This window comes from Arvicanthis niloticus, chromosome 23 (genome assembly GCF_011762505.2).
Source record: "Arvicanthis niloticus isolate mArvNil1 chromosome 23, mArvNil1.pat.X, whole genome shotgun sequence".
NCBI lineage: Eukaryota > Metazoa > Chordata > Mammalia > Rodentia > Muridae > Arvicanthis > Arvicanthis niloticus.
In genome coordinates, this window is record NC_133430.1 from 6168112 (window position 1) to 6306087 (window position 137976).

General features: G+C 53.2%; 5 protein-coding genes and 2 long non-coding RNA genes across 14 annotated transcripts in view; 2 read left to right on the forward strand and 5 right to left on the reverse strand.

The window, feature by feature from the left end:
• Nucleotides 1-35159: 35159 nt before the first annotated feature.
• Zbtb42 (zinc finger and BTB domain containing 42) lies at nucleotides 35160-39148 on the reverse strand. The gene is made up of 2 exons (XM_076921004.1): nucleotides 38974-39148; nucleotides 35160-38544 (listed from the first exon to the last, which is right to left on the reverse strand). Exon 2 carries the CDS (start codon nucleotides 38525-38527, stop codon nucleotides 37265-37267), a length of 1263 nt encoding a protein of 420 aa, XP_076777119.1. The 5' UTR covers nucleotides 38528-38544; nucleotides 38974-39148; the 3' UTR covers nucleotides 35160-37264.
• Nucleotides 39149-42973: 3825 nt separating this feature from the next.
• On the forward strand, nucleotides 42974-64102 carry Akt1 (AKT serine/threonine kinase 1). Of its 2 annotated transcripts, none has more exons than XM_076921003.1 (14): nucleotides 42974-43020; nucleotides 46055-46190; nucleotides 55425-55553; nucleotides 58117-58228; nucleotides 58549-58696; nucleotides 59141-59272; nucleotides 59355-59420; nucleotides 60091-60159; nucleotides 60432-60557; nucleotides 60627-60755; nucleotides 60832-61046; nucleotides 61241-61328; nucleotides 62722-62824; nucleotides 63169-64102. In XM_076921003.1, the coding sequence occupies exons 2-14, from the start codon at nucleotides 46145-46147 to the stop codon at nucleotides 63246-63248; spliced, it is 1443 nt and encodes a 480-aa protein (XP_076777118.1). In that variant the 5' UTR covers nucleotides 42974-43020; nucleotides 46055-46144; the 3' UTR covers nucleotides 63249-64102. The 2 variants fall into 2 exon arrangements, with proteins under 2 accessions (XP_076777118.1, XP_076777117.1); XM_076921002.1 differs by lacking the exon at nucleotides 42974-43020 and adding an exon at nucleotides 43592-43740.
• Nucleotides 57606-68021, reverse strand: LOC143436724 (uncharacterized). The gene is made up of 2 exons (XR_013106548.1): nucleotides 66804-68021; nucleotides 57606-59446 (listed from the first exon to the last, which is right to left on the reverse strand). It is a non-coding gene; the product is annotated as an uncharacterized LOC143436724 (long non-coding RNA).
• A 325-nt stretch (nucleotides 68022-68346) lies between these two features.
• Siva1 (SIVA1 apoptosis inducing factor) lies at nucleotides 68347-72849 on the reverse strand. The gene is made up of 4 exons (XM_076921005.1): nucleotides 72616-72849; nucleotides 70538-70732; nucleotides 69561-69717; nucleotides 68347-68516 (listed from the first exon to the last, which is right to left on the reverse strand). The coding sequence occupies exons 1-4, from the start codon at nucleotides 72731-72733 to the stop codon at nucleotides 68459-68461; spliced, it is 528 nt and encodes a 175-aa protein (XP_076777120.1). The 5' UTR covers nucleotides 72734-72849; the 3' UTR covers nucleotides 68347-68458.
• Nucleotides 72850-76066: 3217 nt separating this feature from the next.
• On the reverse strand, nucleotides 76067-102044 carry Adss1 (adenylosuccinate synthase 1). The gene is made up of 13 exons (XM_076921013.1): nucleotides 101742-102044; nucleotides 93204-93306; nucleotides 85243-85305; nucleotides 84786-84836; nucleotides 84418-84484; nucleotides 83222-83329; nucleotides 83012-83093; nucleotides 82729-82855; nucleotides 81852-82006; nucleotides 80936-81060; nucleotides 79669-79766; nucleotides 77469-77618; nucleotides 76067-76472 (listed from the first exon to the last, which is right to left on the reverse strand). Exons 1-13 carry the CDS (start codon nucleotides 101931-101933, stop codon nucleotides 76420-76422), a joined length of 1374 nt encoding a protein of 457 aa, XP_076777128.1. The 5' UTR covers nucleotides 101934-102044; the 3' UTR covers nucleotides 76067-76419.
• Nucleotides 102045-106335: 4291 nt separating this feature from the next.
• On the reverse strand, nucleotides 106336-133988 carry Inf2 (inverted formin 2). 6 transcript variants are annotated; one of them, XM_076921011.1, is made up of 24 exons: nucleotides 133840-133988; nucleotides 122084-122483; nucleotides 120475-120590; nucleotides 120241-120400; nucleotides 119721-119754; nucleotides 118686-118827; nucleotides 118060-118201; nucleotides 117142-117900; nucleotides 115797-115942; nucleotides 115586-115647; nucleotides 115075-115177; nucleotides 114816-114901; nucleotides 114279-114379; nucleotides 113418-113488; nucleotides 113234-113341; nucleotides 112885-112955; nucleotides 112046-112166; nucleotides 111537-111701; nucleotides 111246-111348; nucleotides 110863-111078; nucleotides 109679-110305; nucleotides 109510-109594; nucleotides 109111-109167; nucleotides 106336-107003 (listed from the first exon to the last, which is right to left on the reverse strand). In XM_076921011.1, exons 2-23 carry the CDS (start codon nucleotides 122472-122474, stop codon nucleotides 109155-109157), a joined length of 3822 nt encoding a protein of 1273 aa, XP_076777126.1. In that variant the 5' UTR covers nucleotides 122475-122483; nucleotides 133840-133988; the 3' UTR covers nucleotides 106336-107003; nucleotides 109111-109154. The 6 variants fall into 6 exon arrangements, with proteins under 6 accessions (XP_076777126.1, XP_076777122.1, XP_076777127.1 ...); XM_076921007.1 differs by lacking the exon at nucleotides 133840-133988 and adding an exon at nucleotides 124161-124327; XM_076921012.1 differs by lacking the exon at nucleotides 109510-109594 and having other exon boundaries at nucleotides 133840-133987.
• A 148-nt stretch (nucleotides 133989-134136) lies between these two features.
• LOC143436727 (uncharacterized) overlaps nucleotides 134137-137976 on the forward strand; it is a 39611-nt gene continuing 35771 nt past the window's right edge. For both annotated transcript variants that reach the window (XR_013106550.1, XR_013106552.1), the window contains exon 1: nucleotides 134137-135183. This is a non-coding gene — a long non-coding RNA (uncharacterized LOC143436727). The remainder of the gene's footprint in view (nucleotides 135184-137976) is intronic.

Below are 137976 nucleotides of genomic sequence, written 5' to 3' on the forward strand. Positions count from 1 at the left end.
GCAAGTGCTGAAAGGGGAGGTCCTCATGACAAATGCACCTCTTAACAGAAGTTAAGGTTGAAGCAACAGGAGAAAAGCCAAAAGGTCCATCGATCCCAGCCACCCGTCAGACATAGACGGACCCAAGAGTCAGTGTTTTCAGGAACAGCCTTCGGGTCCCTGGAAGGGTAAGCCAGGGACCCGTTATCAAGCTCACAGTCTGAGCGATTACTCCTGAAGTCACTGGTACGCAATACGTACTGCCCAGCCTGTGTGACTTCCAAACTCAGTAACTTTTAAGCCAGCTGAGAAACAAAGAAGGGGTTTGGGGGCTTTCCCCCAGCACCACGCTTTGCCTTCCAAGTGGCATGATTCATAACAGCCAAGATGAAAGCGGAGCCAATGTCTATATCCGGAGAGTGGTGGATAGGCGTGTGTCCATGTGTGATAACCTGTTATTAATCTTAAAAAAGAAATTTTGGCACATGCTACAGCCATGACGTGAAACTAAGAACAAAGAAACAAACACATTATGTTTAGCAAGTCCACTCACTAGAGGCCCTGGAAACAGGAGGGAGAATGGGGCTTCTACGTGCTGAGATACATGATATGTGTCGTGTGTGTGGTAGGTGTGTGTGTGTGTGTGTGTATGTGTGTGTGTGTATATATATATGTTATATATTCCTATTCTGGAGATCTGTACACACCGTGTGGATGCGATGTCTCCAACCTATGTGCTTGAAATGGCTCAAGTTTTTATGCTGTAAACAAGATAACCTGATACAAAACTATTTTAAAGGAGGAGAAATGTATTCTCTTTTATAGTTTCAGAGCCTTCCGGCCCTGTGGCACGGAGACGGGTTGATAGACCAGAGCAAAGCGAGCACTGTCACGGCCCTGAAGCATGGAGGGGACAGGTAGATGGAGAATATCGGCCTGTGCCTCAATCCTTCTCTTCACCAGACTGTGAAAAAAAGTGACCTCACATCCATGGACAAGTGTCTCCGTTTAGTTAACCTCTCGTAGAAGTCTTCTCCACAGACACTCCCATGATGCACCTACAATACCTCTCTCCCTTCTTGTGGGCTGTGGTGTACAGGCAATGTGTGTGGAGGACCCCAGGGAACCTGTGTGTTATCTGAGCAAGGCATCTGCCTTTCTGAGACAAATGTCTTTCATTGGGACTGGAGTCACACGTCATCTGGCTGAACAGTAAGTTCCAGGAATTTCCTCCTGTCTCCCCATATCCCCAGTGCTGGGATTTCAGAGTATGCTGCTGCTGGCTGTGGGTGGCACACCTTTCATCCCAGCACTCAGGAGGCAGAGTATGGTGGGAGTTCGGGAGTTCAAGGGCCAGCCTGGTTTACCTGGTAAGTCCCAGGTAAGCCAGCGCTGTGCGTGGAGATCCAGGCCCAATGTCGCCAAGTATTTTATATGAGAGTCCTGGTGGTTCAGCTTGGGGGTCTCCTACTTTGTAATTCAGGCATTTACCAACAAAGTTTCTCCACAAACCAAGTCTCTTTAAAAAAGATTAATTTATATTTTTTGTAAATCTGTATGATTTGGGTGTTTTGCCTGCATGTATATCTATGATACCACATGAATGGGTTGATGCCTACAGGAGCAGAAGAGTGGCACCAGATTCCCCAGAACCAGCGTTACAGCCAAGCGTGTACTGGGAATTGTGTACCCTTAACTCAGAGCCATGTCTTTCAGCCCTGGACGCGTGTTCTTTTTAATGGGCTCGCCCCAGGGCGCCTCGCGCCATCAGCCCAGTTTTCACCTGCACTCCTATTTCTGGCCAAGTCACATCTTCTAAGCTATCGCTCTGGTTTCATTTCTGGTTCTCAAACACTTGGCTGCAAGCAGTTCTTGTAGCACAACCTGAGATTCGGACACATTCGGTTGAAATAGTGTCCTCCAGCACGTGTGTCACTTTAAAGTACTACTCACGTTATGCATCTGTGTAACTAACTACAGAAAAGTTCCTCCCTATACTGACCCGTGTGGCCTCTTACTCCAATTACCGAGCCTCATTTCCACATGAAATGTCTGGCACCTTGTACTGTACTTTGATCCTGAGCTCAGACCAAAATTCACCCATTGGGTTTCTGTCATCCAACTGTTCGGGGCCTTCTTAGCACGCTCGTGTTTGCCAGGGGTCCTCTATACAGCAGAAGATAGTGCAATATGTATTCTAAAGGGAGTTTATTTATAAATGACTTACCACAGCACAGTCTGGGTAACCCAACATAGCACCCGGTACTGGAGGACTGAGAGGCCCCAGTACATGCTCAGTCCATTGGGACTGGATGTCTCAGGTAGTCCCAATACGACACTGGAGCCGGGAGGCATTCTGAGAGCTGCTGATCTTCCAGGCCCATATTGAAACCCGAGAGAGCTGGATTCCGGGAGAGCTTCAGCCATATGGTAACGCTCACCAGACAAGAAGGTCAGCCAGACAGATGTTCACCTGGTGTCCGTTACATCTGGCTGCTGTCAGAAGGCTCCAGATACTCTCTGGACGGAGTCATCCTGCCTCCCTCAGTCCTTCCCAGGAAACACCACTCACAAAACAGTCTAAGTGAGTGTGTCTTTAGTTGATTCCAGATCCAATCAACTTGACAAGATTAACCACACACCTGTACCCCTAAACTGTTCCCCAAGTTCTTCCACAAAACAGTTCCAAAGGCTCTTCAACCACATGGTCAGGTAATCATGGCACAACTCCCTTATTGAAGGTAACCCACTGCTGGTACCATCCTGTGTTACACATGCTATGACGCAAGCCTTGAAGAAAGAGGAAGTGTTTTTTGTTTCAGCCGGTGTGGCAGAGCAGGTAGCTAGCGCATGGAGACCTCCTCACCCCCTTTCATTCTGCCACGACCTCAGTCTAATGAGTGTCTGCCACATCTCTCTCCCCTTAGTAAATCCTCCCAAAGTCTCATACACACCCAGGGTATGTTTTACAATTCTCTAAAGCTTTTAAACCCATCAAATTAACACTAGCCATCAATATTTACAATATTTACTATCAAAGTGAGGGGAAAGAGGAGGAGGAGGATGGAACAGTGCTAGACCTCTGAAAAAAGGTAGTGGCAGGCTGGAGTAGGAGGGTGTCTCCACCTTGCCCAGGGCTGTGGAATCTATCATAAAATCACATAGAACATTTTGTCACGGATAATTTACTGGGCACATAGTCACAAGATCTGTGTGGCCACTGAGTATGTGATTTTTTGAGCATCCAGAATGCGGGCCAGCAAGATGGTTCATCAGGTAAAAGTGCTTGCCTCCAAGACTAAATTTAATTAAATCACAATGGCACCCTTTGCCTTGAGAACTGCTGCAAAGTCAAAGGATTGCAACAAACTAGAGAAACATTGTAACTTGTGCTCCACAATGGGCTGGTTGTGGAACAGAAAGGAGGTAGTGATCTCAGAAATCGGCCAAACACCATGGGAAAGGAAGACTGTGAGGCTGCTGCCTCCACATGCTCACTTTGGGCTGCAGTGCATGTCTGTAATCCCAGGACTTCAAGGCCAGCCTGTGCTACCCGAGAGTCCCTCCGGGTTGTTTAAGAAACAACCAGAGCTGCTCATGGGACTGGAAACATGGCTCAGCAGTCAAAAGCACTGGCTTTTGCAGAGAAGCAGTGTTCAGGTCACAGCATGCATGTAGGGGCAGATTGTAACTATAACTCCAGCTCCAGGGATCCAACATCCTCTTCTGACAGGTGATGCACATGCATACAGCACATGCATACATACATACACACATGCATACATACATACACACATGCATACATTCATATGTACATACATACACACATACATGCATACATACATACATGCATACATGCGTACACACATACATACGTACATACATACACACATGCATATATACATACATACATACACACATGAATACATACATTCATATGTACATACATACACACACGTACATGCATACATACACACATGCATACATACATACATGCATACACATACATACATACATACATATGTATGTATTAAAAATATTAAATACCAGTAAAATATGTTCTTAGAAGTGGTTTGACATTACCCATGATTAGATAACTGCAGACTGATGCTATCTGGGAGAATATGTCAGACTTGGGGATGGACCACACACCTCCAACTGCTAGTGGGAGTGTGAGGTATAAGTAGAGAGAGCCTTTTTTGATAGAGGAGGTGACGCATTCTTCCAGTGGGGACACAGGGAGGCATGGCTTCACTCTGTCGCTCAGAATATTTCCTTCTTTAGGATAGAATTAGGAGGGTAGGGGTTCCCCCCAAATGAGGCAGTGTCAAGGGTGTGTCCAGCAGGTCATCTGGACTTCAGGGATAAGGCACTATGGCTTCAGAGCTGGCCAGGGTCCTCGGATGGTACCTAGAACTTCAGGCCTAAGATGTTGATGCCTCCAGGAGCTGGGTGGTAATGCCCAAGGATGAGAAGAAGGGGAAAGTGGGATGCAGTGAAGGTCAGATGTCTCTGGTCTCCCACACAGCCCAGCATGCTGTGGCCTGTTGAAACTGCTGAAGAGAGCAGTCTCTTGTGAACTAGGGTTGGGTCTACCCTCCAGGACTCATGTTCTACAACTCATCTTGAACCCCAGACTCTCCGGGCTCTGGGACTGTGTGGGTCTTTTTGATTTAGATTTGTTTTCAGTTGCTAATTGCACAAAAACCCAGTGCTGCCAAACTTCCTGCCACCAGCTGGACCCAAAGAACCAGTGTGTTTACTCCTTAGCTGGAGGAGAGCCAGAGGCAACAGTGCTGAGCATCAAGCTCAGAGTGTATCCACAGATCGGCTACATTCACACCCCACTGCTCCCTGAATCTCAGAAGCCCCAGACGTCAGGGTTCTCTGCTTCTACACTTCCATCATCCCCTTTCCTCTTCTCTTCATCCTTGGCATCACCACCCAGCTCCCCAGAGGCATCCACATCTCAGGCTTCACTAGGTACCATCTGAGGACCCTGTCCAGTTCTGTTGTCCCTCCATTGTTGCCCAACATTCATTCCTTCTGTTGCCCTGAAGTCACACTCTCACTCACCCCTGCACTCCTACCTTACTCACCCCTGTGCTCCTATCTCACCCACCCCTGCATTCCCATCTCATTGCCCCCTGTATTCCCATCTCACCAACCCCTGCATTCCCACCTCACTCACCCCTGCATCCGCACCTCACCAACCCCTGCATTCCCACCTCACTCACTCCTGCATCCCCACCTTACTCACCCCTGCATGCTCACCTCACCAACCCCTGCATCCCCACCTCACTCACCCCTGCATGCTCACCTCACCAACCCCTGCATCCCCACCTCACTCACCCCTGCATGCTCACCTCACCAACCCCTGCATCCCCACCTCACTCACCCCTGCATCCCCACCTCACTCACCGTGCATCCCCACCTCACTACTGATTTTCACTCCTGTCACTCCAGCAGCCACACAGCTTCTGTTCCCTGTACTCATACCTCCAATGCCTCCTATATTCCTGCCCCTAGTGCCCCCCAGATATTATGTGATCTGGACTTGGGATGCCTATTCTTCTGCCTCATGGCACTCTGCAGGATGATAGGAGCTAGAAAAAGTCACAGGTTGGGTAGCCCGGTGGTCCTATTGGAACCTAAGGGTGGATCATAGAAGTCATGTCCATCTTGTCTCACTCCTCCCCACCCTCCATTTTTTTTGTGTGTGTATATGTATGTGTACACACACACACACACTCACAGAACCCCTGCAATTCCCTTGGTGGGCAAGGCACAGAGATGGACAACAGGAGAGAGCTTGCTACAGAAATCTCCGTGCTCTCCAGCATGGCTGTCACTGATGCCACTAAGCTCTGCCTTGTTTCTTCCCCACAGCTAGGTCTTTTCATCATCAGGGAGCAGGTCCTCAGCTGGCACAGGGACATGTTCAATTTAGGGGCAGTGTGAGGAGCTGCCATTCTGGTGGTTGTGGTGTGATTTTGGGAATGCCGTTCCCCAGAGAGATGGAGTGAAGAAGACACGTTCTTCCTTGCATTGCTTCCTTTTCCAGGCAAGCCATGATGCTCAGAGCTGCGGCAGCCATCTTGTGACGACAGAAGACCTGGAGCAGAGCAGGGAGGCAAATCTCGGTTGAAGGTTGTGGTACAAACAACTCCTTACTTCACTAACTGAAGACAGTAGGGGAAGCCCTGTGTGATTCACATTGCTCTGTGTCAGAGGCTGGCTTAACGTTAACACAGTGTGTCTGGCTCAGCTCTCTGCAAACTATGCTCCTTAGAAGACTGGAGGTCAGGGTTCCCTTCGAATAAAAGTCTGTTCTAATGTTATAGCTAACATTTTAAATTTTATCTAATTTATCTAATATTTTAAATAACATTTCAAAATAAGTGCGTGTCACTCCTGCCTTACCATCTGCTCCTTGCAGTCACAACTCCTGGCCATGAAGTCGGTGGTCTCTTCTCTAGAATGGCAGATTTGAGAGGAGGATAATTTTACCCAGGAGTACCCACATGTCCCTCCTGGGTATTACAATGATAAAATATCCAAGGCAGGGTGCTTTATCAAGAGAGGAGGTTTATCTGGGCTCACAGTTTTGTAAGTCAAATCTCTAGCTGGAACTTGTAGCATTCTTGATGTCAAGAATCCCTAGGCACAGGGCCCCCCTTGGTAAACGGCAGGGAGCATAGCGTACATACTCCGGTCGCTCCCCCACTGCGGTCTCCTTATAAAGACACAGTATTCAACTGCACACTCACTCTCCTGACACTGTCCAAGCCTGATGAACTTCCGTAGGCCCCATCTCTGCAGTGAGGTGAGATTCTGCCCCTTTCAGTCACACAGGGAGATTATATGCCATCGCGTGCATCCTTGGGGCGTTCCACACAGTAGACCAGCAGACCACAAGCCAGAAAACCTAGAGTGCTCCCAGGCAGAGCTTGTCAGAACCTGCCACAGGGGTCATGCCATCTATCAGGGGTAGGCCCTGGGCAGGAAGGCCAGATGAACTCTGGATATTAAGCGAGTTTTGACCAATCCTAAAACACTGAACTAATAAGTATGTGTGTGGAAACAGTGAAATGATGCCAATAAATGTGGGGGGTTTGACACCCACCTTCAGGAGAGTTCTCGGCTATCGACGGGGACGATCTGGGTGTGTATTAGAGGCCATCAGCTCCCTCACCTCAAGATCTGTATGCCTTCCATCTCCCGTCCCCTCTTGCCCACAGTGGGCATCCTTTTGCCCCATTTCCCATGCTCACATGCCCAACATCTTCCTGCATCCCTGTAACAAAGCACCTTGAGCAAGCCCCTCACAGTCCTGTGTATAAGTCCAAGACTGCAGATCTGGGTGTCTTACTGAGTCTCCACATGGTGGGGAGAGATAGCCGCTCTCTCAGCCACCTTCATAGCAATCCCTTAAGGGCTCTACCTGGTACCTCCTGGTACCATCTAACCCCACAGCTGTGGGGTTGGGGCAGGCTTTCAACTTAGGAGTCTGTGGAGCCAGGAGCATGGCGTTCAGATTCTGTGCTAACACCCACACTTTCAGGTGATTGCAAGAATGCCTGCAGAGTGCAGATCTTCAGCTGAACCAAGTGTGTACAGTGCAGCTGGCTCAGCTCCTCTGAGGGTCCTGAAGGCTTCATCTTCTGCCCCCTGGCTTGGGGTTTGGGGCTTCATACCCACACTTCATCAGCTAAAGGGTTTGGGATACCCCATAGGTCCAGAACCTCCAAAGAAACATCAAAGCCTTTGGCTAGGGGTGGGGTGGGGTAGCTTGTGTGTCCTTTAAGCCGAGGAAGCTGAGTGCAGAAGAAGAGCTCTGGTCTTCTGTGGGAGAGGCTGCCCTTTGGCCCCATAGCACAGGGAAGGGGACCTGTCACCCCCAAGCTGCAGCATCTCTTTGTCTGGATTCTAGGGTGCCAGAGGCTCAGCTCCGGAGGTTTGACACTTCCAGGACAGTTCTCTGCCACAGTCAGTGAGTCAGCAGAGAGTTCAAAGAAAAGAGAGTTACTTATTTATAAACAGGATAAAGATGTCCCCATCTTCCAGCCCTGCCCTGCCTCCATTTTGCTTAAACTATTTTATGTGTATGTGTGCCTGCTTGTCTGTATAATGTGTCACATGTGTGCAAGGCTCCTTAGAGACCAGAAGAGGGCATCAGGTCTCCTGGAGCAGGAGTTACAGGAAGTTGCGAGCCTGCATGTGGATGCTGGGAACTGAACTTGAATCCCGAACAGCCAGTTCTCTTAACTGCTGAGTCAGTTTCCCAGTCGATTTTAAAACATTGCTTTTTTAAGAATAAAAAGCAAGGACCAGGGATTTAAAAAAAAAACTGAAACAATTTTTTCTAGCATTGAACACACAGAGATCCACTTGCTTCTGCCTCCCCAGTGCTGAAGCTAAGGTATGTGTAACCATGACCACAAACATAGTCTCTCTACATGGACCTTCAAGTTGCTAAAATCCTCTTGCCTTTACCTCTTGAGTGTGTGCTGCCATGTCTAGCTTAAGAGGCTTTTTTTCTAGTATGTGTATGTGGTGTGGGTACATGTGTATGCGTGTGTGTGTGTGTGTGTGTGTGGCCCCGGGTTTGTTGGGTGTCTTCCTCAGTTGAGTCTCTCACTTGAACCCTGAACGCTCTGATTTGACTAGTTAACTAGTTATCCCTTGCTTCTGGGATCCTCGGTCTCTGTCTCCAGTGCACAGGTGGGTTGCCACACCTACTCAGCTTTTATGTAGGTGCTGGGGGCCAGATCCACAGTGCTGGCACTCCTGTGGCAAGCACTTACTTGCTGAACCAAGTCACCCTAGGTCCTAAGATACTTCTGAAAATCATGGAGCTAACCCTGAATCCCTAGGCTCAAGCAATCTTCCAGTTCTGGTTTCCTTGGGAATACAGAGCTACAGGTGTCTGACTCCGTGCACGGCTTAATGTTTGAGCACAGTCTGTGTGCTATTAAAAACATATTCTAATGAGAAAGTATGGTCCAAGCAGTGGTAGAGCACGTCTTTAATCTTAGCAATCAGGAGGCAGAGGCAGGCAGATCTCTGAATTAGAGGCCAGCCTAGTCTACAGGGTGAGTTCCAGGACAGACAGGATTACACAGAGAAACCCTGCCCTGAAGAAGGAAAGAAAGGAAGAAAGAAAGAAAGAAAGAAAGAAAGAGCGAGCAGCAAGCATGGGTCAGTGTGTTGGTTTGAAGGAGAATGCTCTCCCCACCCCCATCCCTGCCCCGAGGCTCATATATTTGAAAGTTTGGTTCCTAGTTGATAGAATTGTCTAGGGAAGAATTGGGAGGTGTGGCCTTGTTGGAGGAGGTGTGGCCTTGTTGGAGGAGGTGTGGCCTTGTTGGAGGAGGTGTGTCACCAGGAGTGGGATTTGAGTTTCCAAAGCCTGTCCAAGGCCCAGCCTTCATCTCTCCAGCTCCCACTTGGATCAGGATGTAAGGTCTTAGCTATTTCTCTAGCGCCGTGCCCGCCTGCTGCTATGCTTCCCTCTGAAACTGTAAGCAAGCCTCAAATTACATGCTTTCTTTTATAAGTTTCCTTGGCCATGGTGTCTTTTTACAGCATAGAACAGTAACTAAGACAGCACAGTAGCTCGGTGCCCATGCGCCATGGCCACCCCACCCCCTACAAATAAAACAACAAACAAACAAACAAACAAACAAACAATAAATAAATAAATAAATAAATGCAATTTTATAAAAGAGACAGAAGGATCTGTCAGCCCACATTCCAGTCTGTACTTACAGCTCCTGAACTCAAGACCCCACCCACCCAGATTCCTTTCGGTTCCCTAACTCCCACCACGAGGTCAACTCCTGGGACTCCCCCTGACACCTTCTCTACTGTTCCCTCCCCCTCCACACAGGATCAACATGGGTGCCACCCTTTCTCAGTGCCTCCTAACTGCAGCCTTCCCTCCCAGAGCCCCTGGCTTTCACTTGGTCAAGTACCAGGTCAGACACTTTTCTGCAGAATGTATAAGGCGACCTTCCTGAAGCAACCAGCCCCCCTGAGTCTCAGTCCTGCTTAAAATATAAAGATGTCCCCTCCCTCTAATTGACCCCACTCCCTGCAGTCCCTCATCCAATCCCCTCCCTTTGGTTTCTCGCTTCAGAACAGGTCTGTCATTCCCAACCTCCACTCCCTCCCAGGTGAGGACTTATCCAAGCTCTGAGGACTTTGGCTCCCACAAACCCCTTCGCAGGCCTTGGCTTTTGCTCTAGCTTATCACTTTCGAAGTCCGGGGTGCTCAGGGTCTCTGAAGTACTCGAGGTCAGACCACTGCACGAATACCATTGGTATTCGTGGTGTGGAAGGGCTACATCCTTCCTAGAGTTAAGCGCTGGAGAGAGGAGGAATTGGAGAGAAGTACTGGAAAGGAGACCGGTAGGGAACTAGGGGAAGCACCATCCAAAGAAAGGGAGCCGGGAGGCGCAATTGCGCCGTGTCGACGCCAGGGGTCGCGCTGGCCATGGGGACTCTCGGGCAAGGAGCCAGGATGTACTAGGCCTGCTGAGGGTTTTCTGTGTCAGGATCCTGGCTAGAACTTCGACTGGGCAGGACTGAGATAAACTGAGATCCCATCCAATGCCCTGGGCGCACAGCTGTCCAGTAGACAAAATCTTTTGCTCATGCTGAACCTTGAGCATAGCACCTCCCCTTTTGCCGAAGTCCTGCGAGGTGGCCAAGCCCCCCTTGAGAGCCTTCTAGCTTGTCCTCTTTGAGGAAGTGGCCACCTTGGTGTGCTACAAACCACAGTCAGGATCCCTGCTGGTGGCCCTTTGCTGGAAAGTCCCCATGAGTCACACTATCCCTCTATGCTCTCACAGTTAGCAGCTGACACAAAGGTTGACTTTTAATTAAGTCAGAAAAATCTGCTTGCTTCATGAGTCCCACACAGCAGGACCAGGGGCCTTCTGGAATTATTCAGAATCCCCACATATACTCCAATATACTCCAAACACACTTGGCACTTAGGTCCACACAGCAGTCGTTGCTCCAGTCCACAGGGACAAGCCCTCGTGACCCTCATCGTCTGGACAGCCTATCCCACCCAAGCCTCCCTCATCCTGTGCTCCACCAGCATCCCTGGTCAGCCCCCCAATCACAAGACCCCCTTTCATATAGCCGACCCCTGACATTCACTGATGAAGCCACCTTGGCAGCCTTCCCTCTCTTCCTTCGGATACAGAAGGCAAGCTTGAGTAAGCCACCTGCTCTTGGTCCCCAAGCAAACCCAACGGCACTCTTAGTTGCTTGTATTTATGACTGCTTCTTAAGATTTATTTGTTTTATGTGCACAAATGTTTGCCCACATGTGTGTATGTGCACCACGGAAATGTCTGGTGCTTACAGAGGCAGAAGGGGCAGTTCCAGGGTGACTGCCAGGTTCCAGGATGACTGCCAGGTGGTTGCGAATTGCCACATAGGTGCTGGGAACAGAATTCTGTCTAGTTTTTCCTAAGAGCAGGCGGTGCTCTTAACCCACGAGCTGTCTTCCACCCCCAGTCGTTTGCTTTTACATAAGTACAAGATCCCACTGAAGGAACTTTGATCTGTCACCTGCTAAGTCTCCCGGCAGCATGTTTGGCCAACTCAGGGACCTCTCTGGAGGGGCAGCGGGACACAGACAGTCATGGTGTGCGACAGCAAAGATACTTGAGCCCGAAGTGCTCCCCACGGGCTGGTGTTTTGAGCCTTGGCCACACAGCTGATGGTGCTTTTCACGAGGCTCTAGAACTGACGGGAGGTGAGGCCCGACCAGAGTTGCGGTTCTCAGCCTTCCCGACAGCTGTGGGACCCTTTAACACAGTTCCTCATGCTGTGGCGACCCCTCAACCATAAAATGATTTTTTGTTACTACTTCATAACTGTAAGTTTGCTACTGTTGTGAACTATAAATAGCTGATATGCAGAATATCGGGCATGTGACCTCTGTGAAAGGGTCATTCGCCACCCCCACCCCCACTTCTACAACCCACAGGTTGAGAACCACTGAACTAGAGGAAGCAGGACACAGGGGGTGGGGGGGCAGGATTCTGGAGGTTGTATGGGTCCTGTCCTCTGCTCCATAGTCCTTAGTGGGAACAGCCTCTTTGACCCCTCCCTCCATCACGATCTAATCTGCCCGTCACATCTTCACTGCCACAGTGGACTGAACTCTCTATGTCTGTGAGCCAAAGTAAAACTTCCTTCTGCTAAGTAGCTTCTGTCAGATACCCAGTCACAGCACTGCAGCAGTAACTACGTGGCCTCCGTGACCGTGGGAACCAGCCTCCTGATGAGTCTGGCCTTCCCATGGATTGCAGCTATGCACACCAGCTCTCCTTAGGCCCAGGAAGGGGTGGAATCTAGTTTGTCTCGGAGTGAGTACCAAAAGTACGGTGGGGCCTGAAGAGAGGCCTTCTATGGGAGATCAGGTGCAGCCCTTCACCCCTTCACAATAAGGGCCTTCCCCCCCAGACGATCTTTGATTGCTTGTCCAAATGGTTTTATTCATGTTGGATGAATGCGTGTGTCTTACTCGGGGTGAACCAGAGATTAAAACACCTTTTGCAGGAAGGGGTGCCCAGGAAGGGAAGCTCATTGGCTGAACACTCGGGGCCTTTCCAGACACCTTATGATCATGGAGATCTCTAGGTTTCTGTGCTACGTGATTGGTTGTCACGGTCCTCTTAGTGGGTGTCACGATCACATGTTCCAGGACCGGTAGTCTGACCAGCAGCTGATTTTAATGCCTATCATTCTCAATTATGAGATTTACTGGGGTTTTTAAATCTGCTTCGACTTTACCACTTCTGTCTGGTGGCACTGTTCCACTTGCCCCACATGAAGGTCTCAGCCCCGCATGAGCCGAGTCTCTGTGAGCCACATGACCTGCATGAGTCTGCTGCTCTGTGTTGATTGGAGCCTGTGAATCAGGGTCTTGTAAAGTCAGACAAAGAGGAGGCGATGGTGGTTGCACAGGCTGAGTGCACTTAGGTAAGTACACCCATGTGGCTACTGTGTAGCACCGGTGTTGCAGCTTTGTGGGATCTTCTTTCTTCCGCCTTTCTCCCCCCCCCCTTTTCTTCCACCCTTTCAATCCCCTAACACTAGATAGGAGAGGAAAAGAAATGGAGGAGAAAGGGGGCAGTGTTATCATTAGATTATGTCCTGCTGATTTGATTAGGGACACCAAGTTTCTGGGAGAAGTGGGGGAAGTTTGAGTCTTCACCACCTGAATATCTAATTATTTCTTCTTCTTCTTCTTCTTCTTCTTCTTCTTCTTCTTCTTCTTCTTCTTCTTCTTCTTCTTCTTCTCCTTCTCCTCCTCCTCCTCCTCTTCCTCCTCCTCCTCCTCTTCTTCTTCTTCTTCTTCCTCCTCCTCCCCACTCCCCTCTTCCTCTTCCTCTTCCTCTTTTTTCTTTGTGTATGACTACTTAATAAACAATAACCACCAACAACCAACCAACAACCCGCACCACCTCTTGGGACTCTAGCATTTATATACCGTCTCAAACGTCCCCAGAGTTCCAAATGTCACACAATCACAAAAATTATCTCTAGCGGGCAAAATCATGCCCGTGCTAGAGCACGAGGCAAATCAGTCAGCTGCTGTGGACAATCTGAAGCAGTCCCGTATCCCACCTGGGATATAAAAATTCTTCTTCTATTCTTATAACATTTCTGTGTTTTGAAAGAAACCAAAATTCCAAAATCATCACTACACACTCGTTGGTGTGCCTGCGTGGGCATGAATCAAGCCTCACCGCTAAGAACTTTGCTTGGCTGGTAGAGGTAAAGAAACTCACTGTTGGTAGCACTATCCCAGGACAGGTGGGTATGGGCTGCATGAGAAAGCCAACTAGGCATGAGCCAGATAGTGAGCTCGCCAGTGAGCAGTGTTTGTCCATGGTTTCTGCTTGAGTTCCTGCCCTGAGCTCTCTCAGTGGTGGATTGTGACCTGGAAGACTAGGCTGAGTTGTTTTCAGTCATGGCGTTTATCATAGCAACATAAAATAAACTAGAACATATGCAACACCCCTTACTTGCCATAGAGGCTGGACTTGAGGAAAGGGATGTGGTGATGAAGTCACTGCCGTCCTCTGTGGGCCTCCTCCCAAGCCTCCTCCAGGACCAGTGGACAACCATGCAGGTGACTGTGGACCGGGTAGAATAGCCGGGCTTTCTGGGACCGTTATGTACTTGTCACAGATTGATGCTGATCCTCTGGACTCATCCTGTTTCCAAGATCACAGTGGAAGACCGTGAACATCAAGTGACAAAGGGTCAAGTCCTCTCACAGGGATCTGGTGGCTCTTGGACATGTCCTGTGGTTAAGTCCCTGGATCTGAAGTGTGTTGAAGTTAGACGTATGTGGCAGCTGGCATGAAGTCCATGTTTGGCTCTGTGATCTACAAGAAGGGCCTGGGAAGGAGCCTCTAGGAAGGAAACAGATTCTCTCCACAGCCTTCAGCAGGTTCAACCCTACAACACATTGACTCAAGTCTTCTCGTCTTCAGAGGAAGAGAATCAAGAGGCCATTTGTAGTGACTGGGTTTGTGGCTGTTTGTTTTGGTAGTAGTAAGAAACTCACAGACACTCCTTTGCTGCTGTGCAATTCTGCCTGTGACGCACAGGTGGGCCTGTGAAATACAGATGGGTGTGCCTGTGATGCACAGGTGGGCCTGTGATGTACAGATGGGCCTGTGATGCACAGATAGGCCTGTGATGCACAGGTGGGCCTGTGATGCACAGGTAGGCGGGCCTGTGATGCATAGGTGAACCTGTGAAATACAGGTGGGCCTGTGATATACAGCTGGGCCTGTGATGCACAGGTGGGCCTGTGGTGCACAGGTGGGCCTGTAATGCACAGGTGATGCACAGGTGGGCCTGTGATGCACAGCTGGGCCTGGTGTGGCAGTAGACCATCATAGATCCTGCCAGATTCCAACAATCACAGCTGTTCTAGGTGCTACCTATTTATTAACAAACAGGGCTCATTCTGGTTTGTTTATAAACAAGGCCCGGGCTGGTCTCAAACTCAAGGTTCCCCTGCTGTAGCCTCCTGGGTGCTGGCATTACAGGTGAGATCATGTAGGTGGGGTGTACGGATCTTTTTGGAGTGAACCACCTCTCCTTCAGCACCTGGTATGAAGCTACTAACCTTTGCTTTTCCCTCAGTCTCAATTCGTCCAATCAGATAAAACATTCTTTCCTTCTACAGAGCATCACCCCACCCTGGTGACCTTGTCTCAGGATCAGGTCACCTCTTGCCTTCTGTCAGAACAGTCTACCCAGCCTTTACTACCCTCATATCTCTGGAGTCCTCTCCCTTACTGTGTCACTCCACTTGGACCTGATCCTGGGGAAGTGACAAGCCATTAAACAACTTAGACAGACTGCACCAGAGTGTGAGAGACAGGCAGACTTCTTGGGTGGAGATGCATCTAGGCTTCCACTTACCCCTCCCCACACAGTAAAAGACAAATAGCTACAATGTGTGCCCCCTGCCGAAACAATTCAGTGAATGATGCACCCATGTGGGTCTGGGAGTCTGCCCGGCACCAGCTCACTCCAGAGCAGCACGTGAAGCTTCTGGGTGAAGTAGGAACTGAGCAAGAACAAGCTTTACTGTGGTTCCAGGCCGGTATCCAGGCTGTCCTGCCAGGAGAGTCCTGAGACCTAGAGGAGGGACAGCAGTGGGGAAAGACGCAGGTTCTGAGTGTTGTCCTAACAGTAGACCCACGGGAAGATGCCACAGGGGCCGAGAGGGGGTTCTGCTCAAATGTTGTCCGTTTGAATCAAGCTCTGACTTGGCTCCAAACATCAGCTGCCTCTGTGAGCTCCTCGTGGCTCACAGGGTGATATTTGATCTGCACAAACATAAAATTAAGCACGCGCAGCAGCATTCCTGTCGTTAAAGGGAAAGTGTGAATACGAGGCAGGCCCGAGAGGGTCCGGAAGGCACAGCAGTGCAGTGGCAGATGCTCCCTCTCCTGGTGTCGATGCCTGCTGCTTACTCTCGGCTCCCTCGGCTCCCTCGGCATGTGTGCGGCCCCATGGAGCACCCATTTGGCTGGTTAACAGAGGGGCAAAATAAAACACTGAACTGGTCTAGGCAAGGTCTGACGGAAACCGGTACCACCATTCTGGTAGAGCAACCGTATCCAGGAACACTTGGAAACCACAGCAGACAGCGACCCCTGGCAGGGAGGAAACCTCCAGAAAGCATTTTAGTAATCCGCTTCATCTTCCAGAAAAGGCATTTACATGGGCTGGTAAGGTGTAGCTCATATGTGGGAAGACGTGGGATAGGATACAGCTCGGGACAGGTTTACAGATCCCTTGAGGTGTGCAGTGAGGACATTTATCTTTTGGGGAAATGCCATCAAAGACATCACCTGCAGAGGGCCCTCTGGATGGACAAAAGGACACACAGTGGATGCCAGTGGCTCATCCACGAGCTTCAGTCTTCACACAAGATGGCCAAGGCAGCAAACATGGCACCCTTAAGGAGGCCAGCCCCCACTCTTCTAGTGGCACCAAGCTCACTTCATTAACGGCAAAGCTCTGTCCCCATGGGAGAGCACACTGGGTCCCGTCCCTGACAGCCTCACAGAAATCCTTCCACAAATGTCATTTGCAGCCAGGGGTCATTTAAGAGGCAATCAAGTGGAAGAGGCTCATGCCTTGAGCTCAGAGTCGGTGCTTAAAGGCAGGGCTGGTGTGATGGCACGGGGCAATGAGTCTTCAGAGGCTCCTGCAAGGACCTGCTGGGAGCCTCATCCTAATGGTGACAGGCTCTCTGCAGGAGGGACTGACGGAGGACTATACTTCCCTCCTCAGAACAAGAGAAGAGATGGACTCAGCCTCACGGTCATTACAGCATCACAGAGGGTTCTTCCTCCCACTTCGACAGTGTGGTGCTCCGGGAAGACTGTTTTCCCTCACTGGAGCCGAGGTGGTAGAAGTGGCAGTTGGGGAAGGCACTCCTGCACCAGCCAGGGAAATGACTGCAGCGTCACAGCTGGAACTGGGGTATCAAGAGCCCAGGGATGCTGGGGTGTGCTTGATGTTCTGGACTTCAAAGATGAATGTCACACTGTGGCACCCACAAAGACAGAACCCAAGGGCTCAGACTGTATAAAGAGAAAAGGGCCACCCATATAATAAAAATGCCAACCATGTAAGTGTTGTGGAGAGCCAAGCCACAGACCACCTTGGGGAACTGTAAAGAGGATAATCCCCCCTACACACATACACTCATACACACAGAGACACACATACATACACACACATACACACAGACACACACATACACACACACACTCACACACATACATAGACACACATACACAGACACACATACATACACACACATACACACATATATACACACTCACACACATACACAGACACACATACATACACATACATACACTCACGCACACATACACACATATAGATACACATACATACACACATACATACACTCACACACAGATATACACATACACATATACACACATACATACATACATACACACACATGTACACATACAGACACACATACATTCACACATATGTACACACACAGACACACATACATACACACACATACACATACAGACACACAGACACACATACATACACACAGATATACACATACACATATACACACATACATACACACACATGTACACATACAGACACACATACATTCACACACACATACACACACAGACACACATACACATACAGACACACAGACCCACATACATACACACACATACACTCACACACACATACACATACACACATACACACATACACACACATAGATACACATACACACTCACACACATACACACATACACACACACACACACACATCATTGTGATGTTAAAGTCCTAGCCTTACTGCCTTAGACTGTGACCCCCCCGCTGGAACCCAGTTGGTGCAGTGGAATCAGGTGAGCTCTCATCCCAAGCGCCTCATGGAAATGGGGCGTGTGGATGGATACTGACCACACAGAGAGGATGCTGTGTGGATGATGGCTGAGTTCTGGCCATCATCTCACCAGCAAGAGAGGCAAAAATCTGAGTGAGCACAGAAGGTGGGAGGAGAGCCTGGGACAGCCCAGGAAAGCAAGTGGCCCTGCTTGGACTGCAGGCTCTTCTCTGCCCTGTGAGCACCCTGGTCCATGCCTTTGTTGCTGCTGCCCTAACAGGGAGTACAGGAGTTGCCCTTATCCACCTCCCCATGACCTGCTCTGAAGGAAAGATGCTGCAGTCCACACTGAGGCCCAACCCACCAAGCTCCTCTATCTGCTCCCTGCTAAGGGGATGCTCCTTCTTCTACCCCACACTAGGGGTGGGAGCCTGCCCAGCTAAGGGGGTGCTCCCTTCTTCTACCCCACACTAGGGGTGGGAGCCTGCCCAGCTAAGGGGGTGCTCCCTTCTTCTACCCCACACTAGGGGTGGGAGCCTGCCCTGGCTGGCGCCACTTACTGAGCTGGTGACATACCTTCTTCAGGCCTATCCCCCAAGAATCACAACAAAGGCTATTTCAGTGGAGAGATGGTTGTTCAGGTTCGAGGACGCTGACCCTTCCTTAGGAGACGATGGACCAGATGGAATGAGCCATGAGAGGTGAAGTGTGCTGAGCAGGGACACGGGAAGGACAACACTGCTGGTGGCATAGTTTCCCTGACCCGCCTCTCCCTTGCTCTTCAGGCTAGGACTCATGGCTGCTGGCTAATGATCACCCACTCTGATTAGCCTTGGGGACCTGGCACTCCCCTCAACCTCATCGTATCTATAAGTGACCTTTCTGGAAACAGCCGTGGGAACTGATTCTGTCTGGCTCCTTGGACTGGCTGGTTTCGTGTCAACTTGACACAAGCTGGAGTTATCACAGAGAAAGGAGCCTCCCTTGAGGAAATGCCTCCATGAGATCCAGCTGTCAGCCGTGCCGTGGTGGCGCAGACCTTTAATCCCAGCACTTGGGAGGCAGAGGCAGGCGGATTTCTGAGTTCGAGGCCAGCCTGGTCTACAGAGTGAGTTCCAGGACAGCCAAGGCTACACAGAAAAACCCTGTCTCGAAAAACAAAAAAAACAAAAAAAAACAAAAAACAAACAAAAAACAAAAAAACAAAAAAAAAAAATGAGATCCAGCTGTAAGGCATTTTCTCAATCAGTGATCAAGGGTGGGTGGTGCCATCCCTGAGCTGGTAGTCCTGGGTTCCATAAGAAAGTAAGCTGAGCAAGCCAGGGCAAGCAATCCAGTTAACAGCACCCCTCCATGGCCTCTGCATCAGCTCCTGCCTCCAAGTTCCTGCCCTGTGTGAGTTTCTGTCCCAACTTCCTTTGGTGATGAACAGCAATCTGGGAAGAGTTGAATAAACCCTTGTTTTTCCCCAACTCCCCAAGCTGTTTGTTGGTCATGATGTTTTGTGCAAGAATAGAAACCCTGACTGAGACACTCCTGCTTGCTGTACCCCATGGCTGCTGTTAAACACTTCTCCATCCCTTCAGAGCCTGCTTCTCTAGGAAGCCTCCGTTCTCAGAATCCCTGGTGAAGGGGTCATGGGCCCTAGATGACACACCGAGTGTCACAAGTGCAGCCCTCAGGCCTGTTTCCAGTGTTTCCTATGCTGCCAGCATTTCAGAGACTGTTTCAGGATGGAGAAGACACAGCCTCCACACTAACTGTTACAGCCTTTGCCAGGAGGCCAAGGACCCCCTCCCTATCACTGCCCTTCCTCAAACTAGGCAGGGAAGGTAAGCTCGTGGAGGAGTGGGATGGGGTGGTGGGGAGCACGAGGCTGTAGGAGTGAAGGCTGATTGGGGGCCTGGCACGCTGTGGGTCTCTTTAGTATTCTGGAGCCTCAAGCACGAAGAAAATCCACTACCACCTTTCTTTTTCTGGTCACAGTTGCTGGGGTTGGGTTCTCCAAATCTGGGCTTCAAACAAGAAAAGGGCACTCTCCTGCAGTTCTGTAAACAGGAGGGGTGAAGTCCAGGCAGCCACAGGCCCCGAAGATCTTTCCCACTTCATAGCCAACAACCCTGCTGTCCTCAGCTTATCACAGCGCCCAAGTCTCTGCCTCAGTTGTTACTGTGTCCATCTGCTGGGTCCAGTGATGCCCTATTGTCTGGCAGAACACGACCTCACAGTGTGATGCTGAGAAGCTGGTATTGAACCAGAGAGATCTCCTTATCCATATGGTTGATGCCATCCAATCCAGGAGATCCTGAACAGAGAGTAAGGCCTCTGTGTGAACTAAGAGATCTGTCACCTCTGACCCTTGGACTTTATAATTCTGCTCCCAGGACTTGAACTTGCAGACTGACTGAATCACACCAGGCTTTTTCCTTCTAGCTTGCAGATGGCAGAGTGTGGGACTTCTCGGCCTCCACACTCACGTGGGCCAATGCCTGTAAAATACCCCATCTCTTAGCTCCCTCTCCAGCCCACTGCTTCTGTTTGTCTGGAAGCCAGGGTGAAACAAACACTGTTCTTACTTTGTCTGTGTGAAGATGTCCTTTTTAAAAATAATTTTGAAATTTTATTTTTAATTATGTATACATCTTTATGTGGGCATGTTGCAAAAGTGTGGGGTCCCTCAGAGGTCAGAGGTGTTGGATCTCCTGGAGCAGACTTACAGGCCACCAGATGTGAGTGTCAGGATGAAACTCAAATCCTCTGCAAAAGCATCTCTGTGTGAAGATCATGGTTCATATTTCAAAGTCAGGTCGCAAGTATGGTGTGGAACTAAGACTTCCCCAGAATTCTTGGAGACACAATTAAACTCACAGGAGTCACAAATCACAGAATTCCCCCTAGAGAAAGTTACTTCTTGGGATTTGTGGGATAGCTCATGGACCAGGCTAGGCTTCCACGAGCAATACCCAGGGCCCTTCCAGCACTGGCCCTGGAAATAGGTCAGCGGCCCTGGTAATAGGTCAGCTGCCCTGTCATCCCCGGACACCACCACCAACTGCAGAGACATGTTGCCTGGTTTGACCGAGATGAGACAACAGAGAAGTTGTCTCACCAGCTCACTGATGCCCTGGTACCAGCCTCATGACAAAAAACAAGCCAGGCAGCTGGGAGGCTGTGATGGTAAATCTTCATTGTCTGCTTGACTAGATTTGGATTCCTGTAGGAGACACACCTTTGGAAATACCTCTGCTTCCTGACTGAGGGTGCAACGTGACTCGCTGCCTCCTCCTCCTGCAGCAACAGCGACACCAGTGTATACTGACACACTCCCCTCCATGGTGGGTGTCTACAGACCCTCAAGATATGAGCCAAACAGAACCCACCTTCCTCGAGTTGATCTGTCAGACTACCAATGCAGTCTTCCGTGAGTGGGAAGAAGAGGAACTTCTCACAGACCATGTCATCAAAAGGTGGTGGACAGGGGCATCAACGAATGTCCACCAACACTGTTGTTCCACTAGGATAGCTGGTTCTAGGCACTAGATGAAGGGGAGCCCATTGGGAATTTTGTTTCCCTGATAAACGAGAATCTCCGTCAGTATCTTTTTCCTTTTCTTTTCTTTTCTTTTCTTTTCTTTTCTTTCTTTCTTTCTTTCTTTCTTTCTTTCTTTCTTTCTTTTTTTTTTCTTTTTCGAAACAGGGTTTCTCTGTGTAGCCCTGGCTGTCCTGGAACTCACTCTGTAGACCAGACTGGCCTCGAACTCAGAAATCCGCCTGCCTCTGCCTCCCAAGTGCTGGGATTAAAGGCGTGCGCCACCACCGCCCGGCTCCTTTTCTTTTTTAAAAAACTATCTTCAGACACACCAGAAGAGGGCATTGGATCCCATTTCAGATGGTTGTGAGCCACCATGTGGTTGCTGGGAATTGAACTCAGGACCTCTGGAAGAGCAGTCAGTGCTCTTAACTGCTGAGCCATCTCTCCAGCCCCCTCTTTTTCCTCTTCTAGGTTGACTATGATGTGATGCTTGGAGTGAGGACAACCTGCTTGAGATCACAGGAGAAAACCCATAGAACTGTGAAGATGCTAGCCCTGTGGTGTGACTTTCCCTGTAGAGATGTGAGCACGCATCTGTTGGTGTTGTTGATTAGTCTGCTCTAATCTCCCTGGCGGTGTTGCCCGTGAACTCCTTGCTATTGCCCCAATGTTGTGGATTCTTGAATGAAACACACACACACACACACACACACACACACACACCTACACACAGGCACAGAGCCTTATATTTAATATGCCTTAATCAGCTCAATGGCTGGGCCACTTCCAAACTTCCATGTTCCTAATGCCTCCCTTCTGATATCTCTGAGTTATTACCTACTAAAATCTATATTCCATCTTTATTATCTTAGACCCAATTATGTGTGTGTGTGTGGGGGGGTAGGGCAACTCTTCCCTGGTTCTTACATGATTGTGCACTCTCTCTTCTGCAGCTCTCAAGCCTGGTCCTTCTGTTTCCCAGGCATGGTGGTACTAATCCTTCTTCACCCTTGGTTCCCTTGCCTGGGAAAAGTAAAGCCACGCCTTTGTCTCCCTGTCCAGCCATTTGCTGCTGGCAACTTTATTTACCAATCAGAACCCACTGGGTTCTGATAATAATAATATGATAATAAAGATGGAATATAGATTTTAGTAGGTAATAACTCAGGGATATCAGAAGGGAGGCATTAGGAACATGGAAGTTTGGAAGTGGCCCAGCCATTGAGCTGATTAAGGCATATTACCAATCAGAACCCACTGGGGGGCGGGGCCAGCAGTGTCTTACCTGCGGGATTCTCCCGTGATTTTTTGGAAACCCAATTAACATAATAAAATAAACCAAATCCACAACACATATCTATTCACTCCAAACAGGACACCAACAGACCTCAGAACTATCCCACCTACATCCAGGTTGGTAAGGCAACTCATTTTAGAGGAGTTCCTTATAGGAAACATGGGTAAAGTAAAGGCAGCTGAATAACCATATCAGCCCACCAAAGCACAGGTGAGCGAGCACTCACACTCCTGCATCCCCAGAGTGTCCTGCCCGATCGCGTGCATACCACCAAGAGTCTTCTCACCCCAGAAATTACTCATTGCTTACACAACCAGGAGGAGGAGGCCTTTTGAGTCTTATAATTTTATGAGTCTTGTAAGTTTCACTAGCTTAGGAGTGCATGTGTGTGTGTGTGTGTGTGGAGGGGTGTTTCAATTCAGAGAAAACAGATACACAACACGCTGGTGCAGCTGGACTGCTGAGGTCCCATCAGCCACGCCAACCTCAAACCAATGCGCTGATTCAAAACGACGCTATGTGAAGCCCATTGTATACCCATTCATTCATATATCCACATGCCCCTCCACCCGCCCACAGCTCGTCAGTACACCTAGCCACCACCCACCTACACGCTGAACCTTCACCTAACCAATCACTCATATCCTATAGGTAACTGAGTCAAGGCAAATTCGTGATAGTGTTAAATTTACTGTCTGGAAAGAACCAGAGAAAGAAGAGGCAAAGGGACTCTGGATGCGGCTTTGAGTATCGAGATGAAGGACCTGATTGGCCAATGCCAAGAGCACTGTTGTGGTCTCAGTGATGATGGTCTCCATAGGCTAATATTTGGATGCTTGGGTTCCAGTTGGTAGAACTGTTTGGGAAGGCTTAGGAGGTGTGGCCTTGTTGGAGGAGAGATGTCACTGGAAGCGGGGGACAGGGTTTAAGGTTTTAAAAGCACAGAGCATTCCTGATTAGCCTTCTGCCTCACGCTTGTGGATCAGATATAAGCTCTCAGCTACTGCTCAGAGCCATATCTGCCTGCCCACTGCCATGTTTCCCACCATGATGGTCATGGACTCTATCCCAATAAACTCTTTCCTAAGTTACCTTGGTCATGGTGTCTCTTCACAGCAACAGAAAAGTAACTAAGACAAACACCATCCCCAGAGTGAGCCCCACTGCTGACCACAAGGGTCCTGTTCATAGACTAGGACTTGTGAAGACCCTTTCTGCTGTAAGTGGGGGTTGCCACTGGCAGTGCTGGATCCAGGATCAGAGCACCCCAGATGCTGCAATGATAAAGCTGAGCAAGATAAGGTAGCCAGTACTAGTTTGAACTGAGGTTCCAGAGGAGGCATAAACCTACCTAAAACATACGCTGATTAAAACCGTCACTACGTGGGCTTTCTGTTGTTGACTGATTCGTGGGGGATCTTTGTGTAAGATTCCACAAGGCTGATAGATTGAGTGGGCCTTCCGTGATTGTGGAGAGTTGGAGTGTGGAGAGATCTCAAGCTGATTTACTTTTGGGTTATTTTTTTTTTTTTGTCCCCTCACTAGACAGTCATTGAATTGTTTTAACAGACCACATCGGGTCCCATTAACCCATCAGCTAAAAATATTATCAGCCTCTGAGATCTACAGCAGAGATGTATTCACAGTGCTTCTGTCACCTGCCTACCTGATGATTACAAGAACGTAAAAATGCCTTGACTTCGTGAAACTGTAACACTGAACACAGTATGAGGGTAACCAGACCTGTGTACCCTTGCCATGGTCACTCATATTTGGCACCAGAAGAAGCGTACTCCCTCTGAAATAAGAATGGTTTTACACCAACAATCTGTCTCTGACCTCCACCAAGGACAGAGCTGGCCTGTAGCTCCCTGAAGCTCCTCAGTCTCTGGTTCTGCTGTCACAATGGTGGTCTCAGTATCCCATCGACAGGGAAGCAACCATTAATCCAACGGATCGCCTCCCTTCCTTCCTCCCTCCATCATTTCCACAGCTAAGCATAAACACGGTGTCAGGCCCTCCTGAGAGACACAAATCTAAACAAAGCCCACGCAGCCTCCATCCTCGCCGCGGACGCTCCAAAGCACAAGTGACCAAAGGAAGCACGGACCGAGTAGGAACCAGCTTCTCCAAGGCTCGCGCTTCCACCCGGCGTTCCTGGCGGCCACACCGCCCGAGGCCGCGTGACGCGGGAACGCGGGAGGAGTGCGCCTGCGTGAAGGGGCTGCGCGTGCGCAGCTGGTGTGCAGAGCGCCTTGAGTGTTTAGGGTCGTGAGTTGGAAGTTTGCTGCTGTCGCCACGGTGTCCTGGAGAGTGCTGCGCCGGCTCTGTCCGGCGGAAGTACGGAAGTACGCGCTGTGCATTACGAACAACCGGCTCTGGTGTCAGCCGAGGTTGCTCCCTCCGATACATCCTCAGTAGAGATCCGTCAGTAGAGACAAGGATCTCGGTCCCAGTGCGGAAGGGGCGTATTGCTGCACTTCGTGGGTGATTGTTCCCCTATAAGGACCCTGCCTTTCCTAGCTCCCTTCCCCCAGACTCCTAAAGCTCCCCTGGCCCCAGGCTCCCTAGATCCCCAAGTCCTACTTTCCTAGACCCCGGTTTCCCAGACCCCCAAACTGTAAGGTCCCTGGCTGCCTGGAATCTAAGCCTCCAGCTTCCCAGGCCCCTAGTCCTTCAGGTCCCCAAACCCCCAGTCTCTCAATATCCCAAGCCGGAAGGACTTTGGCCCCTACTTTCTCAGGCCTGCAGCTTCCAAGCTCCAGGACAGGCTAGGAACAGTAGAGAGGAGAGTTCCTTGGAGAGAGTAAGACAGTGCAAAGGGGAAGGCTTCCTGCTCCCTTTGGGCCTATGAGAGGTCCATTTCGGAGCACCCGGAGAGGAAGGGGTGGAACTTGTCGTAAGGATTAAAATGAGTGTCCCTAAGAAGAGTCTGAGCAGGCCCCCAGAGAGCCAGGTCTGAGGTCAGCGATGCCTATGAGAGAGGAGACTGAATAGAGTGAAGAATCAAGAGGAGCTGCTGCTTGGGGGAAAGAAAACAGAGCCTGGGAAGAGTGGAGGGGGTGACAGAGGGTGCTGGTTCTGGAGTGGGTCTCCTGGAGCTTGGGAGAAGCCATCTTGAGGAGGAGCAGAGCCCAGAGTAGCTTTATTCCATGTTCCAGACACTGATACCAGAGGCCATCTGGAGAATGGGTTGGAAGCAGCCAAGAGAATCCAAAACAAAACAGAATGAGGACAGCCAGCCCTGCCTGTGGGGAGTGTGGGGCAGGGAGTCTGTTAGATCCACTCACTGCGTCGAGCCTGGCCTCGGAGGGGGCAGAACCGGAAGAGGACCCAACACCACCACACCGATTGGCACACAAGGTTTATTAGATGGCGTGTGTATTCTAACGTGTGACATTGCTCACTCATCCAAATGGTCATAGCTAGGACTGCACCATGACCACCTAACATCTCATACCAAAGGATTAGAAGTACCTAAGAGGTCCTTTAAAAACTCAATAAGAAAGTGGTTGTGAGAGCTGAACCAGATTGATCCAGACACAATATGGATGACCAGTGAATCTAGAAAAAAGATGCTGAGAGAAATGGTCTCTCTGCAGTGAACTATCATACTTGGAGATTTCCCGGTTTATTAAATGCAGTCAGGGGTGCAGGGAAGCAGAATGCTCCCTTGTGCAGGCAGTTTGGCACCCTTTGAGGGAATTGTGCCTTCTCCTTAGGCCAGCCATCCCACTTTGGGAGTTGGGTATCCATAGTGCTCATGACATTAAAGAATATTGGCTACAGCCGGGCGGTGGTGGCGCACGCCTTTAATCCCAGCACTCGGGAGGCAGAGGCAGGTGGATTTCTGAGTTCGAGGCCAGCCTGGTCTACAGAGTGAGTTCCAGGACAGCCCGGGCTATACAGAGAAACCCTGTCTCGAAAAAAAAAAAAAAAAAACAACAACAAAAAAGAATATTGGCTACAGTTGTGTACAGTCAGAACTGGGAGCTACCCAGATGCCCAGCACTGCAAGGCTTGATAGCTTGATCAGTGTGGTGGAGTGAGCCCGCTGTGACATGCTACAGGACTGGAAAATGAAAGGGCTGGTGGGCTGGAGACAGAGCTCTGAAGGTGAAGTGCTTGCCTTATAACCCTGATGGCCCAACTCAAAACAAAAAGCAGACACAGTGACACTATGTTCTATCACTGAAGAGATAAAGACATGTAAATCTGTGAGTTTTGACAGACAGCCTAGCCTGCCGGGGAGCCTGAAGCTAGTGAGGGAGCCTACATCACAAACAACAGTAAAACAAGGAGGCGTAGTTCCAGGGGAGAGTCACCTTGAGGTGGCTGGCCTCCACATGTGCACACATACACAGGGACAAGGGATCGTTTGTGTGAAAAAAGGCAAGGTGCACGTAGCATAACTGATGATGTGCTACCTTTGGGTGTGGCACCGAGGGAGTTCTTCGGTATATCAACCTCTACACAAAGTAGAGGCAACTGACAAGAGAGAATCTTTTGTTTTGTTTTCCCAGATAGGGTTTCTCTGTGTAGCCCTACCTGACCTGGAACTTGCCCTATAACCAGCTGGCCTTGAACTCAGAAATCAGCCCACCTCTGGCTCCCAAGTGCTGGGATAAAGGTATGCACACCACCATCTGGCAGGAAGGAGAATCTTAATTGAGAAAAATGCCTTCTGTAGGTGGGTCTGTGGGCTACTGTTTTGATCAATGACTGATGACAGCTTACTGTGAATGGTAGAACCCCTGGGTCCTGGGTGGCATAAAGAAACAGGAACAGTAAGCTGTGACATCAGCGCTGACCCTCCGTGGCCGCTGCATCAGCTCTTCCCTCCAAGCTTCTGCTTGTGTGAGCTCTCACCCTGGCTTCCCTCAGTGATGGACTATGATCTGAAGCTGTCAGCCAGAATATACCGTTTCCCTCTCCTGAGTTGCTTTTGGTCCTGGTGTTTTACAACAGCAATAACAGCAATAGAAATGCTAAGACAAGGTCACAATAGGAGACGGAGATAGAAAGCACACAGCTGGTCAGTCGTGGGAAAGTCCTGCTGGTTATAGCGAAAACTGCAGGCAGAATCAGGATGAAAGGAATGGTAGGTTTTAATCCAACTCACCAGAATGTTAAAAGACAGCTAGCATGGTGCAAAGCTTTAACGGCCGACTGTCTTCCAGGAGCTAAATTCTCTGTAATATAACCAAACTGTCCTTAATGCCTGTTCAGAAATACCTTGTGTGTAAGTGCATATTCATGAGCATATAATTCGAGCATATAATTTATCACATCAAGAAGGGAGAACAGCATAGACTCAATTTCACTTGGTAGTAATTTTTGATACTATCACAGATCACTTGTTTGTTTTATATTTAATTTTATGTGTCCGAGTGTTTTGCCTCCATGTATATCTGCGCATGCAATGCCATGGAAAGAAGAGGGTATCAGATCCCCAGGAACTGGAGTTATGACATTGGTGAGCTGCCATGTGGGTGCTGGGAATCAAACCTAGGTCCTCTAGAAGAGTGGCCAGTGCTCTTAGCCACCGAGCCAGCTCGTCAGCCTGGCACGTTGGTTTTGGTGGTAGTATTGTATTCTGTGCAGTGGAAGGATAGCAGGTCTCCTGTCAGTGGGTATCTAGGTCTTCTGCAGTGTCCCCGTACTGAACAGTATCCTAATAACCTATGTCAAAGTCACTTCATTCTCTGGAGGCTCATGCATGGGATCGATTCCCCGGACTGCTGGAGGAAGCCACTGAGCAGTTCTAATGTAGATGGCTGTGCTCGAATTTCCCCCAAGTATCATAAAACACATCATCAAATTCCAAACTGTGTATCTGTATGCCCCAAATCTGAGTCCCTGTCTGAGTCTGATGGTGTTTACAGCTGGGCTTTGTAAAGGTGGTTAAGCTTAGAAGGGTTTGTGGGTGTGGGGTCCCTGTGATGGGATTAGTATCCTTGTGAGGAGAGGAGGTGAGCTAGCTTTCTGTGCCATGGGTGGACACAGAAAGCTGCCCTCAGTAGACCTCAAATGCTGCTTGTTCTTGGCTCCCCCAACCTGCTTGATGTCTAGAAGCCGACCAAGTGGGGTACAATGTTTTTCCAGTCTGCAAAATGGCATCTCTGTGTGTTTCCTAAAGCATTTATGGGAAGTTCCAAGCTCTCCAAAGTTTTAAATACAGAGACCCCACATACCCACCACAGACCTCAGCATCCCTCTCCTGTCATTACGACTACAGTGGAACCTGCATCACTATGCACGCTTTAACTGCTGGATATACCCATGTAAGATTCCTGTAAGACTGAAATCGTGTCAGCCCAGGAGCAGCCCAAGATTCCAGTGGGTACTCAGCTTCTGCCCCAGCACCTGTTGCCCCTGTTGTTCCACCCCTTGACTCATGCTCAAGAGGGGCCCCATCTGTACACAGCTTGGCTCCCTTCCCTGCTGCAGGGTCTATGCACTTCCTTGTGTATCATTTTTCATAGCCACATGATTTTTTCACTCCATGAAGTTCTGCAGTTAGTGTACCCATCCGGCCTTCTGTTAATGGCTGTGCGGGTACTTTCCAGTTTTTGACAATAATGACTGGAGCCACTGTGCGTTTGAGTGTAAATTATTTTGAGGATACACATTCATTTCTTTAACACCCGCTAGAAGAATTGCTGGGTCTGATGACAGGTGGTGGATTTAACTTCATTATAAATTGCCAGTCCTTGCTGGGCATAGTAGCACATGAATAAAATCCCAGTACTCAAGAAGCTGAGGCAGGAGACTCATGAATTCAAAGCCAGCCTGGGCTGCATGCCCTTTCCAGAGTCCTGCCAGGAGGCAGTGATGGACATCATGAAGGTTTCCCATCCCACAGCTATTTGCCACTGTTGCCGTTTCATCTTAGAATGTATATGGTGGCATCTCATTCTGCTAATTTGCATTTCCTGGTGGTTAGAAAATGGAATGCTCTCCCCCCCACCCCCAGTCCCCCACCGGTCTTATTAAGCTATTCTTGTAACTTGCTGGATCCAAGTTTCTCTCCCAAGAAGATGAAGTAGGATGTTGCCCTCAAAGCCTTATTTGGGGGAACTCTGGAGCACAAGCTGTACGGCAGGACAGTGTCAGATTACTGTGTACCCAGCAAGGACTTCCTCATCTGAGCTGTGTGTCTCCCTCATGGCAGTCTGTGTGCTTAGTGTTGAGTGATGCACAGGATCAAAGTTGAAACAGGGTGTCAGACTCGATGTTATCAGAAGGTCACCCGATAATCTGGCTTCTGTGACTCTGGGCAAGGTTATTTAGCAGTGAAACCTTAATCACGTAGGTGTAGCTTGTGGCCTTTCTAGAACTGAGGGTGCCAGCAGTAAAGGGGGAAGCAGAAGTCACTGCCAAGGACACTCCCAAAGAAGCCACACCAGGTAGTGTCAGCATCTATTAAACTGGTGGCTACTGACACACAGCCCTGTGGCCAGTTTCTGTGCCCAGTGCTGGCTTCTCTCAGCCCTGCCTTCCACCCTCATGTTTCGCCAGTGTTTTCAAGTCATGTTTTGTCATGTGTATTTTTGTCCCGAATTTATCATTTTATGCAGGGGGTTATTTCAACGTGCTGTTCCAGCATCGCAAGCTCCTCACAGGGCTAATCTAACATTTCTTCTACTATATTTAGTATGAGCGAGGCAGAGTTCCTCTTGTATCCTGGACATGTTTGTCCCCTTCTGCCTGAAATGTACTCTGGAGAAAATATTGAGACCACTTAGAACTTCAAATTGGCCACCTTATGTGTCACAGGAAAGGAGGCTATGAAACCTGTAGGCAAGCTGGGGCAGGGTTATGGTGGCACCTCACATAAGGAGGGGAAGGGGGAACAAGAGAGGTGGCAAAGGTGGTAAGATCAACAAACCAGCACCAGGCCACTGGTGTTAGGAGTAAAGGATGTTCAGACCTCACCTTCAAAAGGAGGGGCTGTCCAAGTGATAATTTGAGCCTCAGGGGCTGAGAGAAAGACTGATATGGGGTTGGGAGAAGCAAGGGATGGAGTGCTCAGAGCCAGGCCCTTCATCAGCTGAGGAGGATCGGACTGTTACCCAGAGGGGAGGGGGTAGGTAGTACGAGAACACAAAGGGCAGAGACAGGAGGCAGCAAAGAGGGAGACAATCTCCTACTGTCCTACTCTGGCTCCTGGGGGCAGGTAGAAGCTGAAGAGGAAATTGGGTCTGTCTGGTGGGAAGAAGGAGCGTGCCAGGCTTCGTCCATGTCACACACGGTCACCTGCCCTGAGATGCAGGACATGGTGAGCCATCAGTGGGATGGGCAGGCAGAGAGGTCAGATCTGGGGTACTCTGGGAGGCAATAAATATCCCACCTCCCTTTAGTGCCTGATGGCCTGTGGGCGTGCCCAGCACACTGCCAAATACCAATAATTCTTACCGGGGACCAGGCCAATGTGGCCAGGAAGGGCCTGGGCCATATTCTCAGCCTTCCACACACATCTGAAACACCAAGTGTGCAGAGTTGTGTCCCCCCGCCCCCCGCCAACCCCTAAACTCATGCTGAAGTCCCAGTCACAAGGAAATGAGGCCCCTGTGTTTTGGAGATAAGCTTGTTAAAGAGGTGAGTAGGGTGAGTTCTAGCTCAGCGTGATTGTATCCTTCTAAGAAAGGACATGTACTTCAGGATGCACTGAGGCCACAGAGGACTCGGTCAACACACAGAGAGGGGTCTCAGGGTCTAATCTACTGTCCCTGCTCTAGGACTTCTGGCCTCTGGAACTGTAAGACATATCTGTTCAGTCCCTGACTATTGGACTGTCATGGCAACCTGGGCCAGAAAGCAGAGCCAAGACAGAAATGACAGCCCAGGAAAACTCCATAAGTTTTCCCATTCAGCTCAGGAAGGTGAGACCATGTGCCTGGAGATCCACTGGCTTATCTGAGGGGACACTTATTCCCACACCTGGAGCTGTGTGAAGAGTCCTGCCTGAGTACCACAGCATTTGGCCTGGTGTCCTCAGTGACTGCAAGGCATCTGAACCACCTCCCTCTGTGCAGCGCAGAGCCTACAACTGCCCCTACCTCAAGCAACTTTGTAGCCTTTGATTTATGCTACAGCTGATCAAGGGGGGAGGAGGAAAAGGAGGCAGGGAGCAAAGTGGCTTCCACAGAAATAGACCTAGCCAAGCCATGCTCAACAGCAGTGATCTCTAGTGAGAATTCTGGAATTTTGGTTTCTTTAAAAATGCAAATATAAGAATATGTTTTCATTTTAATCCTAGGTGTGGGGCGATGGGGCTGCTTTGTAGCAGCTGACTATGTTTTGCCTCGTGCTCTAGCAGAGGCGTGGTTTTGCCAGCTGTGGATAGTTTCTGCTACTGTGTGGCATTTGGAATTCTGGGACTTTTCCCAGAGGGTATATAAATGCTAGAACCCCATAGGCATTGTTGGTAGTTGTTGGTGGGGTGGGGGTTGGTTTGTTAGTTCTCACGCTCATAGAAGAAACAAAAAGGAAGAAATTAGATTCAAGGATTTCTACATTTCTCTCCCCCCTCTATCCTTCTTTCTCTGCTATCTAATGATAGGTGGTGAAATCTGGGGGACAAAGGGTGGGAAAAAGAACCCACAGAGTAGCCAAGTCCAGCTGCAATGATCCTCACATTACTGTCAACACAGGTCCTGGGACACCCACTGCTGTGGCTGGCCTGTTTGCCCCAGATCTGGATGCCAGCGTCCTCAGCCTAGGCTGTTCTGACCTGCAGCAGCCCCTGACTGTTCACTGCCATTCTGTGCAACACACACAGGGGACCACCTCTACTCCATCCCATTCCAGTGTGGCAAATGAGACCACTGAGGCAGAAGAGCAGCTGCAGGGGGGACAGGACAGGGCCTGATGGGATAGAACCAGAGGCCCCGTGGGAATAGAAGTCTCATGACGGTCCACACAGGTACCAGGAGCGCTAGTAAGAATCAGCAGGGAAGAGTGCAGGTCTGCTCCGTGGGAGATTCAGAGAAAACATGGAGGGCAGAGAAGCAAAACAGGTACAAAAGCCCCACGTAGGATGGAGACTACCCTGTCCTCTAGCTGCCTGTTAGCTCACAGTTAACCATAGCTGCTGGCCTAAAGTCAGGGGTCCTTCATAAAGGGGATGCTGGCAGTGGCTGCAGAAGTTGTGGGCATGATGACAGATCTCATGGAGGAGTTAGGGTGGTGACGGTGACAGTGGACGTGATGACCGTGATGACACAGGTGATGTAACTGGGGTCCTGCTGGTGCTGGATGATGCTGAAGATGACACGGAGGGAGGTGGTGACAGAAGTACTGGTAGCAGAGATGAAGGTGGGGCTAGAGGTGAAGGGAGGGGGAGGAGTGATGAGTATGGGGATGATGGTGGTGGAGGAGGTGTTGATGGAGATGATGGTGGGTGTGGGGATCACGATGGAAGTTGTAGAGATCATGGAGAGGCAGATGACGGTTCAGAGATGGTACTTGTGGTAGGCTCATGACAGGGCTTGAGTTGATGGGAGCAATGGAGCCCGGGCACTGGCAAGTGGTAGTAGAGGTGGAAGTGACAGACACGGACACTGGTGGAGGGATCTCGGTCTCACTGGAGATGAGAACAGTGGAGATAAAGGCAGAGGAGGTGATGTGTGTGGAAGCAGCGTAGAGGGCATCGGGAGGACAGGGGACACTGCGGTGGCTGTGATGACCACGACGCTACACGATGGGCTCTCTGCAGAGAAGATGGGACTGAGTTGGGAGTAGGTATAGCAGAGCAGGGCAGAGGCATCGGGGAGCTTGGCGCCCATCCCCCGACTCCCGCGAAGGTCCAGCGTGGCGTTATAACTGCAGTTTGCTCGTCTTCCTTCCTTGGTGTTGTCTATACAAACTCCCTGTGCTGTTTATGAATATCAGACAGGCTGGACCACGTGGGTGTCGTGTGGTGCACAGCTTCCCCGAGGCAAGCGCTAGGGAGTGGGGGAGGCAGCATCTGGCCCCTGCTGCACTTGTTTCTCGAGGCCTGGACCTCTCCACACCCACTTCCTCTCACACGAGATGAGACGAGAAGTCTTACCCTGTGCACCTTGCTCTGTGGTCCACATGGAGGCTCCTGGGAAGCCGCAGTATCTAGGGAGGATTCTGGGGTCCCCTGCAGTCCCCCCAGCTTTGTCCTGCTCTTCTGCTGAGTGCTAGTTCATGGAGGCCTCTGGCCACCAGGGTCTGTGTCCCTCACTCTGCCACACAGCTGAGACACCCAACACTCCCCGGGGAGGGGGGGAGGGGAGTCCTAGACTTGTTGCCCATTGGCTGAGATTTTGAGGTACTGCCAAGACTTTGTACATGCCTCAGTTTACCAGCGGGCCAACAGGTCAAGAGGTCGCAGGTCAAGATGGGTACTTACTTCCAAGGAGGGTGCCAAGAGGCCCGTGCCATCCAGGAATAGAGCTGGAGGCTTAGTGAAGCCCAGCTGGGCGGCATCCACAGACCAGAGGGGCCCCAGGAAGCCTCTCCTCTCCAGGCTCAAGACCCCCTCCTCTCATCCCCATTGGTATGGCAACAGCTGCCTTGTCCTCCTCCCGGACTAGAAAGCTTGGGCTGAGTCATGGGCTCATCTGGGAATGTGACAGGGCCTCCTGCAGGACAGTGGCTCCCATCCAGGCTTCGTGGGAGGCAGGGGGAGTGTGGGGCAGGGGAGGGCCAGGCACCTCCTCCCAGGACTGACATCTGGAGCCAGAACTGGGAAAGCCACAGGAATTGGCCCAGGAACGGTCAGGCCCTTCCGGTACCAGCTCAGGGCAGCAAGGGCCCCTGTGGCAGGCACAGCTCCCACCCTGCCTGAACAAACGTGGCCCAAGCAGAACAAGGCCGGTATCACAGGCTGAGGCCATTCTGCTCCCTCCGCCAGAGGGCCTGGTAAGCCAGTAGCTGGAACCTGGAGGGCTCATGGGACATCTGCACCCCTATGCAATGTCCAGCACAGGGAGGTGTAGGGGAACCGGCATAGGCCCCAAACCATCAGCCTGGAGCCCAGTCACCCACTACAGCGGGCCAAGAGGGAGTGAGGGGAAACAAGAAGGCCTTTGGTCCAGCTCTATGCTGAAAGAAGTGTGAAGGGAAGCTGGAGGGGGAGATGAGAGAGCAAAGGACTCACAGCATGGGGTTTGCCTGGCCACAGAATCCATCTTAGATCCAAGACCCTGCCCTTCCTCATCACCCCGCCTCTCTGGGACTCCTCTCCCAACCTCTAGCCATCAGGGGAGTGAGGCTGACTGTCACTAGGCCTGTCCCAGTCCACGCACCCCACTGGGCATGAGCACCTCCTGGACTGAGTCCCCAGGTTGTCCGCCACCCCACTCCCAGCCTAGCAAAGCCCACTTTTCCCAACCCTGAGAATCACCACATCCATCTCCACCTGCGGTTGGCTTTATTACACTGCCATCGTGGCCAACAGAACATGTGAAATAGGAAGACAGCGTTTGTTTCTAGGAACGGTGCGGGCTGACCGCAAGCAGGGCTGTGCAAACATCCCAGCCAAACCTAGGAAAAACTGTCCTGTGGAGTCATTTCCTAGTGGTCCCTCCAGGGGCCGAGCAGCAGTGAGACCACAGGCAGGAACAGTAGCTGTGTTGGCCCTGGGAACCCCACATAGCAAAAAGCGCCTGGACCCCTTCTACGCCTGTCCTGTGCTCTCCACACAGGTAGCAAATCAGACATATACATACACGCAACTGAACCATGCCAGTTATAAACGTATAACCAGTCACTATTCTTTGTTAACTTCACAGTAACTGTGCACCAAAGACAACAAGTCCAGTGTTGACTCAGGGTAAGCTCCCTGCCCCAGAAAAGCAAGGACTTGAGGAAAAAACAATACAGGGGTGTTCTGCCTGCACAGTGTAGTACTACACACACACACACACACACACACACACACACACACACACACACGGGGTGGGAGGAAGTGAGTGAGCGATCGCTCGGATCATAAGTCACAGGGTCCTACCAGCCTTTCCAGAGGTGGAGTCAGAAGCTAGGACACCACTGCCTCTTCTCCAGCTCTCTGCACTGCAGCCTGTTCTGGGCCTCCAGTCTTGGAGCATCGCTGACAGGCACCAGCTTCCCAGGCCAGCCGTGGATATATTAGGAGAGCACAGTGGATCTGTCCACCTTGGGGAGACCAACTGTCACTTCACTCCAGCAAACAAATAAATAAATCAAGTGTTAGCAGAAGACACAATGACTTAGATTTGCCCGACTCTGTCCTCTGGGCCACTTGCAATCAGCAGAGACAGCACTGTTGGGGAGAGGGTAGGTTGTTTCAGGCACCTCTACCACTTGCTAAGGCCACCCCCGTCTTGCCCCACCCCTTCCCGAAATGACCAAGGCTTGCTTGGGGTGCAGGTCATCAAAGTAAGGTGGCCCATATCCACGGCAGAGGGCGAAGTCCTTCACATTTCAAGGGCACCAGCCCTCCTTCCAGGGCTGTAGATGAAGGGAGAATCTGCCTCCCTTCTCCCCGTGACAGCTGCTCCTACCCATGTCCCTCGGCAGGAGGTGGCACGGCAAACACTGCTCCTGTTAAGCTGGACGAGCTTTGGCCTTGTGTTTGGTGCCTGGGAATGACTACAGCTCCAGGGAGACCCTTAGGAAGCAGAGGGGTGACTCCCAGGGTCAGGCCTGCTGGAACCAGCATCAGCTTCAACATGCAAAGCTTGGCTCATGGCAAAATCTGCCGTTCCCAGCCCCGTGAAGCCAGCGGGGGACACTTGCAGGGTTCTCGACCAGTAGCAGACACATAGTGGTCTTGGAAGGCCACTATGATATAAAGAGATATACAGAGAATCCATTTCCAAATTCCCCTTTGTAGCCCAAAGTTCCACCCCTGTTCCACCCCAGTAACAGCCACTCCAGGGACACCCAGCTTGAGCCGCTCTCCTCATGATGCTCGGGGTCCCCTCTGGAGCGATGCCTCCTGAAAGGCCAGCTGTATCTCTACAGCCCCTGCTGGTACTTGCTGTGCCTGAGGCCTTCTCAACAGGGGCTCCTGCTGTCACTCACCAGGAATGGCCTGCTCACTCTGTGCACCCTGTTAGACACTTGCATTAATGACTTTCTTGACAAGTGAGTCCTTCTATCATGGCATTAGGCACACATGGACACTCTCAAGTATTCCAGCACGATGGTCAGGGAAGCCCCAGGACAGAGGAAAAGTGTGTTACCTCACACTGCCCGGTGAATGGGCAGGACAGGCACTCTAGAACCTTGCTAGAGAGGACAGTGAGGAAGAGTGTGTCCCTAACTAGGCAGGGTACAACCTGCTCAGGTGTGAGGTGGAGACAAGGGGGGGGGGCAGCAACCCATCCAAGAAGCAGCAGCATTCATTCAGGTTGACTGGTGCAACCTTCTAGCCTCGGGGTAGGGCTACCACCTGCCTGGGCTTTGTCCTCTGTCCTAGAGTCCCACCCAGGACACCCTGCCCCCTCTCTTCCTCCACCTGATACAGAAAAACACTTCACACCAGTAAGGGCTTGACGAGGCCATAGTGGAACTTGCGGACATGGCGATACAGGTCACCAGACTGTGTGAAGCGGCGCTCACACCAGCGGCAGGCATGGGGCTTCTCCCTCGTGTGGACCACGGCATGCCTGCTTAAGTTGTGTGAGTACTGGAAGCTCTTGCCGCACTGCATGCACGTGTAGGGCTTCTCCCCAGAGTGTGTCCGTTCATGCCTCTTCAGCGTGTATGTGCAGGAGAAGGTCTTGCTGCAGAGTGGGCACGTGGGCACGGCCCCCTCTGGGGAGAGCCGGGTACGGACACTGTCCCGCTCTCGGAAGTGGGCACTGAGATGCAGCTGCAGTGCGTGGGTGCTAGGGAACAGCTTGCAGCACAGCGGGCAAACGCAAAGGTGCTTGCTGGGACCCAGCTCTTCAGTGTCCACCACTGGCTCTGCATGCAGCCCGAGCTGCTGGCTACCTGTCCCTTGGACGCACAGTGGCTCCAAGTCCACTGCCAGGCGCTGGGCTGCAGAAGCACAGACTGATGGTGGGGATCTGTCCACGCTCTGCGGGCTGCTGCTATCTTGTTCAGAGAACGAATCTTGCTCAGTCTTCACCAGAGGCTGGGCCCCTTGCTGTATGGAGCTGCAGAGGGATGTCTGGAGAAGACAGGGTGGGTGGACCTGCTCCTGTCTTGGGCCAGGCTTCAGTGACAGGTCCAGGGCCCCACTTGACTCCTCTGAGACCTGCCAAGATGGAGGTCCGAATGTTGGCAGGGGATGGACAGCCTTGATCCCTAGAGATGGGGGTTTGGCCTTTGGTGCGGCTTGGCAGAAGGCAGGGGACCAGGAAGGCTGGGGGTGTGGTGGCTGCCCAGGAAGCTCTGTCCCCAGCGTATGGGTCTCCAGATCTGGGTCCTTCTTTCTGAGTCTGCCCTTGCAGACTTTGACGATGTCATACATGTGTAGGTAGCTGGCCGCAGCCAGGACGTCCTCGACAGGTAGGCTGTGCAGGTCCAGGCGGCCCTCGTACATGAAGTCCAGCAGGCGGCTGAAGGCCGGTACCGTGACGATGTCGCCGTTGAGCCGCACTGTGTCGCGGCTGCTCGCAGGCTGGTCCCTGTAGAAGAGATGGAAGTAGACACTGCACGCGGCCAGTACAGCGCGGTGCGCAGGGAAGCGCGCGTCGCCCACCAGGACAGTGCAGTCGCACAGGAACCCCAGCTCGCGCTGCTGCCTCAGGCGGCCCAGCAGCCGGACGCCGTGCTCCGGGAACTCCATGCCGCCGCAGTCATCACCTGGGCACAAACGGGACGCCTGTCAACACGCCGGGGATGCCGTGGCCGCCGCTCGCCCCGACGCGCCCTTCCCGGGTGCAGGCAGCCCACAGAGAAGCGCGGGAGTGACGCGCGCAACCGCTGGCCCTGAGCTGCCCCGGCACCTGCCCGGAGCAGGAAAAACTCGATCGAAAGTAAACAGAAGCCGCTCTGCCGCCGGGGCGGGGCTCGGGGCGCAGCGGAGGGGCTGAGCCGCGCGGACAGAAGTCAGGACTTCAGGCTGCCTCGCCCGCCCCCCCCCCCCGCCTGCCGCGCCCCCCGACGCCCGAGTCGCCGCCCGCCCGCGCCGCCGCCAGCTGCCACCGCTGCCGTCGGCCCCATTTATGGCAGCGCGGCCGTGGGGAGCGGCCGGCTAGGCAGGCGGAGCGGAGAACCCGCCCCTGTGCTCACCTCCGCCGCACGCGCGGCTCTCCGCTCCTTCTGCAAGCTTTCCCGTGCGGCTCGGACCGCACCGAGCTACCGGCGGCGCGCCCCGGCCGGGAGGGCGCGGGGACCCGGACGGCGCCAGGCGGGGCGCGCACTAACTTGGCCGGCGGGGCAACGCCTGCTGCTTGCCCCGCCCCGAAGAGCGAAACTCCCGGCTGGAGCTGGAGGGGGCGGGCCAGGCGACTTCCCGGAGCGGCGGAACCGCTGAGGTCACCTCGCTACCCCTTCTCTGTCCGCCCCACCCGGTCGGCCCCGCCAGAAGCTAGCCCGCCGCACTCTGTGGCGGGAGGGGGTGCGGGACCCTCTCGCGATACTTGTCTCCTGGGCTTCTGTGCCCTCCATGGGGTCCCGACTGCCCCGGTGGACAAAGGGGCAGTCGCTTCTCCCTGGACCAATGCACCGGCAGTCACTGACGACTTAGCGGGGACAATGGCCTCAGATTCGTTGGAAGACAGTCTTTCAGATGGGTCAGGGGCCGCAGGGGGACCGCAAATGTCAAAAAAGAAATTCACTCCGTCCTAGGAAGCATCCATCCTCTTGAATTCAGGTTAACACATCTGGGACAGGCCATGGGGCTGGGGTCTCTGACAGAGGATTACCGCCTTCTGCAGACCCCGGGCTGGCAGCCAAGCACGCTAAGATCAGTGACAGAGGGCACTGGATAGGGCAGATGTGGTGGGATGGGTTAAAGACACAACCACAGAGAAGTGACAGGAGACCTCCCGAGTTAGGCAGACAGGTCACAAGATGTAGGAGATATGAAGAGAGGCCAGGGCAAGCACCCTGGGCGCAGTGTTCCAGGGGAACCAGGGTCAACAAGGTGTGAGGAGACGCCTGCTTCTTCTGGGGAAAGGAAAAGACAACAAAAGGGCTCTGGGTTTAGAGGATCTGAGGCCCCTTGGCATGGGCTACCCCAGTGGCTGGGAAGTCTTCTCTCCCAAGGGTGCAGGTGGAGGCGTATTCTTGACTGAGGGCATCTGAAGTTGTTTGAGACACTGCTCACATGAGCTTCATAAGCCTGTCAGTTAGATACTCTTATTTACAGTTCTAGGGTCGGGGGTAGGGGAACTACATAACACCAAATTGCAAGGCCAGGGTTCCTATGGGGCTAGGCCCATTCTGAATTTTCATCTTGTATTTGTTATCCAGAGACCAAGAATGTTGAGTGGGCACCACTCAGAACGCTAGAGGGTAAGTAGGAAGGAAATCTTGTACAGGGATTACAGGCAAGGGGCAAAGGCCAGGTGTTTGGGTAGACTAGCCAAGGGCATTCTGGGTGAGGGGGCTGCTGAATCCCTCCCCTTGCTCTTTAGACACTCAGAACAGTGTCCAGTTGAGAAGCGGGGCTTTCTAGCTGTTGGGGACAGCTCCGGGGGACCTGTTCAAAGTCAGATTGGAAGCCTAAGGGGCTTCCAGGGTTCCTGGAGGACCTAGATTCTACAGGGAATAGAACCACAGTGTTATACTAAACAGGAGGCTGAAACACGGGTATTTCAAGTTCAAGACCAGCTTGTGCGACATGGCCCGGTCTCGGCTTCCATCCTAGAAAAAAAAATTGTGTATCTGAAATGCACATTTGACTAGATATATGAAGTATTTCCTACGTCTGGCAACTGCAGCAAGGAGCCTGGAGTCACCCTACATTTATCCAGGCACTGCACAGCTGAGGGACAGAGTTTGGCTGTCCCCAACATAGGAGCCCTGCCTGTGGAGGCCAGTTCCCTCTGACAGTCCAAGCAATTACCCCCACTCTACCTCTGCAGGAATGACCCATATCCTATGTTCCGGGTGAGCCTGCTGTCCCTCTCTGAGCCTGCCAGGGCTGGGGCCTGCCTCTGCCTCAGCCCCTCCCAGGGTTAGCAGGACTCTGAGCCTCAATATCAGGGCTTCTCAACCTTCCTAATGCCTGGACCCCTCAATACAGTTCCTCCTGTTGTGGTGACTCCTAACTATAAAAACATTTTTGTTGCTACTTCATAAATTTTGCTACTTTTACGAAGTGTCATGTGAATATCTGCTTTTCCCATGATCTTAGGAGACCCCTGTGAAAGGGTCATTTGATCCCCAAAGGGTCGTGACCCATAGGTTGAGAACCACTTCCCTATCCCCTTAATAACACCTTTGCTAGTGGGGGCTAGCAACACGGGAATCAGAGCACATTCTAGGGACCTATGAAAATTAACTTTGGGGCATACTGTAAGTGATATCCCTTTAGACCTGGGGTGTTCTTCCCAAAAGTCCCCATCACTGTCTCCTCTTCATTCCTGTCTTTGCTTGAAGGTCACCTCTTTAGAGAGTTTCCTCTCTGATTCCCTCTTGACCTGCAACTCCTGCTTGGACCATTGTAGAGAGTCAAAGATGGTATGGCAGGGTGCATTCTTGTTCCTTTATCAGGGCCTCGGCTTGTGTACACTGGTTGAGCCTTAGCCTGCCACAGAAAGGCTCTTCGGGAACTGATGGCTGGAAGTTGGACGCTGACACCAACTTTCCCTCTTCCTCCATGTTGGGTGTCTAGTAATGCCTCTAAAGCCTAGCCCCTGGCTATGTAGGGTACTACATAGAGCAGCTGTGAGGTACAGAGACAGAGAAACTGTTGCCTGCAGGACCAGCCACATCTGAGGGTCACTCCACATTCCTCAGGCTGGTCCACCATCTGTGCTGAGAACCCTGATACCTGCCAGTCCAAGATCCCTCTGTACTGGGCAGTGCTCTGTGGCACATAGATGACAGAGGCTATCACAAAGCCACAGTCCATCTGGTACAGGCAGAACCTCTCCAGATTTAGGGTGCCACCTAACCTGGGAGCTGTCTCAAGGACCCACTATGCAGCTGATGCCCAGACCTCCTCAGGCACTTGAGTCCTACCAAGTTACCAGCAGCTGCAAGAGATGAGAGAGAGGAAGACCTCTGTGCCTGGGGAAGAGGGTCAGGGACCACAGTTTTTGTTGGCGAGCATGTTGCAGAGAGCATGTCAACCGCAAGTCTCTTGCGTCTCACCTTGTGGTTGTCTAGGAGAGGCCCGGGAGGGGTAGTGCTAAAGTGTGGACCCAGAAGAAGTAGTCGCCTATTCCCCGCCCCCCTCGGGACACAGGGGAAGATAGAGACACAAAGAAGGGAGGCGGGACTGGGCACTCCATAGAAACCGGGCTCACCACAGGTAGGAGCTGTCTCCCACAGAGGCTTCCAGGAAGAGCACCCAAGTGAGACAGGTCACTAGAGAACAGTCAGGAATTGCTATGTGTTCCACAAGAGGGCGCCCTGCTGGCTCTCACTGCCCAGACCTGTGTAGCAACGGGATGGGGCTACCAACGGGAGTTGGGGGCCTGGGGTGAAGGTTTGCTGGGTGAGTGATGGATATTTGTGTGACTCTCAGCCTCTGAGGGCAACCCTCAGGGTCAGGGATACAGCTGGAGCAGAACAGAGCTGCTGCCGGGCCTCTGATTTAGCGCCCCGTAGGCGCTCTGAGCTGGGGCAGCTGTGCAGCAGAAAGGGCGCCGATCGGAGCCCCCGACTCCCCATCCCCGTCTGAAGTCTGATGAGTATGGGGCCGTTGCTGAGAGGAGAGCGAGTTCTTCTCCGGGAGCGGGGGCGTTCTTCCTAGGTCAGCCCCAGGAGGCAGAGAAGGAGCTTCGATTTTAGCGAGGACTCCATCCTGGGCGATAGATAGTGTGGACTACCGAATCTACCGTCTTGTTTACACTCCTGGTGAACTCTGACCCGTGTATGAAAAACAACAACAACAAAAAAAATGCCCCCTGGTTAAAAATACCAAACACAAGGAAGGTAAATTCACAAAAGGGTTACTATCAATTCGGGCTTCTGGGATGAGGGAGGGGCCCTGCGCAGGAACTGCTGGGGCAGGCCGAAGGGGGGAGGACTGAGGATGGATAAGAGGCAGGAACCACCTTGACTCTTCAATTCCGGGACACCAAAAGGAACCGCCCCCAAGCCTCACCCATCTGAGTCCACTGCAAGGTCTGGCTGCTGAGTCTGGCCCCTCTGGGTGTCCAGGTGTGCCCCCTCCTCCCTGTCACCCGGAGAGTCCCTATCAGTCGCTGTGGCAGGCAGTACTGAGTTGGACGAGCCCTCAGTAGCCCTCCTTCTTGTGTAGGGTGGCCTTTAGGACACCGGTGACCGCTCTCTCCCGGCTCCCAAGATGGGGACAGTTGGGCCTCTTGAGAGTCAAACTGATTCACTCCCCACGCCGGCCTCCCTCCTCGGGGTCTGGAGAGCTAGGCCGGGAAGTGCCAGGTCCCACGAACCGGGAAACCCAGGCCAGAGCTGGAACTCTGGATCTGCGGCGGGGCTCCGTTACCCGCGTGGCCCTGGCTCCGGGCCACCCGAGGGCGGCGCCTGCGGGGCCGCGCTCGCGCTCACGGGTGCCTCGCCCTGGCCGCGGGCCGCGCCGGGGGCGCCCGGGGCGGCGGAGGCGGATGTGGGCGGGCGGCGCGGGCGCGGGGCGGGGAGAAGGCGGGCCGGCGGCGGCGGCGGCAGCACCGAGGCGGCGGGCGGCCGGCCCAGCGCGGCAGCGCACGCGAGTCCGGGACAGGCGGAGCGGACCGAGCAGCGCCCTGCGGCCGGCACCGCGGCGGCCCAGACCCGGCCGGCAGCGCGCGCCCGGCCGCCGCTGCCTTCAGCCGGCCCCGCCCAGCGTCCGCCCGCGGGATGCGGAGCGGCGGGCGCCCGAGGCCGCGGCCCGGCTAGGCCCCGTCGCCCGCACGCGGCGGCCCGGTGAGTGCCCGCGCCGCGCCCTGTTCCGGGCCGCGGCCACCCCGCTTTGTTCCCGGCCGCGCCGCGCCTCGGAGCAAGAGCAGGAAGTGGCCGAGAGGAGGCCTGGGCGGGGAGCGCGCGGGGCCGGGCTGGTCGCGCAGGAGGCCCACGCCGGCGAGGGTGCGGGCGGCCGCTGCGTGACCTTGGGTGGCCGCTCCGCGGGGCCAGGTCGCGGGAGAGGGGCGCTGTTAGTGTGCGCAGTGGGGGCCGGTGCGCCCTGGGGCCTGGGGCCGCCCGGGCACTCGGCCAGCGAGGGTAGGAGAAAGGCTCGCCCCGCGGCCTGCGTACGGTGGGAGGGCCCTGGGAAGGAGAACTCATTTCCCACGGACAGAAAGTTGTGCGCGGTGGCACGGTGCCCAGGCTAGCCCACAAAGGACTGCTAGCCCTCTTGGGCCCGGAAGCTGCTTCCTGGACTAGGTGGCTTCTGGAGGTGCTGGGGCCTGGAGGACGGCGTGGGCTCGGCCTCCGGGATCCGGGATACTGGCCGAGCTGATGGATTTGTCTAAAGAGGACTGGTTTCTAAGTTGGGCGGTGGTGGAACCTTGGGCTTCTGCTTTGTGGCCAGACTCCTCCTCCCCCAGGCCCCTGGTCTTGCTCCAGGTGGCTAGCCTTGACTGCTTAGGGCCATCACTAAAGTGAAGGGCGAGTCGCCTTGGTGGGGCCCCAGCTGGGCGTGTGGCCCACGGGCCAGTGTCCCAGAGGGGCTGAACTCTTAAGACTTAACAATAGCAACCATATGCCCTTACGGCAAGGCCCTCCACAGGCATGGTGGGAAGACTGTCCCATGCTCAGGGCTGCTGAATGTGGACATTGGCGTTAACACTGCTGTGTCTCTTCACTCCATGTGTATGAATTTATTTTTACATGGCTCTGGACAGCTGACTGTCATCAGCAGACCTTGGGGCTGGGTGGGGGTAGGGGACATCCACAGAGAGCTCTTGCAGTACAGCCCTCTGCCTCCAGGCCACACCCACCCTGACAGCTACCGAGCTTGGGATTTCTTCTTGGCTTTTCTTTTCCGTTCTGGCTTTCAGTTGCCACCTGCTTGCTGAGGGGAGAGCTCTTTCCTTCTTGGGCCAGGTGTGGTCTTTCCTACTCTGGCATTTGGCATTTGGCACATAGCAGCGGGCCTTCCTTTTGTTCCACATTTAGCTTCAGACAAGGCAAAGTGACATGGACTCTGGGTGCCAGCTTGTGCCTTCTGGACTAGAGAGATGACATAGGGGGCTGTCAGTCAGCTCTAGTTGATCTTAGTGGGGATCTGTTTCACAGTGGTCTTCCGGTCTTTTTCCTGGGCCTGTCCACATGAACTCCGGGTGGAGGGACGGCACAGGCTTGCTGGTCAAGGGGTGTCCAAATGCACACTCCCAGAATGTCCAGAGTTGGGGAATATTTAAAGGATATCTAGACATACCTCCAGCAGAGAAGCAATGGGGGAAACCTTTGCAAGATGAGCCGGCAGACTTTGCTTCGCACAGGCTAGCCAGTTGGCCACTGCAGGACCCTTCGTCTTGTATGTTACCTGCCCTGTCTGTGGGCTCCTGGATGCTGTAATTGTGGGCCATAACCACCTTGCTCTTGGGTATTCCTTACCAGCAAGTGGTCTGAAAGTCTCTTTGTCCCAGGCTCGACTTAACCATACATGGCCTACTACATACTCGCCAAATGGACGAGATAGCTTCCAAGGACGGAGTGTTGTGTTTCTGAGGGCGTCTGGGGTTTTGCCTGAGGAGCTTTCAGTATTTGCTTGAAGGACTTTTATACCATTACCTGCTCTACCTGAGCTCTCCGGTGTTTGTGTTCCTAACTTGAGCCACAGGAACCCTGTGACCTGCATTAGGTCTCCTAGACTGTAGAAGGTGGTGAGAATGAGTGATAAGAACCTCTCACTAGTGTGAGGCAGAGCAGAAGCAATCAAGGCTGCCTGGAGGAGGTGGCCTCTTTGCTGGGGTAGCAAATTGAGCAAGCTGCCCAACAGGAAAAGCCTTCTGGCAATGAGTGCTCCAGCAGAGGTAGGAGGCGAGGGTTGGCCACAGCCTTGCTCAGACCACCAGGCCTGGATCTGGGTGCGGCATCTACTGGAGCAGGGTCTTACACAGCAACCTTTAGAGAGAAGTCAGGCAGGCTGGCAGAGAACGGGTGAGGAGGGCACTTGGGAACCAGGGACGGGTACATCAAATGCGGGGACACAGGTAATTGTGGGTCGTCCTCTGCGGTTCACGAAAGCTGACCTCAGGCAGGACCCTGCCTCACATACTTTCTTGCCTTGTTCTAGACGCTGCGGCCAGGCCGGCTGGGCTCAGCCTGCTGAGAAGAGATTCTGAGCATCCCTGGGTTACCCCGGTCTGTGGGGGCCACGGATACCATGAACGACGTAGCCATTGTGAAGGAGGGCTGGCTGCACAAACGAGGTCAGTCCGTGCTCTACAGGAGGAGCAGAGCTGAGCCTGGCTCTGCCCAGCTCTTAGATGTGGGACTGGGGGGCTCCACTGACCCAGCAGGCAATGTTGTAGCCGTATCGTATCGCTGTGTCTAGGCCTGCACGACAGGAGGGGCGTCTCCCCGTCATGGGGCTCTAGGCCTGCTTCAGGAGTGTGCAGGCCCAGTTTTTCCCATAGTATGGAGGTCATGGCCTCCTCCTGGGGCCTCTTGGCCAGAGGCTGAGGCCCTGTGCAGGGCCTGCTGTGAGTGGATTGGGGGTGGGGCCAGCTGCTGCTGCCTCACTCCTGGCTTTCCTGGAAGGCAGCAAGGACGTGGCTGCTGTTCCAGGGCTGGCAGGCTGGTAGCCTGGGCACTGCCCAAGGGCTCCTGAGGGCAAGCAGGGCAGGGCTGCTCGGCTTGGCCCTTTGCCCACCTCAGGCTTGGATTCCTGAAGTCAAGGGGCTCCTCATCAGCATAGGCCCAAAAGGGGGCGTGTTAGCGTTAGAACTGAAAAGCTGACTGAGACTCGCTCTTCCCAGTCCTGCGCGAGGCCCCTCACCTTCCAGCTTACCCGCCATTCTTTCTCCAGCCTGTCAGGAGTAAGTTTCAAAGCCAGTTCCCGAGGACAGTCACTTGCTCTTGCCCCAGGGCAGGCATCTCACCCCCTTCTGACTTCCTCTTCCTGTAGACCTGTTCCCTCCGGAAGCCCTAGGGTGATCCTTGCCAGTTCCAGCCTCTCCTCCCACTTGTCTTCCTGGCTCTCTATAGAGGGAATTGTACTTTTGGGTGGCAGGAGGAGGATCCAGACACAGAAGATGGGAGGTGGGAACAAAAGTTGGCGTTAGGACATGGGGCTTCGTGGGGTGTGTACAACTCAGACAGCTCAGGGCAGGGGCCACAGGAGCTAAGGGAGGTGGGGGAGGATGGTTGGGACCAGGGTGGTGGTGGGGGAAGATGGGGGCAAGTGTGCCGAGAGGTCCCAGTCTGGCAGCTGCAGGGAAGAGTTTGTGTTGGGCTCGGCCAGGAGGCTGTGACCTGTGCTTTGTCTGGCTCCAGGGTACCCTGCCCCCACCTGCCTTCCCATTTGCTCTCCGATGCATCCTTCCCTGACCCACTCAGAATCCTGCCTCCTGAGCTCAGATCCCTAGGTCATGCCCTGCTGTCTGCCTCACCTCTCCATTGTCATGTGACTCATTCTCTTTGGCTCCCTCTTCTTCCCAACCCCAGGCCATACACAGCCTATTTCATGGACAAATGTGTATTGTGTGGCTGTCTGAGTTAGGGCCAGCGGAGAGATTGCTGGACCTCAAGTTACGGGACATCTCCCCAGGTAGAAACCCTTCTGAGGCCTAGGGGGTGCCATGTTGTTCCTTATGGCTGAGCTTTCTGAAGGGGCCAGGTGGAATAGGACATTAGCCCTGTGGGCCTGCAGAGGCCATGTTTGAACCTGATTTGGCAGCTGTCAGTGTCCCTCCCCAGGAGAAGGTCGCTGAGCTCTTTAGGCCTTGATTTCCCCAGTTATGCCCCGGAAATGGTGGTGGGTAAAGAGGTGAGACAGTGTGTAACCTGCGGGATGACAAGTGGACACGACACCTGACTACCCCTTGGAATAGACAAGGACCACCTGTCTTTGGGGTGGGGTGTTCCAGCCTCAGGCCAGAAGAGACATGCTGTTCCCGTGGTCCCTCACTCTCCTCCAGCTCCAGCCTAGGTGGTCAAGGCTCTGCTGCAGGCGATGGCATCTGTATGCCACATTCCCGGGCTGGGTCCTCCTATTCTGCCCTACTGCAGGCCAGCCAAGACTCAAGCTTGACCTGCTGCTGTTTGCCGAGAAAGACTGTCTTGGTGATCCTCGTTTGTCCCTTGTACACCCCCAGCCCTGTATGCTGTGGGCTCCATTAGTTTGGGGTTCTATCCCTCCCTGTCTTTGATTGCCATGTTAGACTTCTAACCTGAGGCCGCTCTGTCTTATTTGGCTGGCGTAGGCAGGGAGGAAAGGCTATTGCAGTTGTCTTTAGTGTCCCATGATCTCTCAGACACCTGGATATCCCTCATACCCCCTTCCTCTGCTGCTTTTGTAGGTGATAGCACTGCTGGCTGGATATCCCTCATATCCCCCTCTGCTGGCTGGGAACTGAACTCATCTTTGCTAGGCCTCCATGTCCAGCCAGGGGCTTGGAGCACGTCAGTTCTTGGCTGTATCCCAAGCTCATTGTGGGCTGACCATGCCTTCAGAGCTATTTGGGCAAAGACGAGAGAATGCTGCTCCTCCTCACTCTGTGGATACAGAGACCCCAGGTCCAGGTTTCTCCAACTCTTTGGGAGTTAGGTGCTCAGTTCTCAGGAAGTGTCCTCAAGCCACTTCCCAGGAGCCCTGCTGGTGCTCTGGGCCAGAGGGTGCCCCCAGTGCTCAGCGCTGGAGCAGACATTCTGGTTGTGCACTGGTCTGTGGCTGGGTGTTAGCCTCTGGACGGCAGCTTCCCTACGCATCCAACAGCACAGACCTGTGGAGGGAGGCTGGGCTTGAGCTCCTAGAGATGAGGGGTGACTGGTCTGGTGGACCTCAGTGCTGGTCACGTATCCTCAGAGGCAGAGGTTTGGGGTTGACGAACCATGTCTTCACAGCCTGCCTGGGGTGTACTTGCCCGGGACCTCTGGTTTCAGCCTGAAGATTGCAATGAGCTATGTACTGAGGCCACAAGCCTTGTGTGTTAGTCTTTTGGGTTCTCCCCTCAAATCCCTGATGCTTGCTGGGCTGTGTGGGTGAGAGCTGCCCTGGCAGAGCCTGTAGCCAGAGAGTCTTCTTGGCCAGGTTAGTCATTGTCTGTGTTTTCCATCTCCCAGCAGGTGGCTAGACCTGGTGGGTCAGGAGCTGTAGAGACACTGACAGTGAATGAAGGGCTATGGGTTTGGAGTGGGTAGCACATACCAACTGCAGGGCCACCTCATGCGCTCACTCCTCAGACTTAGTTGAGGGGCCCAGCAGGGTAGGAGGAGCCTAGCTGTTCTCACAGGGTTAATACCTGGTAGGTGGAAGGAGTTTGGGCAAGGATGGCGGGAAGCTGCCATATAGTGTGGGGCTCTCTAGCTTTGGGTGTGAATCAGTGAGTGCTGACCTCATGATCTCTCCCGGGAGGGTCAAGGGTCCTGAGCCCAGCCGGCAGGTCAACAACTAGGGACTAGCTGCTACGTTGGGGGACTGAGCCTGAGAGAGAGGTAAGCATGTAGCATTCCTGGAGAACTGGACAGAGGTAGCAACTGAATGCTCTGGGCCCACTCATGGAGGGGACAGTACACTGCAGTGTGTGGCTTTGGCTGAGCCTTGGCTGGTGCTGGGACTGAGTTTCCTGTTTTGTGAGCGTGTTGAGTTCTCCCTTAAAAACAAACTACAAAAGAGGAAGCTGGGTGGCCTTCCACTGGGGTGTGAGGGTCAGTACTGGCCCAGCCTGGTGACTCCAGGGTGGGCAGCACTCCTCTCTGCTTCCTGATGACCATCCTCTGGACAGAACTGTCCCAGTGGGGCCAAGCCACATGGAAGTCACCAGGAGGTGAGGAAAAGTGTGTGGACATGGGACTCCACTGAGCTGCTGGGTCTGGGGTAGCCTCTTGGCCCTGCCAGCTCTGCAGGGTGGCCAAGTGCACTGTGCAGAGAGTCATTGAGACCTGGAAGGGGGTGAGGTGCTGTGTGGATGGCCAGAGACCTACAGTCGCTGCTAGGAGTAGCTTGAGGGCTTGCATCAGGCTGGTTCCTAGAAGTGCCATGGGGTAGTGGGGAGAACTGTGCTGTCCTTCTCTGGCAATTCTCTGCCCAGTCACACCCGAGCCAGGCCCAGAGCCAGCACTAGCCCTCAGGCTCTCCCTGTAACAGTAGCTGTGGCTGTCCCAGCCACCCCACCATGGCTGGTGATCCACCCACACCCAGCACTTCCCCAGAAGAGTCTGCCCAGCCAAGATCTAGACTCCAGCCCAGCCATGGTGGGTAGAGGAACAGCCAGGAGCCCCTTAGTGCCAGAGGCCTGTCTGCAGGTAGCTGCATGCCTCACTTTCAGATGCCTTACTATCTTTTGCCTCTGAATGGCTTGTGTCCCCCACCCCTGCCCCGCCCCACCCCACCCCTCTCCATTCATTTAGGCTTGTGGGGTTTTGTTTTGTTTGTTTGTTTGTTTGTTTGTTTTGAGATAGTGTCTTTGTAGCCTAGACTCTCCTGAACTCAAGTGAGTTTCCTGCCTCAGCCTTTTGAGTGCTGGGAATACAAGTGGTACCACTACTCCTGGCCTCCTGGTGTGTTTTTGCTTTGCTGGTTTGTTTGAGCTCTTGGCATAGGACTTAGGAGGTGGTGGCCCCCAAGACATTGTTCTAGAAGAGAAGGCTTCCCTACCCTTGGCGAGGCTCTGGTATCTGTAGGGTGAAGGCAAGGCTGGGGCAGGCTTATCCCTTTTGCTCTTTCTGGGCCTCCTTTTAAAGTGTGTGTGTGTGTGTGTGTGTGTGTGTGTGTGTGTGTGTGTGTGTGTATGTGTGTATGCATGCGTGCACACGTATTGCGTGCAGGGGAGGGGAACTCTCATGCATATGTTCCAGGGACACCTTGTGAGTCGTTTCTCTTCTACCATGTGTATCCTGGGATCAAACTTGGGTCATCAGGCCTGAGGGCAGGTGCCTTTACCCTCTAAGCCATCTTACAGGATCCTATGTGGGCCTCGTGGGCAGTGCCACGATGAGGTAGAGAGGGAGGATGGGTAAGGGGAGGGTGCAGCTTTGGGGACTCAGCACAGGAACATCTGTGGGGTCTGAGCTGTCTCATGTCTGGGGAAGGAGGATGGCTGAGAGGGTTGGGCTGGTGTAGGGAGACTAAAAGCCAGCATAGGACGGTGGCCATGTGGCTTGCACAGAAGCTGTGGGTCTAGCTGATGGGGAGGATAGGAGTGGAATGGGAGGCTTGGGTTGTACTGTGTGTACGGCAGGGTGGGGCTGGAGGCCGGCCTTCCCTCTGCTACAGGGCGGGTGGGGAGTGCTGTGGAGGAGGTAGGTATTGTAAGATGTGGGTGGGTAGACTGAAGTCTGGACCAGCGCTCCTGTGGCTCAGGGAGCTGGGCTGGAGGTGGCAGTGGAGAGGCGGCCTACCCACAGCCGATTCCAGGAAGCTGGAGACCTTTCGCCGCATTGCAGTTGGGTGGTTGCTGTATCTCAGCTCTTCTCGGCTGAGGTCTACCTATGCAGTTTGTGTCCTGGCGGTCCCTCAGCTCTGGTTATTTCCTGCCTCTCTGTGACAAAGGGTCCCTTTGTCCAAGCCTCAGTTTCTCTAGAGAGCTGGTGGGCACAAACCCTACTTCTTGCTAGGTGAGATTTTACATTCGTGGGCTGTGGCAAAAGCCCCTTCAGGTCAAGTGAAGTGCCACTGCCATTACTGCCCCACCCTGTGAGACCAACTTGAGCACCCCTCTCAGAAAGGCTACACCTGGGCTGTACCCCGTAACAGCAGACCTGGGGTTCACCTGCTCATGGGCAGCACATCCTTTCACTCCCGGCCCCTTGACCCAGCTCTTGGTCATTGAGTATGCTGGGGGTCAAGAGACATGGATCTGAGGATCTATATAGGGGCCTGGGAGGCTGGGCCTTGGAGATGACCTTGCCACCTGCTGACCACCCACTGCCCAGAAGGCAGCAGGAGCTGGGCTAATGGCCCCAATGGGCTGCCATCAGCAAACCGCTTGCTCAATGTGCTGGAGAAGGTAAATGGGCGCCCGGCAGCTGTCGGTGCGATGGATGTGTTGGTGGTAGGGGACGTTTGGTCGCTGCTGTCAGCTGGCGCCTGCTCCCCGGGCCTGCTGGGGCTCACTTTGCTGTGGAGAAACAGCTCGGTGCCGCCTGGCGCCCTGCCAGCTGCCGCCTGCCACTGCCACTGCGGCAAAGTGTTTATCCAGCAGTTTCCCCAAGAACCGGGGACTTGGAGAGAATGTTCACGGTGATCAAGACACAGGGGCCAGGCCAGTGTGAGAGACGCTAGTTGTGCCTCAGCCTCTTGAGTGCTAGGATTAAAGACCATGTCCAACCTTCCCCTTTCCTAGTGTGATGGTTTAGGTACAGGAGGCCCTGGTGTGGGAACTTGGAGGCTAAGCCACACAGATGCTATAAGGCCTAGACCTTGACATCAGTAAGTAGCACCTCTGGGTACCTCTTCCCCTAGGATTGGACAGGATCTGTTCTTAGAAGGGTAGGTGGAGGTGGGCCTGAGGGAGCCCTGAAGTTGTTGGGGAGCCCCTGCCTCTTCCTAGGTGCTGGTCTTGATGCTAGGAGATGGAGCAGGTCCTTGGGTGGAGTGGGTACCGCCTGTCATCTGTGCATGCCGGGTGTGAGACCTGGATGGGCTTGCAGATGTGAAGGGTGGACAGCTGGGTTTACTGTGGTGTGAGGCTGGACTTAGCCCTGGGGGTCTGCTGTTCTCTCGTTGAGAAGCTGTTGTCAGTCAGGCTTCTGCCTCAAGAGCCACGGGGACCACATTGTGGAGGTGGCGCCTGGTCATTCGTCATCTGTCCATGTGTTTATTAACATGGGCCTTGTAAGGCAACTCCAGGTGGAGGAGCCCGGCAGCTCTTGTGGACCATGTGCACCTGTATTCCCAGAGCTGTGTAGACAGGTGGAGGGCCCTGGCTGCTGCTGTGCTGGACTCAGATGGACTCGTCTGAGTTCAGGGTACCAAGCATCCAGTCGGGTTACAGGAGCCAAGAAGAGCCTGGTTGCGCCAGAGCCTAGCACTTCCACAGAGGCCAGAGTGGCTCAGGCCCAGTCTCTTCTTGTTGGACTATGAAGAGAGAAGAGGGAGGCCTGCCAATGTTTGTATTCCCAAAAGAGACCCCAGGGCAGGCAGGAGTATTCCTAGACTGTAGAGCAATGCAGGACCAGGGCAGCCACCTCATATCTGTCTGTCACAGTGGCTCATTTCTGTCGTGGAGTAAGGTTTGGGGTCTGTCTGGACAGAACTCATTAACATGCAGGCCACAGCCCAGGCTGCAGCTGCCTCAGCCGGTACCCCCAGTGACCAACTGGCTAGACCTTGAGGCAGGAGATAAAGAAAGAGATCTGTGTGTGTCAGAGCTGTGGCCCCCTTTCCTGTGAAAGGGAGAGACATCATGAGATCACTTCACTTACATTTCTCCTTGGCCACGTGGCCTTTGTGTGCTTTGTGTGGCCAGGGAGGGGAAGGGCACCTAGGCCCTCTGTGTATTTGTGGGGCTGGGCACTCACCTTGTCCTCTGCCTGGTGAGTACCACCCTGTCTCTATCTCCAGGTCTAGATTCTGGAATCTGCCAGGCCTGGGGGCTGGTCATGTAGGCTCAGAGCCAGTAGGAGATTCAGGGTCAGGGTGGTGGTCTACGTGTGGGACCAGAACTGGGGCCTGCACTGGGCACAGTGAGATGGGCAGCAGTTGGTAAATCAAGATGGATTTCTGGGGTGCGGGTGCGTGGCTCATCAGCCTTTGTATTCGGTTAGTGTCCCGGGGAGCGGCAGCTGCTGAGATGCGAGGTACTCCATCAGGGGCCGACAGCTCCAGACTGGTGCTGGCGGGTGGGCACACACGGCGGGTGGCCTGGGATACCCCCCAGTGCTCTGCTGTATTACTCTGAGCCCCTGCCTACCATGGCACCCTCTAGGCCCTGTGCCAGGGGAGGGGCTGTGGTGGGGATGCTGGGCATGTGAGTCCCTGCAGGTGTGTCCCACATGTTCAGAAGCAGGGCTGCTGCCTGAAGGGGTTCGTGGGACTTTACAGAGCTAGGTAGGGACCCTGTTCTGTGTCCTCGTTATGAGGTCTCAGACCCTCCTCCTAATGAGGGAGGGTTGGTTTTGGCAATCGCTCTGAGGCCCCCAATGGCTGTGGGAGTTGGCTGCACTGGAGAGCTGGGCTTCAGGCTGCTAAAGATGGGAGGCAGGGTTGGGTTTACAGGCGCCCTAGTGGTCACATGTGGACTGTAGGCCATTGAAGAGAATGAACTTGCCTATGCCCTAGAGGAATCCCGGCCACATTTGGGCACTCGCCAGGAGTCAGGAGGACTTTCTTGCTTTGCAGCCCCTGTCCGTTGTGGGGCTAGGGTCTGCATCAGTGCTGACAAGCCTGGGAGGTCTGCAGTGCTGACGAGAAGACGGGAGAGTAGCTGCTCACCCCTGGAGCAGCAGTCTTGGCTTGGTGGTTCTGTTCACTTCTTCCTCGGGCTCCACTTAGGTTCTCTCACCCCTCTGTGCAGGGTGTGGAGGGTCTTGCAGAGCAAGGCCGCTATCTAGAAATGCCTCCCAGGCATTGGAAAAGGCTAGCTGGTGGGAGGTGGATCATGGGGAGAGCCCTGCCATATGCTGCCCAGAGCCCCGCAGGTCCTGGGAGCCTGGACGAGTCCCAGCTGATGATATACTATACTGAGTAGACTATCTCACCTGGGGAAGTGTTCTCAGGGAACACCCAGATTTGGTACATACTATAAGAGGGTAGAGCAGGAAAGCCGGCCACCCTCCCTGGGGCAGCAGAGTGAGATTGGGGCACTGCCTTATGCCCGAGACCACGGTGCTTGACCTTGTGACTTGGTCTGTGCCCAGGAGCACCTCGTGGTAGGTGGCCTGGACAAGCCGTCACTCACCACACATTCCTTCAGGTATCCTTGTTTAGGGCTCAGTGGAGCAGGCAGACTTAATCCTAGACAGAGCTGAGGGACCCCAGCCCTGTGGGCCGCCCCTCCTATCCTCAACCTAGTGTCCCCTCAGATGAAGAAGTTGCCTAATTAGTTAGTTCCCTGTTGTTCAGATTCCTTGCTCGGCAAAATGTAAATTAAACATTTTTTTCCGGGTGTCAGTATGAAAAATGACAGTCGCTGGGAGATCACAGAGGACATCTGCTCTGATTCCTGAGTGTGGTGCCTGCGTATGGCTGATGTTGCAAAACTGGAGGGAACAATGTTCTTGTGTACCTGGGCGACCCGGGCGGGACTCAGCTGGGTGTGGCACTGTTCCAGCCATGGCACCTCCTGGGTCTGCTCACAGGCAGAGCCCTGGATGATGATGCTCCCAGCAATGTGCACTGGCAGTTGTGCCCTGGTGCCAGTGCCTTCTGGGAAAGCTGAAGTGTCCCAGGTCCCTTCCCCACCTCACACTGTACCTGGATCTGTGTGCCTGGGTGCTCTCAGGTGTCTGGGTCCTCACAGTAGAGTTCACATGCAGCTCCTTATGTCTCCCATCCCCTGCAGGGGAATATATTAAAACCTGGCGGCCACGCTACTTCCTCCTCAAGAATGATGGCACCTTTATTGGCTACAAGGAACGGCCTCAGGATGTGGAGCAGAGAGAGTCCCCACTCAACAACTTCTCAGTGGCACGTAAGTGTCTTAGCCATGCGGGTTGGATGGGGTGGCTAGGCAGGCCAGCAGGGTGACTAACACTGCCCACTGAGAAACCCAAGAAGAGCCTCCTGTTGGTCCTAGGGTGCTGGGCAGTGCTGGCCCTGAGTCACCTCTTCTAGGACTGGTGAATGGCCAGCTCTGGCAGAGCCAGGGGGTCCTTGCTAAACGACTGATGGGTCTCCATGTAGTGACTGAGCCTGATCTAGGGGGTGGGTTGACCAGGGTCCCTGTGGATTAAATAGCCACTCAAGGCCATTCCTTGGGAACTCTTGAGTAGACAGTGGCAGGAGCAGCTCCCAGCTCTAAGAGTGAATGACATCACAAGGACTGTCTCTGTAATGCTCCCAGGGAAGGCCATCAGAAGCCCTTCGCACTGTGGGTCTTGTGTTTCCTTTAGCTGGAGTGCCAGTGGGAGTCAGCCCTGCTCCAGGATTGGGGAGGGTGATAAAGTTGGGGACACTCTGAAGCTGTATGAGAGCTTGGGGCTGAGGTGCTGTGTTCTTGTTCTCTGCCACATTGTCACAGCCCAGTTATGCCTGGAGCTGGACAGGGTACGTTTGACAGTGTTAAGCAGCAGCAGTAAGCCAGAGCGGTTACTAACTGCAGACTCTGGGCTCCTCCTTGGGCTGCAGTCTGGAGTGTAGAGTCTGTGCCTAGCATAGCTTGGTCTGCATTTATCCCCACAACCTTCTTGATAGGCTCCTGCCCTGCAGGTAGCTCTGTTTGACTCTCCTCAGATCCTAGGGGCTTCCATCTCCCGTCACTTGGCCAGTCCCCAGGTCTGCCCCAGACTCTCAGGGCTTAACATAGGTTGCTGCCTCTACAGCTGGATGGGAAAGGAATCTCAGCTTACTTCTGCGGGAGGAAGGAAAGGGGCCTCTCTGGAGCAGACACATAGGTATACGTACTAGCCAAGGGGCCGCTGGGCAGTGGGCAAGGCTTGGCCTTCAAGAAGGTCTTGGGCCTCAGGAGGTGGACAGTTTGCACCTAGCCGGGAATAAAGCAGGGCGGGGCTGTGCTCAAACTTTTCCTCTGAGATTGGTTCTGGAGGGTAGGCTTCAGACCCCCACTTGGTGCTAGTTTTCATCTGCCTGTCTGACAGTCTGTCTCAGATGTGCTGGAGACAAGGCTCAGGGTGATTTTTCCACCCCTCCCCCAACCCCATGTTGACACAGGCCTTTCCCAAGGCTGGGCCTCAAGCCCCTCTCGGCCCCTTGCTTGGCAGACTGCCCCTTGCTCATTCATTGGAGCCTGGAGGCCCCTCACATTGCCAGGACCCGGACGATGGAATGTGGGAGGCCCCTCAGTCCCTCCTCCCTTACGGAGCCTTGCCAGGAAGCCCTCTTGCTGCACACATACCCTCAGGGTTCGGGCTGTCCGGAGATCCACCCTTAAAGGTGTGCATATAGGTGTGTCCACCAGGTGTTCATGCTCTGGGTATCCCCACTCCTGTGTGTGCTCCCCGTGTGAGGTTTGGGTGCTGCATATAGGTGTAATTTTTCCAGAGACTCTATATGTTGTTGGGGAAACAGCAAGATACTTCTGTACCAGGAGGGGCGGGTGGGCTGTCTCTGCTCCCCGATCCCTGAGGCCCAACAGAAGGTAGGGAGCAGCAGTTGAAGGGGAGAGGAGCTTTAGAAGTCGTTAGGTGTAGGGTTAGCTGATCCAGCCTGACTGGCTCCTTCACCTGCAGAGCGGAACAGCTCAGCTCTGGCAGGTCTTGGGTCTCTGCTCTTTGAGAGGAATCAGGGCTAGGAGAGTGGACGGAGCTGGCTGTGGTGGCTCATGCTGCAGTCCTGGCACTCAGGAAGCTGAGGCATGATTACCTCAAATTCAAGACCAGTTTAGACTATATAGTTCCAGGTCAGTCAAAATTACATAGGAAAAAAACAAAAAAGCCAGGGGTGGTGGCTAAAACCTATGGTGGGCAGAGGCAAGAACATTGCCATAGTTTGAGACTTCTGGTCTACATGGAGTTTTCCAGAACTACACAGCAAAGACCCCATATCAAACAGACAAACAAAAAACTTTAAAACTTTTTACATTTTATTATTTTGTGAATGAAGAAGGGTGTTTGTTTTATGTATATGTGTATATGGTGCTCTTCGAGACAGGTGGAGGGCATCAGATCCCTGGAACCTGAGTTCTAGATGGTTGTGAGTTGCTATATGGTTGCTGGGAATTGAACTCTGGTCTTCTGGAAGAGCAGTTGGTGCTTTTAACCAATGAGCTGTCTCTCTAGCCCCTGAAATAAATATGTGTGTGTTTGTTTGCTTGCTTGCTTTTTAAGACATGGTTTCTCTGTGTAGCCCTGGCTGTCCTGGAACTTGCTCTGTAGACCAGGCTGGCCTCAAAGTCACAGAGATCCACCTGTGCTAGGATTAAAGGTGTTTCCACCACACACGGAAAATACACTTCTAAAGTGAGGATGGGACAGGATTGAGGTCTGGGGACTATGGTCTGTCTGGTAAGGACTGTGAGGAGAGTTTCATGGAGGAACAGGGGACATATGCAGATAGATGCTCTCTGACTTCTTTAGAATGCCAGCTGATGAAGACAGAGCGGCCAAGGCCCAACACCTTCATCATCCGCTGCCTGCAGTGGACCACAGTCATTGAGCGCACCTTCCATGTGGAGACGCCTGAGGAGCGGTGAGTGGGCAGGGTGTAGACAGGGCGTCAGGAGCAGTGGGCTGTGTTCTCCGCTCAGGGCCATGCTTGCTTGAGAGCCTGAGGTCTCTGCTCAGTCCATTCTGGAGAACTAGACTGGAGCACTTGTGGGTTGAATGGGGCATGATGGGAGAAATGTTAGTGTCCCAGGTACCTTGAGGTTTCTGATACTCTTGAGTGTATGGAGTCCCAGGTTCTGGGTGGATGCCTGCAGCTTCAGGACCAGGCAGCCAGGCTACTGGAGGGTGAAAGCCATGGAACAGCTCCTCCTGGTGCCTGAGGCCTCACTTGACCCCCTGCAGGGAAGAGTGGACCACTGCCATTCAGACTGTGGCGGATGGACTCAAAAGGCAGGAGGAGGAGACGATGGACTTCCGGTCAGGCTCACCCAGTGACAACTCGGGAGCTGAAGAGATGGAGGTGTCCCTGACCAAGCCCAAGCACCGTGTGGTGAGTCTGGGCTCTGTTTCTGCTGGGGTTACCAGGGGTTGTGGGGGGACCTGGCAGGTCCTGGTATTCCTGCCTGGCTTCCTGTATGGGCCTGGGTATCCCTGGCTCCTCTGGACGTGGACTGAGGATATTCCTCAGTGGGCAGAGTACTTGTCTAGCACACACGAGACCCCAATACTTACAAAAAGTAAAACGAAGATGCCCGCTGGCTCCCAAGGCCCAGTATTCTAACTAAATTGCACAGAACCCTCCACTGACCCCCCCAGGCCGGCAGATGGAAGAGTGGGCCTGGCTTGTGTCTGCTGTCTTGCTGTCGGCTAACTTGGAGGAGCCTTGCTCACTCTGGACAGTCAAGCCGAAGGTGGTGGCATAGATACTTATTACTGTAGGCTAGTTGTGGTGAGCAAGGGCTCTCCCTAACTGGGCTCCGTCAACTACCCACAGACCATGAATGAGTTTGAGTACCTGAAGCTGCTGGGCAAGGGCACCTTTGGGAAGGTGATCCTGGTGAAGGAGAAGGCCACGGGCCGCTACTACGCCATGAAGATCCTCAAGAAGGAGGTCATCGTTGCCAAGGTGCAGGGAGGGCAGTGTCAGAGGGAGGGTGAGAGGAATGGGATGCAGGAGAGATGGGAGCTCACTTGGCTCTGCGTTCCAGGATGAGGTCGCCCACACGCTTACTGAGAACCGTGTCCTGCAGAACTCTAGGCATCCCTTCCTTACGGTAAGTAGTGGCCATCAGTCTGGTCCCTGTGGGATCGGGATGAGCGGGCCCAAGTGAGTTACTCCCACACCCCCACAAGAGCTTCCTGGGTATCAGGTGGACTGATGGAAGGGTGGGGCTGGAAGCCTGCCCACAGCTGTAGTGTGCAGGGGGGAGTCTGCTCTTCTCACTCTGCTGAGGCCTTGAGTTGCCCCAAGTCTCCATCCCCGCAGTCCTCTGAGACCCCCGCAGTCTTCCAGGCTGACCCTCGGGTTTATTATGAGTGAAGCTCACTTACACAGCTTGCCGAGTTCCAGGGTCAGCATTGTGGGCTTTAAGCAGGGGCTCTTGTAGCCCATGATGGGAAGGCTACTGGGGTGGCTCAGCACACCAGTTCTAGAAACTGTAAGCTGTTGTGTCAACACCCCAACCGGAGGCTCTTGGGAACCCCACAACTTGGTACAGTCCTTATACTTGCACCTAGATCTCATGTCTCCCATCTTAAAATACACCAGTTGGCATGGTGGCTTGCTTCTATAGTCTCTGCTGAGTTCCAGGACAGCCTGGGCTACAGTGCTGCCTTATCTCAAGACACTAAAATGTGCCCTGGTACATCTTGGGGTGGCCTGGGGGCCAGTGTCACTGTGCTGCTGCTTCTTCAGTTCTTAGGCTTACCCTGTTTCCATTCCAGGCCCTCAAGTACTCATTCCAGACCCACGACCGTCTCTGCTTTGTCATGGAGTATGCCAATGGGGGCGAGGTAGGGCCACAGGCAGCTTCAGGCCTAGGCACTTGATGGGTGAACTTGTCCCTCTGAGAGCCTTGGGACCCTCTCTGTAGTACAGATCACTGGTGCTGCCTGCCCTAGCCATGTGAGCCTGCAGCTGCTTGTTTGGGATGTCTTATTTCTGCTGAAGTCCCCCAGTCTCCAGTTCTCTTTGGGGCTAGTCCCTAACCTTCCCTTTGCCTGTGGGTCAGGGTTGGCGGGGCCCTCAGGCAGGCTGGCCCTCGTCAGCGCTCTCCATCCCGCAGCTCTTCTTCCACCTGTCTCGTGAGCGTGTGTTCTCGGAGGACCGGGCCCGCTTCTATGGTGCGGAGATTGTGTCCGCCCTGGACTACTTGCACTCCGAGAAGAATGTGGTGTACCGGGACCTGAAGGTGTGCTCAGGGACCAGGGGGGGGCAGGGACTGGGGGTGCGGACACACTAACTGAGGCTTCCCACACAGCTGGAGAACCTCATGCTGGACAAAGACGGGCACATCAAGATAACGGACTTCGGGCTGTGCAAGGAGGGTATCAAGGATGGTGCCACTATGAAGACATTCTGTGGAACACCCGAGTACCTGGCCCCTGAGGTGCTCTGCCACTTCTTGTGTGCTCCCCCACACCCTCCCATGCCCCCGACACGTGTTGACAGAGTCCCCCATCTAGGTGCTGGAGGACAACGACTATGGCCGTGCCGTGGACTGGTGGGGGCTGGGCGTGGTCATGTACGAGATGATGTGTGGCCGCCTGCCCTTCTACAACCAGGACCACGAGAAGCTGTTCGAGCTCATCCTCATGGAGGAGATCCGCTTCCCACGCACACTCGGCCCAGAGGCTAAGTCCCTGCTCTCCGGGCTGCTCAAGAAGGACCCTACACAGAGGTAAGAGCTACCAGGGCTTCTGGCTCGGCCTTCTTCCAGACAGTACTGCTGCCCACTGTACCCACCATAGTCTCAGTCACACGTAGCCAGGGTGGGGTGGTCACGCAGCTCGGGATACCCCCACCGTGTGAGCATCCCCATGACCTGTCACCTTGCATGCAATGTCTGAGCCCTGACCTATGTCCTACCCACAGGCTCGGTGGGGGCTCTGAGGACGCCAAGGAGATCATGCAGCACCGATTCTTTGCCAACATCGTGTGGCAAGATGTGTATGAGAAGAAGGTGTGCATCTGACCTCTGTGCCCGTCTCTGGATCACACGCGTGTGTACACACAAACACTCTCACTCTGGCCACTGTGTCCATCTGTGGATCACACGTGCATGTGCACATACATACACACACTCATTCTGGACACTGCCCATCTCTGGATCACACATGTATGTACACACATATAAACACTCTCACTCTGGACACTGTGTCCGCTGGATCACACATGTGTGTGCACACATACTCTGACTCTCCGGTTTTTGCTAGCTCAGACCCCCATGCTGGACTCACATGTCCCCACAGAGCCATAGGGATGTGCACACCCTCCTTGCTCGCAAAGGAGAGGGTAGTATGCTGCCGTGTACAACTCGCTCAGTCGCCTGGTCTCTCCAGGCTCGTGATTGTGCCCGTGTTGCCTACACCTGTGCCCTTGCTCCTGCCCTCTGCCTGGAGATCTCGTATGCCCCATGTTGAAAGCTAGCTGAGGGTGGAGAGTAATGTCTAGGTATCTCCAGCTCTGAGGAGAGCCTCATCCCACTCTGGGACAGCACCTGCTTCTGGCACAGTGGAGGCCACTGCAGAGCAGAGCCCCCTTGTACGCATCCCTAGGTGTGGTTCTCTTCAGCTCCTGAGTACCCTTGGCCCAGGCTGATGAGAAACATGGCAGGTAGCCTCAACCTTGATGTGTTGGGTGCCCTGTCCCCAAGCCTGCTTTCAGTGTATCCAGCCTGCCCTTGACCTTGAATGTCCCTTCTAGATAACAAGGGACCAGCAGCACGTAGGGTCTGGGTGGCACACCTTTCCTGCCCATACCCAACTAGAGATCTCAGGAGTCAACATGTAGCATTACCCTCACACCAGATTTGGGGGATAGCATTTGAAGATCCTTGCCTGTGGGACCCAAAAGGACGTTAGCCTCTAGTGTACACACCACTTTCCAGTTCCTCTCTTCTTCCTGGACGGTCAGTGAGGCAGGTGAGCTCACCTGAAGTCTACTTCCTGTCCTTCCATATTTAGAAAACTTGAGCCAGACAGTGGTGGCACCACTGCACGCCTTTGATCTCAGCATTTGGGAGACAGAAACAAGTGGATCTCTGAGTCTGAGGCTAGCCTGGTTTACACAGAGAAAAACCCAGTTTCGAAAAACCAAAAGAAAAAATATAAAACCTCAGAAGGAAAATGATGACCAGAGGAAAAGGAGTCCCCACCCCCTGGAGATGGGCAGTCACTACCCTCTGTCACTCTGGACGTCTCTGGGCTCGCTCTCCCCTGCCCACACTGCCCTACCCAGTCCCATCTCCTAGAGCTGTGCCTTAGTGCCGGTGGCCCACCCCTCAGGAGGTCAGTATTGCCTGGAGAGGAGGGGCTGGAACACAGTAATAACCAAGTCCTTCTGTTGCTCCTCAGCTGAGCCCACCCTTCAAGCCCCAGGTCACCTCTGAGACGGACACCAGGTATTTCGATGAGGAGTTCACAGCTCAGATGATCACCATCACGCCGCCTGATCAAGGTGAGGTCACCCTGCTCTAAGGCACTTGGGCCTTTTTTTCTTTGAGCTGGACTTACAGGTGGTTGTGAACGGCCACGGAGGGACTGGGACTGAACCTGGGTCCTCTACCAGAGCAGCCAGTGCTCTTAACCACTAAGCCATCTCTCCAGCCCCAAACCCACACTTACTTTTTTTAAAAAACAAAACAACAAACCAACCTTCGGAGGGTGGTAGTAACCAGGAGGAGAGTGAGTATTCTGAGGGCCAGTCACTGCCAGCTCGCAGGGCCTCCTTGTGTCATCTACCATGTGTCTGGTGGGTGGGCTGTTTCTGGAGCCTGGTCTGAGCCCTCCCATGGCCCACAGATGACAGCATGGAGTGCGTGGACAGCGAGCGGAGGCCGCACTTCCCCCAGTTCTCCTACTCAGCCAGTGGCACAGCCTGAAGCCTGGGGCAGTGGCTGGCAGCTATGCACTCCTCTGCATTGCCGAGTCCAGAAGCCCCGCATGGATCATCTGTACCTGATGGTTTTGTTTCTCGGATGCGCTGGGGAGGAACCTTGCCAGGCTCCAGGACCAGGGAGGATGTTTCTACTGTGGGCAGCAGCCTACCTCCCAGCCAGGTCAGGAGGAAAACTAGCCTGGGGTTTTTCTTAATTTATTTCATCCAGTTTGAGGCCAGACATGTGGCCTCAGTGCCCAGAACAATTAGATGCAAGTAGAAAACTATTAAGGACTGACGCGACCATGTGCAATGTGGGCTCATGGGTCTGGGTGGGTCCTGACACTGTCCCCAATGGCCTGTCCACCCTGGCCGCCACCTGTCTCTAGGGTCCAGGGCCAAAGTCCAGCGGGAAGGCAGCAGATCACCTAACTGGTATGCTAGCTGGTTCTCTCCCTCTGGGGTGGGAGAGGGCACAGAGCTGCTTCAGCCTAGGGCTGGATGGGATGGCCAGGGCTCAATTTAGGTTGACAGAGGAACAAGCATCCACTTTGTTGCCGTTGATCGTGCTGTTCAAAGGCATTTAGAGGATGTTGATCTTGGTGACAGAAGAGCCCTCCTGCTCCTGTGAGGGCGGCAGCTTTGGCGGATGCCCGGGAACAGCTGCCTCACACGAGCTCCTCTCCTAGCACTTGTCCTTTTAGATGCTTTACTTCTCCCGCTGTTGCCCTGGCCTGTCCCCTCCTGGCCAGACACTGGCCATTGCTGCACCATGTTTTTTACAACATTCGATTTCAGCATTTGTACTATTATAATAAGAAACTGTCCCTCCAGATTCAATAAAAATTGCTTTTCAAATTTGTGGTTTGCTTTCTGGTGTGGGAGCCTTGTGTGGGTTGGAGGTGACGGGTGTGCCGTGGGTCTCTTCAGGGTGGGTCCTAGGAACTGGTCCCTGAGACTCCAGTGATAGCCTTCAGGGGAGGACGTCCTCCTGGCAGGGCACTCCTGACAGAGAAGTGGGGGATCTCGGCTGTCTCTGGAGTCCACTCTTAGGGTGACCCTCCCTTAGCTATCCAGCACAGCTGCCAGCCCCAGCTGCTCTGTCTGGCAGGGCAATAAGCCAGACCCTGATACCAGAAAGGATAACATGCTGGAGAGACAGTTCAAAAAGCACTCAGGAGGCCCTGGTTGAGGTCACATAGCACATCTGTGACTGAACAGAACTGAGGACTGTTCTGGGTTTGGGTGGAGGTGACAGGAGCCAAGGTCACTCTGGAGTGTCAGCAATCCTGAGTCCCAGCTGCCACCAAGATAGACTGAGTATGTTGCCAGTGACACCTGCTGGCTACTGGTGGAACTGCAGCAATCAACAGTAACTGCTCAGCAAACCGCGTAGAGGCCTCCAGCCAAAAGCCAGGCTCCCTGAAGGTGTGGACTAGTGGCTGGTGGCCGCCTAGTGGCTGGTGGCCATGCTCAGATGGTGTCTGACTCTTGCAAAGGTAGGGCAAGTGATGGTCTGGATCTCTGGAAGATAACAATATCCACTTCTAGAACAGCCAAAGTTTTTCTCTGGGTGACCACAAGCCCTTCTGGAACCTTATACAGCATTGCCTACTGTACTTTGAAGAAAGGTTTGTAGACAAAACCACCAGGTCTGGATGGTGGTACACACCTTTAGTCCTAGCACTTGAGTTCAAGGCCAGCCAGGTCCGTGTGGTAAGACCCAGTCAGGGAGGGAGGGAGGGAGCAAGCACAGTAGTGCTTTCTGTGACCCCCAGACTTAGAGCTAAACCTTACCTCAAGTGGCTGAAACGTAGAAACACAGCTAAAGCCAGGGCTGGGCTGGATGGAGGCTACAGGCTGCTCTTTCCATGACCCCCCTCAGGGATGTTTCTCTAGTACAGAGGAAGGGGCCCTGAAGTTGTGCCCCACCACAGAGGTGGGTAACGCTCTTGGCGGTGGCTTCCTGAGCCCACTGTTACTCATGTAAGCTGCCCAGCATAATCACTGTAGGTTGCTGGGAGCCAGGCATCTGAGGAGTGCTCTTGGGAAGTGGTACCCTCTCCCCAGAGGCAGGCCTGGCCTAGCCTGACCAACCAGAGCAGATGAAGGGATAGACCCTGTAGCTGTGGTATGCTCTGGTAAGCTTAAGTGAGGTAGCTAAAGTAGTCTAATTCATAAGGTAGGAAGAATGGTGTTTGCCAGGGTGGGCAGTGGGAATGAGGTGTAGCTGCTTAGTGGCTATAGTTTCCATTTAGGGAAATGACCTACTAAGGCCAAGAAAGAAAGTTTACTATTTCTCTGTGGGGACTGAGTTGAAACAAGACCTTCTGAGCTGTGTTCTGGGATATGGCTTAGTGCTTGTAGTGTGGCGCTATTTTGGGGAGATGTGAGCAAACACCTACTGAGCCCAGCTAGGGAACCAATGACAGATGCCACCGAAGTCCAGCCTAAAGAAGCATGAATTTTACAGAGGTGTTATACAAGAATATAGGTGAGGGGTTGCTTACAGGAACAGAAATGCATCGCCAAGGCATGGGTGACAGCTCACAAAAGCATACCCCAAAACAAACTACAAGCAGCTGAACAGGCTGGAGAGTGGTCTGAGCCTTTGAGGCAGCTCAGCTGATCTGAGAATGCTTGGTCAGTTTTAGTGACTTCCTGAAGCTTACATGCTGAGCTTAAGGAGCTTCCCTACAGGAGGAGTGTTTTACCATGCCCCACTCCCAACATCCTGTGTCTTAAAGAGCTCTCCAAGATGGAAAACTGCTATATGACAGAAATGGTGGGAATAGCTTTGTCAGGCATGGCTTTCACTGCAAGGGAGGGGCCAGGCAGTCTGCACTAGGAGAGGGGAGGCCGGCCTATGGAATATGAAGACTGGTGAGGACCCTATTCATATCCCTCTTCATCGGGAATGTGGACTGCTTGTTCCCTCCCTTGCTCTCAACATGATTAACACCATCAAGGATGCTCTGATCCAGTGCAGGTCCCACTGGCAATCTGCTATGCAAACTCTGGCCACCCTAGCTCTAATCCCCAAATATTCTCAGTCCTTTTCACAAGCTCTCAAGCTCCTCCCACAGCACAGGTGGGTGCTCAGCAGGCAGGAACTGACACCTGGGTTCATCTTATTCCCTCTGGGGTTATCATCTGACACTGGGTGCTGTCCAATATCTATGTACTCTGTTCTTTTTTAAAGTTGGATAGGGGCCGAGGCATCTGTTGCCAAAATGCTTGCCATGTAAACATGACCTAAGTTTGGCCCCCACAATACGTATTTTAAAAAGCACAGTGGTGGCATTTGTTTATACTCCTAATGCTAGGGAGATGACACAGGCGGGGCCCTGAGGCTTGCCGTCCAGACAGCCTAACCTAATCAGTGAGCTTCGGGCTAAATGAAGAGGCCTTGTCTTAAACAGAAAACCACCCACAAGCCAAATAAAACCAAAACAATACAAAGTAGATTGCTGGCTCCACACATGCAAACTCATGCATGCGCCTCAGGCTAACATGTGCACTCAAATACACTCCCCAAACAGTTTTTAAGTCCCGATACCTCATGGCTGGATGCTGGCAGATTATAAGTCTATGACATGTAAGATGTCATTCAAAGCCATGCCACAGCTCTCGGGAACCGACATGGCAGCTGGCAGGAATAACAAACATCCATATTCTGTATGGTGGAGTTAGAAAAGCCGACAGGCACTAGATGCTTCTGAGCCCCAACTTGGGAAGACACAAACAACCATACAAACACCCAGAGGAAGGGCCTCCAGGCAACAAGTGAGCAGATCCAAGGTGACGGAGCCCTAAGGGACAGGAAGCAGGAGAGGTTAAGTCTGCTTTTTTTGTTTATGAGGACAGCCTGAAGGTGGTGGGGGCTGGACGATGATCCCAACTGGTGACAGAGACGCAGAAGCTCGTAGTAAAGAACAGCTTAGACCAGAGGACAGAGTGGAGAGAGCCCACAGGGCCTGGCAGAAAGCTAGGCCAGGATAAAACAGCACCAGAAGCCATGGAAGTATGGGTGTGGTGTATGGTCAGGGTTTTGCTTTGCCCCCCAACAACCAGCTCCTTGTTTCTGACACTTGCAGTCAAGAGGCTTGGTGGCTTCAGCCTTCAAGCCTGCTAATCAAGATCCAGAGGACTGCCAGGTGTGGTGGAGCACACCTTTAGTCCCAGAACTCAGGAGGCAGAAGCAGGCGGATCTTTGTGAGTTTGAGGCCAGCCTGGTCTACAGAGTGAGTTCAAGGCCAGCAGGGCTTCACAGTGAGCCCTTGCCACAAATAAAAAATAAACAGATAGATAGACAGACAGACAGACAAAACATCCATCTCAGTGGCTGGCCTATCTGGGTGCCCCTGCCCCCAGCACTGCTACAATAGCGTAATGGCTACCCCGGGGCCCATATGGGCCCAGCTCTTAGCCACTATCTACAGACCACCAGCTTCCACCCTTAAAACTAGCCAGGGTCCCATTATCCACAGCAGTGAGGGATCTTCCCAGACTGTGTAAGGCCTTTCCCCTCCTGCAGTCCCCAAAGCCTCCTGCTCACAAAGGGCCTCTGGGCCAACTGTCCAGTCCTATCAGGAAACTGGAACCAACCTCATCTAGAATAGCACCTCACTGAAGTGCACGGGAACCGACAGCCATAGCTGTTCTTAGAGAGCAGGACAAGGAGACCTCTGCCCTGTCCATCCACCCACCTACCAGCCAACCACTAAGAAGTAGCAGACCCAGGTGGCCGCAGTGACTGGCCCATCACTATCCTCCAGGCCACCTTACCTCCTGTGTACTCCTTCCAAAGCCCACATGCACAATGTCTGAAGATATGGTGAGGACTGTCATAACCCTAACATCAACCGAACACTCCATGGAGCCAGGGCTCATCAATCCCATGGGACCCAGCAGTGTAGGTGCTGATGGCTGGCCACGTGACAGAGGTGGCCTAGCACACAGGTGACGACCATTCTGCAGCCTGACTCCTGGAGTCCAGCTGCTTTCTCTTACAGCTGAGGGAGGACAGGAAGAAACTCCCTGGGCCTGGCAAGTAGCTGTCCCTGCTATCCGGAGAACGGTTAACAGATGGACGGAAGTCCTTGTGAAAATATAAAGAGGTTTATTCACTTATTACTGGGGTATAAAACATAACATATAAAAAGCCACCTTCTCTCTCTTTATTGTGAACATCTTGTGCTGTCTGTGGCCACCTCAGGCTTCAAACATAGCGCAGCTGGTGCAAAGTGTCTTCTCACCATCGTCGGCATAGCTATACCGTTGGGGGAGGGGGGGGAGAAGAGAGAGAGAAGATACCTAAGAAGCTGACTGCACACCCACTCGCTCAAGCCCTAATCCCATCACACGTCAGAATGTGAACTTGTTTGAAGACAGACTTAGGTGACCGTGGCATTTCAGGGACAGTTTGGGGACACTCCTCCCACTGTCTCTGGGAGGAGGTCTAGCATGCAAACATCCTGTGAACCTGACATCTTGGCTCTAGTCCTTTGTGGTTTACCAAGTGTGTGAGATGTCATAAGAGACACACAGAAGTGACCTAAAGACATAGTAACAAGATGGTCACTGACACAAACCTGAGGACCGACAATCACCGCAAGTTGGGAGGCAGCCTGGAAATTCTCCCTCCCAGCCTTCGCATGAACCAGCCCTACAGGTTCCTAAGACCTCTCCCCAGAGTACCCTTGCAGCACTCCTGATCTCTCCAAACCACTGACAAGTAAGTACCCTGGTGGCAAGGACTTGCCATATGAAGCATGGTTTTCCATCTGATCCACGAGCTTTAGGACACGTGGGCTGAACCTGTACTGAGCCCATACTCACTTGGAGGAATGTGTCCTTACAGTGTGGAACAAAGGGACAGGGCTCTACACTGCCCACCCACTCACTGAGCACTTCCAAGTAGCTGACTCAGCTGGCTGTAGCGGATAGGTGAGCAGCAACCATTCCATACTAAGAGTCATTGCTAACCAGGGAACACACAGGGCAGGCATGACCTGAATGGACAGGTACCCAGTGACTGACATGTGAAGCAATCCTCAAATGGTAAGCACACTGGACAGAAATTGAAGCTAGCTAGACAACAACAGTGTGGACTGTTGGAGCCCTAATAAGCTCTCAGAAGACCTGACCACAAGGCTGTTTAAGCCAGGCAGCTGCTTTAAGTAAGCCACAGACACTTGGGAAACACAGACTTCTTTCAAAAGGATCGCTGAGTCTTGGACTACCCACCCAGCACCTGTGCCCGCTCAGGGCGAGGGACCATGATGTCTGCACCCCCACAGATCAAAGTACTCACTCTGCAAGGCCACAGAGCACACAGGCCAAGGCTCCGCAGCCCCAGCAGGTATACACACACTGTCCACACAGGGCCCGCTCACACTGGCTGCAGACTGCCTTCCCATCCACAGATCTCATGCAGGACGAACAAGGGGTAGGTGTGGCCCTGGGAAGGCCTGTGAGGAGAAAATACCCAGGTGGTCAGCATTGGAAGGATACTGGAAGAACAAGAGGGTGGCAGGCACCCTCCTTCCCCTGAAACTGAGTCCTCCTGATAACCTGTCACCCACCTGGAGCACTACACTAAGGGTTCACAATGAGGAATTCCCAGGACTGGTCACTGGATTCCAGGACAGATCACCTGCCTGTTGCTAGTATGGCAGGGCTCACTCTTCCCTAGAGTACTCTATCAGAACTCTGTATCTGTCTGGGTCTCAAGGTGAGGTTTACTGTTTCACTGGTTAGCCAAGAGGTTTCTAGGCTGCTTTAGGGCCCAACAGTTTTCAGGGTTGTGAAGCACAGTCCTGTTTTTCACAAGTCACATGAGAACCATCCCTCAACGGGCAATGGACTAGCGCATTCCTACTGCAGATGGGACTCCAGGAGAGCTTCTGGCACAACAGTCAGAAGCTGGTGACTTCCACTCTGGATCTCTGTGAGGGGCAGACATTTGCTCAACTTACCAGACTCTAAGTCAGTGGTTTCCACCTTCCTAATGCTGTGACCCTTTATTTAATATATACAGTTCCTCATGTTGTGCTGACCCCAAACCATAAAAGTATTTTCATTGCTACTTCATAACTGTCATTTTGCTACTGTTTTGAATCGCAAAGTAAATATTTTTAAAGAGAGATTTGTCAAGGAGGTCGTGACCCACAGGCTGAGAACTACTGCTCTACATAGATCCTCTTCCCAGGCAGTCAAAGATGAACAGAACACTTTGCCACCATCTTCCCCAGGTGTAATAGCAAGTTCCGCTGACAGACAGCCACTCACCAGCTTCCGAGGCCTGAGCTTGGCACCGTGTCAGTCGGCCATCCGGTCCAATCAACATCTGTCCCCTTGCCGCTTGAGGGACTCCCACCAGACCAGACTTCAGTGAGCTTGGCAGGTGGTCGATGGAGCCACCTCCGCCCCATATGTGATCTCTGTAGGCCTGGGCGCCTTGGAAAAGGAGCTGCTTGGTTCTTTCTGGGGAAGAAGAGCCTTCCTTAAGTTAACTCTGCCAACTGCAAAGCCCTTGCACAGCCATCCTATGATCCTAAGAGGCACCCAGTCCCCTTTGTCTGTTCCCTGAGGCCGTGTCAGGGCCTCCCTGCCTCCAAGCTGAGAATGTTCCCCTCTCTTCTCTCCTGGGGCTCCACTGTTGCCCCCACAGCAGGTGGCAGACCCTACCAGCTCACCACCAGGCTGTGCTCAACTCTGGTGCTCCTTCCATTAACCTATGGTCTGTCACTGCCACAGCTAATTTCACTTCACTGGGTGATCTCCTCTTCGTGCTCCCAGCTCTCCTCCTGTAAGCTTGTCTCAGTGACAGGGAAAGCTCTGGCTCAGAAGCATTCATTCTCAAAAGCAAGTGCCCCAAGGAGGCAGAAAACAGACACCGGATTAGCACAGCACCGACAACCACTGCCAGGCTAGTGAACAACTTTACTAAAGGAGACAAAGAAACAACCCCCTGACAAAGGTCTCCCAGAATGTTCCAGGCCCTCCCACCCACCATCCCGGGGTAAGTGGCTGCTTACACTATAACAGTGGCTTGCTTTTCTTTAGGCTTCAGGCCCAGGGAGCCCTAAAAGGGAAATACTGTTGCAAGTTCTAGAACTGCTCACTCCCACATACAGCCGGGGGAGACCTACCAGACCCAGGGACCTCTCTGTGACACTGGAAGCAAACCAAAATTCAAAGGGAGTGACTGTTTCCAGCTCAGCTGCCTCCTACTTTAAGATAGAATTACTTAAGTTCAAGGCTAAGAACACTGTGAAAGCTTGTTTGAAAAAAAAGGGGGACATGAGAAGAGTTCAATGTCCAGAGCAGTCCTTCTCCTCAAGGATTCCTTGTCCACCAGAGTCCAGACACACTCTGGCTGAGGCTTGGTAAACTGTGTGTACCCTAGAGCCCAGCACACCTTCCTGACCTGGCTGGCTCTGAACAGCCCTGGCAACTGCTCCAGGACTTAAGTCCTCAAAAGGGTAGAGCCAGGCTGTTAGGTTCCAATGAACACTCAGGTCTTCTTTTCAACTGCAACGCTTACATTTTTTTTTTCTTTTTTTAAATTAAAGTTACTTAGCTACTTAGTTATTATAAATAGAGTGTAGTCAGAAGACAACTTTCAGAAACTGATTCTCTCCTACTGTATGTTCTTGGGACCTGACTCAGGTTCAGGCTTGCATAGAATGCACTTCAACCGGCTCAGGCATTTTCTGGGCCGCGTTTGCATTTTGCTATTTCTGTGCTGAGACAGACATCTCACGCTGGTCTCGAACTCAAGAAATCCACCTGCCTTTGCCTTCTGAGTGCTGGCATCAAATGACAAGCCACGACGTCCGGCCATGTCTACATGGTTTTTTTTTTTTGGGGGGGGTGGGGGGAGGGGGAAGAGAACGACACACTCTTTGCAACTCAGTCAGTCCTCACACTTCACGCATCACCCCTGAGTCTCAGCACTTGAGTTTGCATTCCCAGCGTACAGAAACGGGAGAAGGGAGATGCGGGGGCTGAGCAGGGAGCTTGTTTTCCCGCACATTCCAAAGGCACGGCGGCACCACTCAAAAGGATGCAGCTGTGAACTGCGCCAAGCGAAGGTAAGCTGCGCTCCACCTGCCCCAGAAAGTCATCGCTGCAAAGCGATGCCAGCAACATCCACCCGCTAGAAAGTCCACTCGAGAGGGCCCAGAGCAGCGTACGCCTTCACGCCCACTCGGGCCCAGTCCCTCCGCCGGTCGCGCGCTAGGCTAGTCCGCTCGGCAGGACTCGGTTTCTACTCGGGTTTCTCCGGGAGCGGAGCGGCCAGAAGCAGCCTCCCACTGCCCCGTGCGGCGTAGCCCGCTTTACCCACGGAAGCCCACACTCACCGAAAACCTCGCGCGAGTAGCGCTCGGCGAACACACCGTGGCTCAGCTCTTTCGGGCTCACGTGGACTTTGAGTTGAAGCGGGGCCGCGTCTGCGAACGGGCAGCTCCGCTTGGGCATGATAGCGGGTACCAGACACAGACCACGGCGGCGCACAGCGCGCTGAACACACGTCACTGCGCACTCGGACCGACCGCTGTGGAGGCCCGAGCGGACGAGGGCGCGGCCCCCGATAGGCCCGAGGAAGGTTAAGGCGCACCTCAAGCGGGCCGCTGCACGGGATAGGCCGAGGAGACGGCGGGGGCGGGACTTATGCAGTTAGTGACGAGGGATAGGCTGAGGGAGGCGGTGAGTGGAATGCAGGGGCGCGGGAAAAGGCCAAGGAGCTGGCTCGGGAGGGTGGGGTCTGCGTAAGGCGTGGCACGCGATAGGTCTGGGGGCGGTGTTGGGGCGGGGCTATTGAATGCCACCGCTCAGGATAGGACGATAACTAAGAGGCGGGGCTCTGGGATGGGGCGCGGGATTAGCGGGAGCTACAGCGGTGCGGGGACTCATGTGCTAAAGGGCTCTGGGTAAACCAGCGGGAGGCCGAGGGCGGGGCTCAGCGCGGGAAAAGCCAGACGTCTCTGTTGTCGCTAAGCAACGGGGATAGGTGATAGGACTGAGTTACCAGCACCAAACAGTAGAGTGGCGTGCTTTGTACTAGTCATAGTAGATCCGGGGACCCATCTTCCCCTGCAAGTTCGGCTTGTGTCCCTGAGGCCTGATCTGGGCAGCGAGCCTGAGGGTTTATGGCGTCACCTGCGGGTCTGCTGGTCAGCATTTAAAAACTTCGTGGGGTCTTTGAACAGACAAAACAGTGATGCCGAGGGGTTTCTCAGTCCTTATATGTCTACACAATCGGAACGTCAGAGTTAGTTATTCCGGTGCATTAAGTTTTGTGTTCATCTTGGAGTACAGGAGACCCGGAGTGTACACACAGGAGCCGTTAATTCTCCAGATTTCGGAGACTGGAAGTCTCAGGTCAAAGTGTTGGGTTCTCTGCAGGCCTCTGTCTTCCTGAATCTGTAGATAGAAACTTTTGTGTGCTTACTGGATGAGTGTGTATCCTAATCTCATTATGAATTAAGGTCTACCCTAAGGACCCTATTTTACTCTTTTTTTTTTTTTTTTTTTTTTTGGTTTTTTGAGACAGGGTTTCTCTGTATAGTCCGGGCTGTCCTGGAACTCACTCTGTAGACCAGGCCGGCCTCGAACTCAGAAATCTGCCTGCCTCTGCCTCCCAAGTGCTGGGATTAAAGGTGCGTGCCACCATAGCCCGGCCCTATTTTACTCTTTAAGACGAAATTCCACGCGCCCTGGGTGTTGGCACACACCTTTAATCTTAGCACTCAGAAAGCAGAGACAGGCTGATCCCTGTGAGTTGGAGATCAGCCTGAGCTAGGTAGAGAGACTCAGTCTCAAAACACCAAACAAAAAACTGTATCCAGATATAATCACATTCTGAGGTCTTGGGAGTTAGGCCTTCCAAGATGAGGAGGGGGCACAATTCTATATAGAACAAGGGTCAATCAAGTAAAGTATACCGGGCAGGCCCAGTGACAAACACTCCATAGAAGTGACTACTGACAACTGTGCTTCTTCCCCCGTGGTGGTTTCCCCGGTTGTAGAACTGTACGGAATGGATGCTACCTCTGTGTGGAGACATACATTTGTCCCCTATTGCATGTCTTAACTGCATGACCTGGCTCAGGAACCACCACTAGGAAGGTTGTTGTTCACGTTAAGATAATGGACTTTTTCTTCCCAGAATCCCCACTTCCTAGTGCAGTCTGTACAAGTTCCATGGGGTTCCACTGGGTCTGACTCCTTTCTGGTATGGATATGAAGTGTTGAAGGGTCAGCCCCCCGATGACGGCATGATTGAGGGGTAATAGGATATGATGGCTGTGATGGTTTGTATATGCTGGGTCCAGAGAGTGGCACTATTTGGGGGGTGGTCTTATTGGAGTAGGTGTGTCACTGTGGGAGTGGGCTTTAATACACTCATCCTAGCTGACTGGAAGCCAGTCTTCTGTCTGCCTTCAGATGAGGTTGTAGAACTCTCAGCTCCTTTAGCCCGTCTGCCTGGATGCTGCCAAGCTCCCTCCTTAATAGTGGACTGAACTTCTGAACCTGTAAGCCAGCCCCAATTAAGCCCCAATCCATGACAAGACTTGCCTTGGTCATGGTGTCTGCTCACAGTGGTAAAACCCTAACTAAGACGATGGCATAAGTTCACATGTACAGTGAGTTCATGTGTAATCGGCTTTTATGTGAGACCTGGTTGGAGGAAACGCTCATGGAGAGTGTGTCTTGAAGTGTACCTTATCCCCATGTCTGTCCTGTCTACTCCTGCCTTATGAATACCTTCCACCACGATGCTTCTGCCTCACCATAGACCCAAAATAATGGAGCCAGTCTGGCCATGGACTAAAATCTGTGAAAATGTGATTCAAAATAAATCTTTTCAGTTTTTTTTTTTTTTAGATGTTTTGTCATGGAGGTGAAAACACAAATGAGATATGTCTCCAGAGTGGGGATAGCCTAATAGACCCCAAATGCTGGGGATAGCCTGGTGTACCCCAAATGCTGGGGATAGCCTAATGTACCACAGATGCTGGGGACAGCCTAATGGACTCCAAATGCTGGCACATCATTCAAGGCCCCTTGATGTCGCAATGAGCACAGAGCAGAGGCAGTACTAGTTAAAACGTGTCTCGTTCAGTCTGAAGAAGTTCCCAGGGACAGTGACCGAGTGTGTCTGTCTAGAATGATGAGGTGCTGTCTGGGCTGCTCTGTCCCCGGAGGCAGGAAGGACTGTTATTCCTGAATGCCCTGGCAGCTCTGGAATGCATGTACTTAGGTGGTAATATACCAAGTCTGTCTTGCATCATTGCTGCATTTTGTTTTCTGAGTAAGAGTAATACTGTAGCTCCCTCGATGACACCAGAAATGCAAGAGTCTGGCTGAGCTCAGTCAATGCCATCCTGGTCATAACACCCATATTGCCCACCAGGTTAACACCCGCACCCTCTCAGGCTCTGTAGGATGGTGTCACTCAGCCATCCCATTGTGAAGACACACACATCTTGCCTGATTGGACGATAGTTTTGTTTTGAAGGGAGGCACCTTTTAGAGGACCCTGAGTCACTTTTGTCTGACCTTGTGTAAGCCTTTTCCCCTCACCCTGGGAAATGGGCTCCTCCTGCTTCACTGTCTATGAGTCCCCAGAAAGTTTCACCTTGTGCCATCTTGGTTGTCTGCTTCTGATTTTTGTCCCCTGGACCCTGTGCTGGGGGCAACAATCCTCAGCTACTTGGATTTTGTTTTCTGGGAGAGCATCAGGTAGACCATGGTCATCGGGAAAGGTGGTCATTAGTGATTAAAACAAGAACGAAGTCGAGACGGGTGTAATGACCTCTTGGTGGCTCAGTGACCCCTGGCTATGTTTATTATTATTATTTATTATTATTATTATGGCTCCAGCTGAACACATACCGTGTGATGATCAGTCATTGAAGGCCTCTGTTTTGAGCACCTAGGCTCATTTTAAAAGCAAACTTTTTAAAAAATGTACACAGTGTTGATTTCACACATTTAAAACTGTTGTAGAATCCAGTGGGCCAAGCTGAAAACGTACATAGAAAAATAAAAGTATGGAAAATAGCTTCAGATTGTTTTGTTGAAGGTGTTGGTGGTACTTCTGAGGGTCTCGGCTGCAGCTGTCACTCATGCCGTGTGACCTGCCAGCTTCTGCTTGGCACCTAAAACAGCTGGATCATGGACTCTCTGGACTTTCCAACGCCAACCCATTTGACTGAAAGACAACGAAGGGCACAGAAGAGAGACCATGAACACAAACACTTCTCAGAGGGGTGGGGAGATGAGAACTTCTTCATAAGCACAAGAACCTGAGTTTGATCCCGAGAGTCCTGGTTGCAATGCTAGCCTGGTGGAGTACCCTGGTAAACTGGGAAGGTAGAGCCCTGGGGCTCACTGGCCAGCAAGTCTGACCCATTGGGTGAGTTCTAGACCAATGACAAAGCCTGTCTTATAAAGAGGCAGACAGCGTTCCTGAGGGCAAGCCCCGAGGCTGTCCTCTGCCTCTGTGTACGTGTACACAGTTTACAAAATGTCCTTTAACCTTGCAGCAAGTACTCTTCATTCCTCCGGCAAAGGGGCTGTCTGTTCACCAAGTAGAGTGAGTGTTTTTTTTTTTAAATAGTCATTTTTAGATTTTTTAGAACTTTATGTGTTTTGCCTGCATGCATGTATGTGCACTACATACACGCCTGATGCCCACAGAGGTCAGAAGAGGCCATAGGATCCCCTGGAACTGGAGTTACAGACAGCTGTGAGCTGCCATGAGGGTGATAGCCAAGTAAACCCCGGACCATGCAAGAGCAGCATGGCTCTCACTGCTGAGCCACCTCTCCTGTCCCAGAAAGGGAACATTTAAAACTGTATTGTGGGCCCCATGATAGGATAGCAGAAAGCAGCTCCTATCCTGTGCTTCCCCTTGCCTGAGCCATAGGGATACACCCTGAACCTCCTTTGGATGACAGGGCACATACATTCTGCCTGCTTTTTATACCCTAGGCTACACCTGAGGTTGAGTCACTGGGCCCCAACCTGGCTGGAGCTGTAGAAATGACCTACCCTAGATGGTACCTGTTCCTAGCTCCACCTCTTCTTATCTGTTCTATTCATGTGGTTACCGCCTAGGGGTTCTTATTTCTCACTAGGCCTTGTGTTGGGGTACAGGCCCTTCGGGGTATCCAAGGCTGAGGCTATGGGGGTAGGAGGAACCCACCTGCAACACCCAAGTGATTCTCCACGAACCGCACATAGCTCTGGGCCTGTGGGGGCAGGTCCTCCCACTTCCTGGCACCCGTGGTGTCTGCTTTCCATCCAGGCAGTGTCTCATATTCTACCTCCACCTTCTGCAGTATCTCCTGGTTAGCTGTGGGTGGGAGAGGGTGGGTTCAGCAGGGTCCCATGGACTATTCTACTTGTGGAGATGGTTGTCTTCTCACCTAGTGACTTGGCAGACAGGAAGCTCCTGAGGACGAGTGGCCCTGCTGGCTTTTCAGCATTGGGCAGTGATCAGGGGACTGCAGTGGGGCTCAAACATTGGCTGCTCCCCTTCCAGCCAGGAAGCATGGCCAGTGCTGAGACACTGGCTAACTGACATCTGCTGAGTAGCCACAGAGCTGTCAATGGGGAAACTCTAAGGCACAACTGGACATTATAAGGGATTCTTGAAGCCTGAAGCCAAGGAATCCTTAGAGGTACATGGCTCTTCCTGCTTGGGACACCCAGCTCTGTGTTGGGACCCCATGGTTCACAATTGATGCACCATCCCTTGCTAATGGAAGATGCTGGAATAGGTAGCCTTTTATAAGGATTCTCAAGCCCCAGAGACAGACAGTGTCTCTCCTGGGTACTCCACATTACCACAGAGCTCCAAGCCACCAGCAAGACTCTATGAACTTGAAGGGTCATCCTTTCGGAGGTCAGGATTCAGTAGGCTCAACAACCCAGGCATCAAGGATGTATGTGGGGAGCCGACAGAAGGCGGCTATCATCCTTGCAGCCATCTTGAGCCATATACCCTGACAAGAGACTTGTTTTCAACAGCCTACAACAGCTGAGCACACTCTGATAACATCTTGTTTTAGATACCCAGGATTTTCCCTTGGGTATGTGAGACTTAAAGGTATGATTTAGAGCAGAGGCTTAAAGGTGTAACTTAAAGCTGTAATTTAGAGATAAGACTTAAAGGTGTGGCTTAGAAGTGAGACATATAAAAGTCAAGAGGCAGACAGAAGAAATTATTAGACACTTGTACTTGGATGAGACTCGAGACTAGAACTTGGAACTGGAAACTTGGAACTTGGAGGCACTAGGGACTAGGAACTCAAGACTTGGGACTTGGACTAGGAAGAGATACTGAAGAATAAACGGGATTGAATCACACTCTGTCTGGTCTCCATTCCTTGCATCCGTCCTCACTCACTCTCTTGCTGAATCCCGACCCATGGACCAGAGCAGCCTGGGGCAGTGCGGGCTCTTAACAATTTAGCCCCCAAGGTTTTTGGCAGTGTGGGTTCCAACATTGATAGAGCGGTCCCAGACATTTTGGACCCCAAGCATGGGGCAGCTCGGGCCGCAACATTTTGGCCCCCAACGTGGGGTAGAGCGGTCTGCAACAGATGAACATGACTTCACAAGCTAAGGGACAGGCCTGAGTCTGTCTGGGTTTCCTTGGAAGTGGTGAGCAAGAGGCAGTTTGCCTATAATGTGTTGCAAGGGAGAGAGTTTCGGCTGATACATTATGTCTCTGACCTGGGCTGACAGGCATAACCCAGATACACAAGAAACCAAAAGCCAGAAAAGCATCCCTGTGTTTAAGAAAGAAAGGAGCCATGGGCACAGGAAGCAGGCCAGACCCTTAAGTGTCAGTGAGGGATGAGGATACAGCTTTGGGACTAAGCACCTGTTAACATAGGTGAGGCCCTGAGTTTTATCCCCAGCACCAGAAAATAAAAGAAAAAGGAGTCTGCCCACAGGGAAGGTTTTCTCATCCGAAATGTGTTTTCCTGGAGAGCCATGTTTTTCAGAGCAGCTCATGTCTCCTGAGTTTCCAGGCTGCCCATCTTCTTGGAGCTGGGCCCTTCTAAGGCTAGCAAGGGTCCCCAGGAAGTCAAGGCAAGTGGCAGAATGGACTCCCAACTACCTTTCAGCCCTGTCCCAATACATGTCCAAGCTACTAGAAGGCCTGAGGTTTCCCAGAGATGGGCCAGGCCTCCCCAAGAAACCGAGAGACTAAAACCAGGAGGCTGCCGGTCTTTGGAGACAAGCAGTGGTCCTCAGAGTCTCAGCTCCTCCCCTTTGCCTGCTGTGGGTGGAAACACATCTCCTAGTCATCTAAAAATTAGTGGATGTCTATTCTAATGCTCAAGAAGTGTCCCAACAGCCAAGAAAACTCAGGCTCTCTTCACGTCACATACCAGGGAAATAGGGGATCCTCTTCCCGTTGAGTTTGTAGGAGATGCCAACTTTAATCTCGCTCAGGACATCCAGTATGTCCAGCTTGGTCAATGCCAGCCTGTACCCAAAACAAGATACAGACAAAATGGAGAAATAGTATCCTGTCACTGCTTCTGTCTGGTTTCGACCCTCCCCTTTCTCCTGCTGTTTGCACTGGACACAGTAAGGATTAGGGGATTTCCCCCAATGCAATCACTGACCAGGCTAGAGGACAGCCTGCCTCTGGGCCTGCGTCCTGAATCTCCTGTTTATGTTCCCCAACGAGAGCACTGCTGAAATCTCGGCTTTCTCTCTTGCCAGTGGGTGCTTCCTCTGCCAGCGCTCTTGCCATGTTTGCCCTGTAGCATGGGGCTTGTGGGGCCTTCTGCTAAAGCAGACTACTCACCTTCCCTTCCACTTTCCCAGGAAGCATCTGTTCAAGGACCACTCCAGAGCCGTATGGCAATGGCCTTTCTTGGCCTTCTTCAAAACTGCCTTGTACCGAAGTGTTTTTCCCCCTCCCCCCCCCCTTTTTTTTTGCTCTCCCCTTTCCACACAGACTTCACAGGTATATCTCATCTGGCTGTGCCTGCTCAGGCTAGATGTGGGGTGCAGACCACATACTAATAGCTACCTAGCCATTCTTTTCTCACCCAGGAAGGCCGTGATTGTCTTAAAGCCACCAGAGACTTTCCAACACTGGAGGGGAAGCCTTGGTCCTCTTACTAAGGCAGGAGAAGCCAGAGGAGAGGAGACAGGGATGCCAGCAGTAGCCTATGAAGTCTCATTCTGTCCCAAAAGAGGGCCCTAAGTAATCAGACCTTTTCAAAGACCCTGAGGTCTACCCTGTGCTCCCTGATACTCCTGCAGAAAACTGTTCTAGTATTCTTAGAACATCCTTGGAGAGCATCCTTGGAGGCTTTCTCTCACAGGCCCTCAGAGGTGAGGGACCTGGGAAGGCCCCTGTTGTTGTTGGAGGGATGCTTTGGATTGGTCAGGATGGAAGTGCAACCCTGTTCTGGGTATGCTCCACACCTATAGCCTCCATGTTATTCCCTGGTGTTGGCCTCACTTTGGGAAGGGAGCTTGGTTGGATAGAAAGACTCCACACAGATGCTGGGGCCCCAGCCCCTGAGAAGAGTTCCACTTGCACTGTGAGTTTTGGGATGGGAGAAGACTCCTACGTGATGTAGCTTTGATGGTGCCTAGTCCTAACCCTAGCCCTGAGTATTCAGAGGGGCTGCTTACGCAGTGAAGCCGTTGACCATGTGAGCGTAACGGAGGATCATCAGGTCCAGCCAGCCGCAGCGCCTCTTCCTGCCTGTGGTCACCCCCCACTCATGACCACGGTTCTGCAGCAGATCTCCAATTTCCTATGTGAGAATAAAGGACCGTCTATGTCCGCCGTGTTGGGCACTGGCCAGGACAGGTGTGGTGTGTGCCCGATTTGTCTCCTGTGCTCCTGGTTTCCTCTCCTCTCCATCCTCTTCCAGCTGAAGACTCACTCAGGGCTTTGCTCCCCAGTTTGGTTCTGAGAAGGCAGCACTTGTTCCCGGAGCCGAGCCTGTGTGTGGAGGTGCAGGTAGCCCACCTCCTCTATCCTGTTTAGGTGTGGGCAAGCGAGGATGGGGGCTTGTCCTGCAACTTGGGTTGGGGACCAGGATTTATCTCCTACCCTAAATATAGCCCACCTCAGGCTCTCTCAAACACTTCCCTTTCCTGGGACAAGAGCCATGATTCATTCAAATCAGGTGTCAGGGTAAAGTCAGGTAAGGAAGGCTAGGAAGAAGACTCTGAGGCCTCAGTAACTTCAGGAAATGCTTCCAAGGCTAGAAAGGGGAACAGGGAACAGGGGCATTGCTTTCAGCCTCTAAGGTAGTGCTGAACTTTCCCACTTGTCTGTGGGATTCACACACTCGATAGGAAAATGGATTTGTGAACATAAACACACACACACACGCATGCACACCCCTTTTATGAATTGTGATGCTGATGGTGTTGAAACAAACTGGCCTTCAAAGCCTTTAACACCTCACCTCTGAGCTTGTGCTGTAAAAAGACCCCACTAGGACATGGAACTGTTCAGTTGGGTCCCCTCCGCATACCTACAGCTCCACTGGACACAACCCCAAGTATCCCACCCCACCCCAGTGCTGGAACTCACATTGATCTGCTCCGTGGGGAAGGCCCCAATGCCCACACGGGTGGTGTAGGCCTTTACCACACCATACACATCACCTATGTTCTGGGGCGGGATGCCCAGGCCGGTGCACACACCACCCACAGTGCAGTTGGAAGATGTCACGAAGGGGTAGGTCCCTGCAGGACAGAACAGTCAGTGGATACTCATTACCCTGTGCAGATCGCAGGGTCCGAGAGGCCTTTTCAGCAAAAGTTGGAATCCCTCTATGGCAGTGGTTCTCAACCTGTTGGTTGTAACCCCTTTGGAGATCAAATGACCCTTTCACGGGGGTCGCCTAAGACCATCAGAAAACACACATTTACATTTTGATTGATAACCATAGCAAAATTATGAAGCATCAGATAATTTTATGGCTGGGGTCGCCACAACACGAGGAACTGTATTAAAGGGTCACAGCATTAGGAAGGTTGAGAACCCCTGCTCTATGGGGATCACCTCGGCCACCAGTTTGGGCGCCTGTCCTGGGGCAGTAGCCTAAATTGGGTGCTGGGTAAATCACATAGGAGCCTGTGCTGAGGTGGCCTGGCTTCCCCAACAATAAGGGCAGTAGACTGGTATGCCATAGATATGAGGTACCCGGCCATGCAAGGCTCTCTTCACTCACTTCCAGCTTCTCCATCCCAGTTCCCTCATCTTAGCTCAGCTGTTTTGATGCTCCCTTATGTAGCTGGATTTAGGCAAACAGTACAACGGGATCCTTGTGGTGAGAGAGGACAGAACTCTGGCCTTGGAAGGTGGCCCATTTCACTCAGCTGTTCATGAGTTTTTATAGTCCCCAGCAGCTACAAAAGACTGTTAGACCCCCCTCAGGATGGAAATGCGTGGTAGACAAACTCACCAAAATCAATGTCAAGCAAGGCCGCGTTGGCACCTTCCACCAAGATCTTCTTGGGGGGACCATGGAGAGCCTCATACATGAAGTAGACACCATCTCGAACCATGGGTCTGATCCGCTCAGCAAAACCCTGAGAGGACCGTGCAACCACGTGAGCCTGCAGAGGAGCAGGGTCCACAGAGCCCACAGGAGCTGAAAGTCGGCAGCAGTACCTGCCTGGGACTTCTGTGCTCCGCCCAGGTCTGCCCCACCTCCGCGTGCTTCCCCAGTGCCTGGCCCAGTTTACCTTGAGCCGTTTGAGTTGACCTTCCACATCTATTTCCAGGGTTGGGAACATGGACTGGTGCTGGTGGGCCAGGTTCTTGAATCTGTGCAGGCAACCCTCACTGTGACCCTCTGAGGGCCCGCAATGGACCCGACTGCTCTTTTTCCCAGTGTGTCTCCTGCCACCTTTCTGTGTCTTACCCCTGGACTGTGGGAGGGTGGGCAGACCTACCTGGCAGAAAACTCGTCAAAATCCGACAGGAGGTCACAGATGCGGAGGCCTGTCCGGGCAGCTTTGGAGGAGTAAGTTGGTCCGATTCCCTTCTTGGTAGTGCCAATACTGAAAGATGCACAGTGGGTGTTGCTGAGGGGCCCGGCTGATCCCACCCCAGTTCCTGGCAGACCCGCGGTCCATCCCAGGAATCAAGGCCAGAAGGTGAGAAGGAGACCACACAACAGCAGCAGTGGGGTCTGGAGGCTCAGTCACTGCAAGGACTTGTGGACAGCGTAAGCCCATAACATCAGGGTGCAGGATGGGGCAGAGAGCCCTGGGTTCCTGCACCAGGGCTTCCCCTGTCTGCTTCTAAGCATTGGCATTAGTACTTTGGCAGCAAGAACAGTGTAGTAGTGTTGATTCTACACACTTCATGTCTGCCCAAGTGACCCCGAGTCAATCAAATGTTCACCGTCGCCACTTGTGTCTTGTGTGTTCATGTGAGAGTGTGCTTGTGCCAGTGTGTATACCTGACTGCATGTGCACCGTGTGAATAATGTACCAGTACAAGTGAAAGTACACACGTGTGCTCATGAACGTGAATGTTAGTGTACATGCATGTGTGCAGGCACCTGTATACCTGTGTGCCATGTGCACATGCAAACACATGTTCATACTCATATGCACATCTGTGTAAGCAATGTGCCTTGACATGTATGTGAGCACTGTGCACCTGTGCAGAGTGTGTGTGTTTGTGTGTGTGTTTCTGTATGTGTGTGTGTGTGTGTGTGTGTGGTGTGGTCTTGACAGCTTCCCACCTGCATCCCTGGCACATCTGGAATTCTAACAAACATTTCTGAGTGGACAGAAGACCAAGCATCACTTGGGCAGGAGCAGGAATCTGGTGCTGCAGTGGCTGTTGGCCAAGCAGGGGCAGTCAGGCCTGTTCAGTGTTTGTTGTGTTTCCCTGTGGGATGTGTACGTGCTCAGGGTGGTACAGCTGTGGCAGCCAGCTGACAGCAGTGGCAGCCAACAGAGTCAGGGTGTGACCCCCAAGGCTAGACTACCCTGTTATTCTTGCAGGTTTTATTCTCACAGAACCCCTAAGTTTGTTGATGATGGGACTCCTGCTCAGACAGGACCTGCACCCAGCCACCAGAATGTGGAACTGGAAGTCCCCAGGAACAGGAAGAATGGTGGCATGAGGAACTTACTTCTTCCCCTCTTGTGCTTGACGTTGTACTTCCTGTAGCCCGTCCACTGCCTGGTGGAAGTCGAACACTGTTGCCAGCAGCCAGCACATGGGCAGGAGAGGAGCAGAGATCAGGGGTTTATGAGGGACCTCATTTTCTGAATGGTGTCAGGAGAAGGGGTCAGCGGGTGCTGGGAGCACAACTGGGCTTCCAGAGTCCCAGGCTCCACAAAGGGGTAACCAAGTATGACTCCAGCTTTGACCTAGCTGATACCTTGAGGCTTACTAAAGAGTCAGGCACAGCAGCATATGGCACCAGGCAGGCCCTTCATGGTTTCCCGAGCCCTGTACTATGGAAGGGCCATCCCCAGAGTCCCGTGGGAACCTTACCAAGGTGAGCCCGGTCAGAGATGATGAGCCGCTTCTCCCAGTCCTTCAGACCTGCAGGATTATGGCAGAGATGACAGATGTGTGCACTCCTGGGTGATGAGGGCCATTCCCTTCAGTGCTGTTGACTTAAGTGTGTGACCAGGTTCTGCATGCATACAGTAGCGACAGCCCTGCTCTGGTACTGGTTGCCAACTGAGGCCCCTGGACTCCAACCCAAGAGACACCACACTCATACTAGAGCTCCTCTTGCTTCAGCCTCCTTCCTGGATGTCCTGCACCTTGGAATTTTAGGGGCTTGTGATGCTGTAGGCAGAGCCGACAGCAGCAGTTTTAGAGATGCCAGGCTTTTCCGCTTCTGCTCCTTAGAGAGGGCTCTGCTGTCTGCTCTGCAGAGCTAGCGTTCAGTGAGCAGCCAGTGAGTGGGCCTATGAGTGGGGCAAGGTCATGGATGGCCTACCTTTCTTCTCATTCTTCTCTGCCTCTTCAAACAAGCCTGGCAAGTGGATGACCACACCATTGCCTGCAACACAGGGCACAGGGAATCGTGACTATTTACATTTCAATAGACTGCAGTCTATTGGTATCAGAGACTGCAAGGGCAAACACCTCAACTGCCCCAACCCAGGTGTTGGATATGGTCACTCCATCGCGTCCAACAGCACAGTTACACTGGGCTCAGACACGGAAGATATGACCCCTACAACCTGGGTAGGTGAGATCTCAAGTTGCCACACTCATGAAGACAGAGAGTAGAATTTCAGCTTCTGGAATCTGGGGGAAGGAGAGGGTGGGCAGGTGGGCTAGTGTTTAGGGCTCCATAGTGTTGGTATGGGGAATGGAAAGTTCTGCAGACAGTGGTGTGATGCCCCATAAGTCTCAATCCTGGGTTTTCACCTAAAGGGGCTGAGCACTGAGCACTGCCCCAGATCGTGATAGCAACTTTTTATAACTGACACATCTTAGAGGGAAGTGAGGTCTCTGGAGGGCAAGTAGATAGATAGCTGTGAATGTCAAATGCTGGGACGCTCTTTAGTGCCACAAGACATGAGTTCTCGGGAGGTCTGGAGGACCCTGAAATGTAGGAGTGTCTGGGGAAGCTGTGCACTCAGCCCCCAGCTGGTGTGCAGCAAGGGCAGTTTTAGAGGTGTCCTGCTTGGTTTTTATCTTGACACAGCCTAGGGTTACCCAGGAAGCAGAAACCTCAGCTGAAGAACATCCTTGATCGGAAGGCCTGTGTGCATGTCTTGATTGCTAATTAATGGGAGAATCTTTAGCTCATTGTGGGTAATCCCATCCCTAGGCAGCAGCCTGGGCTATATAAGAAAGTTAGCTGAGGCTGGGCATCGAGGGGCATGCCTTTAGTCACAGCAGTCTAGAAGAAGAGGCATGGCAGATCTCTATGACTTAAGGCTAGCCTGGTCTACATAGCAAGACCCAAATAAAGAATGAGAAGATAGATAGATAGATAGATAGATAGATAGATAGATAGATAGATAACGTTGGGAGCCGACTCCTAGCAGAAAGTGGCTATCATCTTTGCAGCCATCTCGGACCATATACCCTGACAAGAGACTTGTTTTCAACAGCCTACAACAGCTGAGCACACTCTGATAAACATCTTGTTTTTCCCACATACCTTGTTTTGTTGTTTAGTGCCCACAGCTGCAAGGCGCACGTGGTAAAGTGACTTCAGCTGTGTCCCCCTGCTTGTCCATGGCTACAGGGCACATGGTGAAGTGTATATATACCCAGGATTTTCCTTTTAGTAAACGAGACTTGGTCACACACTCTGGCTTGTCTCCATCCCCACTCTCTCTCTTGCTAGACCCTGACTCTCGGACTGGAGCAGCAGCTCTGGTGGGACACAGTGGCCCCCAAGCCGGGCAGTGTGGGCCTCAACAAAGTGGCGCTCAATGTGAGGCAGCGAGAACGAGAGACCCAGTGAGGGATGTTACTGGAAGAAGGGTCAACTGAAAATTCAGAAGTGAAACAAAGGTGATTGCCGCAAGAATCTGCCGCCTCGAGAAAGATAAGTCATGATAATGAAAATGGGGCAAGAAATAAGTCAGCCTGAACTCAACTCTCTGCTTTTGTTTTGTTGTTTGCTGCTCATGTGTGTTAATTGTCTGCTTTTGTTTCGTTCTTTGAATGTTGTCTTTCATGTTCAAAATAAAAAGAAATGTATATATCTGAAATTAGAATCCAAAATGCAACCAAAGGTTGATGACAATTGTCAAAGCCAGATTGTGCTGACCTAGAGGAAGAGGCTGTCAAATATTATGACCATGAATGGCCCTCTTCCTGAAGGCCCCCTCCCTATGCGCCTCCACCTCCAAATGCTCCCACTATGGAGATGGTGGTTGTAGATCCCAGAAAGGAGTTACAGGAAAAAATATCTTTTCTTAAACAACAACTAGAGTTAGAAAAAGAGTATCAGGACTTAATTAATCAGCTACAAAAATTAAAGACAGGGAAGAGGTCTCGAGAGGCCAACTGCGAAAATCCCCCGGGGTTCTTGCATTCCTCAACCTGGAGTCCAAAGACAGTCCCTGCCCTCTAGCTTTAGTTCAGCCACAGATCAGCCAGAGGAGGGAGAGGCTGAGCCTTTCCCTGTATCAGAGACCAGAGACACTCAAGGGGTTGCTTGGAGACATCACACAGGGTTTAATTTTCAAATTATTAAGGAATTAAAAAATGCAGTATCAAAATACGGTGCCACTGCTCCCTTTACTCTTGCAATTTTAGAGTTTGCCGCAGAGGAGTGGCTGACTCCTGGCGATTGGAATACGTTAGTGAGAGCAGTTCTTAGCGGTCGTGATCATCTTATTTGGAAATCAGAGTATCATGAGAATCGTAAAGAAACAGCTAGGAGAAAGATTCAGGCAGGCAATGGTTGGTCCTTTGATGCCTTAGTAGAAGAAGGGCAATTTGCTTCTAGTGATAACCAGATGCAATATGACCCAGGCTTATTCGCTCAAATTCAAAATGCAGCCATGAAGGCTTGGATTAAACTCCCAGCAAAGGGAGACCCTGGTGCATCTTTGACAGCAGTCAGACAAGGGCCTGATGAGTGATTTTCTGACTTTGTTCATCAATTAATGACAACAGCAGGGAGGATTTTTGGTAATGCAGAGGCAGGTGTAGATTATGTGAAACAACTTGCATGTGAAAATGCCAATCCTGCCTGCCAAGCGGCCATTAGACCCTACAGAAAAAAAAATAGACCTTACTGGGTATATCAGTCTCTGTTCTGACATAGGTCCCTCCTACCAACAGGACTTAGCTATGGCAGCTGCCATGCAAGGACAATCAGTAAGAGATTTTTTGGCAAGTAGAAACAAAAAGGCCTGTTTTAAATGTGGCAAGTCTGGACACTTTGCAAGAGATTGCAAGGCAGAAAATAAGTTAACCCAGAGACAGCCCAGGAAACAGCCTGGGCTCTGCCCACTTTGCAAACGTGGAGGGCATTGGGCTAGTGAATGTAGGTCCAAAAGAGACACACAAGGAAACACCCTTTCCCATAATCAGGGAAACAGGAACAGGGGCCAGCTCCAGGCCCCGAACCAATGCAAGCCAAAACAGGCTTATGGGCCAGTCAGTTTCATACCAGTAAACAACAATCTCTTTCAGAACTTAGTCAAGCAACACCAGGAAGCACAGGACTGGACCTCAGTTCTGCCACCCACACAGTATTAACCCCAGAAATGGGACCTGAGGCCTTACCCACCGAAGTGACTTTATCAGATCCACGATCTAACTTGGATCAGGCTGTAAAGGCTCATGAGTTACATCACCTTAATTCTAAAACTTTAAAGGTCCTGTTTAAAATTACCATAGAACAAGCTAGGCAAATTGTCAAACAATGTCAATCATGTGTTACACTTTTACCAGTTCCTCATTTGGGCATAAATCCAAAGGGACTGATACCAAATAGTCTCTGGCAAATTGATGTTACTCATTATAATGAATTTGGCAATCAAAAGTATATACATGTATGTGTACATACATACAGTGGTTTCATTTATACGACATTACGAACTGGAGAAGCAAGCAAGCATGTGATCACTCATATGCTTGCTACAATTGCTGTATTAGGTGTGCCTAAACAGATAAAGACTGACAATGGCCCAGGTTATACAAGCTCCAGTGTCCACCAATTCTGTGAAAAATTGAGAATACTACATAAAACAGGTATTCCATATAATCCAAGGGCCAAGGGAAATAGTAGAAAGGGCACATCAAACCATTAAATGTCAATTCAGAAAAAATTAAGAATGGGGAATGGTATCCTACCAAGGGATCCCCCAGAACTATCCTTCATCACACGCTCTTTATTTTAAATTTTCTAACTTTGGATTCTGAAGGAAAATCTACTGCAGATAAATTTTGGCATCCTGATACAAAAAAAAAAAAAAATTTGCAACAGTCCTCTGGAAAGACCCATTAACTGGAACCTGGAATGGGCCAGATCCAGTGCTTATCTGGGGAAGAGGTTCTGTCTGCATATATTCTCAAATGGCAGATGCCGCACACTGGCTGCCAGAGAGACTGATTAAACAAATAGACAACAATAACAAACCCAGGGAGGAGAAACCCCCTGAGAAGCATATTTTTTCCTTGCAGGAAACATGAAGATGCTTCACAATTGCCTGCAAACTGGAACAGATCAACCAGCAAACCTGACTTGGGAAGTTCTCAAAAAGGAAGGAGACATCACCACCCGTACCTCCAGGGTGGCTCTATTGGACTCTTGGTTCCCCAACTTATGATTTAGTAGGGAACATTGTTTAGACCCAGGAGACAACCCACCACCACAGTTATTATAGTTGTTTTTTGGGTTTGAGATTGACTGAGCAGGGACAGGGATTTCCTTACTTGTTTTGTTAAGATCAAAGCCATGATCAGTTCTGTATTTCTATAGATTTAGATTCTGCTATAATGCATTTGTATCCTCTGTAGATATTTTTACTCCTCTGACAGAGGGAGTTGTGTGTTGCCCTTAAATAAGAGTGTTGCTTTTATACTGACTATTCAGGCATTGTTAAGTCTTTTGTCTCTTGGGTTCATGCTGTTCAACAGACTGATGGCTTTTGTATGACAACAGATAGACGCTATTCAAATGAAACCCATACAGGTCCATTATTAGAGGCTGGAAGTAGGGGATTGTAAAACCTCTCATCAAGACTGATGAGGATTAACCCCTAACTTAAGCGCTAAGCTGGATAGTCAATGACGGGTAAGAGAACATCTCAAGACTCTTGCCCCTAACTGGGAGGCCTCACCAACCTAAGACAGGAGCTCAACCAATGGTTGTTGAGTATCCAAAGATGGGAAAGGGAGGCTGGGGTTCTTTGTTCTGACCTAAGGCAGGCATGGTTTCCATAAGTTTTCCCAGCCTTCCCTTTTGAAAAAAAATTTAAAAGGGGGACCTGTTGGGAGCCGACTCCTAGCAGAAAGCGGCTATCATCTTTGCAGCCATCTCGGACCATATATCCTGACAAGAGACTTGTTTTCAACAGCCTACAACAGCTGAGCACACTCTGATAAACATCTTGATTATCCCACATATCTTGTTTTGTTTAGTGCCCCCAGCTGCAAGGCACACATGGTAAAATACCTTCAGTCATGTTCCCCTGCTTGTCCATGGCTGCAAGGCACCTGGTGAAGTGTATATATAACCAGGATTTTCCTTTTAGTAAACGAGACTTGGTCACATACTCTGGCTTGTCTCCATTCTTCACGTCTCTTCCCCTCCATTCCCACTCTCTCTCTCTTGCTAGACCCTGACCCGTGGACCAGAGCAGCAGCTCTGGTGGGACACAGTGACCCCCAAGCCGGGCAGTGTGGGCCTTAACAGACAGAGGTGGGCATAAATGATTCAGAGAGTAAGAACCAGTAAGCAGAATTCCTCTTTGGTTTTTGTTTCAGATCCTACTTAAGTTCCTGCCCTGACTTCCCTCAACGATGAACTGTGACCTGGAAATGTAAGCCAAATAAACTCGCTCCTCCCCAAGTTGCTTTTAGTCAGAGTGCTTCAGCAACAGAAAGAAAGTAGGATCGGAGGTTGTCTTCCATGTGGGGTGACCTGGTGACCACCATAGACCAGAGAGGTGGGACTGAGCTTTAAACACAGCCAGGGTCCCAAACCCACAGGCCTCATGCTCCAGATCAGCCTGGCAGGAAGCCTTCTTTCTAACCCACATGTAAGGAACCCAGATGCCCCAGTCTCCTGCTCCTGCAGCTCCCACCCATGAGTTCTGCCAGGGCTAGCCTTCTCTGCCTGGTGTACTCGAATGCATCCTGTTCTAAGGGGATATGACTCTGACCTCAGAACAGCAGCTTAAAGCCCACTGGAGGCATGGCATGCAGGCCCAGAGTCTCAGCACTTAGGAGGCTGAGGCAGGAGGATCATGAGTTTGGAGCCCATCTGGGTTCTCAAATTCTCAACTCAACCCACTTCTCAGTATGAGGATAAGCCAAGGTTAGACTTGGTTTTGGGCCACACAAGACCTTATCTCAAAAGCAAAGCAAAGAGAAACAACACTAAACTACCGCCTTGGTGACAAGGGCAGATCAGCCGACACAGGGGACTTCTGAGTGAGCAGAACATTCTGGAATCAACTGTGTGGCCTCAAAACTTCACCTTTACAGTGGGTAATAGAAAGTATTTTATTTTATTGTATTTTGTTGTACTGTATTTTATTGTATTGTATTTTATGTGTGGGGGTGTTATACCTGCATATAGCTGAGCATGTCTGGTGGCCATGGAGACCAGAAGAGGGTGTCAGATATCCTGGAACTTGAGTTACAGAGTCTTGTGAGCTGCCATGTGTGTGCTGGGAATTGGAAGAAGCAGCCAGTGTTCTTAACCACTGAGCTTCTTCTCCACCCCCAACAACGGGTGAATTTTATAATGTGTAACTTATGGTTCAATGAAGCAGTTCTATAAGAATAGGAACCATGGAGAAATGGGGACCCTAACAGTTCCAAGAACCACAAGGACCCTGGGGGCTATCCTTTATCATGGAAAAACAAATACACAACCCTCAGAGTGAGCCCACACAGCTAGATACACAGGCTGAGAGAGGGAAGGGGCCTGCTGAGGCCACATGGCTTGTCAGTGAGAGCAACCCTACGCTAGCCTCGTGGGGTTGGCCATGGCATAGGTTTGGCAGAGGGAGGTGAAACACCAGTCCAGATCGGAGTGACTCAGAGATTACACAAGCCACAGTGAACGTAAAAGGTCACCCAAATGCCACAGCATCTTGAAATAACCCCTCAGCAGAGAGGCGAGAGTGTTGCAAGCTGTGGGTCAACACAGGCTGGTGCTCCTGCTGTGTGGCTGTTCTGGGGGTGTGGGGGACACCCTTTGGATGAGCACAGCACCTCTGCTCTTGAGTGAGCTTCCAGATAATTGCCTGCCACTCTCCTGTTGTCAGCTCCAAGCCATCCCCAGGGCTGAGCAGCACATGTTCCGGGTCATGTGGGTCTTCACTGTGTTGTTCCACCAAGGAAGGTTCTGGATGAGTAGAAGCCGGTTATTTCCTACAGCCTCCCACAGGATGGGGCAGCACCATGTTCTGCTGCTCTGCTGAGCACACATGGGGACAGGCTGCCTCGGTAGCTGGGGCTCCTCACTGTGGAAGGTGAACATCACCACCAGCCTGGCTCTGGACTGGGAGGGCTGGAGACCGTGTGTACTTGAGAGGAGAAGGCTCTGTGGAGTCTGAGCTCTGAGTCTACCCACCCCCGCCCCTACCTTGCAGATTTCCTTCCTCTGCTCCTACACAATGGGCCAGACCTGTGCTATCTGCTGGCTTCTGGACAGGCACTACCTTGCCTTTGCTTCCTGACTGAGACGTGTGTGTAGGGGGAGGGGGGCTCAGATAAGCCACAAGTATATCAGCCAGCACTAGAAAAATGAGGACAAGAGGGGCTGGAGGTGAGCAAGATGGGAGGGGGTCCTCTTCAACAACTAGAGAGACCAGGGGTAGGGAAGCCTTGTCAGGCATCTGGAACAGCTGTCCAAGGGGGTGATGGCTATAACAGCCCAGGCAGCGTCAGGAAAGCACAGCTATTTATATGCCCAGGCTGTTCCCAGGCCCAGGTATTTTGAAGACACACTGTTACACATGTACCCCCACTCATACAAACATACCCATACATGTGAACTTGAATACACACACACACACACACACACACACACACACACACACACGGGGGCGTGGCCTCTGTGTACTCCACAGAGCTTCCTCTATCCTCTGACTCCTGCTGAGACCAGGCTCAGACGGTCGGGGCTCCAGGGGAGCACATGGTGCAGGCCCAGCTCTGGGGTTTGCACAGTGAGACTCCCCACCCTCTCCACACTCACTGGAATCCCAGGTCAAGAAGTCAGGCTGGGGCTGCAGGGGCACTTACCAATGAATGACACGGCCTTGGTGTTGATGATACCGCTGGGTAGCAGGTGGAAGTCATACTCCTTGCCGTCCACCACTACTGTGTGCCCAGCATTGTTGCCCCCCTAGAAACAGAGAGCAGAATGAGCTGATAGTACCTGAGCATTGAAGACTATCCCACAAGGGCCTGCGTAGTACCCTAGCCTCACTCCAGAGTCAGCTCTCTCCATATGTGGTGCTTAAGGCCCCAGTGTTGTCCAGCGATAAGGCTCCGGGAGTCTAGGTCAATGGTCAGGGCCCTGGTCTGAGTCAGTGTTTGATGCTGGGATGGCCAGAGACTAGATGGGTGCTCAGGCCCAGCCTGGTCCCAGGGCTTAGTGCAGCCCTGGCAGGTGAACCTTGCTGAGCCTCCCTCTCCACCAAGGAGAAATGAGGAATTGAGGAACAATCCCTATGGAAGGCGCAGACTCAGACCCCACAGCCCAGCTTGCAGCCTTCCTCACCGGGCCCCATCCTGGGTAAAAATGAAAGGACCAAGAGACTCCTAGGTCAGCCTGTTCTAGGGAGGCTCCTTCTTTTGGGAATTCAAGCTGACTGAAGATAGGCCAGTTGGGATAGGGTTTTCAGGGTGGGGAGAGGGCCCACACCAAGGACAGGCTTCAGCATCCTCCCGCCATTAGCTAGTCATCTGACCACAAGCACACAGCTCCACACCCTGGACACTGTGTCCTCAGGCTCTCAGAGGCTCATGGTGGTGAGTCACTAAAGCTCTCTTGCCTTTGACTGTGGTATCCTGTCACCCACAGGAAGCTGGGAATGCTCCTTAGCTGGTCTCTGTCCAGCAGGAACTTATAGTCTGGGTGTGCTGGTGGGTGTTGGGGGCAAGGTACAAGGGTCTTCTAGAACAATGGTTCTCAACCTTCCTAAAGCTGGGACCCTTTTAATATAGCTTCTCATGTTGTGGTGACCCCCCCCCAACCATAAAATTAGTTTGTTGCTACTTAATAAATATAATTTTTCTACTGTTATGAATCATAATATAAATATCTGATATGCAGGAGATCTGATATGTGACCCCACCCCCCAAGGGGATCGTGACCCACAGGTTGAGAACCATACTGGTCTTGCGGGTTTTCAAAGGCCACTGGAGTTATGGCCTGCAGTACCAAATCCCACCTGCAGAGAGCACTGTGGTCCCCTAACCGTACAATGGAGAGCAGCAGCACTCTCAGCAGTTTAGGGACCCTGAAGCTCACTCAGCTCCAGCTCCCCTCCCTGCCTCAGAAGACACACAGGCCAGGCACATGACACTTTTGTTTACCTTGCTGTTGGAGCCGAGGTGTTTCAGCTCCCAAAGATCATTCCCTTGCCTACTAAAGCAGGACCCTCAGTGGAGGTTCACCTCCCTTCATGACTACCCCTCAGCACTGGGATATGGAGGATCACATCTGTCAGCTCCTGCTGAGGTAGGAGGCAGAGGATGCTGATGCTCACACCCTGGGTAAGGGGCTCTCCCTCCAAGGACTTCACTTTCCATGAGTTTTAAGAGTAGGCCCCAGACCTGTATGCCAAAGCTTCCTCTTCCTTGTCTGCCTCTGTGAGGCTTATTACCATGGAGCTGACAGAGCGGAGTCAGCTAGAGACCAACTTCATGGCGTGGACCCCAGACACCCAACTATTAGAGAAGAAATGCTGTCCAGTCTGTTCTGGAGCCTCTGAAACAATTCTGCTGGAGCTGTTTGCTGTGTAAAGGGTGGGGACTGTCTGGGAGGCCCCTCAACTTAATGTGACTTTCAGGGAGCCCCTAATCTTTGGGTAGCTCCAGGCACATGAGGGTAGGGAAACCTGGAGGTAGCAGGCAGTCTGTCCTTACAGCCTCTGTGAGCAGGTAATAGTGACCCTAGGCTGCCCATGGAGCAGGAGAAAATGACACAGAGCAGGACAGATGTTGTCCTGGAATTGGCTAAGAAGAAGAGGCCTAGAGGGACTAGTGGAAAGAAGATGGTATTTGTGGGCGGGGCATGAAGGAAGTGGGAGCTGAGGGAGATGCCTGCAGCTCTGGCTTTGAACTTGCCATCAGTTAGGAACTGTAGATGCCTGTGTCCTGCCCCTAGGCTTGTAAAGTCACACCATCAGGCATGGGACAAGCCCATGGGGGACTTTGGCAAGACTTGGGTTTGGAGACTTTATCCATGATTGGCTTTGCCACAGTAGGTGCAGAATTGCCACCATTTCAGTTCCCCAAATATCTGAACACTCACAATCCTGTTTCCTGCCTGAGGCGGTCAAGACGGTCTCCAAGAACAGATTGGAAACTGAGGTCCCAAGAGAAGACAGGCTTGAAGCGAGGCCTAGAGGGATGAGCTCTGCTTGGGCTGGCAGACCTCCAGGGACAGCAAGGTGGCCAACCTGCCTTCCACTGTGGTGAGGTCCAGGGAACCCAGACACCCCAGGAGGGATGCTCTTTCCCACCCTCTCTTTGAGTGCTCAGGGTCACATCAGCTGGCTTGGGGACACAGACAGCAAGCACCCGCCTGTCTGTGTTGGGGGTAAACACAGGTGCCTAGGAACAGGCATGAGTACCATGGGCCAACAGATATCAGATGACCTCAGTGCCAGAGCACACTGCAATGCCCAGGCATCCGGCATAGGCCATTGCTAGGGCACATGGCATCCCAGGACACTGGGCTTCCAGCAACCCTGTGGGGCCTCAGGGTCACAGTCTCCCTGTTCCTATTGAGGTCTTAGACTGACCGTCAGAGTACAGGGACAGTTGGTGGAGATGGAAGCAAGACATCCCCCCTCCCCACCGCACGCACACACACACACACACACACACACACACACACACACACACACACACGCTCATACACACACAGTGCCATTTCTTTGACTTTACTAACCCAGGCCAGACATTTAACCAGATCTGGGCATGTTGAGAGCCACCAACCTCTGTAAAGGATGTGGGATATTTAAACCTGCCCAGTACAGCTGATTAGACATGGCTCCCACGTGTGAGGTTGGGTGAGGAGAGGCAGAGGTCAGCTCTGTTTCTGAGGCTCATCAACCCCCTTAAAAGGCGGGTAGGCTCCTGAGGGCCCCATGGAGCTCTACACAGGTGGAGAAACACCACCTATGCCACTTGTGGCTCCAGCTCTGGGGATTGGAGAGGTGTGCCAGCCTCAGGCTGCTCTAGGGCATCTTAGAACTCAGGATCTCGCTGACCCCTCAGTACCTGGAAGAGTTCAACAGTGTCCAAGCAGCACTGGGCAGTGTATGTCAGGAATAGCCCAAAGATCTGTGGCGGCCCCGCCCTACTGTGGGAGCCGTCTGTCAGGGTGACCACTGGTTGCTGAACACTAAGGAGGACCCAGGATGTCAGAGCTAAGAACTTGCTCAGACTCCCCTTCCTGGGGGTCCGCCGGAAGATGACCAGCTACCTATGTTCGCAGATGAACACCAGACACCTGGGCACAGCCTTCAGGGTGGGTCAGCAGGGGTAGCTCCTCTCCGCCTATGTGTGAATAGTGTGGAACAACAAGCACCCTTGGAGGCATGGCCACCCCAAGGCACACCAAGACACCTCTCACCATTGGCCAGGTAAGAGGAACGGCTACATGGACGGCTCAAAGCACATACCTCAAGATATCTGTACCACAGGGGTTCACACCAGGGCCCAGGGTCAGGGGCATCCATGAGCCTGCTGGGCATGGCAGTGTCACTTGGTACATCCAGGGTCCTCCTGCGGTTTTCTCCTCAGCACAATTCTGAGGACTCTGTGTGCACTGAAGTCCCCCTAACACTCTTTGACAGCCTGGCTGGTCACCCAGAGCCCTCAGGCCCTGGTGTCCAATTAAGACAAGAGACTTTTGTCTTTGGAAAACAAAGAGGGACCAAAAGCAAACCAGATCCTGTTCCAGATCAACTTGTTCCCAACCTCCACTTTGCCCTGTAGTTGTGGCCCATGTCTTCAGTGTGAGGCAGGGAAGGGTTCTGGGTGCAGGCCCTTTAGGGACATCCTCTGACTGGGCTGCATATTGCATGCTGTGAACACGCGTCGTAGAAACCAACACTCCGTTCCTCTGCCTGTCCACGCCTAACATGGGCTGAAGAGCCCACCTGCCCCACAGCCCTGAGATCCCACCCAAAGTCTACAGTGCTTTTTCTACAGTCATCTCATCTGTGGCCCTCTGGACACAGCTCGTCCTGATTATCCCAGGACCCTATCAGTGCAAAGACCCTAAGCTAAGCAGAGGACCTCAGAGCTGGACATAACCAACTAGTGTCCCGGTATCTCCTTTCAGGACAGCTCCAGGGCCCTGCTGGGCAGAGACCTGGAATAGACCTTTCTGCCTGGTTGGGCCCCTCCATCCAGGAAGCCTGTGTGTGGAGGTAGAGCACCCCCCAGCATTGAGGCCTTCTTAATCTTCTCTCCATCTTTGTCCTCTAACAAAGGGCCAGGACCTTCATTTCCCTCCAGGTCCCTGGATAGGGGGCTGTGGCATTTGCTTCCACCAGGGGGTGCTCTGGGCTCCTGCCTTCCGGTCTACTTGTTCCTATTCTGGCCTGATGATATCTGTAGGTCCCTGATAGGTAGGAGGCCCTTGGGTAATTAGTACCTCTGCCTCTTCACAGACCGCAGGGAAGGACTCTGTGCGAGTGACATGTGTGTTAATGTGCCGTGCAGACAAGGGGCAAGCTAAGGAACAGGCGTTCAGCTCCCGGGGCTCCTGCAGTTCTGCTTCTGTTTCACCTCAGCTCCTCCTCAGTTCTTTCAGCACCTGCAGGGGGTTCTGCACATCACAAGCTCACCCCTGCCCAGCTCTCCTCTGTCTGTCCGCTTTGGCTGTCCTTCAGGCCTTGGGTGGAATGCGCTGTGTGCTTGCAGGACTGAGCCTACTTACTAACCTGTCGCAAGCTCCACAGCCTAGTCATGGCCCCGCTCCCGTCCATGCCTTCCTGAGCCCTTGCCCTGGAACCTCCCTGTGCCAGAGGAGAGGGGTCCCCAGACCTCTGACCTGCTGGTGTCTCTCCTCAAGGCTCACCTTCTAAGGGGTATGGAAGGACAGGGTGTCAGGGCCTTCATTTTCTTCCAGATCTGCTCACAGACATACTTTGCTTCTTTCCTTATAGGGAGAAACAGGTCTGGGCAGGAATATGAAGGCCCTTCCCAAGGCGATGCGTGGCTAAGGGACTGGGAGTCCTCTCCTGGAGACACTGCTTGGTCATCAAAGCCATCAACAAGTGTGGGCACAGGGAGACCTGCTTCTAGAATCAACACCAGGCATAAGGCTGTGGTTCCTCTTACCCACCAGAGGCCCCCGGAGCATCCTGGGATCCAAGGGCATGCATTTCCTGTTATGTTTCCTTGGAGAAAGCTCCAGAGCACCTGCAGACTGCAAGGCAGGTCCCAGCATGGAACCTCAGCTCTAAGTGTGCCACTCTACTAGAGAAGGCTCTAGGATTCCAAGCCTTGTGGTCATGGACATGGCTGTCTACTACTGCCTGGGGACAGCTTTTGTACAAGGGTGGCCTCGGATCGACAGCAGCCCCAGACACGGGGATGGTACATGGACTCACGGTAGACACTAAGAAAGCCCCCATAGCAGCCAAGTGCTGCACGTGGCCAGGTGACCATGCTCTAGCACCCTGAGGATTCTGACCCTGCAACCACTTGGAAGGAGAGTCTTAAATCCCAGCAGGCCTGTGTGGCAGCCTGGCAGTGCCAGGCAGGCTACTGCAAGTATCAGAGAAAGATTACTGTGGGCACAGAAGGGAGAGCCTAGACTAGCAATGGAATGCATGAGGAGATAGTGACCAGCACACCCTTCAGGTAACAAGAACATTGGACTCATCTGAGGGAGCATTTGGATACAGCTGGCTGGTCAGGCAGCCAAAGAAGAAACATGGAGGACACAGAAAGGGGAAGCCTGGGCAGAGGAGCCTGGGACTCCAAGGAAGAGAAAGAGAGAACAAATCAGCACAGGAGGCAAGTGATGGCCTTGAGCTACAATGTACCCCAGCAGGAGGTCGGGAAGGCTTGCCTGGAGGTGAGGAAGGGGTGGAATTAGTAGAGGAACCAGAGAGGAAGACAATGCAGCCCCCAGCAGCCTCAGAGATGCAGGGTGGAGGGAGAATGCCCGTGTGTCAGGAAGGGTGGGGCATGGACCAAAGGAGAGCAGAAACACAGGAAGAAAGGAGAATGCAGACAGGACTCGAGGCCAGAGATGCTGGCTGGAGGGTGCTCCTGGGGGTTCAGCATTGCATTCTGACCTATAGACCCCCCCCCAATTAATTAAGGTAGACGCTAATCAAGGCAAAGCAAGAAATAAGGGTGGGGCTGGGCAGAGTCAGAGCCCAGGGTACTGGAGACCAGCAACAAGTGTCTGTGGACACGGAAAAGTGTGGAATCCAGATCTGGAGGATAGCCCCATTGGCACGAGGGGTTAAGTGGTAGGACAGCCCATTCTCCCGAAGCTAAGGAACCGGTAGCCTAGCTGGCTCCATCGCCTTACTATAGGGGGACTTGATGACTTGCATCCATTCTTGTGTTTGCTACCCCTTTGACATGGCTTAGGCTGGCCTCTGGAGCCTTCACTTAGTTCATGCATCCATTCAAAGCCAGAGGCAGCTTACCTAGACCTCACCCACCAGCCTCTGATCACACAGGGCTGGCCACAGACACATAAGATCAGGGAAGATTTGGGAGGCCAGTGGCAGGCAAAGAGGTCCCTGCCAAGGAGAGGAACAAGTGCAGGGAACCAGAGTCTCCAAGAGCTTGCACGAATCCAGGGGCTGAGCACCCAGGGAGGAAGGACTGGAGGTGCCTTCCAGAGGGGGCTGAGTGGTACCCCCATGGAAAGCTGACTCTGTTGCCTTGTCCATGGAGTGGGGAGAAAGAGGGTAGGCCTGTGCCATCATGGTGGCTTGCAATAAAGGCTGTAAAGGACCCAAAGGAACAGTTAATTTGGTTCTTCAACTTTTCTGAGCCTCAGTTTCCCAACCAGTAGAGGAGCTCTGTGGGGGACTCCTGACCTGCTGGTTCATTAGCCACTGGAAGAGAAACATGTCTCTACTCTTATATTCTTCAGGGGAACACCTGTTTGGATCTGCTGGGAAGGTCAGGTGGTAGAAAGAGATAGCCCATCTGAGTAGGTGACTGTGGTCCTGTGCTGATCTTTGAAGGTCCTGTCAAGTAATGGGGGATCTGGACCTGGCATGTTGACTTGGGCATAGAGCAGGGATGGACCCTCTTCACCCAGAACTGTGTCACAGAATGAGGTGGAGCCTGGGACCATCGATGCTCACTACACGGCTTCTCTAACAGTGATGACCAAAACTAGCAAGTTGTACAGAAAGACAGGAGCAAATGGCACCGAGGAAGGGTCGGGGCTGTGGTGCTGGGTCACTGGAGAGAGCAGAAAGACAGACCACTGGGAGTATATCCCAGTTGTTCACACATAGCTGGACAAAGCATGCAAGGTGTATGGGGTAGGAGGTCCAAGGTCTGTCCTTAGGACCCAGAGCTGAGACAGAGAGGGAGGAGGGGGTGAACATGGCAAGAGACTGGGCTATCCCCTCATTCTTGGGAGAACTTCCAGAAATTCTCATCCCCAGCTGGGCAGATGTGGCCCAGAGAACCAAGCTATGCCTCCGGAACCCTGCTCCCAGTCCTCCGGAACTCAGCAAGAAAGCCAGAGAACTAGGGAGAAGCGACTCCAGCGGGTGTCCCCACCTTCATTTGGGTCAGGAGCCGAACGTGTGGCTCCAAACCCAGTGTGACAGAGTATGTTCCCTCAAACTGAGCCCTCTGTGCTGCGGCTGACAGCCCAGAGGCAGTGTGGTTGTCAGCTGCTGCAAGGCACCACAGAGATGGAAGGAGACCAGGCTGCCAGCCCCAGGAGAGTACCCACCCATTGTCCAGAGTCAGGCAGAACAAACGTGGGAGCACAGAGCAGTTTGCAGCTGGCCAAGAGCACAAAGCCCATCTCTGGCCTTCTCTGAGCACCACCAGACACTGGGTCACCCTGCCCAGGAAATCTGTGGCTCCTCCTTTCTCCATGTCAGCCAAGAGCCCTTTGATCTCTGCTTCAGGCCCCTGCCCCTGCCTTCCTCTGAGTTAGATCCCAATCTTCATCTTGTCTCTGCCTGGCTGGTTCGCCAGGGACACCCCCTTCTCAGAAAGCAGCTTTCACCCCTTGCTGCGTCTTAGGGTACCTCGACCCATCCCGTTGGGGCTTTCTCCACTGGAGAGCCCACCGTCACTGCCCTGGAACGCCCTACCCCTGAGGATCCCATGTCCCCAACGCAGCAACTTATATTTTTAGCTCCGGCTCCTGCCATTGACCTGGGAAGGAGGTGGGTGGGAAGCCAAGAGCTCTGTGTGAGAGGGTGTGTGTGGGAAGGATTTAGGCAGTGGGGAAGGTGCTCCTGGAAAGGAGGAATAATCCAAAAGGCTGTGACCCACTCAGGGCACAGGAGGAAGGGGTTCGTCCGGATCCCAGGGAAGGGGAGAGGCTCGCTGGGCGGGTTAGGGAGGGACTCGGCGCCTGGCCCGCACCTGGCAGCGACTGACGATGTCGGCGTCCGTGGCCAGCAGGTCCACCACCTTGCCTTTGCCCTCGTCCCCCCACTGCGCGCCCAGCACCACGGTCACGCGGGAGCCTGTCGCCGCCGCCTCCTGCTGCAGCCGCCCCCTCTTGACTCCGCCCGTGCCGGGGGGCCGGTCGTTGGAGGCTCGGGTCCCGGACATGCTGGCTTAGCTCCTCCGCTGCTCTGGGCCAAGCGAGAGCCCGCGGCCGCCAGAGCTCTCGCTCCATTAAATGCGGACGCCTAGAGAGGGGGACGGGCCGGGGGCGTGTCCTGCGCACGCGGTGACGCACCTCGGTGACCTGTGGCCACAGCTCCCGGTCCCTACCGCTGTCGCTGCAGGTGGCGGGCACTTAGGGTGCAGACGCTCCGACACGCCTTGGGCAAGCAGATGACTCAGAGCACCCGAGGACGTGAGAGGTGCCAGTGCTGCAGGACTGGACTCTACCCCCGCCCACTGGCCTGCTAGGGCTTGGGGTTGAAGAAACTGCGGAGATGGCTGTGTTTTTTGTTTTTTAGTTTGTTTTTTTTTTTTTTTTTCCCCCGGGGCAAGAGAGTGGTTAGCAAAAGCAGAACCACAAATGTTTCATTGCCGCTAATGTAGAGGATCTGCCTGCGGGATCACCTGATTTCCCATTGTGAACCTCGAGACCAGGACTGGGAGCCATTCTCCTGAGAGTCGCCCAGAAAGTCACCTTAACTGAGGATGACCTCTCTCCACTAGACCACATAGTCTCCCCTGCTGGCCCAGAACATGCAGCTCTTGGGTGGCTACTAGACCCCAGTGCCAAGTGTAAGATGAAGTGCTCCAACTACCCCGGGCCAGAGCAACTTGAGGGACACAGGAGCAGAGCAGGATTCAAGTTTCCAAGGGACCCATATCAGACCTCCTCGGGGGCAATGGCCACCACCTCGATGCACTGATGCACTGCTTTGCCCTGCTCTTGCTCTCACTCCTGATTGGTAGATGAAGCAGGTCAGTCAGTCCAGGCTGGAAACAGGGACAAAGGAAAGCCCTGGGTCTGGGAAACCTATGTGGCATGCCCCTCCCTCCCCCCCGGGGATGTCCTTCCAGAGTGTGCTGACTGACCCCTGGACAGGTTCACAGAGCAGTCAGGCTCCTTGTCTTGGGGGCAGTTCTCAGGCCGGTCACAAGACCAGTGAGACTGGACACACCCTCTGGGGGCCTGACACCCCCTCCCCCCAGCTTGGGGAAGAGAGGCTGTTCCCAGCCAGCCTCAGCCACACTGCTGCTACCTCCCTGGCTGTGCAGGTCACTCAGTGTCACAGTGGGGAGGGGACAAACGAGAAGTGGGATGTAGAGTTAGTGGTTCAGGCCAAGATCTCCGGAGCAGTGGCTGGGGCAGGCAGAAATACCTGACAAGGTCTTTCAGGAAGGTGTGGCCAGAAGGTGAAGCAGGCAGAGAATGCTGATGCAGGGATGGAGACTGGGCTGGGGGGCTGGACAGGAGAAGAATGAGGAAGGGTATGGGGCACAGTGGCTTCTGCGGACTGAGGGAAGCTGGCAGAATGTTACATGGGTTAATGAACTTTTTCTCCAGGTGAGAAAGATTATGCTTTAAGAATGCCCGTGTTGAATGTCACTTCGGTCACTTAATGCTTGCCCTTGTTCCCCTGGGAGGTGTTACTGAAAGCCCGAAAGGAATCCTGGCTCCCTTTCCTGGGGGAAACCTGGGGTTCTGGGTAAGAGGCATGAGTTAGGATTCAGAGGGGCCGACTATGGGGGCTTAGATGGGTCCTGGGCACTAAGCCTGAGACTATAAATAACCAAGGGCCCAGATAGAAAGGGGAGGGCTTTTCTAAAAACAGCTTCCCTCAGGCTCAACAGCTGGGGCCCTGCCAGTCACAAGGCTCAGCCGGAATTAGCACCCCCACCCCCTCAGTGAGCCTGGTCCAGGATGGTGGGCAGGGTAGTAGCCGCTAAGTTTGGAGGGGGGGGGGGGATTCTGGCTTTGCAGCTGTGTGACCTCAGACAAGTGGCTTCAGCTAAGCTTTGCATAGGCTCTGGGGGAGGGCATACAGACATAGCACCACCTATGGTTCCCTCTGGGTTATCAAAAGACCATGCCACACAGACACCTATAGACGATGCACACAAACTGGCACCCAGGAGCCTGTGCAAGGTTCTAGGTGCTTCATAGCTGCCAAAGGGCTGGCTTCTCCCAGGTCTCTTAGCCACTGGGCTGGCTTCCAGAAAGCAGTGAGAAAGAAGGCTGGGGAGATTGTGCTCTCTGTCCTCAGGCAGGTGAAGTGCTGGCCTCGCAGGTTTGACTGATGGGGTAGGCCTTCTACCCAGGAGCAGACTGTTCTAACTCAGTTTTACTTTAATATCTGGGAACTCCAGAGTGAGAAGACAGAGTCAAGCTGCTTAGAAGCAGTGGTCCGAGGAGCCAGCAAGACTGTTAGGATAGTAAAGGCACTTGCCATCCTTTCCCTGGATCCACAGAGTTAATAAAAATTAAAGATATCCCTGGTGGGAATAAGGCAGCAGCTTTGGGAAAGCCTTTTACCAAGTTAAAGTTACACTCAGCCTGCAGCCCAGGTTAGGCATGTGTACAGCAGAGAGGTAACCAGTTCACACCAGGCCTACCATGCACATCCTGCCCTTGGCACTGTTCACAATGCCCTCACATGGAATCCCCCACACAGAGGCTGCTGAATGGAAAAAAAAAAAAAGGAACATAACCCAGCCGGTCACAGAATGTGACTCAGTCATGAGGTGGCCCACAAATCTCAAGAACAATTGGAAGCAGCCAGCCACAGAAGGGAACGTGTTAAATACCTCTATTTATATGACACGCTTGGAATGGGCAAATCCAGAGAAAGCCAGATGGTAGGGTTAGGGCCAGAACAGTAGGTGCTCTCGAGTGTGAAAAAATTCTTGGGTAACAGGAAACTTTGATCATGAGTTTGAAAAAAAATTATGTGTATGAGTGTTTTGCCTGCATGTATGTCTACACAACATGCACATGTCTGTTCCTCACAGAAGCCAGAAGAGGACACCAGGTTGCTTAGGACTGGACTTACAGACGGCTGGTATCTGCCATGTAGGTGCTGGGAACACAGCCTGGGTCCTTTGCAAGAGCCACCCGTGTGCTGAACTGCTGAGCCAGCTCTTCAGCCATTTTGATCATAGTTGCTGACCAACACACGGCCTTTGGATTGGCAGAAAAGGTTTTCAGTGTGTGGGGTGAGGTTTGCAGAATGCAAATTAGACATCACACCATGGCAGTGGGGAGCTGTTTGCCACTTGCCCCTGTCCGGTCTTAGTTCCCATCTCCTTCCACCACCACCTCCCTGGGGCTTCAGCAGATGCTTGGGAGTGGCTGAGTCTATGTTTCCACACAGAGAGAAGGCTGCAGCTAACTGTCAGGGGCTTAGAAGTACACAGAGAGCCAGCACTGATCTTAGTGACTGGATGTACTGGCTGGTTTCGTGTGTCAACTTGACACAAGCTGGAGTTATCACAGAGAAAGGAGCCTCCCTTGAGGAAATGCCTCCATGAGATCCAGCTGTAAGGCATTTTCTCAATTAGTGATCAAGGATGGGAGGGCCCATTGTGGGTGGTGCCATCCCTGGGCTGGTAGTCCTGGGTTCTATAAGAAAGCAAGCTGAGCAAGCCAGGGGAAGCAAGCCACTAGGTAACATCCCTCCATGGCCTCTGCATCAGCTCCTGCTTCCTGACCTGCTTGAGTTCATCCTGACTTCCTTTTGTGATGAACAGCAGTGTGGAAGTGTAAGCTGAATAAACCGTTTCCTCCCCAACTTGCTTCTTGGTCATGATGTTTGTGTAGAAATAGAAACCCTGACTAAGACACTGGACTTTCTTGGAGTCTGGTGACAGGGTCCCTGGATAGTATTTAGGGACACTGCAGTGGCTGCTGGCTGAGGGGCAGACAGACAGCAGCTTCCAGAGGTCTGGGCCAGGCCACCAGGTACCTGAGCACAGATGGTGACATGAACCCCAACATGGCCTCCCTGCCCTAGGCCCCTACTTCCCTCTTGGGCTGGGATCCCCACTGGCAGGAGCCTGGGGTGTAGGACACTCCTGCCTTTACTAAGGGCCTTTGGGGAACACAGCCTGCACCTGCTCACTGTTGCCCAAGGTCATTACCTGGCTTCAGGCCTTACACCCATGCAGCCTGTATATCCACACAGGTGTTTAAAAGCTGCCGTTTGATATTGCTGCACCCCATCAGCTCACCACCCCCTTCACCCTCTTCCAGTGGAAGGCGACAGTCTGCTGAAGACCATCAGTACATGTCCTCACGCCTCACCCTATCTGCTGGGGAAGTGCATCTGCAGACCCAAGAGACCACTCAGGCTGGGCAGCAGCATGCATGGGCTTCCTCGTCTGCTCCTTTCCCACCTCTAGGAGAGGAGCAGTCCTCGGCCATTGAGGTCACCATGCCCTCTTACCTACCCTTTCTCCCATCCACTTCCCTCCACTAAATCCCATCACCCCAGTGCCACTGGGGACGGGAAGAGGAGCCAGATCCCTCTCCCAATGCGACTACTCATTCCAATGGTCTAAATACCACTCATGACAGACAAGGTTGCTCTTTATTGGTTAAAATCCCTGCTGGCCAGCAGGTTCCACAGTGCACAGCTGAGAGGGGCTGAGCAGGGGCAGCTCGTTCCCCACTGGGCAGACACCGAGGGAGGTGACGGCTGCTATGGTCTGGTAACCACCCATTGTACAGATGAACTTTTTCTGTTTGTTCCCTAGGGCCTACCTGCCAGGTCCTACCCAGAGCACTTCCAATGAGCATCCCCGCAGGCCCTCACTAACCCCAACTCAGCCACAGCAGAATGAAGATGCAGAAAACAGTACTCAGCTAAAAAATCAACTGAGTCCTGGGGTGTGCGGGATGTTTCAGCCCATTACAGGTGTCTGTACCCATCTCCCTAGAGCCAGACAGGAGGCTCCCTTCCACCCCTGTGGTGCATGCGATGGGGGTGGGCAGTGGTTTGCAAAAGCAGATGGAGAGGCTATGAGCGTGCAGGGGGTCCAGGGTGACGCCAGGCCAGGTCCTAGCATCAATGGCCAAGGCTCCCAAGGATCCTGGCTGGGTAAGGCACAGAGTTTGGGTTTCTCAGGGGCCCAGTCCCAGCCTGGCCCCGAAGAGCCTCTCCGGGCAGCACATGCAGCAGCTGCCGATGTGCTGAGCCGATGAGGGCACTCACTTGGCTTTGGGCCTGGACCTGAGGCCTGTGAGGAAGGAAACGGTAGTGTTAGAACGGCCTTTCTCAGGAAGCTCTAGGTGCCCAGTAAAGGGTCCCACTGCCGTGGCCAAGGCTCTGAAGTGTATCCGGGTCCACTCTGGTACCAGATTCCTTCTCAGTGGATGAAGCTAAGTTGATTCCTGCAGGCTGCTGTCTCGGAGGCTGTCACAATCAGGTGTGACGCCTGTCTGGACTGTCTTCAGTGGGCTCCAAACGGCCTACTTTTCACAGACCCATACCTACTGTCTGCTCTCACTCAGCCTCACTGGGTCCTTTGAGCGAGACTTGGTCCTTCCTGCTTTTGCTCTGGCTGGGTACTGACCAGGGAGGGCCCTGGGTTGGCAGCCACACACTGAAACTGCCACCAAACCTGAGCCTATAGGAAACCCTGTTCCCAACATTCTCTGAGCTGCCTAAAAAGCCTGCTTTTTCACCAGTGGTGGGTGGGGTTCCAGGCTCTCCCTTGGAGGCTTGAGTTTGAGAATCTGCCCAGAAGTCAAGAGAAAAGGAGCGGAGTAAAGGCTATCTGTCAAAGCTTTGCCTGGAGTGTTATTAGGACATCTGTAGGGAGTAGGGAGATGAGCCAACCAAGGCAGGGGTGTAGTAGGTCTGAGTTAGCTACAACAGAGGTGCTCGGCATGGAGAGACTGCCGATCCAGGGACACAGGAGCTGGTCTCCATCGAAATGTACTGCCCAATGGGGCAGTCCTGACTGCAGGATCAACATCACTGGAAAAATGAGGGAAGACCACTGTGCAGGCTGGGCCACAAGTAATGGTAAACTTGTGTTCTGAGCCCCCTGGGGCTCCTGCCTACAAGGCACCAACAGACCTTATCCTTGTACCTCGATCCTGAGACTTCAGCCTGGTGGCCAGCAGTTCAGAGTGCCAGGCAGGCAGGCCCAGGGCCCCTGTGCTGGGTCAGAGGTGTCTGGGGTTTGTTCAGGCTCCCACAGTTCACGATGGGGCCAGACTTTTTGTCCTAGCCAGGCCTTCCTCCATCCATGATGCCTGGCCATGGAACAGGGCCCCAAGCTGGTCCAATTCATCTTTAACGTCTTGGGTCATGTATTGGCCCTGGTCGTCCTGCCATGAGGCAGGCCCAGAAGACCCACTATGGCATTTAAGAGGAAGACCAGTGTGATGGTTTGTATATGCTTGGCCTAGGGAGTGGCACTATTAGAAGGTGTGGCCCTGTTATAGTAGGTGTGGCCTTGTTGGAGTAGGTGTGTCACTGTGGGTATGGGCTTTGAGACCCTCATCCTAGCTGCCTGGAAGCCAGTCTTCTCCTAGCAGCCTTCAGATGAAGATGTAGAACTCTTAGCTCTGCCTGCACTTTGCCTGCCGGGATGCTGCCATGCTCCCGCCTTGATAATAATGGACTGATTCTCTGAACCTATTAAATGTTGTTCTTATAAGATTTGCCTTGGTCATGGTGTCTGTTCACAGCAGTAAAACCCTAACTAAGACAACCTGGAATCTAAACGAATCCAACTCTGCTCCTGCTACAGGGAGGGGAGGCCCTTGCACCTTTGCCTCTGGCGGCATCTGCACTCAACACAGCCATTTCCGTACAATCTTTTCAGACATGTGCTTGACCATAACCTGGACCACAGGCGAGCTGGAGTAGTGTTGAAGGATTGGCCCCCATGCAGAGGGAAGCTGTCTCTTGGGGAGCTGGGATTAGTAAAGCTGCATTTACCTTGACCATGGGTAGGGCTGAGACACGGATAGGAACAACCTCAGTCTGTCCTGCAGGACTAAGAAGCAACCATCCCCAAAGAGCCCACAACTCTACAGGGAACCCAGCTTGGCTCTATCTCCCATGCCTTGGAAGCCCATCTGGAGTTCAGCTCTGAGGTTGTCTCCAGCTGAGAGAGAGGAGACCCTGGGCAGGCAAGGCTTGGCAGCTGGGCCTTCTCTAACAAGGCAGCACAGCAAAGGCACCACCACCGTGAGCCAAGGGAGGGGTTTGCTGGTGTACCGAGAGAGCTGGAGACAAGCTAGGTTAGTGCTCAGGAGGACCAGGCGGCAGGCTGAGGCCCCGGGACCCGCTGTCGTCATTAGTGAACACAAGCCAGGCTGCATACATACCTCACTGGATCACACACAGCCTTTTTGCCTTAATATCATCAGAATCAGGGGCAAACTCTGCTTTCAAATAAAGGAAACACACTCATCAGCTTAGCACACGGGGCAGCCCTGAACTTAGGGTGGTGGGATCTGTGGGGGCCAGGCTAGCCATGCCAACACTCTTGGTCAGGGTCAGAAACTTAACCACCAGACCGAAGCCGACTCTTTGGTCATGGTGACAAAAGGAGGCGGCAACCAGGGACTTAATGTCAGACCACCCTGCAGCAGCAAAGAGCCAAGAGCTACCCTGCTCCACTCCCTGCAGAAGGGGTGTGGAGGCAGGAATCTGCAGGTGAGTGATGCAGGCAGTGGCCCCCAAAGCAGCCCTCTTGTGTGAAGTGCTGTGCCCCATTCAATCACCCTCTCTCCTGGATGCTGGTCGAGCCTGTAGTACCCGCAGGGGTAAGGGAGGGACCAGCAGGATAGCAGGGAGAGGTCCCAGGCCCTGTTGTAGGACAGTCGGCTTTAACCACATGCTCAGACCCAGCTGTCCCCCAGCCTTGCTCACCAACGCCCACCTCCCAGTTACCTTCTTGGTTCCTTGAGGGACGTTTCTTCCTCCGCTTGCTCGTCCCCTTTGAGACCCGGCCTTGGATCCTGGGGAGGGTACCAGACCCTGAGGAATCTGTCACTGCATCCTCAGAGAAGGACCTGTCCAGGGACGTGTCAAGTGCGGATTCTGGAGCTGTGTCTTCTTCATCCTCATCCTCTCCAGGGCCTGTGCGGGGGAGGTGGGTGCTCTGTGCTCGCCCAGCTGCATCCTCTGGTCCCTCACTGGTGCTGTCAGCCTCCGCTCGGTGGATGCCCCCCAAGGCTTCAGGATCTGTAGTGTCCTGGTGTGAGCTCGCAATTCCAGGGGGCTTATTGCTGAACTCGAGGGGCTTCAGCGCCTGATCATCTCCTAGAGTCACTGGCCAGACCCCCTCAGAGGGCTGGGCATTCGGGGTATCTTCAGGGGGCAGGAAGTCGATGGCATCCACATACCAGGAGGAACGCCTCTCCAGGGCTGGAGGACCATCTTCCTCCTTGGATGGCTGGGGACTGGGGGTTACAGCGTCCACAAGGTCCCAGCCCTGTGGCTCGCCAGCTGCTGTGGTATCCAGGCTTGGCTCTGAGGCAGGGTGGTTTGTGCCCTGGGTAGGATTGCTGGCACTTGCTGTGGATAGAGGGATGTGTCCATAAGGGTAAGGGCCAGGGTTTTAGGCATTCTGGCCTCACTCCGGAAGTGTTCCTGACCTGGAACCTTCCTAAACTACTGTAAACTTCAGACTCATGAGCTCCCCAACATGGTTTCCTATGGGCCAAGGGAAGGCAGTATCTTCACTCTGGTCATACATGGAGGACAGGAGGATAACCCAATGGGCCACAAAAAAACATCCATTTCCAGAATCCCAGTAGTGAAGCCCTTCCAAAGGTTTGCCTGTCTTAACATCTCAGGTGCCCTGAACTCAGGGGTGTCAGCAGTGGACCATCATACCCCACATACCCCAGCCACCCAAAGGTGACAATGTTTAGGAAGGGCATGGTCCTCTCATAGGTCATTTTCAGAGCTGTGCCAACTGGGTCTTCACTATCCTACCCCCGGCCCCCAAGCATCTCCAGAGCATTGTGTGTAGGGTCCCCAAAGGTCCTCAGGTCTCAGAAGGCTTCCTGGAGGCAGGCACAGGTGGAAATGATGGGAGGGAGTGGGGAGGTCACAGGCTGAGGTCTCACCAGGATCTGTGGCCTTTGGAGGATCTGTGGCCTTTGGAGGATCTGCAGCCTTTGGAGGATCTGTGGCCTTTGGAGGATCTGCGGGGGCTACCCTGACACTTGTTTCAGTGTCTCCCCGGCCCCGGGCTGTCTTCCGTAGCTGGAAGCCCTTCCTGATGTCTGCCAGCAGGGCATCGATGACACACACCTCTTCTTGCTTCCCAGGACCCTTTCTGACTGCAGAGCAGAGCCACAGACTTTAGAGAGCTGCTCAGAGATCCAGAGGCCACCCCTGGAACCTCTAGGAGAGCTGCAGAAACCCTGCAAGGCTTGGGAGAGGAAGGCAAGCAGCCCCATCTGGGACCCGAGACTTGCAACTGTTCCCACCTGCCCTGGAGACCCACCAGGCTTCCCGTCCTCGCCCCTCGGCCTCCGTGCCTCCTCCTCCGCCAGCTGCCGTTTTCTCCTTTCTGCTTTTGCCATCTGTTCCTTCCGGTCCTTGTTCTCCTGTTCAGACAGACAGGAGCCTTGTCACTCAACCTAGTGACCCTCAGTGGGTATACCAAGGACAGACAGAGTGGAGCTCAGGGCTGTACCTAGCCACAGCTGGGAACACAGGGGCAAATTCTGCCTGGCTTGGTTGGGAACCCCACTCTGGTCTCAGGTATCACCGAACTCCCCCTGGCCCACCACACCTTCAGGGCACGGGTGAAGAGGTCCCGAAAGGTCTTCATGGTGCTGAACGTGTCCTCTAGGGACAGCTGATGGGGGTCTTCACACAGGTAGTCAGCCAGCTCCAGCTTCTTTTGCTCAATGGCGTCAAACACCTTGTCCAGCGCCCGAGAGGCCTCAATGCTGGCCTGGGGACATAAATCTCAGTCACTAACAGTGAGTAAGAGAATGCTTGGTGAGGCCTTCGGCAGGCACAGGACCCTTAGGCAGAGGTCTGTATGCAGAACAGGGTGTGTGGCATGCTGGGTGTACCTGGGAGCCTCAGCCTAGGGCCAGGGAGCCCACAGAGGAGCCAGAGTAGCTGCCCTGCTGATTCAGGCTGTTGTCTGCTTGGCCTGTGTTCACCAGCAGAGCTGCTCACCCACCCACTTGTCCCACACATCCCTGGACATCCCAGGATCTGCGCTCCCTCACGGAACGTACTGGGAGCGCATACTCTACTGTCAGCCACACATACTCTTCTCCAGCTTACCTGGAGGCGCTCGGCATACTGTTTCTGCACCTCAGGGATTGAAGCGGATACCTTCCTCTCCGTTTCTAAAAGCTTCTTCAGGTTGGTACTGGCCTCTGAGTGGATGATCTCCAAGTTGATTCTGAGAGGCAAGATGGGATTGTCAAGCTGACCAGCAGTCACATCGGGCCCTTGACTGCACAGTCCCTGAGACTACACAGGCCTCTTTACATACCCTACTACAGTCCCTGGGTCCCTCGGTCCCTCACACTTTTCACATTGCAGGTTCTAGTCAGTCCTGTATGCTTAGGATGTTCTAGTGACACTCGGCTCAGCCAGTCCTGTCAAGATGCTGGACCCTCATTGTAGAATAGGGCCTGTGTCATGTTGGGCATACCTGGGAGCCTTAACAAAGCTGCTGGGCCCACTTCCATTTTTGCCTGATTAGCTCTAAAGGCCCAGCAGCTGCCGAACCTAAAGTTCCCCCAGGTAGTGGAACACGGCAGCACAGACTTTGCCTGCTTGCTGGGTGGTGAGACCCAAGACAATACCACTCCCAAGCCTCAGCTTCCTCATCTACACGGTGAGTTGGTGTGACCTAAGTTATGCTGTCAGGAAGGCTTACTCTATAGAGAGACTGTGCCGGACTGTCACCCCTGTCCCTTCTGAACTTCATGTTCTGATCTAAGTCACACAGCTATAGCTGACACGGCCCTGTCCCACAGTGAAAGTCAGCATCTTTGGAGTGGTCCTGAGGCACAGGGCTATGCTTTAGCTGTACCAGACCCTGCTGTCGAGAAGGCTGGAATCAGAGGTTGGGGCCTGAGCTGCTAAGGCACTGGGCTGGCAGGAATACCCACCCTGCAGCTTGAGAGGGCGGCTCCAGGTCCCGGGACAGCTGTAGGAGGTCCGGGTGGCTCTTCTCCACTTCCTGTAACACAGTGTGCCCAGGAAGCTCCCCTTTGGTCCTGAGCCTGTGCAGGATATCACCCTGCACAGTCATGAGTAGAAGCCCACCAGCTCTCTGACCCTCCCAGGGCCTTTGAATCATGCCTTGAGTCTGTCCCAATGTGAATGGGGGTGGTGGAGCTAAGGCCCGCTGAGGACAGGCAGCGCTGTGGCTCAGTCTCAAGAATAAGAGGCCTAAAGACAGAGTAGGGGCAGCCACGGAGGCACCGCACCCCACCCGACAGGTTCCCCAGAGGTCACCTCCAGCACATGGTGCAGCAGCGTCACGCGGCTCTGCTGGGACTTGGTCTCTGTGAGCTTCAGCAAAGTGTTAATCTTGAAACCATCTGCATCTCCCGTGTGGCTGCCCTGTGAGGGATAGGAAGTGAGCCCCCTGACTCTCAGGGTGTGGTGGGAGGTGGGCCCCAGGACAGCTCTGACTTACATAGTTGAGGAAATTCCCAATTTTGAGGATCAGCTGACAGAAGACTGGCAACCGCTGGCTGGTGAGCAGGCCTGTGATGGAGGAGCAGGGCTGAAGGAAGGCCCGAAGCCTCCGGGTATCCCGGGGTACCCCAGGCCCATCACAGCACCAGGAAGGAAAGAAGGCAGGGGTTATATGGGGTTATGGGTTCCTTCACCACCTATAGGTGTAAGGACACTGGGGACACTTTCTTCGATGTCCATGTTTGCTGGACTCTCAGCTCCGGCAGGTGTATGGCCATTACCATGTACTTTGGGTGAGGACCCTGGAATACTACAGGAGCTTCTTCCAATCTGTGTTCCCCCCAAGTTCTCACGACCCCGTCCCATGGGTGGCAGGGTGGACCCTCCCAGCTCAGCAGCTGAGATGGGAGCAGGGATGTACCATGCTGTGTTCCTGAGAGAAGTGAGCCTATCTGTGTCCCTGGTCTGTGGTCAAGCAGGGCTCTGTCATTCTGTGTTCACAGAAGGCAGATGTATACTTGTCAGTGTATGCACGCCCTTGTGTCTCTGTGTGTGTTTGTGTGTGAGTGGCTGTATACAGGTATATGTGCATGCATGCTGTGCCTGTGGGTATGGAGTATGTGTCCTCACTCAAGTGTGCAATAAGTGAGTGTACAGGACCGTGTGTGTGTGTGTGTGTGTGTGTGTGTGCGCGTGTGCGTGTGTGTGAGATGTGGTAGCAACAGAGGTGACTGGGTTTTGGTGGCAAAGTCAGCACCTCACTAGCTCTTGGCAGCTATCATGGCACAGCTCCAGTAGGGGCCAACACACATGGAAGGCCTGTCCCTCCCAGCCCCATAGGCTTCTGGGCCCCACTCACTCTCACAGGCGGTGAGCACCAGCTGGGCCTTGGGCCGCACCATGTCCAGTACGATGGCAGTTCCCTCACACAGCATCATACACTCCAGACGCAGCTGGTAGCTGACGCAGCACGGTAGGGGGTTAGGGCCTGGAGGTTCCACCATGCTTGCCACTGGGAGCATGCTCTGCCCTTGGTGGGTGGGCAGAGGGAGGGTTCCCCTGGCCTGGGCTGAGAATGTATACACTTCTAGGCCTGTCCCCAGGACAGAAGTAAGACCCAGGCAACTGGCTACCAGCCCGGGATGCTAGGAGCTTCTCAGGAAGACTCTGGCCTCAGGACATATGAGGCCTCACCTCTGCTCTTTGAGAGGGGAGGAAGAACATGAGCACACTTAGATGGCAGACTAGAGGACTCATTCCCTGAGCCCCAGGGACTCTGTTGTAGGGACAGCTGCCTTCCTGACTTATTCTCCCTCACCCAAGCTTGGCTCCTGCCTACTCTCTCCATCTTTCTTTCCTCATAGGTTAAGCAGGATCCCAGGGCTGCTGTGCTCACCAGGGGATGTCCAGGAGGAGAACGTAGAACTGGTCAGCATTGGCCAATTTGGCTCGCTCCTCTGTGAACGCCCGTAGGTTCTCAATCTGCAGGAGGGCCACATGTAGAAACCAGCTGTCTGACCGACCAGTATCTGCCTACCTTCAGGTCCTTGTGAAGCTCCATGGTGGCCCTGGCCTTCCGTGGGTCTCCACTGGGGTGAGATGGGTCAGACCTTTGCTCTCCCTGATTCCTTGGGTTGGTCAGGGCCCCGGCTCACCTCGTGCTTCTCTGGAAGGAGCTTCAGGAGCTGCTTGAGGACCTCCACATCGAACTTGCTTGTGTCTCCAGCCTGGATCATGCTGGTGACTTCTTCATTGGAACTGGAGAGGGTTGAGGACAGGGGTCAAAAAGCATGAATTTTCCCCTTCCCTGTCTCCTGCCATGCTTAGAGATGGGGATGGCTGATGGGCACCCGAGAAGCTACTCGAGGGGGCTCTCAGGTAAGGATTTGGGAATTGAGAGGCAGGACTGTCTTCCCTTGACTTGGCCATAGTTTGTCCATAGCCTAGGAGTCTATCAGTGATTTTCTGGGCATCGCTTGTACCCTGGCATGTAGGAATCTTAGATAAGAGTCTGTGGTAGCTACCCACAGCCTCTGGCTCTGGGGATGGAGCATGCATGGACCTGGCCAGCCTGCAGAGGGCACTGTTGGGCAGGGCTGGGATGCTGGGCAGAGCTGGCTGCTCGCTGGGGCTGAGTTTGGCAACAACACTATATCCCTCACTCACCATTTAAATTGCTTCAGGAAGATGTTGAGGTTCAGGCTCTTCTTGGAGTCCAGAAAAGTGACCTAGAAACCCCCCTTTAGCTGGTATCTGGAGGGTGGGCAGAGGATGTCACACAGACACACACAGACACATACAGACACACACAGACATCACACACACACACACACACACACACACACACACACACACACACACACGTCATTAGTCTTACTTCTTTAGGTTCCTTCCGGGCGGGGGCAGCAGAGGGCTCCTTGGGCTTGGCCGTGGGGAAGGAGAACAGCTGCTCAATGCTGGAGAAGTCCGGTTCCACTGCGGCTGTGCAGGGGCCGCCCAGTGTTGCCCACATGGAGTTGCGCTCTGAGGGGTAGTCAAGGTACTCTGCTGAAACTCACACTTAATGTGGGCCTGGGGGTCCAGAGGCAGCTGTGCCGAGGCCTTGGAGGACTGAACAGGACGCCACCTGGAGCCCAGCCTGGGTTGAATGAATCATGTACCCTCCAAGACATTGTCAGGCTATGTACATGCCTGCAGGCACATACGTCCATGCTGGTAGTGTAGAGTGAAAAATTATAAAGGCCATTTTATGAAATATGTGTAGATTTTCGCCTTACAGAACTCGGAACTGAAAATAAGATTTCAGGCCTTCACATTTCAGGTGAAGGACACTTGCTGGATTACATTCCCCAAGCCTCGCCCAAGGCAGGAAGGCATTCCTGACCACAGATAAAGATGCTGCCACCTAGGTGGGTCTATAGCCGAAAGATAGTTCATCTGAAATAGTTGGTAAATGGCAGGATAGGACACAATAGCATGGTAAAAACCACATTTTTGAGAAAAATGAGTGTGCAGTGATTTTCACATGACTCTAGATCATTTGGGCTAGACTCTCTGAAATGTTCCACTGTTCTTGGTTACCCCTCCCTTGGTCTTCCCAGTGCTATGTTCAAAATTTGTAAAACAACCAATCATGTGTAAACGTGCGAAAATGCAACCATTCATGTGTAAGCGTGCGAAAATGCCTTCCTTCCCCCACCCCATGCTATAAAAGACCCTTTAACCCACCACTCGAGGCCAAAACCCTGCTCTTGGAGCTAAAGAGCTTGTTGTTTTGACCGCCGGCTCTTTCCCTAATAAACCTCTGCTGATTGCATCCAGGTATGGTTTCTTGTGATCTTTGGGTGGTCGCGATTTCCGGAGGCTTGAGGAAGGGTCTCCCGAGTATGGGGGTCTTCAGTAGGTGACCAGGTCTCTCCCTGGCTTGCCTTCTCTCGGTTTCAGCACCTGACACCTAGGCCACTGTGCTAAGAACCTTCGAGAGGGAAGGGTAGGCCTATAGCAGCAGACACCTATAACCCATAGGGCTGTGTACTGGGTGCGACTATATCCTCTGAGGTGACCTTTATTCTCATGCAAGACACAGAGGAACTAAGCCCTGACAGGGGCTGGCTGCCTTGGCTAAGCAAAGGTAGATGCATGAATGGTGAACACTCATAGAAGGAATGACCAGTATGCACCTGCCCTCTTCAGAGGCTGGGCTGGAACAGGGAGGGGCTCACCTCGTGCCACATTGGATGGCAGCTTCTGCCAGTTCAGCTTCTTCATTCGCAGGGTGGGTGGGTTCACTCTGCGGTGACTGGGGAGGCAGGCCGAGCCCAGGCTGTGGTCGACCTGGGCCACAATGATCTCCTCCACACCACCCGCCATAGAGGGGACAGAGAAACCAGGCAGCGGGGGAGGAGGTGGAGGGATCTGGCCTGTGCTGGGTAGTGGGGGAGGGGGAGGAATTGGGCACATGCCAGGGATTAGGGGTGGGGGTGGGGGTGGAGGGGGAGATATGGTCCCTGAGCCTGGCAAAGGGGGTGGCAAGGGGGGAGCGGGAGGGGGAGATATGGTTCCTAAGCCTGGTAAAGGGGGTGGCAAGGGGGGAGGGGGAGGAGGAGGGGGAGATATGGTCCCTGAGCCTGGTAAAGAAGGTGGCAAAGGTGGGGGTGGAGGGGGTGCTGGGGGAGATGAGATCCCTGGGCCTGGCAGGGGAGGTGGAGGTGGAGGGAGCACAGGGGTGGAGCTGGAGAGTGGTGGGGCTATGCCAACGCTGGAGCTCTGGGTGCTGCCCACACGTTGGCAGGGAGCAGCCACTATTGGCTGCTGGCTTTCCACTTTAGTCGTGGGAGTAGTAGTGTTCTGGGAGGAGCTGCCCTGATTCTGGACTAAGTTGGTCTGGACACTCTTGTGGGCCTTGTCCAGGGGGCTTGGTCGGGGCCGCCCTTTGATGGACAGCAGTCGTTCGACCACCTCCTCCAGGGTGCAAGCGTGGGCTGCAGGAAGGAAGTGTGCAGAGTCAAGGGAGAGGGCCAGAGATGGAAACAGGCAAAGGGTGGCCACCTCCCACATGGCCTCCCCACATAGCCAAAGACCTCGGGGTCTTCGCGCCAGGCCGTGCCCTGCGGCACACTTTGGCCCTCCCAGCTTCTCACCATCACTGGCCAGGAGCACGGCCCGGTTCACCAGGTTCTCCAGGGCCTCCCAGAGCAGTTGGCCTGAGCGGCCAGCAGGCTCCAGGTGCATGAGACCCTGCAGCACTGACAGCAGCTGGGCGGATGCCGGGGAACAGCTCACCTGAATTGACCAAAAGGGACAAATGGCTATCCCACCATGTGCCAGGGGCATCCTGTCCTATAGCTCCTTCACTTCACGAAAGCCCTGGTGATGACTGACTCAATAGCAGGGTTACTGGTGGCACTGAGGCACACTATGAGACATTAAATGGCACCCCTGCTCTCTACCTATCACTGTCACCCCCAGATGAGAGCTGCTACATTCAATAACTGAGACTGAGGGCCAGGTAGGTTCAGTCTACCGAACCTTCCTCACCAGGCTTCGGTCGGAGCCCCCAGTAATGGCTACCTCGCTGCGATGCAGGAAGGCACAGCCAGCTTGGACAGCTTTGATCTCTGGAAGCTGGTCCCCGGACCTGCATCAGAACCGATTTCCCAGGACAACCCAACCCCTGCCTTATGGTACCAGCTCTGTGCTGCTGCCCCGGCCATCATGGGGCCAACCCAAACGGAGGCCCTGGGCCTAGATAGCCAAGTCCCCCCACCTTGTGGAACAGGGAGGCAAAGACTTCCTGGTGGCTGTTCATGTTGATCCCATCGCTAACACGCTGAAGTTCCTCTTCATCCTCCGCTTTGGCCTCTTCGAAGGCTTCCAGCTGGATCAGCAGATCGGCATCCTCCAAGTCTCTGAGGGAGATGGATAACCGTCTCAGCTCAGCGGCTGTCCCACTGGAAACCCTCCCCACAGATCCAGCCTGCACGCAGCCCTAGGGAGCACACTGGGCCTAGCAGGCCCAGGTTGATCGATTGTGGCCAGCCTGTGGCTCTGCAGCCTGAATGGCAGTTTGAATGGTAATTCACGGGTCTTAGCCTCACGCTGCCAGGCTGCCTGGCATCTCCCGGGATGCCAGGGTAGGATAGATTCCCATGATGGGTACAGGATGGGGTTGCGCCTTCAGGTGGAGGGTTAAAAAATCATAGTCAAGATCATACTTGAGATAGGCCACCATGAAACATGAGAGGGGCTTAGCCTGAGTCAGATGTCAGGAGCGATGCCAACATCACCTCAGCCTGTCCAGTAACTGACCCCCTCACTGCCCACCTGAAGACAGGTCCCAGAGCTTCACACCTGGACCACTTCCACAATGGTACCTCCCTGTCTGCCCCAAAGGCTGCTCACACTAACTTCCTGAAAGTAAAGAGCCCCTAGTGGGGTCTGACCCGACTATAGTCAGGACTGGGCTCTCAATTGGACGGACTCCCTTTGGAGAGGCCAGGGTCACCAGACAAACGCCAGGCTGCGCTATACCAGGGCTTCAGAGCATGGCGAGCAACCATCAGAAGTGTGTGTGCTACGCTACAGCTACGACATGCTGCGTGTCCGAACCTCAGTCGACAGGAAGCCCTGTCCTGACTATGGCTCTGATGGGCAATGCCTAGGAAGGGTGTCTAGCCTGAGTCCTAGGTTCACTCCTAGAAGCAACCTCTCATCTGGAGATGCTACCTGGGCCAGATGGCTGGAACCCCAAGGAAGGGCTGGGGAGGGAGCAGCTGGCAGAATAGCCGCAGCAAGGACTTACCGTAGCCGGGTCAGAATATCCAGCAGCTGTAGCCCTGAGATGGATGGATGGGTGGGGTTAGAAAGTCTGGAGACTGCTTCTGACCTATCTCCCTCTCCAGTTCCTTGTCCCACAGGACTTCACTCTCCTTCACCTCCCTTCTCCCTCCTTTAAGACCATCATGGAATCTTCAAAGTTCCAGAGGAAACAAGGTCTAGATACAGGGTCGTGTTTGTTCAGAGACCATTGTCTGAAGGAGCAGAGCTAGAACTGGAAGCAGGCCCTTTATCTGCCCCTACAACCCACATAGCCTGCAAACCAGAACCCTTGGTGCTGACACTCTATCTATCACAGGAGCCCGTGGTGGTAGGAGGTACCCAGACCCTGGAACAGTGCTTTCCTCTGGAGCCCTAGGGGATGTGGAGTAGGGGAAGGACTTGGTGCAGTCCCCCATCCCCGGGGGGTATGGCACAAGCTGGGCTGGCCGAGCAGACACTTTGGAGGTCTTCTAGAAGCCTGATCAGCCAGTGAGGGCACTTACCAATGAACTCGCTCCGCAGCTGGGCGCGGGTGCGGAGGTCCTCAGGGCCCAGAATGATAGCGTTGATCACACTGAGCAGGGTGACCACATAGGGCACATTGTCACTGTCTGAGAGCTCATTCATGATGACGCTGAAGCGGTACTGCTGGCTGCACACCATCTGCAGGTTGGGTGGGGTCAGGGTGTGCTCCAGCAGGAGATTCTGTGCTACTGGCCCGGGTTCCCACTACTTACCTTGTAATGATCCAGGGCATCGAGCGTCAGTGCATGGCCCTCAGGCGAATAGATGCACAGAGCAGCCAGCAGTTCAAACACCTGCTTCTTGACCATCACATTGGATGTGTCCAGGGCTGTGGAGGGTCAGAAACGTCTCAGGAGGCCCACTGTCCTGTTTCCCCCAACAGTCTTTAACACACCCGTGATCTCAATCCAGGGCTAGAGCCTAGGATGATAACTCCAGCTAAACTTCAAGGCCCAGCCTTTGCCATACTGATCTTTCCCAGTAAGCTGACTTCACTTCTTTCAGGAAAAGGCTTGAAGGCAGGGGCAGGTACCTGGAGTCTATAGAGCCCAGCCCAGCCCCTGCAGGTGGCTCTAGGCTTATTTTTTTTCCAAACTTGACAGCAACTGCATTCCTGACAACCTGCAATGCCTCTTCATCCCTGTGAGTTCTTGCATCCTGAGCTAGGGAAGTTTTACGGGTGCTTCTCATCTGACTGTGCTGAGAACACCCACAAGGGATTGATAGAGGGGTATAATCAGGTCCAGGCTAGGGAGACAGACTACAACTGGTGTGGACAGGTGTGGGTCCTGGGTTAGATATATTGGCAGTGTTAGTATTCTGTCTAAACTCTACCTCCACAGTTACCTGGCAATAGCCAGGTATGCTCTTCCTCACAGTTACCTGGCAACCGCCAGGCGGGCCTGATCCACTATAAAAGGGGATGCTTGCCTCCTCCTCACTCTCTTACCCTCTTTCTTAATCTCTTACTCTTACACTCTTGCCTCTCTGTCCCCTATCCCCTTCCTCTCTCTCCATGTGGTCATGGCCAGCCTCTACTTCTCTACTCCTCTGCCCCCCCCTCTCTTTCTCTGCCTCTACTACCCTCCTGGCTCCCCTACCCATGCCCTCAATAAACTCTATTCTATACTATACCGGTGTGTGACTGGTCCCTCACAGGAGAGATGCCTCTACATGGGCCCGCTGAGACATCCCCTTCCCCATACCTCACCCATGGAACACACTCTCTTTATCTCTTTATCTGTTTATAAACACTTCAGGCAGCCTCTGGTTTCTTGTCTCTCACAGACTCCATCCCACTAGTCACTGCTCCCTAGAAGGTCTTGAAGCTCCAGTTGGACCTAGTTGCTTCCACTGAGGGACACATGAAGACTGCTATCCACCTTAGTTTTCTTGTCACGGTCAAGGTGTTACAATAAGCCAGAAACTGCTCTTGAGGTACACAGAGGCAGAAGCAGGAGGTGTGGCCAGGGGTGACCTACTGGGTACCGAGGGGTGGTGACCAGGGAAGGCCGGGGGAGGTACCATCAGCAGTATGGGCCAAGCCTGGAGGACTGTGGCTGAGCTGTTACAGGGTTTGGAGCCAAGCAGAGTGTATGTGGGGACCTACTCTTTATACCAGGGCCCAGAGGCCAGAGGGTACAGCCAGCACAGGGCTGGTGGTCACAGAACTGAGGAGACAACTAGAGCCAGCTGGTGGAAGGATTGGGGGACCTGGAGGCCTGAGCAGGGTGAGCAGTCTCCACCTTGCTCACCTGGGGGCTGCTTTCCCCATGAACCCTCTCAGGTCCCCATGCCCTCACACAACGGCCCACAGCTCACCCTGGGAGAGCTGGCGCACATAACCCTGGTTGCTGAGGATGTATTCGATGCCCTGCTGTGAATTCATGACTGCACGCACACAGCTGATGCAGGTGAGCTGCAGGAGGGCATCCGCGATGCGGGCCACGCCACGCCCTGACAGCCGTGCCAGCGCCTCCAGCAGCAGGTCCAGGCCGCTCTGTTCCAGGAACTGCACCATCCAGCCGCCATCGCTGCTCTCCAGGCGCTTGCGTAGGCCCGAGTAGTTGACCACGGAGGGCATCTGCAGCAGCCGGATGCACAACTCGGGCTCAGCACTCTCCAGGTTGGCCTCTGTGGGGTCTGAGTCCTGCGGCCCCAGCTTCTCCTTCAGTGCCGCCCACTTGCGCTGTGCGCCTTCCTTCACAGACATCTTGTCAAACTGTAGGAGCAGAAGAGGGACAGGGTCATCAGCCTGACCGAGGAAGGCCAGCGTGGGCGTAAGTGACACGTGGAGGTACTGTTTGCTGCCTCAGTTTCTCTTTTAGGTTTCTTGCTTGGGGGCCATTGACGAAAGGCTGGGACAGGTACTTTTTCCTGGCCCCAGTAAAAGCTCTTCTCACTTCGCCAGAATTTGAATAGCAATCAGGAAGGTCCTACCATATGCACAAAGACCCTGTGCCCAAGGCTCAGCAAGAGGTTAGCGACCTGTGCCTGGGCATGACTTGTGCTGTCCTTGCAAGCCCCAGTTCAACTAGGAGAGGCTGGGGTCAGAGAGCAGCAGGCAGCCATGCTAGCTGGAATGCTATGACATCGAGGTGGTGACACAGCAAAACCAGCCTCTCTGGGCTCCCTTATCTGGCTCCAGGCACTTCCCACTGCCCACAACCTCAGGGTGTTGGGAGGAGGGGCGAGTCACAGGAGCAGGCTGAGGACTAGGTACAATGAGATGCCCAGTGCTTAACAGAGTGGGTGGCAGCTTCCCCTGGTCTCAGTTTGACTGTGGGTGGTGCACCCAGAGAACAGAGTCCCTCAGCACACAGAACTTCGCCTGGTTCATTAGCTCAGTCCCAGCTCCAACTTAGGAAATGACCCTCCTGCTCCCCAGTGGAGAGAGAGCCAAGTGTGGCCTAAAACCTTCTGCAGATAATGCCTTTCCCCAAAGTGTAATTGTAGACAAACTGCATCTTGAAGTCTCCTGCATCCGTGCAGTTTTTCAGCCTGGGCCCTGCTGGTTGTAACGCTGCCCCATCATACCTCTGGGGACCGCTTCAAAGGTCAGGGGCATCCCAGGCTCTCCTGCAACCATGTATGGCTGGGATCTTATATTTAGCATCTGAGAGAGGCAGCGTGGAGCCGTGGGAGGGAAAGAGCTTGGTGGGACAAGCTCCCATAGTCGAAGCCATCCCAAGGTCCCAGTCTTGCACTCTCCACAGGACACAAGATAGATATTCTACCTGCTGATAGGTGAAGGACTGCAGGCAGCACGCTGGGAGGCTGGTCCTGTGCCCACATTCATATAGATGGGACCCCAGAAAGTGTTCCTGGAACCCACTGGATGCGGGGAGGTCAGTGCACATTGCTTTAGGGTCTAATCTGCTCTCTGAGGGAAGTGGACCCCAGGCTGAAGAGGTACTCAGTCCATAACTTGAGTACGACTCAGGCATTTTGCCAGCGTGGCTCTGGGTCCTAGGTGTTGGCTGTCCTCACTGAAGACCCTGTTGCTCCGGGTGGGTGCCCCAGAGCATACCTACCCAGCAGTACTGACAAAGCTCCTGCCTGGCTCCCCATTCCCCACTCTTTGAAATGCCAGTGGCCAGTAGGTCTCTCTTAGAAGCAGCCCGGTGTGTAGCAGGGATCTGGAACCCCCGTGGCAGATTTCAGCCCAGCCACTCTGCCTGCTTAAGCCTCTTTCCTTCTCTGCATCTCTGCCTCAGCTACTGGGACCGGGCTGGGGCTGTTTCTCCTGCCTGTGGTGTAGGTAAGAGGGATATCCAAGTAGATCAGCTTGGGTTCTGCGCTGTGCCTTACTGGGTGAGGACCCAGGGTCCTACTCTTGATCTCTGCCTTCACCAAGTTCTCAGCCAAGCCCCCTTCAGCCAGCCAGCCTTCTACTCACCCAGATACGCAAGACTTTACGGCTGCCTCTGCCCACCCATTCAGGGCCTTGTCTCCATCTTCTCATCCCTGCTGTCAGCCTGTCACCCTCTTGGGCAGTGTCACAAGACGTACTGCCCCTGAAGTACGTCTTGGTGGTAGGTGTGGATGCTTCACCGTGGAGCAGAGCTGGCTGACTGGCCTCTGCACACTCCCCAGCTTCTGTGCTGCCCAGAGAGGTGCCTCCCTACCCCCATCCCTGCCTCCATTGGCCAGAGGCCCTGTCCCCTTGGCACAGGCTGAGTGGCCGAAGTATGAACTCAGCCAGACCTGGCTCTGGCATCCAGAGTTCTCTCTGGCCAGTAGCCCTGGTCCTTCATGTTGAACCCACCCAATCTTTCTGGAGCTACAGAATCACCAGAGCCTGAGGACCCTAGACACAAAGGTGGGTACCTGCTTTCCTCACAACTGACCATCTGGTACTAGCCAGTGCTTATGCCCTGTGTATACTCTGTCCCAGGACTATGGACTCACTCTCTGATGGAATCCTGCCTCCCCCCCACCCCCATACCTGCCCCACATCCCTGATGGGATTTCCCCTCTTCATCTGTGGAGGGGACCCCAGATTCATGCACACTGTCCTGGGTAACTTGTGTTGGGGGATGGTAAGCTATGTCCCCAAAGCCTTAATAATGGCTGTGTTCATCTGTGACAGCCAGTCTGCCTGGAAACCAAAATGCTGAAGTGAGGAACCCTTTCCTTCCTCTGTGGTATGTGCCAGCTGCCTGCCTCTCTGTAGGATGATACTGAGTGTGGACAGGTGATGGTGGCTAGCCCTGAGACAGCACCCAGCCATTCCACAGTCCACCTTTAACCAGGAAGACCAACAGCTGGGACCTGATCAATAATCAACGAAAGACTGCATTCCCTGTGGCCATATTTCCAACTCAGAACCAACCAGAGAAAGGCAAATCTCCTAAATGACAGTCCCATTTCTTGTTGGCCTCCATGAGGCCTTCCTTTTCTCTTCCCTATAGAAACTATGAAGCTTTCCCTCTACTGCCTGCTTTCGAACCTCTGAAAGAGCTGAGGTTGACCCCTTTGTTCCAGAAATCTTTGGGGGAAGGTACTGGTACCCAAACAAGGCTGGGGCCGAACACACACACATGCATGCACGTCTGTCTCTGTCTCTCTGTCTCTCTGTCTCTCATCTGCAAAGTGGGTTGGTTGCAGTGATTCAAATAGAAGTAGAGCCAGTGGTCGGAGTGAGAAGTTAGAATACTTGCCGCTGTTTTTTGCTGTTGTCTTGGTGACAGAGCCTCATGTTCTCTAGGCTGGCCTCAAACTCATTATGCAGCTGAGATGGACCCTCAAACTCCTAACCTCTTATGTGCCTCTGAAGCGCTGGGATTTCAGGTGTGTGCCTCCACAGCTGGCACACAGCTGTTTCAATGGCACCTGTGGGTGACTGGCCTTCCCACTTCCCGGCCTAGGCCAAGTGTCCGACTCTGAGTCAGACCTGGTAGGGACTCAGAGGGGCTGGATATCCTGGCCTTGCCCAAGGTGTAGGGGATGACCCAGTACAGGAAGTCAGCATCCTGGGGTAGAAGGGCCGGTGTCACAGCCCAGCTCTGGCAGATGGGGATCAGGACATCTACTTACACAATTCCCTCTGCACTTACAGGACTGCAGGGGGCAAGGCCTTGCAGATACAGTCCCTAGATCCAGGGGCTCAGGGCAGCTTGTCCCTTACCCATATATGTTTGTTTTTCTTTTCTTTCTAAAAAAAAAAAAAAAAGACAGGGTATCTCTATGTAGCCCTGGCTGGCCTGTGACTGGGTATACAGTCCAGGTTGACACTGAACTCAGAGTGCTGGGATTAAAGTGCACACTACCATGTCTAGCTTACACATGGTTTTTTTTGATTGTTTGTATTTTGGAACACATGGTTCTTAAGCATCACTTTTTCCACAGGTGCAGGCCAGGCCTTCCACTTAAGACTACTCCTGAAGGCAGGGTCTCCCTCAGGGTCTATGGCAACCAGACCAGATCTCAACACTGACAGGACTCCCAGGGGAGGGTTGGGGCTGCAGGCCTCAGGGCCACTGCCTGTGAGAGTGGCTCTCAGTAATAGCTGGCTGCCTCCTCCACAAGCTCTGGGCCAGCCTGGCATATCGCCTCCATCCCACCCCCATCCCACATGCCCGGGCAACTCCTCTGACTCAGGGAACTCCAGAGGCTTCCGCCCCTGACTAATAATCATATGGGAGCTGAGTGGGGGTGGAGGGTCAACTGCACATCCCTCGGATCTCATGAAAACAGGGAAACCAAGGCAGAGACAGCCTCTAGGAAGTCCTGCATGGGTCACCTGGCACCCAAAGGGGTGGTGGTGGTGTCCCAACACCTTAAGGAACCTAAGTCACAGACGCCTCATCTCAATTTCCTCATCTCTATTTCCAGAAAAACATGGAGTATAGTTCCAGGAGCCAGAAGGCCCTGCAGCCAGCAGCACTGGGCCTGGGGCTCTTAGACACATCGGGGAGTTCAGGTATCCTTTGAGGAGCACCCCAGGCTTTGCACCTAAGCCCTGGGGAGGCGGGCGCTGCCATCAGCATGCAATCCCTACCAGCACTAGAGAGCCGATGAGCCATAGCAGAGGTAAGTGACTAGGGTAGGCACAAGCCAGGTAGGGGGATGCCTGGAGGGGCTGCTGCCTGGGGCGGAGAAGCAGCTCTGAAGGGGCACTCTGCCAGCACCAGAATAAGGCCTGGGGTGCTACTGGGCCTAGAGCCAGCAGGGGGGTGGTGGTGGGGGAAACACAAAAGAGCGAGCTTGTCTTCCATGGGTGGGAGGGAGGAACAGCAGAAGCGGGATTCCGGAACTGGGTGGCAGGGGCTGCCACACTGTATTTTTAGATCTTCCAGGAGCCCAATTTTTCCACTGCTTGACAACCCTCATTTTTTTGCAGAAGTGCACACATTCCTGGTAGCGTCCTGGGGCTCCAGGACAGCCTGTTGTCCTTCTCTGACCCCATTACCTTTCCTCCCATGCAGTCTCAGCTCCCAGCAGGCCATCTTCCTACCAGACTGAGGACCTCAGCTGGCCTGAGGCTCAACTCAGGAAGGCAGTCTATCTGCACACGTGGCATCAAGGAAGCAAAATGTATTCTCCGTCCCCATGCACAGACATGGCATGCATATGGCCCGGTTAAGGGGCTCTTGTCACCATGGCTCAGAATGAGAGTATAGAACCCTGGACTTACAATTCCCAAGTCTCGGCAGGGAAGGAAGGCAGGGTTACTGCTGTGAACTAGTGTGCTACAGAACCCAGCTCCCAACCTCAACTTCCTTGCATCTGCAGGGCTGCACTCAGGAGTCTGCAGCCATGAGGGTGGGGTGGGGGATCTAGAGTGTGGGAGGAGAGTGAGGTTCCTGCTGGGCCGCCTTAGTATGTGGCACAGGGTACAGGCGCTGATACGGGCTCCAGAGAGGGAGTGTGTGCATGAAGGAACTGTTGCCAAGTACAGACAGGGCCGTGGAGCTTCCACCACAGCTAACACCTGGACTGTTACCAGGACACCTGCCGGAATGGCAATAGAGTCAACAGGAAGTGCCTGCTTGGGCTAAGGGGACACCCCTCTGCCCCTGCTCTCTGTGAGGAAGGCCTGTACAAAGCATCTGGTGCTGGGTATCAGTGTCTGGGATTCTGTGGGTAGACGGGGGTGGTCTCAGAATGCCCTCCTCCCCTCAGGCAACGTTGGAGACAGGAAGGGTGGAGGCGCCCATGGCAGGAAGCTTGCTTTCACTTCCACCCGCTCTGGGATGGTGTGGGGACTCAAGCTGTCCTAGAACTTGCAATGTCGCTAGAGGGGTCCCTTTCTCAGCCCAACTCCCCAGCTGTATAAAGTACAAGGATGAAAGGTGTATGTACTCTGACAGTCCGGCCCCCTCTGACATTCTTGAAGTTCTGAGGGCTGTGGTTAGGCACAGGGGGATGATGACTACAGTGGCCATCTGTGAGGGCACTTTCTGAGTACATGGGCTAGGAAGCTCCTCCTGTGGCCGAGCCCTTTCAGCAGAGGGGTGAGGAACAAGGTAAGCAGATCGAGGGTTCTGAGTTTGCCAGGCTCCGCTGGGAGGAAGGCAGGGTTACTGCTGTGGGCTCCTGTGCTATAGATCCCAGCCCCTAACCTCAACTTCCTTGCATCTGCAGGGCTGCACTCAGGACTTTGTGGCCATGAGGGTGAGGTGGGGGACCTCAGGCTCACCCTAGAATTCATCTGCTTGGGTTCTTTCTCTCCAAAATCAGTTATTCCTGGACAATCCCCCCTCCAACAGGCTCCATGTGCCCTCTGATCCCCCAGATGGTTTTGTTTTGGCAAGGCCTCTCCAAGTCTGGGAAGAATAGTTGTCCCTCAGGATGCAGGGGGCAAGCATTGTATGCTAGTCTGCCCTCAGAGTCCAGCCCCATCCCTGTCCGTGCCCAGGATGGGAAAGCTGTCCTGTCCACCCACATGCCAGATCAAGTCCCCACCCTCTGCCAGTGTCCAGCTGCAAGCTTCCCTCCCAGGGGCAAAGAAAACAAAGACACAGAGAGTGGGGGAGGGACATTACTCATGTCCCCTAGCACAGCCTGGGGCAGCAGCCAGCACTCAGAGAAGACAAGGTTGCTCATAGAGAAGACAAGGCCGCTTCCATGTGAGAGGGCTTCACCTCTGACCCGCTGGTTCCTTAGACAACCCAGCGGACTTCCTGTTCCTGTCTTCATAGGATAGATGGCAAGCGTGTTACTGCCAGCATCATAGCTGTCAGAAAAGAATGTCACTTTAACTGCACCTACTGCACAGGGTCGCCTGTGCCCTGATATTCTTTTTTTTTTTTTTTTTTTTTTTTTTTGGTTTTTTGAGACAGGGTTTCTCTGTGTAGCCCTGGCTGTCCTGGAACTCACTCTGTAGACCAGGCTGGCCTCGAACTCAGAAATCCGCCTGCCTCTGCCTCCCAAGTGCTGGGATTAAAGGCGTGCGCCACCACTGCCCGGCGTGCCCTGATATTCTATCTTCTTAGCTCTGAGCTCAAGTCTTCCTGGCCCCGTACAGCATTCCTTAGCCACCCGGCCCCAGGGAGACTGTCAGGCCCAACCGGGTGAGCAAGATCCTCAGCCCGGGTACCTATTTTGTTCACAGTCCTGGCTGAGAAATGAGGACACCAAGGCTCCTGTGAGAGCCAGCCCACACTGGACTTGGGTTTTCTTGGCCAGGATGTTCACCAAGAAGCCCCAGACACTCGGCATGGATTGGCTGGCCAGCACTGTCTGCATGAAAACCATCAGGCCTGTAAGCACGACGTATCTACTGCTTACCCTTCGCCCGTCTCAGAGGTGACCTCCCATTTCCTATCCGTCTTAGAGACAGCCCATCTCCTTGCAACCTGCTGCGGAACTCTGTAACATGCCAAGGGTCCAGCCCCTACTCCTGTCTATACCTCCACAGCCTGGGCCCTCTGTGTGGGTGTCCCTGAGAGAGATGTCTTGTTCTCAGGTCACTTGTGAGACAGAGAGAGGCATGGGGCAGGTAGCACCCTTCTCCCAGCCTAGGCCAGGTGGGAGTGGCTGTCTACCTCCCTGTGGATGCAGGAGGCAGTAGAGCTGTGTCTGGAGCAGAAGCAAGGACACAGGGAAACCTCAGCCCAGGGCATCTGGAGCCCTGGACCAGGCTGGCAGGGAGACTGAGCCACAGAGATGTCAGTCTGCCTTACAAAGCTTGGAGGCGCCCAGGTGGCTTTCAGGCCACACCTACCACTAGCAAGGGCCAACTTCCTGTCAGTGCCGGGGGAGGAACATGCTTGGGACTGGGAGATGGTGCTGGTTGGAGGTGGTGGGTCCTGGGTAGCCTCTGCCTCCTACTGTCTAAGCAAGAATGTATGATCCTCCTGACACACTAGGCCTTGGGTTGGCTTCAGTACTTGGCTTTAATGTTGGCGTCACTCCTTCATGGGAGTTTCCCTGGCCTCCCATCCACTAAGAACCTCACACCCAGGCTCCAGTCAGCAGGAACTCTGTCTGTCAGTACAGGCCACACATGCTGCTGGTGAGGCAGAGCCCATGGAAACGCAGGACCCATGTGGATCTGGGATGCTCTGAGCAAGTTCAGCTCTGCAAACATGTGGAATGCTATGACAGCCCAGGCAGGGGCTGCTGCCCAGGTACTATGACTTTGCCAAGGCCTCTGCTGGGGATCAGGCTGCCCTCCTCAAGCCTGTTTGCCCTCCCAGGAGTCCACATGACACAGGAATTAGCCAGGAGCAGAGACTTGTAGAGGCTACCTAGCCTCCTCTCTGGACTCTTCCATCCCCATTCTGTCCTGACTGCCTGCTACAGAAAGGAAAGCCATCGTGAGGGTGGGACGGGGAAGCAGCCTTGGCCATCCTGTCCTCAAACAGTGGTGAAGGGTCCTGGCCTTCAGTGCACACCCTCTGTCTTGCTTACTCTTTAGTCAACTTGACACAAGCGCTATAGTCATCCAGGAAGAGGATCCTCAGCTGAGAAAATGCCTCCATCAGACTGCCTCTGGGAAAATGCCTCCATCAGATTGCCTCTGGGAAAATGCCTCCATCAGATTGCCTCTGGGAAAATGCCTCCATCAGATTGCCTCTGGGAAAATGCCTCCATCAGATTGCCTCTGGGAAAGTCTACAGTGCATTTTCATGATTAGTGATGGATGTGGGTAGGCTTGGCCCACAGAAGGTGGTGCTTCCCCTGGGCAGGTGGTCTTGGGTACCATAAGAGAGCAGGGTGAACAAGCCATGAGAAGCAAGTCAATACATAGTCATCCTCCTGGCTTCTGCTTCAGTTCCTGCCTTGAGTTCCTGCCCTGTCTTCTCTCAGTGATGGAGGCATCAGTTCCTGTCCCCACATCACCCCCAGGAGGTCGTACCCAGTGATATGCCACACAAAGCCCTCTTACCCCCATACCCCCTATTATAGAGGTGTGATGATGAGGCCCTGATATGTGGCCCGGGAGCTGTCAGATGAAGTAAACCTTTTCTTCCTCAGGTTGTCTTTTGTTTTTGTTAGTTTGGGTCATGATGTTTTATCACAGCAATAGAAACCCTAACTATGACACCCCCCTCAGCCACACCCAACCCCACCTACCAATGCCTGATGAACCCAGGCACTAGGTGTCTAGGCAGCAGGTCCTATTATAGTCATTGGAGGAGAGTGAGACTGGAGGGTGAGCTTGCTTTTCACAGCCCCCATTTAGAGACTCAGCAGAGGCTACCTGACCAGGACAAGGCCTTCGACTCTCTGAGCTGCAGTGTTCCGTCCTGAGACCTTGTCCTGTGGTGAGCACTTGCTCACTTAGGTCAGGCTACCAGGGTGAAGGCCACATATCAGGGCCTCATCCTCACACCTCTATAATAGGGGGTACGGGGGTAAGAGGGCTTTGTGTGGCATATCACTGGGTATGACCTCCTGGGGGTGATGTGGGGACAGGAACTGATGCTTATAGCACAGGCTTTATAAGTGCCTCTTGTCAGAACAGACAGCAGCTCACATACTCTCCAGAGTGAGAGCCAAAGGGCCAGATGGGTCCCAGCAGCCCTTGGCTTGACTACTGTTAGCAGGCAGACCTGCTCGCAGACTGTGGGAGGTGAGAAGAGTAGGGATTGGGGACAGTGCTTGAGGGATGACGGAGGTAAGCCCCAGCACAGGACTGGCACTAATTAGCTCCTGTCCTGTTCCTTATGTAATCACTTTAGGACAGGGCACAGGGAACATAGGCCTAGCCGGCATGTTCCCCTACCTAGTTCCTATACAGCTGGAGTTGACATGTGCTGGTTGCTGGGCAGGGGTAGCTGTGAACAGATCCTACTTTGGTTCAATGCCCAGGCTGTCTGAAGGTTCTCACAAGACCTTCCTCATTTAGGTCAAGCTACCAGGGTGAAGGCCACATACTAGGGCCCCATTCTCACACCTCTAGTGATTGGGGGGGGAGGGGTCCATCCTCCCTATCCACATCAGATGTCCCTAGGCCTGTTTCTCTTATGGTCCCAGGGGTAGCCCCATAGAGACTGACTCCAAAGACATACCCTCTCCAACCACAATGTTCACTGGCCAGGGAACTGTGCACCTATTAGACACCTGCCTGTGTGTAAGACAGAGGTAGAGTCAGGTAGTATAATATCAGACCCCATCCTTCAGACCTCGGGAACCAACACACTAGCACCCTCATAGAGCCCAAAGATTCAGCCTACTCTAGAGAACGCCACCATCCCTGCCCAGAATGGCCCAGCAGCAGCCTGCCTGCACCCACAGGTGGCACCTTCACCCACCATCCGGCAATTCTCCTGCCTCCCCCAACAGCTCTCAGGAGCCTGAAAACTTTTCCCCTGTAACAAGTGCACTTTGATAGAAGGTGAACAGAGTCTATTTAAGGTAGGTGCTTTCAGGTCCCAGCACAAGGAGATGTGTGCAATTAGCTCGACAGCCATCAGCACCCCCACAAAGTGAGGGGCCTCACCTGAAGGTTAACCCCTCACTGCTCAGGAGCAGAACCCTTGCTAACAGCCTGCTTGGGTATGTGAGTGGAGGGTAGCCCTGCCTGGTAGCGGACAGGAGCTTGGAGAGTGCAGGGAAAGGGTAGGAAGGCAGAGCCAGGCAGGGCCAAATCCTACCTGACCCTAGGGGGACCCAGCTAGGTCAACTTGAACACTTGCTCCGGAGTCAATGGGATGGGGCAGGGGAAGCCTCAGTCTCCAGCCTTAGAACAAAGACCCGTTGTTTTTTTGTTTTTTGTTTTTTTTTTTTTTGTTTTTTGTTTTTTTTTCTATAGAGGGCTGCTACAGGGTCTGCTTCCCAAATGCTCTCTGCCCTGGGTGACACCCTGAAGGGATCCAGTCTGAGCCACTCTCCTCACCCTTCAGGTTTAGGTGAAGAAACTGAGTCCCAGAGAAGGCATATGTCACAGGACTACCGGTAAGGAGGGACTTCCTAACTCTAGCTTCAACCTGGGCATGCAAGCTTTAGTGGGTGCACTGACCTGGAGACCAAGGCAGGATCAGGTCATTTTTGCCACTGACTCCTGATGTGTCCAACCTGTCACCGTGTGCCATGGAGCCCCGAGTGGTTAGAAGCCTGGACACACAGGCCCATTGACCCCTTTCCATCCCATGGTCCTCTAGGGAGTCCACCAAAGCATAGTTGGGGGCCGCTCAGCTTTCCTACGAAGATCGCCTTCATTCCCAGCGTCCTTGCCCAGGATGGGGGGTTGACAGAGGTTGCCACAAGAAACAGAGCTGTGTCACTCCCTCAGATCTGCCAGTGGTGTGCAAGGGCCTGCCCTAGCCCACCGCGGGCATCTTTAGAAGCTAGCTGTCAGGGCGGGGCCGTAAGCTCGCACTGTGCTACCCGGGAGGCGGACCTCCAGTTGAAGTTTATTTTCTCAACTGTGGCTGATTCATGGTCAGGATGTGGTAGCCGCAAGGTAGGGGAACTCCTCCAGTCCGACCCCGGGCAAACACCCTGCGAGCAGTGGGCAGCATCTCCGTGTCAGCCCGTAGTCGAGGGCCAAGAGCGCGGGACCAGGCTCTTGGACACCTTGGTGCACACGCGGCAGTCCGCTCCTCAACCCCAACCATTTCCCTCACTGCCCCCAGACTCGGTTTCCCTCTGGGTTCCAGGCTAGCCCGAAGCCACGGACTTACCGGGTGGGGGCACAGCCGAGAGGTGGTACGGAGGGTGCTGTGTCCCGGCGCCGGAGCGTCTGGGGCTGCAGGCGGCGGCCTCGCGGCTGCTTTCCGCACAGTCTAACCGCGCTCGCGGGCCGGGCGGGGCTGGAGGGAGGAAGGGGAGGTGCGGCCCCACCCGGCGGCGGCCACGTGGGGGGCGGTGCTGCCCGGGGCGGGGCGGGGTGGGGTCTCCAAGAAGGCCCTGCCCACCCGGGTCTGGCTTCTCTGCAGGGGTGGAGAGATGGAAAGGAGTGGGACATTTCAGGGCTCGTCCCTTTTGGCTCTGACTTCACTGTCAGTCCCCACCCAGGCTCCCTAGCACGTCCCTTGTCTGTCCCCTACGCTGGCCATCAGGTGGACTCACGAGTTAGTCAGGTTCTTCGCTACCTCTGGTCCCACTCTGCCTCCCACACGGGAGCCCGGCTCTTTCCTGCTGATCTGGAGTCCTCCGATGTCTCTACCTTCATCCTTCCCTCACGGGAGATAGCTCTTTCCCGTTTCTAGCTCTGTCCTGAGGACCTGCCGAAGTGCTCTCCCCGGCCTGAGCCTGGGCTATGCACCCACGGAGCAGTTTCTCCAGCTTGAAGTAGTAGCTCTAAAAAGTTTATGAACACGAATAAAGGGTATCTACATCCTTGTGCCTTGAACCTCCCAAGCTGAGTGGAGGGCATGTAGCCGATAGGCAAAGGGAAGGGCTCTGGATCTCCTGTAGCCATTTCTATCCTGGACACGATGTCATGCTTGGGGGTGTTTATGTGCTCCCCTGCCACGAGATTAAAGCCCACCCTTGGCTGCCTGTACATGTCCATCTCAGTATTTGTGCCCCCTGCTTGGCCCCATCATCTCAAGCCCAGGGGCAAAAGCAACCTTTGATAGCTAGCCATTGCTGGGATGGCCCGAGTGCTGGGTGTGTACCGCCGAGGCAGGTGCTGACTGGCTCCTGGATACTGCTCAGCTGGGATGTAAGTCTTGGCTGTTCCTGTAGTAGGACTCGGCTGTTCTTAGAATGCACAGTCCTTGCAGTCCCACTAACCCTCAGCACGGAGACCTTCTGTCTGAGCTGTAATTCTGGTCACCACATCACCTAGGTCTGGCACCTTCCGGGAAGGGGTCAGCAAGGTTAACTCACCTCTGTCCTGGGCAGCCTTTGGTCAGAGGGTGTGTTTATTTACCCGAAAGGAGGAATGTGACTACAGCCCTGACCTGGAGGACTGCTGGCCTCAGTCTGACCACCGTCCCTCATCCCCGAGCCCCTCCATGAGACTGCAGTAAGGAGACTGTGTCATCTTTCCAGGAGCTTCCGCAGTGGCCCTGAGGGAGGTAGGGGCCGGTTGGAACTATACCTCAGGGTCAGGCCAGGCCATGAGAGGACAGAGCAGGGTGAAGCGGGCAGAGTAGCTAGTTGGTAGCTGGGGTCAGGGGTCAGAGATCTGACAGTTTGTGTCTCTGTATGCTGGATGAAGGAGCAGGGTTTTCCCTTGAACCTCAGTTTGGGCTCTCTGTGGTCACAGCAGTGACATTTCTGCTCCAGGAATGTCGCCTGCCGGGGTGCTGCTGTTCTCAGGCCCTTCCAATTTCCTTTTTTGCTTGTTTTGTGAGTTGTTGTATTACATAGCTTAGAAATATTGATTCTCCTGTCCCAGCCCTTGGAAAGTAATAGGGTTACAGGCTTGTGACACCATATTCTCTCTCCTCTCTGTCTCTGTGTCTCTGTTTCTCTATGTCTCTGTGTCTCTGTCCTGCCTCTGTCTCTTTCTCTGTCTCTCTCTCTCTGTCTCTCTGTGTGTCTCTGTCTCTCTATATCTCTGTGTCTGTCTCTTCCTCTGTGTGTGTCCCTCTCTGACTTTCTCTGTGTCTTTGTCTGTCTCTCTGTCTCTTTCTCTGTGTGTGTCTCTGTCTCTGTGTGTATCTCTCTATGTCTCTGTGTCTGTCTCCGCCTCTCTCTCTCTCTGTGTCTCTCTGTATCTGTCTCTGTGTCTGTCTCTGTCTGCCTCTCTCTCTTTCTCTCTGTGTGTTTCTCTCTGTGTGTTTCTCTCTCTCTGTGTGTGTGTGTCTCCTCTCCACTGGCATCTTCTGGTGCATTACCAAAGTGGCCTCAGACATGTGCTTTCTCTGGCCATACCCAGCACACTGGGCCCTACTCCTTTAGGCATTCCTTTCTAGTAACCATAGCTATGGGCGGCACATCCTGGAGTGTGAGTCTGTCCTCGCAGCTGGAAGTGCACACATGGCTCCTCACAGCTCAACACTAGATGCCTACAGACACGCAGGTCTGCACCAGCCACCCATGTCGTGTGCTGATTGCACACTCAGGCAGAGGCCCACGCACCTGCTCACACTGGAGTGAGCCCCATGCGGACATGTTGGGGCCACCACCTGAGGAGAGCTCCTACTGCCTCATCAGAAGCCAGGCTGTGATCAGAGCAAGGGCGGAGCAGACCTCAGGACTGCCAGCTTGAGCTTCACTGGGAACAAAGCAATCAGGCGTGGGTGTTTCCAAAGAGAAGTCTTCCAGCCGGGTGGAACGGTTGGCCTGGTGTACAAAGCCCAGACAAACAGCAGGTACAGCAGGCAGAGGACCCCAAGAAGCAGCGGACTTGGTTTCATTTTCTCTGTCACCTTGGTTGCCTTTTTTCTTTTGCCCTTGGGAACTGTTTCTTTTCTCTTCCTCCTGGGTTCCCTGAGACTCCTTCTGATGGTGTTATAGAAGTAAAAGCAGAACCACACACACATCTACCCACCGGCCTTGAACAGGGGTCTGACAAAGACAAGAGCAGTCCAGTTATCTTGGTGTTAGTGAGAAGGCCTTCACTGGTTCTAGCCACACCCGACTACGAGCTGTACTGTGCAGCCCTCGAAGGCCTCTGTGCCCCTCACAGCATCCCTTTGCATCCCCTCTGAGAGTCCCTAAGTGCTCACTGGCCTGCAGGAAATAGATACTGGAGAGGACCCATCCCTGACCCAAGGAGGGGTCAGGTTGGAGCAAGAACCAAGCATCTGCTTTGAAAAGGGACAGTGGGCAGGTTGGTTGGCCAAGGACTTAGGTCAGATGAGGGCTCTATCCTGTCGGTTTGGATATTGCACAACACATCAGAGTATTATCTCAGATCTGCAGATTCTGTGTTCGTGAATATGCCTACTCACTGAATTTTATCTGCAGCCCTAAGATCAATACTGGATGTACATTTGCAACCGGCCGCAGGCACGTACTCATTGAGAAAGTCGGGCTCACCGATGGACAGGTAGAAGTTTCCCCCATCTCCTTAGGGCACGACCTTGCATTTGGGCTTCTTATTGGTGATCTTACCATTAAAGTGGCCGCAGGTGTAGGCTCCAAAAGGCCCTACTGTGTCTTGTGAAGAGACCATGTACAGCCCATGTGTGAGTCCTGGTGCTGCAGTCCAGAGTCAGTGTCAGGGAGGGAGCAACACATTAAACAGGGCATCGTGAAGGTGTTAGCAGAGACTCACAGGCACCTACGCTTGTGTCTCCTCAGCAGCACACACAGCTCGGCCTTTGTTACCCACGCCTGGCCGATGGCCCATAGCTGAGACACGTCAGCATTTATTATGTCAGCAGCTTTTATGGAACACGGGGTCTAATAAAACGATGTATGTGTTTAGCTGATGTGTAACCAAGTCTTGTTTTATAGCATGGTGAGTTTTCATTCGTATGTACCTTGGAGCCGCCAGCCACGAAACACTCGAGACCCCTCAAAATGTCACTGAGTATTCTCTGCCCCAGATTGGCACTTCTGGCGACAAGGTCACTTTTCCTCTTCCTCTTGATTTTCAGATTTCTTTTTATGGCCAGGGTTAGAATTTTATAGCATATCCACCCCTGCATTCTACAGAAACCTTGGACTCATTATGTGCTTTCCTGTATTGCTAACTTGTTCACTCCCGAATTTACACACCCACCCACACTCACACACTCACACACTTGCACTCACATACTCGCACACTCATTCACACATGTATTCACACTCACCCCCCCACACTCACACACACACTCACACATGTTCACACATGCTTACATTCACACACACACTCACCTACACTCACACTCACATTCACATACTCATACACACACATTCACACACACACGCTCACA

Excerpts from the sequence above, each read along its gene's own strand:
- Zbtb42 (XM_076921004.1), bottom strand. The coding sequence starts at position 38,527 with ATGGAGTTCCCGGAGCACGGCGTCCGGCTGCTGGGCCGCCTGAGGCAG.
- Akt1 (XM_076921003.1), top strand. The coding sequence starts at position 46,145 with ATGAACGACGTAGCCATTGTGAAGGAGGGCTGGCTGCACAAACGAG. Across the intron at positions 46,191-55,424 it reads GGGCTGGCTGCACAAACGAG|GGGAATATATTAAAACCTGG; the intron begins GTCAGTCCGTGC and ends CATCCCCTGCAG. Across the intron at positions 62,825-63,168 it reads CATCACGCCGCCTGATCAAG|ATGACAGCATGGAGTGCGTG; the intron begins GTGAGGTCACCC and ends CATGGCCCACAG.
- Siva1 (XM_076921005.1), bottom strand. The coding sequence starts at position 72,733 with ATGCCCAAGCGGAGCTGCCCGTTCGCAGACGCGGCCCCGCTTCAACTC. Across the intron at positions 69,718-70,537 it reads AGCTCAGGCCTCGGAAGCTG|GCCTTCCCAGGGCCACACCT; the intron begins GTGAGTGGCTGT and ends TTCTCCTCACAG. Across the intron at positions 68,517-69,560 it reads GTGCTCTGTGGCCTTGCAGA|CTATGCCGACGATGGTGAGA; the intron begins GTGAGTACTTTG and ends CCAACGGTATAG.
- Adss1 (XM_076921013.1), bottom strand. The coding sequence starts at position 101,933 with ATGTCCGGGACCCGAGCCTCCAACGACCGGCCCCCCGGCACGGGCGGA. Across the intron at positions 84,837-85,242 it reads AGAGAAGAATGAGAAGAAAG|GTCTGAAGGACTGGGAGAAG; the intron begins GTAGGCCATCCA and ends ATAATCCTGCAG. Across the intron at positions 76,473-77,468 it reads GAATCACTTGGGTGTTGCAG|TCAAATGGGTTGGCGTTGGA; the intron begins GTGGGTTCCTCC and ends GTTGTCTTTCAG.
- Inf2 (XM_076921007.1), bottom strand. The coding sequence starts at position 124,226 with ATGAGAAGATGGAGACAAGGCCCTGAATGGGTGGGCAGAGGCAGCCGT. Across the intron at positions 115,943-117,141 it reads GCCATCCAATGTGGCACGAG|AGCGCAACTCCATGTGGGCA; the intron begins GTGAGCCCCTCC and ends ACTACCCCTCAG. Across the intron at positions 110,306-110,862 it reads TCCAAAGGCCACAGATCCTG|CAAGTGCCAGCAATCCTACC; the intron begins GTGAGACCTCAG and ends CTCTATCCACAG.